Below are 144,179 nucleotides of genomic sequence, written 5' to 3'. Positions count from 1 at the left end.
CTTCTTTTTGATTTTGACTTTAATCTTGTAATAAAGTATTTTGTACAACATTGACCTTCTAATAAATGTTTTATACTCGTGATAAACTATTTTGTATGACTTTAATCTGGTTGTAAGAAAAAAGAAAATCCATGAGTGGCACTTATACTCGTCGTAAATTAGAGCGAATAACAACCATGAAGTCCCTCTGTGGCAGCTACCTAAGCAAAAGGACAGATTCATACATTTTAAACTAACTTTCACATGAGCCTATCTTTCGGTTTCATCCAATAACAAGATAAAAGAGGGTTCATTAATAGTGTAGCCGTTGCTCAACTTGTTCAAACACCTTTATCTTAAAATGATATATGCCATTGCTGTTTGGTCATTACCTGTTACAGGTTGTTTTTAACGTCGTTAGTTAAATAGTAGACTAGAAGTATTAGTACCACTGAACTACTGTACTAAATTTAGTTTGTTTTCCTACAACTTGCACCTGAGAAAATCCTGTGTTGTGTTTACAATATTGGCAATAAAAGTTTCTGATTCTGAACTACCATTAAAAGGTCTGTTGCTAAATGCAATTTTGAATTTTAGTTGCGCGTCCATCATTTAAAACTCTAATCCATACATTTCTGCTATATGCTAATGTTAAGTCTAAAACATTGTTTCTGAATAAGGAGCAAAGAAAAAAACAGCACATTCTCTCACTTTTGTAATAATGAACAAAACCTACATATTTTCATGTAATAGCTATCAATGAATAATTTAAGTAAATCAATTTAAAGCTTTTTTTTTTATTATTATCATTTTCAGCTTTAAAGTTGATCAAAATTGTTGTTTAAAACCAGTAATTTTCAATTTTTTTTAAACATAGAATGAAACAATACAATTTATTAAATGGCATGTGTTGGTCAGAGAATTGTCACAGATTTTTCCTTCCACATTATCTAACTTTTGTCATTCATAATAACAGCGCCAACTATTTATCTACTCCATTTGTAGTGCCTCAAAAATGTGACCCTAACATATGCCTGCACTTGAACATGTGTTTTTCTGCTTCACCTAAGAGCCTGTCTGTTGTTACTGCCCATTCAATGTTCAGGTGCTGAAAGCGTCTCCGAGGGCCTCATAAGGACCAAGCCTTTTTCCAATTATCAGGCCAGGTGGAGCTCACTGATGCTTACATCTACTGTAAATCTGACCCAGACAAAACACCCACTTGGTTCCAGCTCCAGAGGGACATAGAGAGGAAACGGAACATGTCAAAAGTTGCGTATCTCTGTCAGATGGTTTCCGGGCTCCTCGCGCTGCAGGTCAGTGTCTGGCCCTTTAACTGTCGGCATCTGCATCAGCCGGATAGTTAAAGGAAATTTGTTAGTTTCCTGTCACGATTAAAAGGCCACATGGGTACTGAACTCCATGGACATATTTGAACCACATGCTTCATCTCACACATTGCGAAGAGTCAATTTTATTCATCCTCTTTACAGCTCAATTGTATGTTCAGAGTTTTAAAGATGTATGATTGAGTTTGTACCTTAAAAACATAAAGCAGGATTGAATAATTCAATCTTTTTACTGTCCATATCTACCACTAAATTGTCAAAGTTTACCCAAAATTTAACTCTATTCACCCCCATGTTGACTATGGGTTGCTATTATTTTCAGAATAATCTGTTCCTTTTTAGAATTATAGAAAAAAATGTAAATACATTTTAACATAGTGATTGGAGCTCAGTGTCAACCAAAAATTGAATCCAGTCAAATTGTAGCCATAATCATAAGTACTGGCTACTGTGCTTCACCCATAGGCCAAAAGCTCCAACCATGGCCACACCTTTGGAAACACCTCTTCCATGAAGTTGTGATCCACAAGGGCGGACTTGCTAACCGAAGCTCAATAAGTGGACTGTTCCCACACACAACCTTCCATTCACCCACCTCCGGGCCTGCACGGTCTGGTTCTACTTTACAACATAAAGGGGGGGGGGGGGTCTTAAAAAACATGACCTGTCGCTACTCAACCTGTAAAAAATGTCACACTCACACCTGCCTGTGACTCACCCACTGGAGACACGTGCCGGGTCCTGGGAGGGGCACCACTGGAAGCAGATTATTCATCATATAGTAACATCATCCTGACGCGTGATTGAGTGTTTCGCTGCGCTGTGTTTAACTTTCTAGCCCTGACCGTAACAGAAACAACTCCCGGTGGAAAAGCATGTCAGCAGAGGGTAACTGACAGGTTGCAATCTGGTGTGAAGAAGGACAAGTTGTTAACAACCCAAAGCGAGGGGAAATCTGGAGCTCAACGTGAGGCTTAAAATTATTGCACACCTCTGTCAACCACCCTCTCTGCTGTATCCTTTAGCCACTCCCTTTTCACTTTCACTCTAACCTCTTGACCTCCCTGCATTCTTATGGCACACTGCTCCCCTTATGTTCTACCTCTAGAGTTTTCGGTTTCAAATATATCCTGAATTGTGCTCTCGGAAGTTAAATGAGGAATCTGTGATATTTGAATTAAAACATACAGACGTTCATTCGATTGTCTGAAAGTGTGAGTGGTTGTCTGTCTGTCAAATCCTGTTCTTAGGGTTGAAACTTTCTAGTTGCTTGGACCAAGAGGCAGGGAACACCATTTACAGGTTGCCAGACTGTTGCACTGGAGCACACATATTTGTTAAAAGAATCCATCTTAGTATTAACATCATTATTCTACACCCATTATTGACAGTTACGTTGCAAAGCTGCATTTCAACCAAGTAGACATTATTTCTAGCCACATCCAGCAACTCACTTGAAAGCATCCCAAACAGGTCCCTGGACAGAAATTTCTCTATACTAAATTATCTGTATACTTATTCCTGGGTCTTCTAGCACATGGGTGTGCTGTGAACACCCTCACAGGAAGGTGCCTGGGTGGATTCTAACAATGTGCCTCATCAATCTTCTTATGGAAAAATAGGGGCCATAGTTGAAGTCACTGGGAGATGTCTGAGCTCTTCATCTCTAAGGGAGAAGTCAACCATCTGCCCGGGGTACACATTTCAGCCGCTTGTATCCCAGAACATTTTCTTTTGGTTATGCCTTTGAGTTTATTACCATAGATGTTGGGTTGGCACAGGGACCCAACAGTGTTTAGCTTGGACATTTTCTAAGGTTTTCTTCAGGGGTTTTGTATAGTAATCAAAAGGTGCTATTGAACGTACTGAAAATCTTTCCTCATGGCCTTGTTAAACTTCACCTTCGCCGCTGTTTTGCCTTATCAACTGTCCAGGATGCAGTCAAAAGGTACTTCAGAGTCTTCAGAAGTGCTCAATGACAACATTTGCAGATACTTCCTTCTTGAGTTGGATGGTTTACCTATGCTTGCCCCTAACCATATAGGCTACTCTGAAGTAATTCTATATGTTGGATCCTTATGTGTGACAAGGAGAGCTTCACCTGATCCAAAGAATAATGTTCGACTTTCTTCACCAACTTATGTTCCTTATCCCCTGGAGAGGTGACTAACCAGCCTTCGTACCCATGGTCCAGTCCCAATTTTCAATTCAATTTTTATTTAAAGTGTCTTATCATAACAAAGTTATCTCAAGACACTATACAGTTGAAATAAGACTATAATTGATTAAGGAAAAAGAGATCCCAGCAATTCAATTTTAGCTTCAGAGCTGATTTGGAGAGTGTCTAAAGCAGGTTATTAGCACACGAGTGTTGACCTACTAGGTCACGTATTCAAGCTGTGCCCAAATGGACCGTGTAACAAACCAGGAAACTAGGCGTTTGCTCAAGGGCCCTCTATTATGACCTGACTACAGATCTTGGCCTCCAACTCCTACCATCTGCTGTGCATTGCCAAAGTAATGCTATTGATGTTTGCCATTGTGTTTTAGTGAGTGACTCTTGGAAACGAGGTATATTAATAATGTATTTTACACACTGTGAATATGTGATCGTACTTATACTTTGCAGCGTAGACAGGGTTTAATGTAGGTTTTTTATTCACTGAATGACATTTAGATAAAAAAGCCCAACAATAAAAAAAATATGACCGGCATAAAAACGAAGATCAAGGCCCTAGAAAATATATCTTATCATAAAGCTAAGGCAGTTGAAGCTCTGGGCAGGTTTCTCTACAACAAGATGGTTTATTAAAGAGTTGATCAACTAATATTTGAACAGTTTTACAGGTTTTTTTTCTTTTGAATAAACTCTATGGAACAGAGTCTTGAGGCCCAGGCTAATGTGACTGAAAAGTATATAATAAATAAAACAAACTAAACTAAAGTGTTAACAGTATTTCCTAAAAAAAAAAGAGGAAGACTATTTAACAGCAACTCATGAATTAATAATAATAATAATAATTATCCTTTTAAAGAAAACTCTACAATCAAAGTATTATAGATCCAATCGAGTGATCATAGCATTTTCTAAAAATAGGAATAACTCTACTACAAAGGAGAATGTGTCACAACTTGAGTCAGCAGGTGGAAAGTAATGACACCCACATAATCATCAACTAAAGAACTGTGCGTACAAACTGACTCATGCAGCATCACTTATAAATTAAAAAGGGAACACTGTTCCCAAATATAATTATTTCCATTTTCCATTTTCACATGGTTCTGAGCTTGTGGAAGCTTTGAGACTCCGAAGCAAATGTGTTTGTATGGTCTGTTCAGAAGCTGAAGACATCACAGAATCAATATTTGCAGAGCAGGGTGTAAAAGAAGTGAATGTACTTAATTCTTTGTGTTGAGTCAGACATGACGTCACCTTTAATTGAAGCTGGAATCTTTTGCTCAGAAATGCATATTTTATCGAGGGCTGTCATTGATGTCTGTATTGTACAGAAAGGTAAGAATGTTATGGTTGTATAATGCTACGGAGGTTAATACTGTACCATCCATGATGTTCTTTTTCATCTTTTGAACTATCTTCTGTGATGATCTGAGCATGAACATGGAATACCCTAGGTGTTTCCTGTAGGAAACTGAGGTGGAAAGGGTATTGGTTCCTCCTACAGTTGACAAATGACATAGGTGTTGGAAGAGGAAGCAGGATCTGCTTGTTTTAAAGGGCGTACATGGATTCTGGGATAGGCTTACCTCTCACCGTGTACTATAGAATGTTGGTTTTGTCACAAAAAATCTAAAAAGAATCAGCTATAAAAATTCATTTTATGATAAATGTTTCAGATAAATGTTTTCTAATGTTATTATATTATCGTATTGTTATATTTATTAAAAATAAGGAACAGTCTCAATTTGGATTGGAATAAACACAACATAACCAAATTAGAAAATAATGATCAGTGTTAAGGAAAATAAATGACCACGCTTTTGATTAAACCACATTAACCAAGCTAGAAACTTAAGAGTGTTATTTTAATATTTTTTAAAACCCTTTACATTTCTACGAAAGTTACCAAATATTGTTTATTTTCCATACTGAGTGTAGATGCTTTTAACATACTACTAACTATTGTAATAGAAATACTTCAGTATTTGGAACTCTTTTTAATTTTTTTAAAAGATCTACAGCAGGCACGGGGGCCAATTCTTGCTCGCCCAGAACACTTTTGTGGCCCGCCAGAGCTTTACAAATCTGTTAAACAGGAGATCACCAAAAACTAGCTGACATACCATGAGTGCCATTAATCTGTCAAATGCAGATGGAAGGGATTTTTTCATGTTGATGTTTTTCCTTTGAATAGAAAAAATAATTCTTTTTGTGTATATTTTTATTTAAAAATAATAGCCTGTATTTTCCCTTTTGTTGGGTCCCAGACTAGGATTCAGTCTCATTTCCCACATGAACATCTGATATTGAGATAACCTGTCAAACCATGTATATTTGCACCATGTTCATGCCTACAACTACATTTTAACTTCAAAATCCACTCTGCTATTTTACTGTATATGCCAAATTATTTCAGACGCCAGCTGTAAAGATGTGCATGCAAGTGTCCAATATATTTCATGTCAAGATTTTTGGAAAAAAAAAACATGTAGAATATAATAATAAAGCTTTAATGAATTATTTATCTTTAGAAGATTATTTTACTGTGAATATGTCCGTCATTCAAATGTACCCTTTTTGGCACTTTAGGTGGACTCACAACCTTTGGCGGGCCAAAAGCACATAAACCTCTCAATCCTATCTCCCAGACTGTTATGCTTGCATATTTCAATCGGCATGAAGAGCAAGTTTGGGGTGGGGAGGAAGAAGTGCACAGGAGAGAGAGAGAAAGGGAGGAATGAAAAACACAAGGAGGTCAGCAAGAGAGACCGTTCTATCTTAAACACCATGTGTTACTGTAAGAGATTCATTTCCTCTGTGAGTCCTCTGCTTCCCAGCAGCCTTTTTGTTTTTCTTCTCCTTTCCCTGACGGTGTGCACTGGCTCAGCTCGCTCAGGATGCTTGAAGTGCAGTGGATTGCCGCTCTATCATGGTTCCATCCCTCCAAAATCGGTTTACCAAATTGTGAACCGTGCAAAGTGCAGCTGTGGTAACCTGAGAACCACTGCTGTAGTTCTTTGCTGCCAAAAGTCATTTAAACTGAGCATGTTTGACTTTTCTGTTTTTGCGATTGAACTAAATGGACAATTCTATTTATCAAATAAAAGCTCAATAAAAGCTCTTTTGCAATTCCCAAATGGATATGGAATCGCTAGCTAGCTGCTTGTTTTTCATACACCTCATATTCATCTATTTTTCCCACCAGCAGAAATATTGACATTTTGCATTCCTTGAGCTTATTCCTCGTCTTTCCCCATTTTTTTAATCTTTCAAATGAGCCTGAGGTTATCATTTTACCTGTCCAATATGTCTGCAAGTTAATATTGTCTATAAAAGTTAAAAAATAAGAGAAGAGAATTCGATCAGCTAACAGCTTTTTATGAAATCATTCAGGAGCAAACCAGAAGTTGACAAATAGCAGTGTTTAAAATCCTATTAAGGCACTTGTATCCCTTAACAATTCATTCCATGATCCACATCTGGGATCAATAAAAATCCAGTTAAAAAAAAAACAACCCCAAAAGTTCATTTCAGGCAAATGTAAATAAGAGGGGATTTAGCTTGAGGAATTGAAAAATCTTTGGCAAAGGGTTGTTTTCATAAACTGGATGTTCATTATAAAAAGGCAGCCTTAAGTTCACAATATTTGAGCCATTTTCAATACAATGCCTTGTATTTGAATCCCAGTTAAAGTCATGACCAGTCATCATTAATTAACCATTAGGGAATATATCCGTCTAGTTCAATGATTCCCAACCTGTGGGCGAAGGTATTGCAAGTGGGCCGCAAAATAGTTTACAAAATGGTATAATTTCTTTGTGGGAGAGTGGATGTAATTATATAAAAATAAAGATACACATAATAATGTATTAAATGTTAAAACTCATAAAGTGTAAAAGGATATTAAACATTTTCAAATATTCTTTTCATTATATTGTTTTTCCGAGTATTATACATGTGACGAAAATGAGCGATAGGAACTTTTGTTGTTATCGGCCGGAAAACTTTGCAACTGACCGCATTGCACTTGACTTGTTTACGTCTAATACTGAAGGTGTGGCACATGTTACTGATGCTGTGTTAGTGACTGTGGAGCTTCCAATATGTTTCTCCTTTATTGATTTTAGTCCTTTATGTTCAATCTTCATCACAAAAAGTGCTCTGAGAACGCATTATAGTGCCTTCATATTTATGGGGTCGGGGTGGGCAGCAAAGGTTTTGAGACTTAAAAGTGGGCCCTGAGTTGGAAAAGGTTGGGGACCGTCTAGGTGTTTAATTGTAGTTTATAAATATGATTCTTATTTTTTAATGATTTGTGAAAATAACAAAACAATATTCAGCCATGAAATGTAAGGTTGCAGGCAACACACGCAGAATGTACACGACTAAAACTGCATCAAACAATAAATTACTTTATTTCTGTTGTATATCAATCTTTTCTTATATGAGGCTTTTCTCAGCTAATCCTAAGTGAGATTGAATGAGATATGAATAAGATCAATTCATTAGAAATAATATTGAATCAACCATTTCACTGTAGTTACTCTTAAACATTCAACTATTCTATTTCAGAGGATCAAACAGTAGAAGAAAGATAGGCAAAGTTAATTTAAATGAAATCCTGGCTAAACATATGTACATTTGTTAACATGAATATATATTTTTTTAAAAGGGTTAAAAGGGTTTTTTTTAAATATATATTTTCCGAAAATAAATTGATTTCTAAAGGGTTTTTTTTATATGAGTGATTTTTTTGTATAGAAGTAGCTTGAAATAACTATTTTTAAATGGCATCTAGTGTCTCTTAAATAGATCTTGGACCTCTATTCATTTTTCTGGAGATTACATCTTGTTTACCCTAACCACACTAACTTTGCTGCTATTGCCAAGCATCAAGGTTTGTCACTGTGTGTCATCAATCCAAGAAGGCTCCACCTTCAAGGGACTCGTTGTACAAACAAAGCAGGGCGTGATCAAAGCTGGCTAGAGGAGGACATAACCTCTTGTTTGTTAACATTTCAGACTGGTGAGAACTTTATAAACAAATCGTCATGATGAGGGACTTACTGCCTCTTGAAGAGGAATACTTTCACTTTTGAAAAATGTGAGTCAGGAGAGTTTTCAGATTAGTTTCCCTTTAAGACAAATTGTATAAATTGGTAAATTTTCATTTTTGTCTTTTCAAAGGAAATTCTTTGCACTTCCTCTGCATCATACACACAGTATTTAGCCAGGTGCTGAATGAAGACATTAATAAAGATCAGGACTCACTGGATTGTCTTTCTTAACCTCTGTGGACTATTGTAAGATGTGGTGGTCATGATATTTAAGTGGGGAAAGAATGTGAATACCAGATATAGACAGAGACAAATGGGTTATATTTCTTCTGGAAATCCAAGCTTGTACTGTTTTTGTCTTATCTGAGTTCATAATCACATTCAGTACTTAAAATGCCAAAGAGAAGCAGAGCAAAAAGAGATTTCTGTTTGAAGACATATGCTTTATATAGTCGTTTGGACGCAACCGATGCACTCATTTATTTTCTCAAGCAGACGCCGACTGGAGTGTCAGACAGCTGCAGCTTCAAGCTGAGATCTTGGATCAACCACCTTTACTGGTTTTGTATGTGTGTGTGAGTCAAGGTTGAGATAGTCGGGACTCTAAAGGTTCCAATGAAAAGGCCACCTCAGAGGTTTGTGTTACCTTGGCTGCTTCATTCCTATTTCTTCCATGCAAACAGGATAAGTCTCTGAGCCTGGTTTGCAATTGTACGTTTCAAGGAGTGAACCGAGGGGGTATGCTGATCGACTCGAACTTGGAAAAAACACATTTTCGATCCACTCAAAAAGAGTTGATGTTGGACTTACCTTGAAAACATTGTTCACACGTCCCTTGTACTTCTTTTTTTTGATCTCTTAAATTATATCTCAACTTTCACCATGTTTGGAATTATTTTGGTCCTTTTTTAAACTTCAAAACATGTCTGTGATAATTGATGGGGATAACAAAAACCTTGTGCACACAGAAACTTTAACCACTATATCGGAGTAAATCCTTTTCACCAAGGTTTGCTGAGGCTGCATGTGTGTCCTGCTTTCTTTGGCCAGGAGAGGACCCATTTAAATATACACCTGTCCACTGTTTGGATGAAGGTTTGGAGTTCGACTGCTAAGTTTGTCTGTCTCTGCAAGTGCTGAAAGCAGATGAAGATCAAGTTCAGTCTTGATTAGATTGGTTCCTGATGAACATACTGTCTGCAGCATATTCATTTCGATGAGTAAAAAAATCCTACCATCTTGCTCTTTTTTTTCTCTCTGGTGGTCTTTCTGATTCTGCACCATGTGTTCCCCCTTCAAGACTTTACACAGATATACTCAAGGACCAGTCCAAGGTCAGCATCTGATGTACATAGTTTGCTCGGGATCATGACCGTCTTTCATGTAATACATATGGAGGAGATTATTCCCTCTGCTAAAAGTTCAATTTGATGTTTGTCTTTCTAGCAATAATAATATAATCAAAAATGTAAGACCACATTTCAATTAAATGATGATAACTGATAATTACATTTTGGTTCAAATAACCATCCATCCTCATACATCATCACTCTGGAACTGTCTTAAGCAATTGTCAACAACAGTGTGTCGACTTGGATGCCAGTGTGAGAACGATCATGTGTATTTCTTGGCATCAAAATGCCAGTTGATTCAACTCAACTTTTCAATGATTTACAGTTGTTTTTATAAATAATTTCAATTTATTACTTACTGGATCTGCCTGGTTGTCTGTTGGATGTCTCACTCTTTCAGCATCTGACTCCCTTATATGACCAGGTTCCATGGCTCTTGGCCGTGTTGGCCTGTCCACCAGTGTATGTTACGTGTCCAGTATGACAATAGAAGTGTGCCACTGCTCTTTTTTGGAATGGGTCCTGTCTGGTCTCTTACCACTGATCCACCTGCCGGCCTCTCTGCAGCATGATTGGGGGATCCTGTTCATGTTCACCTGCTCCAATCTAAACCTGCGTACTGCTCCAATGTGATCGATACTATTTGATGTAAGCAGTTGACCCCTTTATTGACTCTGAGAAACCTTTTGTTACATCCTGTGAAACTGTCCTCGAGATAATCATTGTTTGTATGTAATAGTTTCCGTTTAACATTGTTAGCACTGGATTAACGTCTTTTTACCAGCCCAACCTTGTTAGCAGTTCACTTGTCCTGTCCGTTTAAAAATGACGTGATGTTTTATTAGAACAAACTGAGGAAAATAGTCTAGAGACCGCCATCTAGTGGACTCTGAAAATGATGACACTGCTTCATGAAGACCACCACTGGTTATTTGTATTGGTCTTTGTATTTTAATTTGGGGAACGGTATCCTCTACCCTGAGCTACTTCCTATTTTATCTGTATGTAAATTAATCTTATAAACCCTATGAATTTTCCCGCTTATCCAACAACAGCTACTAATTTATGTCGTTCCCCTTTTCCCAAACAAGCTGGGATCATATTTATTCATATATATCACATTCTTGTTTGGTTTGGATTGGTGTATAAATCATGGACCTCCTGATTTCATTATTGTGCTTTCATTATTATTCGGGTATCTGTGTTAGCTTTGAAATTGTAAGCACTTGCCATTGATCAGTCTCACCAGCAGGCGAATAGTCACACCGCAGGAGGTCTGAAGACGATTCTGTTCAGTTACGACTTCACTTTTTCAGGAGAATTCCAATATCTTAATGGAAATACTTTGCACATACCAAAACATGACGGTACCTGACGTACCTCAAAATTAAGGTTCTTGTTTTCTGTCACATCCCAAAACTATTATATTATAAGGTATATAAGATGACTTTTAAGTGTTTTTTAATGGGACTCTCACCTATTCAATTGACCGAATTCACCCTTGGCAAGGATCATTAACACAAAATAACACAAAGAATTCCATCTGCTCTCATCTGCGAACTATCCCGGCTTACAGATGTTCCTTCTAAAGGGGATCGGCAGGATTTGAAAACAGTTTTTGAAGCGTTGGGCCAATGACGCTTTTTTAAATCCATGGAGATTTTTAGTGGCAAGCCTGAAAGAGCTTCAGCTCTACTGAATTCCTCAGAAGACGCTGAGCTGGTATTGATCATTGTTTGGTAAAAAGTAAATCACAGCAAGAATAAAGTCCACATTCAGCCAACTGACTATTTTTTTTTGCCATACCTCTCCAATCATTTGGTTTTACAACAAAAAAAAAAAGTTGTTTTTGATGTTTATTAGATACATTTGTGATTATATAGTGCAACACTTCCCACTCTGACTGTACTTTTAAATTAACACGTCACGATTTTTACACTAAGGACAAAAACATTTATTTAATTTCCAGGGAATTGAATAAACAATGCTACTCGTCACTGCAGAACACAATATTGTTCTTGTCGTTTCTTTATTGACTTTATTGCGGTTGGAGATATTTAACCACAAAAGATTCTCAGCATAACATTTTTAGTTTTCTGACTTCATGTCTACACATTTAAACGGTTATCCTTTGATCGATACCACATCAAAAGATCTGAGTGATATAAAAAAAAGGGCACAAAATTAGTCCAGAATCCCATAAACATGTCATTTAAATGAGGTTCTGATGGAAAATCTGATGTTTCATCTTTATTACTAGCAGATTTAAACAACTATTGTTCTTAGGCAGACAAAGGATTTCCATAACAGAACAGGTCATTATAAATGATCTCTTAAGACCCACCAAACCCCTTCACCCACCTGCATATCATCACAAATTCAATGTTGCTTCTACGGTTAAATAAATCATGTGTGGAGCACATGTTTGGCATGAGACTTGATCATACTTTAATGTGGGGACTTTTATAGCAACATTATATTATTAATGAAAGAATCCCAAAATGAATTTGCTAAAAGGCAGGTAATGGAAAAAAAACAAGATTTGGGAAATGAAAGTGTTGATGTTTCACCTTTCTTAAATTACTTTTTACACGCAAGAATCAAAACATGATGTTACTATTAGTTCAAGATATTGTGTCAATTTAACATTCACCTGTAAATTCTGCCACCTAGGTTTGTAAGTCAGCGTGAAGGAAGGATATGCTAGCAGTCATGAGGTCAGGCTTCTTGGCAGCAAACACTTTACTGGATTAGTGGGTGGCAGGAGGCACAAATGGATTTTCTTCAGATTATTAATGATATAGAGACAAGGTGAGATCTGTACCACTCATGGGAAACGTTTCTCTTGTTTGTGTAATACAGGTTTTATAGTTGATTCTGTCGTTTTGTCAATTTGTTAAGTTGGAAAAATCAACTCTAATGGGTTCCGTGGACATACATAGGACATTTTTTACAACCTTAAAACAAACTCACACCAAAGCTAGTTGTGGTTTGCAGTGCCAGACTTATTTGATTATATTTTTCGCTTCACTTTTACTTTTGATCTTCTATTCTGTTATTCTTGATTACCAATCCAGACCTGGTGTTAAATAATATTGGCAACTGTAGGCTCCAAGAATTAAACCTGGATTTATCAAAACTTAATCCTATCATATTTTATTCTTTAATTGCTAAGTGTTTTTCTGAACTTAAAATCATGCTATTAAGGGTAGAACATTAATAATTGGATAATAATTGGATAAATAATGAGTGGAGTAAAAGTATCATGATGTTCTATTCTATGTTAATCTTTGTATCCTTTGTCTTTGTTATTTTTCTTTGATCTATGTTCTTTGTCTTTATCTTCAGACTTAGATTCTATCATCTTGTTATTTCTCTTTGTTTTTGTTCTTATTTTATTTTGATTTATTTTTTATGAAAAAAAATTGCTGTATTTGCTGTGGCTAATTGGAAAAAAACGATTTCCCGAAGGAGACATCCTGAGGGATCAATAACGTTCTACCTTACCTTACCTTACCTTAATTAAGTATATTAATACATGTGTGAAAAAGAAGCTTATCATTTTCTGCATGGCAAAAAAAAAGAAGAATAAATACCACAAACCCATTTGGTGAGTCTGGGTTTGAGTAACTTGTCATTAACCAAGGTAAGGACCTTGAGTGGAACCTACCGTTGTATACTGTATGTTAGTTGTGGTGATGAGAAAATAAATATAAATTAGCAAGGCTCAGGAAAATAACTGTTGTCAAAAAAAAACATGCCACAGAAGTATGTTGATTTTAAAAGAAAACAGTCCATTTAGTCCAATTGAATTATTTCAGCGATAAACTGGTAAAGACCCAAAACTGTCAAAAGTCTCAGGTGTTATATCTTAAATATATTTATTATTGAATTGTATACTCCTGATCTATTTTGTTCTATGTGGACTTGATTTGTTTGTCAAATGTTTGAGCTCCTGGTCAAGTTCAGAGCCACTTTTATATTTGACAGTCCATCCATTACTCCAAATGCAATCTCAAATTTTATCAGAAAGATGTTGACCATAACTGAAGAATACTGTTCCAGGACGGATTTTTACAATATTTCAAAAAAGTATTTGGGGTAAACTGGGACACAAGTTATACATAATGTTCAAAAGACAAACGATTCATTGTATTTTCCAGCAGAAGTTGCTTCAAATCAACCTTAACTTTCGATTTTCCATTGGAATGCATTGTTTTTGTTTTATACTTTTTATAATTTTATAAATAAATACATACCTAATACATTTGTAACATCCTTTTTTAGTATCACTTAGCCAGCTGGATTGTATTTTGGATTTATTGATGGAAAAGAGTACAGTAAGGGTGTTGGGATCAGATGAACTCGAACTTATTTATACGTTTAAGTAAATTGTGATTCAACTGTTGTGAGAAAGACCTGCAGACCAATTATAGACATTAAAAGCTGGGATTTTTTTTGGTCATATTATGAATCTTTGCAAATCCTATCTTCAACATCATTAAACATTTCGGGTTTAGATGATGACAAGAAACGATTCAGACAGTTACTGGGAAGAGTTTATAGAGTTATTTTCCGACTTGACTCAAGTACATATAACAAAGGTTAAATGTATTTAATAGTGTGAAAAGAAAAGCTGTAATCATGGTCCATCGGTACCGCAGTTCACATCATTTCATTTTCATTTCTGCCAGTTCACCATGAGCTTAGTATTAAGCCATCAGTCTGTTTTATCTTTTGTTGTCTGCAGGTGTGATGAATCTCAGATGGGGACAAGAACTTTTGATGAATCAGTACAGACAGAAGTACTTTGAGCTCAAACGGAAAAAAACATTCCATGTTAGGGCTTTTTGATCAACTGTCTATGTCAAAAGTGTCAACTGGAAGTTCAAGAGAATCTGCTTGAAGTGGCATATTTGTTTTTCATATCTGGTTTCCATAGCAACGGATAACAGACCATTATTTTGGATGTACTTTTTTTTTGGCTTGTCTAATGCAGTGTTTTATATTCTGTGTGAACATTGTGGGTTGTACGCCTCTGAGCCTGCTTTTTTTTCGTAAGCCTCATTAAATGGAAAACTCATAAATATACTGTAGATATCTCTTGACAGTTTATTAAAAAAGAATAAGTCTTAAGTATGTGTCTGATCTTTATGTCTTACAGACTCCAAACAACAAGACAAAATAGTTTAAAAATCACATGTAGACTACTGACTGTAGGTTTTATTTGTGAAGTCGATCCGGTTAAAGGAAAAGGGGGCACAAAGTAGGAGAAAGAAAATTCTTATACATCCAATTTTGATTAAATTTAATCCATTTCAAGTATACCATACAGAGTGAACTATATTTCCTGAATTGTATCTGGCTTTGTTAATTGTAAGGTGGGCAGCAGACCCTGACGAAAATTCAAATATGTTCAATTCTGATGATATTCAAACCATTTGTACTACATTTTGAGCAAGGAAGATTTCCACAATTTCAGCTGTTTTCACCTGTTGTATGGCAGTCAGAAAGGGGGCAGAAGACCCCTAGAAATTAAATCTGGTCCTATTTCAATGATAATCATACTACGTTTAATACATATTAAAAATATGTTTTTCACAAGTTTAGCTCCTTTAAGCAATTAATAAGGCCCTTAATATGTCTGAACTTACTCTCTTCTCCTCCTTCCTTTCAGAGTTTTTTTGGTAATTTGCTTTTAAAATGAATAATTTTCTTCAGACCCCTGCTAAAGCACACCTACGTCCTCACCTGTGTATTTCAGCTAGTAGCATATCTAGTGAGATAAGAAGGTTGTCTGTTATCCCATGCACCTGAGCCCGTCTGTCTAGAGTTAAAGCCAGCCGAGGGCATCTTGTGACCCGCAGGTTTTAGAGCTTCATAGTAAACTTACGTAACTTTTTTTTTTTCTGATTCAGCAGTGCCTGCTGTCGACAAAGAATGTACACAACTGCAAGGAAGCTGGAACTTGAGTGAGATTTCAATATGTTTTCATTTTGATCCTCAGAACTCACTTTGGAAACATACAGTACTTGCCAAGACCACTTCAGAAACAACCAGTGAATGTTACAACCTGCAATATTCTCAGATAGGCAGACGGAGAGCAGAGACTGAAAGCGCTTCTAATGATCATCTTCAAATAGAAAAAATAGAAAAACAACCGGCAGGAACAGATTTGTATGCAAACACACATTTTTCTTGCAAATAATATTCATTTGACTACTGCTTGAGCATTCAAATTATCTTGAAGAATGCAAGGATGCACAACTAAGGAGAAATTGAAATTTGAGTGCTTAAAATTCCCGTTTAATTTTCTCTGTTGTCTTGTACAGTACAAAACTAGGGATACGTCAAATAATTAATAATCTGTCAACCTTGATAAACTTTCGCTATACCCAGCTAAGGTATAGTTGGATAGCACAATTAGATCACATGCTGCCTTTTTAACTTAATAATTTGATTGTAAAAAAAAAAGGAAAATCTTACTCCTTTTCTTAGTTTGTTCCTTCACACAATTGATAATTGAAACTCAAGTATCAAACAATACAACTCCTGAATCATTTTGTCAACTTATTATTAATTAAAGATTAAATATAATACAATGAAGTTGTTGAACTTACACTATAAATAGTATCTTATGTGAGAGACTTTAAACGTAACTTAATACTAAGTTATTGACTTGACAAAGGACTGTAAGCAAAAATAAACCCCCTGAAAAAAATCAGTAAAAAGCATTTATTGCAGGGGAACTATACACTTATTTGGCATCACAGAGATATTCTCTTTGTTTTCTTCTGGTAAACAAAGACATCCACAGACCAGTGTATTCTTTTATTATAAGGTACAGATTCTTTGCCTTGGTTGTCTCAAGATGAATGTTAATGACGGCTTCAATGAAGAGTTTTTCAGCTACATACTCCAACAATTAGCAACAAAACCCGGATTATCTTTTAAGACTAAGAGGCTTCAGTCTGTATTTTTCTTAATTCTAACAATGACAGCAACCTTTCCGATCGCCCTAATTGCACATGAATAGAACTTTAAACAATGAATAAGTGCACTTTGTTTTGTGTATACGGTTTGTATTGAACTGCTGACTTTTTCCAAACAGTTTATTTAAAGTCTGATGCATTAAATTGAGGACATGAATTCCCATCAATGGAAATAAACAGATCTTGTTATAACGTGTACATTTTGAGATGTTTACACAGGAAATAAAGTGCCGTCTTACAACAGCGCCGCTGAAAATACTACTAGCTTCTCTTTGGATCATCTTTTCCTTTCTAGATCGTGTTGAATCATAATTAGATGGACTTGTCTTGGTTCACCCAGGTGCATGGGTTTGATCTACATCTGTTGGAGGATCGTGCCTCACCTCTCCAAACTCTCACCTATAAAAACCTCGCTTTTCCTCCAAAATAGTGTCTTCCACTTTTCCCGAAGTGAATTTGTTGGCGTGTGTATGTTGTGTTCTCCAACGATCCAGTTCATTCAGCACATCTGCATCACAGCTGAACGCTCCTCCAGGCAACGTCTGCACTGTTTCGCTTTCAACATCTTGTATGTGTATGTGTGTAATGATGTGTGTGCTTGTGTATACTACAGAAGATAAGGTGACCCTGAACAGGATAAGTGGTTTAAAAAGAGGATGAATGCAGCTCTTTTATGTCACCGCTTGTCCACTTACATCCATCCAAACACTGTGAGATTATATCTCACTTTAAAGTGGTGGACACTGAGTCGAATGCAGGTGGACGTCACTCATTGTTGAACTTGTTACCTCTGTTCTTTTACCGTCTTTCAAACTCTCTCCAGGCCATGCAAAGCTAATATTTTATTCCTAAAGAAAACACACCATACGGCATTCTGCTGCCTCTGTATTTTCAGCTCCTGGATCAAAAGTGAGTCCAAGGATAGCAATGATGTCTCAAACTGTGAGACATGTGTGAGACTACATTCTCAGATGTGTATGAAGATCCACAGTATATATGTGAAAGTAGGTTCCTATGCAAGCATTTTACAGACAAAGTGTAGCATTTACGTAACTGACTCCCATTACTTGGTTCCTTTTTAAAAAAAATCTGAAATTAGTTAATATTTTAAAATCTGTAAGAATGCATTTAACATTGTTTTTTTTTAATGGCAAACACTAGATCATTCACATGAAACTACCCACATTTGCCAAATTAAAAGTTTTCAGAAGAAGAAAGTTTCTTTCATAAAAATATTAATTAGTTAAACATTCTTAATTTTAAATTTTTATATTTGTTTTTGCATTTGCTATTATTTTTTACATCTATAATTAATTGTTGTGTAAATGTATACAGTGGTCCTTGTTTATTGCGTTCTTCTATTCATATACTTGTTCAGGCCTTATATTCCCTCCTTTCACTTTACTTTTTACAAACCTTTCCCAAACTGTCATTGACATTTTCCACATCCTCACACAGGTTATACACTCTAATACACCTACTTCATTAATTCAAACATAATATTCTTAATCTTGTTCTTCTTCCTTATTCCTCATATGTAACATCCCTTTTTACTCCTTTGTTATATACTGAACTGAAGATTTATTTATTTTGTAGTAGTTAAGTTCAGGGTTTGATTTCGTGTAGGTCAGTGAAGGTGTAATGGGACTGAGCAATAAGCCGCATAAAATGAGTTAGAAGTTGTTGTTTTGTCTCCGGGGTAAAGCAGAGTGTCATGTCTTTAAGTCTTTAAGTCTTTAATGGTTCCTACTTTCTCACTTCCTGGTTTTAATGTGAAAGTATTCATCTGTGTGTGTTTGTCTTTTCAACTTCCTTATGTGCTCCTGACCTGATTGCCCTGATTCATGTCACCTGTTTCTTTATCTCACCTTCGTCTCACCTGTCTGTCAGTCTCTGTCGTGATGTTACTTTTCCCTGGAATGTGCATCTGTATTGATTGTCTCTTGTTTGTTCAGTTGGCCGATGTTTTTGTGCCTTTTTGTCAGTGCCTTTTGCCTGCCCTTCTTGAAAATAGTTTGTTCATTTAATCCTGTTTCCTGCTTCTGCGTTTGGGTTCCCTGCCCAAAGTCCTGACAGAAAAAAAACAACATTGGACCAAAATGTAACAAAGCTGTGTGTTTTTGTTGTTGTTTTTTTTGCTTAAAAAAATTTCCAAATGAACTTAAAACCTGCCCATCTAAAAACACTTCTTATAAGTGGGGTTCAGATCTTACCTGGACCATGCCAACTGTGCAATGGTTCGACACATTTGGCATGGAAAACACTTTATTTCTGAATCCTAAAATGTGTAAGCATGTTTTTGTGACAACGTACTTCCCAGCCTCTATTTCCAATCCAAGTCGGGCAACTCGATTGTGTTCTTTAACCCCTAAAGCTCCATTTGTGGATGCCCTGGATTCAGGTCTTAAAGGGTTTGTTCACCCTAAGTTTGAATTTCACTCATTTTTCTACTCACTCAAGTCAATTTGGGATCATTTTGAGAACCTTTTTTTACTTTTTGGAGTCATAGACAAAAATGTTAATTCATTCAAATGTAGCGACTGGTGCTCAGATGTTCATCTTCGTCCTAAAACAGGTTTAAAAACATCCAAATTCCATTTGTGTTACTCGTCTGTAATGTCCATCTTGTATTGAAGCCACGGCAAGAGTAATTGTTTTGAAAAAACCTTAAATAAGTCTATATTTTAACTATCACTTGAGTAGATAGGAGCCAGTAAGCAGCGTGAGAAGACTAATAGTTACCAAACGGTAAGCCAAAAAAGCCTTGGGATAAAAAGGACACAAACAATGATGTTGTCTTGATCATCAATCAATGTCTTGAACTTCACAAGCACACAGCAAGACTTGGATACAACCAGTGAAGATCTGCCTTTCATTTACTGAGAGTACAACAGATGTAAACACATGCATTACACTTCTTTGAATTTTAAGGACAATGCTTACCATTATTTTAGTGGTAGTCCACTGCAATGGCTGCTTATTATGTTTTCTGTTGTAGTGTATCAGAGCCAAACTTCATTTTTAGGTAACATCTCAGAGGGTTGCCACTTTGCCAAAAGTAGCCTCTAAACAACATAATTGTTTGTCTTTTCTTGAGATTCCCCTCAGTTTTCAGTGACAGCAGTGGTGAAAGAACTATGTTAATACAAATAATTAAACGATCCTGGTCGTCCTTTCATCCCTTAAGATTTCTGTGTCCTGGCATCCTCATTGTAACCTCCTTAAATCTGGTTCTGTCGATCAGCGACTATTTGTACAGCCGGTCTCATACTGTCATTTCCGTATGACTTGTGAGGTTTGGTTTGGTCACATAATTCTCTTCGATGGCGTGATTAATTGGCTATTGACTTAAAGTACTGTAACATTTGTTAAAACCTAAATGTTGCGTACCTTAACAAGTAACCAGCGAGACCACCCCAGAGGCCACTCATAAATCAAAAGTTTAAGTCTGCAACTAATCAGAGAGCGACAGTGTTCCAGTGTACCATTCCAAAAACGTCCTCAAATTCTTGAAGGATGGCTAATGATCAAGGGCTTTCAGCGAGCCATATTACGCATGATTGAAGGTGGAGCGTTATCTGGATCGTTTTAAAAGAAGTATTAATGTCTCTTATTTTTCTTTCCGACTAATTTCTTTGACATTGGCTGTCATATTTGTGGCATTAGTGTGGATGATGAATGCCTTGATTTAAGCCGTTCATATCTGTATTTTTTTTTTTAGTTTTTTTTTTACCTATTTTATCTTTGAAGATAAATTTTCTCCCAAACATGATTAACTGTAATTCAACAGTTTGGGTTTTACAAGAATGTATCTGTGTAATATCCATCTTACCACATGCCCCAGACATGTTTGTTTAACTAAATTTCCAATCAGGATATTTTTTTGGCTGACTGCAGACAGGATGCTGCGATGGTCTCACTTTCACAAACAGGAAGCATTTTAACCCAAGCAATCCTTTGGTTTATTTGGATTAAGAGTTATCTTGACCTCGGAAACATTTTCCCTTATCAGTATTGTATGCTAATTTGAATTCTTTTCATTCTTTTTTATTAGGCCTGTCCTCGTACACGGGTTCCGGACTCTTTATGCACGATGAAAGCTTTTGTCTTGCTGTCAATACAAGACCATGAAGGAAAAAACAATGCAATCTTTCTAACTTTGATAAGACATTTACCCAAAACAAGCAAGAATCTAACCACAAAGAGTTACAATAACACCTTAAAGTGGAACATGTAGAAAGCAGAGTTTAAAAAAAGTGGCGTTATAAACATGTTATTGTACATAGGTAATAGGTTTTGATTCCAAATAATAAGTTTATCAAAATTCCAAGATGTCATTTTAAAAGCTTAATTAAGTACACTGTGCCAAACTCCTGGCCTTGAGGGCCAAATCCCGCCTGCCAAGTCAATATATGTGAATAGCAGGATAGTTCGCTCAAAGTCCAAGTACATTGACATGGTTACCTATAAAGGTGAAAAAATGTTTAAAATAAGTAACAGAGGTTATCAATGTTGAAATAGTTTGACGAGAGTGTTTGGAGAGGAAAAAAAACAAGAGATAATTAAAATAGATCGAATATCCAAGAGGTTAAAAAGTGAGTCAACTGGACTCGTTTCTAGGAATACACTTCGTTGCTCATCCAAGGAACTTCTTCTGTTCCAAATGAGCTGGGGTTAACTAACCTCTTGGATAAACATGACCTTTTAGACTTTAGACTTTCTTTTATTGTCATTGCACAGCAGTGAAACAGACAGAGAGATGGTCTGAGGAGCCGAGGTGTGTGCGAGGGGCTGCTCTGAAGGCCTTCTTAATGTTGGTGTAGACAAAGTCCAGTGTTTTTTTTTCCTCTGGTAGCAAAATCCACACGTTGATGGAATTTAGGAAGCACAGTCTTCATATTGGCCTGGTGAAAATCCCCAGCAACAATGAAAACGCCTTCCGGATGTGTGGTTTGCATGTCATTGATGGCACTATAGAGAGTACTTGGTGTTAGCACTGGGTGGAATCTACTCAGAAATAACGATCACAGATAAAAGGGTCTACGTCTCACAATCATACACTTGATGTTCACAGATCAATGACTGGTGACCAGGGTAGCATTGTTACACCAGCTGTTATTAGTGTATATGCAAATGCAACCCCCTCAGATTTTACCTGTGAGAGTGTGGCTCCTGTCGGTTCTGAATGTTGTTAGCCCATCTAGGCTTATCGCGGCTTCAGGGACAGATACGTTTAACCACGTTTCAGTAAAAATACGGATGCAGCAGTTTCTTGTTTCCCTTTTGGTGGTTAAATCCAGCTTCAAGTAATCCAACTGGCCTTCCAACTTCCAGGGAGCGTATGTTGCCGAGTAGGATGGAGTAAACAAAGTTTGACAAATGAATAATGTTGAAATACTGTCACACACAGTGGGGGGCCCAGTAGCTGCAGCTAAGGACTGGCTCATAGCTGTGTCCAACTGGACTTTGAGGAGAAACAGCAGCCACTATGTTTTGGAGAAGCAGTCCCAGTAGTGCCTCGCAGAGTTGGTCATCTTAATGCAGTAAGCTGTAGCCAGTGCTCTCTGCTACATTACACCGCTTCCATCCTGCTTCAAACTACAACAAAGAGGTTATATTTAGTTGTTTGATTAATGATAAACCTTCAACAGCTTGACATCTTTCCATTTTTTATGAATTCTCTTCGCTTAATTTGTACCAATGAGACAGTCAGATGTTGGCATTCTGTTGTTTCAAGTCTGCCCAACTGGCAAGTAGAGTGACAAAGAATTATTTAGGTGATGTTTTTCCCAGCAAATCCATGGAAATAATTATACATCAGAGAAAATGTTCAACACATTACATTCAACGAAGAAGTGTTTTTTATTATTCAGCGTTAATGACTCATAAAAAGTGTACATTTCTTTGCGGTGTACGTGGCATGTCCAATTTGAGACCGATTATTATACATTTGGATTTACTTGTTTAAAGTAACTAGTCGACAAATGCAAAGAGAAGGGGTTGAACGAAGGGTAAACAATTACACACACAACAATTACACAAAGACCTAAACAATTAGTAAGGAATTCACTCACTCCTCTGAATTCCCCCAAAAAGACGCCACTAAAGTGTGTTTGAACATTCCATAGACACACAGTGATGAGGGTCATTTGTCTTATGTCAGCATTTGTGTGATTGTCAAGTTTGCAAAAAATGTGTGTGAAGGTGGGAATTTTAACTGCTTTGGCTGGTGGATTTGGTAATGAATCAGCGAGACACAAAAACAAAGTAGGAAGAGATAAAGTGAGGGTGGAGTGCAACCCAGAAAATTATAAGAAAATAAATGTGTGGGTGGACCGGCAGGCTAAGTCAGGGCATTGTAATAAGATGGGTGGGGGACTGATGAGGTTGCAGCAACGCTCGGTTTAGTTCGAAGAAGCTTTGGGAAGTGATGGGAGGAATAAAATGGGAATTTTTGAAAAACCTCACAATTCATGGTGTTTGATTTCCACCATAATTATCATTCCTCTGGCTCTGTCCATCCTCAATCTAGGCCTATCTTATATCCACGGCGCATTCCCAAAATTATTAACTGGCCCAATGCATCTCTCTTCTTCCCACAGAAGGAGTCCGTAAGAAGGCTGTGAAGATTTGATGTACTTCTGTGAAACCAAATAAAAGAAAAGGTTACAAAATCCCTCGAAAAGCCTCAACATTCCAGCGTTGGACCAACAAACCCTGACTATACAGCATTCTTTAGCGGATTAGATGTGATTTTAATTGCCCTAAATGTGTCAGTCAAGTTCAGTAACTGCAACCAATATTCAAATGCCAAGTTGGAATATTCAAGTGCCAAGGAAAATCTTTGTTCCCTCCCCAGGTTATGGAGATTGTGTCGCAATATTTTGAAGAAAAGTTAATACTAGGCTAGAGATGGATTGGTCAACAAATCCATTCAGATGTATTTTAATATAACAAGCCATGGTGCTAAGTGGGATATTAACATTAACATATGTATGTATATGTATGTTTAATTAAACAAGTCTAATAATTATAAGTTACTGTAGGGTTCACTTTTTCATCGACTGGTGTATTACAACCATAGACTGCATATAATATGAGAGCAGTATCTGTATCTATGAGAGCTAGTATTTGTTTTGTCAACAAATGTTTTGAAAGCAATCAATGGTCGGGTCCATCTGAGAAATGTAGTCTTCTGGTTTAGTTTGACTTAAGTGGTGGAGGTGGGGGTAAAGGTAGAGGTGGAGATCAGGTGGTCTGAATGATTGTTCGGCATTGAAACATTTTTCTTTATGTTGAGGCTAGGGCCACTTGTCGCTCAAGTCAACCTCAAACCCTCAAATTCATCTTTACTATACAGGATTATAATCAAAAGTGAAACTATGTGGGCTGTGAAATAATAATTCCAAATTGCAGTTTAAGAAGTAAGCCATTTTTAAAACCAGGCTGTCAATGTATTTAAATGCCTCAAAAGCCAGTGTTTCTTGGCCGGGGTTGTACATGACTTGGGGTGTTTATGCAGCCAGCCTCAAATGGACACTTGTTGAACTTCACTTTTGATTTTAATTGCAACATACCTATTGGGCGTTGTTGGATTAATACCTACTTTGAGTTTATTGGCTTTGATTGAGATCCTGTCACTCCAATAACTCTGGCTGTCTATATTTGAGAAGACCATAGTGAATGTTCTCATGACAAAGTGACAACCAGTTTTTATTTCTAGCGTGTAGATCACACAAGATTGTTGCATCTGTCCATGTAGCTAGTGGCATAGTCCAAACTACCTTGAAGAAAAGTTATTAAACAATTGAGGTCTAAACTTCTTGCCAAATATATTTTAATAATCATAATTTATTAACAGATATGAAGTCATCAAGCTGAACTCACAGGATGATCTAGTGCACTTGAATTTGTCAGACGAAAACTAAATATTTTTCATTCATCTGCATATGACATCTGAATGTTTTCTCTGTTTCTTTGGCGTACAAACATGTGCTACATGCCATTTACTTAATGCTGTCATGAGAAGTACAGTTGACATGCATCACTGTGCTGGGCGGCTCTCCCGCCACCTCGACCATCAATCACTGTCCACTCACACAAAAGCTAACTTTACCGTTTGTCCCAGAGGCCTCACTTTTTCCACTATTGCAAAGAATCTTATGAACAAGCCCATTTTGCAAGTGTTGACGTGAACGTCCCATAAACACAGAGGTACATTAACATTGCTGCGCTGTACTTGCAAACACTAAATAAACATGATGACTGCTCTGGCTAACTACCTTCTATACCCATGGGGAAGCAAGAGTACTTGCAACTAACACAGAGTAACCCAGTCTTCTCAACTTATGCCCCTACTGTAATAGGAACATGAATTTGGTGTAAGTGCTGTTAGTCTTGGTCTAATATGTTATGTTTAACCAGCAACACTCAACAGACACTTTCCACTGCCGCTCTATTTTTACTCCATAATTTAATATGCTGCCATCATCCAATTCATGGACAGTTACCATTTGCAGTGTGGAAAATTGGCCCTTTGGAAGCCCCAATTACACAGAATGAAACGACCTTGGAAATATTTTTCAACCTCTTCAAACTCCCTCACCTGATTAAGGGAGACTCAGGTTCTTCTTTTTACCCCCACATTTTTAAAGGGGTCACACACACTGTTTCCACCGTCAGGCGGTTCTAAAAGTTCTATAAATAGAACAGAATAATCCTTTTTTTTTTGCAATTCTTTTTTCATCAGAAACAGTGACATTATTGGCAACTTGAAAATGTCAGAAATGTCAAGATAGACCATTCTCACACAGATGTTTAAAAAATGAATGATTTTAATCATTTAATTACGACTGTTGTAAAGATCATTAATAGCACACATTCCTTAGCCAAACACAGAATAACTAAGCTGCTATTAAAAGAGTTGTCGGTGACCTATTACTACAAAGTAAGATCCGATGGCACACCATTTTTGAGTGAATCATTGAAAATAATTATAAATATTTATATAATGATTATGAAGAGAAAAATGAGCAGTCACCCTATACAGTATTAATCTTACTATTATTTTTATGATTACTCAAAAAATGGCAGGTTCAGTTTTTCTATTTAGAAATTCTAAATCAAGCCAAAATACATAATCATAATGGGATATAATGTTATATTATACAACTGATGAATAATTGTCCTAGAAACATTTAAACATCCTAACATCTTATATTTCTTATTTTTATATTTCCGACAGAATTTTTTTATTTTTATATCAGCTGATGGAAATTGATAACATATACGAACTAATGTGAATACAAAATGTAGAAAAGGTGGTAACAAAGGGGTTTTGGCAGATTATTAACGTCCCTTAAAACTGTGATGTAGAGAAATGAGAAGCATTCGTTCATTGCTTGATACTCTCCTTCCATAAGTCTGACTAGAACTTATTTTTCCTTTATAAATGCTCTAAAGTTTTTGGCCAAGGTTTCTTTAATTACTTGCATGTGTTAAGTCAAATCCAAAATATAGCCCAAAAAGGAATTCATGATGCTGCCACCGTTTGAGATCACATATAAATGAAGTATTATCCCTTGACGACCAAGTGAAAAGCTCTTCCACAGCAGGCTTTGATCTGGCCCGCTGGTGGGATACACTAACACCCATGATTATATTGGTTCTGACTGTTCCAAGTGAAAAAGGTTGGCACAGGACACACAAATCGACATTGAGAAAAGAAAGACATCCTTAAAGGGAGATCTTTGGCTTGTATAGTCAGGACCTACTTAATTCTTGTCCACGGCTAAGCCTCTTTGACTGAGATTGGTTTAACAGAAGCTATTCAAAGTCTGGTTTACATTTGAAAAAATGTCTATATTTGCAGACATTTGCGGATGGAACGGTGTAGGTCAGTGACGGCTGTTCGATATGGGCACTGAACACATAAAGAAAAATAATTCAATGATACATTATAAAAAGTAATTTTTGTTGGGTAGATGTGTCTTTACTATACTAACACAGAAGAAACAGTGTCCTGGTTGTCTTATCTCATCCGGGAAAAACATTGCCCATTTATTCATCACTATTATGTTCACATTGCAACATGAAAACACCGAATCAGTGTCCTGCGTCTAGCCTCCAAATTCAGCACCCATTTGAGACAAGACATTTGGTTGAAAAACGGGTGGTGCCAAGTTTGCCCAAGACACCTGCTGCTGTTGTGGACAGTAAAGCATACAAATGTTTGTATGACACTTTCTAACCAGCTAAACGAAAAAATATCCGTTAAACAAAATAAAATAATTATAAATATTGCCTTTCAGCGAATGAATTTTTTTCAACATGCCTTAGATTTAAAATTCCTTCAGTATTGTAAGACAAACTATTGCGTCAACCTTTTTGATAATTTTTTTAATCTTGAGCAAACAATAATTCTTCCCATTCTATGTACATGACAGATGATTTAATAGCATTTAAACAAATTTTGACATAAGGCAGTTTTTTTCTCTATACAGCACACAACTAAACACCATTTCCAACTTTTACCCCCTGCACTCTTTAAATCCGATCTCAGCCCATACCTTCACATTTTAAGCATTCTTTGGCCACGCTGGCTCATGCCTCATAAAACATATTCTCCTGACACTGACAGTTCGGGAAAAAAAAAAAGGCACAGAGCGGTCATCCATAGTTGGCAATAACATGCATGATATTCAACAGGAGCAGGGTGTCTGGATGTGACCACATAATGGTGTTTTAACGCACCCGTTATATGAGACTCTTGATGCAGAAAAGTCAGACTTACAAGCCACAAACCTCAAATAAAAAAAATAAAAAAAGTATGACATTGTTTGAAAATGATCTAATGTTAGCGAATTTCAGGCTCAGTGTTGGCAGGTCTTGGCCATTGAAAGGTTCACATATTAAATTACCTTCGAGGGTCTATAAATGAAGCTTGGAGTAAAAAATATCTCTAGAAGTGGATACACCTGGCTCAAAAATTGATGGTAAGTAAATGTAAGTGCATGTTTGAGTGGACACAGTTGATGTATTTCTTGAAATTTGTTTTCCACTTCAGCAGCTGCTTTTTTGACTGTTTAAAGACAGCGTCAGTTTAAGCTCAGTTTCGAACATTTTTAACATTGAAGCTAATTCCATTTAACAGGAAACAGGCCACTGGCCATATTTCATTAAAATTGCATTAAGAAAAGAGTCAAACTTAAAAAAAAAAAAAAATGTTGAAAATGAGTCTCGTTTTTTCCGGCCTCACTTTCAACATATGTGAAATCTTAAAAATGAAACTTGGGCTTTTTGAAATACATGTTTGCCTACCATTCAAAAATTGAACAAACAAATACAAAAACTATGATCATGTGACTGTTTTGTAACGGCAGAATGTTAGTGTGCAGTGTATAGTTGTTAATGTGGCAAGAAAAGAGTTGATTACTCCGAGTTTACACGGTTAAATCACATTTACGAACACATCCCACAAGGTTCACGTTACAAGTCGATACAACCGATTGTTGCTTGTTGTGAAACTAAGTTGTGAAAGTGAGATGTGGAACATTTATCTTGAGTTACATTTGGTTAATAATAAAGTCAACACAGCTGCCAAGAAAAGGGAACTTCCTTTAGTGGTGTTGGGCTCAAAAGCTACAGGCGATAAAAACATAGAAAACCACAATTGTTGGCAGATTTGGGATTTTGGAAGAACTCTTGCATTAAACTAGTGTCAAATACAGTTGTGTTCAAAATAAATGCATTAAGCACAACATCCTTATATACATATTTATATTGATACACTGGTAAATATTAATTCTTAATATATGTTAAAAATATAGAGGGATGTAGAACCATTTAAACTACTTTATAGAAAATTCTTAATTTAAGGGGAATGGATTTAAAATAAATGTTATAGTTGTGGTATTGCATTCTGGGGAAATAACAATTATCAACCAAATTGACCCTTTTTAAAGGGATAATTCCAAATGGGTTAGGGTTGGGATTATTTTCAGAGTAATTTGTCTCTTTTTGGAGTTAAAACAACTAAAATATATGTTCATTTGACTATTGCAAAGGAAGCTACATTGTGTTTGTCCACAAAGACACATTTGAAACATCCAAATAGTATGTGTAGTGTAGATTCACGTGTCTCTTAAATTGGTCTTGGACCTGTATTTTTTTTAATTTTTTTTAGAATCCCTTATTATTGTATGTGTCTGTTTGTACAAAACTCTCTTTTAAATGAACTATTTACATTAGAAAGTGTGTACTGAATTGTTAGTTCTTTTCTGGAAATGAAATCTCGTTTCCAATAACCACACCCACTCTGCTGTGATTGGTCAAGGATTGCGGTTCGTCACAGCATCCTTCCCGGAAGTCTCCACCTCCAAGGGACTCGTTGTTTGAACAAAGTGGGGTGTGATTACAGCTGGCTGGAGAAGTGAAGCCATTTTTACGTCATAATGGACTCCACTCTTGTAACCTCTCATTCGCCGAGATTTCAGATAGGGGAGAACTTTATATTGTAATAACTTGAAAAAATGGTCATGATGATGGACTTACTGCATCTTGGAGAGAAATACTTGGCCACACATGTGAGTGAGTCTGGAGGGTTGGAGTTTGACATTATTTGACCTTGATGGATGAAACAAGAACATGTTGTACTATCATTTCTGATACAATGGGTCGTTTTAGACATTGATCAGAAGAACAGCCAAAAAGTGGGCTTCCAGTTTCACTTGACTAAATATGTAATACATATGGTTTGAATTGAAATAAACTCAGACGTGTTTTAATTTAATTCATATCATTTCTTCTGTTATATCTCAGAATAATTTTTAGGTTATTCACAGTTCATCATGTGTTAAAGATTTTCTATTGCTTCGGAAGTAACTCTAAAAGCACACACTCCACAAGAAAGCACCAATTTCTAAAACCATGGACTTCCATCTCAAATTATGCAGTCTGGTGCCCTTCCAGTGGCCTTTGATCAAGGGCAATGTATTAGACTGTCAGCGCCGGTTCGGAGGATCCAGTCGTGTGGGTGAAAACCAAACGTAATTCTAACCCTTGAGTTTCCATCACTTTCTTTTGTTGAGTTTCTCTCTAACCAGAATTGATGCAATAATCATTTTTTCTCTGCTGCGACCTGAATCCTCGTCGTTAGATGTAAATACACAAGCATTCACTTCAGACTTTCACACCTCTCCATCATAAATACTTGGTAAGTATTCTGTTATTTCACTCTCCGGAAATCCATAAAACGCTTCTCTCAATACCGTACATAAAATATACGCCAGCAATCTTTTTTCATTTCCTACAAATCTACATAATTATCTTTGGATTCCACTCACTCGTAGTATGTCACTTATAAAGTGAAATAAATGACTCAGATATTATGTATTAATAAATATCTTGACTCTGTCAATTGTGTACTCTTCGTAGTTGAGTTTGGTGGCTTATGTTTGTGTGTGGTCTATTCAGCGCCCCCCTGTGTCCAGGTTTTAAAAGGGATTAATTCAGTAGCTACCAAATCTAAACTTAGCTAAATCTAATGAAGTCTAATAGCATTCCAATCATACTTGGTGCGCAGAGAGTTCCAGAGAAGTAGCTGTAGCGGTCTGGAATATTTGGCAGAGAGATCCGAGGTCTTGGTTCATTAGGAGGATATGTTGTGACTGTTGACAAACAATTTAACCAATCATATACAACTGTCTATTCTCCAAAAACAATCTGTGAGTCACGCATCAAATCCATTTTAATCTGTTATTTCGGTGCCACTTTCTTCATTGACATTTTCATTCTGCTTTTTTACGATGCTTTGTATACACACAGATGGTTGGCGACTGCTTAAGATGTTCGTTCTTTATCGCCACCAAACACTGTCTGCCATGAGTGAGTCCACATTCCATGTGGCTTCCGTGCATATGTCGCCTTCACATCGAACTTTTATGGTTCATGCGGGCACGAACAACATTGTCAAGCGGTGGAAATGTGTGATAACTTGTCATACATGATTTATCGTTAAAAACAATTCTCACAATCAGAATTCAACGTCTTGTTAAACTCGATAAACGGAAGATTGTGACAGAAGTGCATGTGGCATACTTGCTACACGAAACTAATACTTTAGTTAGTAGATAGTAGGGGTGTTCGAAAATATCGAACATAAAATAACAAAAATAACGATATAACGCAATGTTTTTATTCACGATGCTGTATCGATATTCAATAGCACCAAATCGATGTTTTAAAATATATATATATTTGCGCTGAAGTGACGCGCCAGCGCTGCTGAAGCAGCTGTTAGCAGCAGAGCTAACAGCACAGCAGTGGTCTGCTGCAGTGAAGATGTGAGTGGAGGTGTGGAGGAGGAGAAATCACGATTAAAAAAACTAAGTTTACTAAACATCTAAAGACGAATCATGATAAAGAATATGAGCAGAAGAAACAAAAAAGATGAAATAAAAGAAAGCAGTTAACTTTGCTGTTCTGTAGAGACTAGATAAACTTTTGTTAATGCATGAAAGTCGACAATAACAAATGTTACTGTTAGTTTTAATGTAGACTTTATCACTGGAATACAATTATTATTTTCTTTTCTTACCAAAGGTGATAAATAAAATACCTCTGAATTAAAGTAAAATGTTATTTGAAAGGTTAAATATATATACAAGTTGTGTGGAAACCAGGGGTGAAGTAGAGTGGTAGTCTTCCATTTATTTTACTGACTGTGTTGTGGCTATTTTTAGTTATCCTTCCTCAAATGGCAACATTTGTGGAAATACCTTTTTTTTGCAATCATTACAACAGATGCATTAGTCTGAGAGAACAAATATGGTCCTTCAAGAATTATTTGGGATCTTGTGTTCCTATTCTGATGATGATTTTAGGATTTGGTTTCTAGAAAGAGCTGGATCATCCTTGAACAACCCATCTCTATTCCACCATCTATTTATTGTTTCTTAGAGCAAATAATTTCATCTTAACCACCCCCTGACACACAAGATGCACTCCATTTAACACATGATGCTTACAATTATTTGAAACATTCAATGATTTCTTGTGAAAAGTGTATTTGACATTAGAAATATTGGTTGTTAATCATTTATTGTTATTTAATTGTTGGTTTTTAGTTCAACTCTAATCTTAAAAACAAACATACGTACAAAGATTCTAGCACTTTGGTCAACTAGCTAAACTAGTTAGTATACAATTCAGTTTAAATGTACCTTACTTTTAGTTACATTTAGTAATTTTGGAAGTCACTTTTACATTGCAGGGTGGTAGTCATGGCTCATAAAAGAAAGGGCAAAATAACAATAAAACTTCATTTTAACAATGAATGAAAGAAAACTGAATACAATTTTAGATTATTTATATATATATACTGTATATATATATTTCAGCTGGAGAAGTGAAATAAATCTTGTATTTCTGTTACTATATATTTAAACTTAACAGTTAACTTTGAACATTCATTTCACAAGTCCAAATTAAAGCTCCACCTATTGTAAACACGGTTCCCAAAACATACATCACAACATTATTAAACTATTAAACAAAACGGTTGTAAAAATAATCTTAGCTGAAGGCTATATCCGTCAATGGTCAGACTGTATGTGCCACTTTAATGCGATGTGATTCTAGCTGATTACTTCTGCCAGACGCAGGCTGACTTGAGATAAGTGCCCTCAATGTGAGTTATGTTTTTGGTTAAATATTAAAGGTCTGCCAAATAAATCAAATTGGAATGAAAACAGCCGTTGGGTTAGAATAACATTTATAAAAAGCACCTTGACATGTTTTTAAAAAGTGGTCAATCATGAGTTAATATTGACCAATTTAGGTTTACTGTAGTGCCCTTTTTGCATGTTTTCGCTAGAGAAATCTAGCACGCAACCTCTCTGTGAACTGGAGATAACAGTGACTATTTTGATCCAAACATATTTAAAATGAATTAATTTACCTTTTAGGTTGAAAACTTCACAAATTCTCTCTATTTATTTTATTTGTGTGTATCCTTCTTATTCACTCCAGGATGTTTTACAGTATTGCTGTGAGAAAAATGTTTCCATCTTCAGCAGATGATCCTTTTTTAAATATTTTCAATTACAATTGAATAAAGTAGTTGTTGAGTTATAGCTTTGTACAAAAATCCCTTCCGTCTTTTCCCTTGAGATCAGACCTAGGCAAACCGGGGCCATTTGACCCCATAAAGTCAAACTATCAAACTATTTATTGATTTTGACATCTAACTACTTGTTTATTTATTTTTAAACTTTTTTAAGCATTGTTCTTTAATAGTTCATATTGTAATTACTATAGTAAGTAAGTAAGCAAGTAATTAATTATTTGTAAAGCGCCTTTGTCCTTCACACCGATAAGATTACAGATTCTATTGTGTCCTATATGTAGAGTTTCTTCTTTTTGGGTTTACGCTTGGTTCTCAAGTTTCCCCCAAGAGTCAAAATTAATACAGATATTGATAGAGTACTCTAAATAATTTGTGGGGAAAAAAAATGAATGAATGACAGATAACTAGTTATCATATTCTAAATATAACTAAATATTACAGTTCTGTATAATATGAGTTTATTTTCTCTTCTCTTTTTTTTGTCATGATAACCATTCAAAGCATTACTTAATGTTACCCCTTCAAACATGCTATTATCTTAAATAAATATAAATAATTGCTAGCAAGAGGCAGCACAATGCCTTATGTGGTGGAAATGTCACTTAAGTATCGAGGCATTATTAAAGGAAATTTTGGAGAGTGTGAAGGATTTTTTTTAGTACGTAATGAAAGGATCAAAATTATATATATAATTCAAAAATGTGTAAAGTTCAGCCAAACAGAAACACACTTGTCTTATTGTTATTGAAGGTCAAGTTATCTGATCTTTCCCTGGTTTATTTTTGCCCATTTTTTGTTGGGTGATGAAAATCAGAACAGCTTTAATGCCAATACCACAGAATGTTTTCCATCCAGGATTTCTTTTCATTAGTCACGAGTAAACACACTGGTTGAAAACGTTAGGAAAATATGAGCTCTTGACCTTTAAGGATTGACGTAGAAGAGTAAAAAAACTTTATTTTATTATTTTTTTTAAATGTGACACTGAGAGTAAAAAGCATGCTAATAAATGACATTGTAAGTGTTTGCCACAAAATGACACTTTTCAGAGTTGGGGAGCTGCTTGTTTTTTTTTTTTTGCACTGAGATTGGACTCCGAAAAAATGTCCTGAACGTAGTCCAAGCTGCGAATGTTCCTCCTGTGGTACCTTGGTCCCAGAGCTAGCACCTTTTCATAATCACAACAAGCTGTTCAAATGTCTGTACATGCAAAACAAACCGCAAAGGTTTACTGGAATAAACCTGAATTAAAAGCACAAGATGTTCTGATCTACTGAAGCATAGAGTCTTTTAAATACAAGCAAAACAAATTTTATTCATCATTAAATATTTTTCCTTTTCTATTATTATTTTAACAATTTGAATATCCTTGTTTTTACTAGTCAGCTTTAGCCCAGTTAATTAGATTTTTTGTTGTATTTTCAAAGGTAGTGCAGGTCATATTTTTTGAGACACTGAATTGCTTAAAAAAAACCTTTAAACATTGATGTTGGTCAAAATGATTGATGTACAATGTGTGAATCAAACCTTACTGGAATTTGTCCCATCTCCGAAGAGAATAATCTCATTAATTGATCTAATTGATGAAATATGCATATCATGTTCATGTTTTGAGGCACCACACTTGGCTAAAGCTTCCTTTGTCAGAGAATAGCTACTTAAATGTTCCTGTAGGAAATGTATTATTAAGCATTTATATTTTGTGCTTCATTATAAGAGCAATTTAAATAGTTCCTTAAACTGTAAGAAAGTTGAAAGTGCTTTAAAATGATGCTGTTATGTGATTTATACTATATATATATATATATATATATATATATATATATATATATATATATATATATATACATATATATAGCACATTAGAACACAACAAAACATATATAAAAGTTATACTATATACTTGTTCATTCAGTATATTACATTTTATCTATTTTGGCTGGATGGCCAACTGTCACAGTATTTAAAGTGGCCCATAGAAAATGTATTTGCCTGCCTCTGTGTAACACTTTTTGAATTATAAAAAAAGTTTAGGAGGTTAACACAAAAAATTGTAGAGTGCAGACCTTTGACCAAGCTGCTTATATTGAGTGACCCGATCGTTGCCCTATCTTTGTAGGTGTTTATGGGTGTAAATGGTGATTAAAACACCACCAAAACTTAAGCATCTGTTCCAGGCATGTCAAAAAGCATGTTAACATATGAAATGTGGTCCTCTTCGAAAAAAGTTCGGACTTCTGTGATCTGGCAACTCAAGGTAAATGATTCACTGCTAAAATAAGGAGTTTAAGCCAAGGTCACCAATACCAAAGAAATTCATTTAAGTAATTATTTCTTTAAACTTTGCCTAAATATATATTTTTTCCTGTTAAATAACACACTACCTTTTCTGTCTGTTCGAGACGTGATGATTTAAAAGTCTTGGTTGCATAACAAGACCCAATAAGCAACAAAGTGGTTTCCTTGTTGAGTCAAACGCCATTTGAAATATGATTATAAGAAACTGAGAGAAGAAATTACTTTTGTTTTCATCCCCATTTAGTGTTTCTGGCTAAAAACACATGGCAGATGCTTTTTTTTTTCTCTCCTTTTATTTAAAAGGGAACATTTGAGAATCGCACTCGCTGCAGATGGTCTGATGTGAGCACTAAATTGCCACAGAAAGTTTCTGTGCTTGTGTTCTGTTCCCTCGTCTACTGTGACTACACTCTGTGATCCGTCATCTGGCCTGACAGCCAGCAAATCTGAGCTCACCGAAAACCATAAAATCCGTGTTTTGACAAAAATAACAGACGTGCATGCCAACACGGTTCTACAGAGAGATTGTTTGTTTCTGAAATTTGAAACACTGCAGTATTTGACGTTTTCGGATGTTCTCAGACATTCTTGATCAACAAACCCTGAGAAATGGGATATTCGTCTTGGCAATTCTGAGCAGCAGCGCAACCTCCAGACGCGAGTATTAGCGCGGAATGAGTGATGTGAAGAAGGGGAAAATAATCTTGAGTCACCATTACGTTATACCTGAGATAACCTTGAGGGTAATGATTCCCAGCGCCATGATTAGGGTAAGTCTCCGGTGCCGAAGTTCTCAGGAGGTTGCATGCTCCAATTCTCCAACAGGGAGAACCTTCCAGACGAGACGTTGTGGGCTCTGGCTCAAGCCTCCAGCCCATGCTGTTTTCACCACAACGACACAAGCCAAGTTATTCACTGATTTCTTTTCGAAGTCCAGGGCTTGAATTTTTTGAGATCAAATCCTCTTTTTTGTTATAAAAATATCTGCCTTCTCTTTATTTCATATCAACAGATACAGTTTTTCCTATTAATCTGTTTTATACTATTGTTGTGTATCGAACCTGTTGAGAAAAAACATCCAAAAAAGTGATGAAAAGAAGTGACACGTGTACCTCCAAAGCCCTAATTTAAAGCAAAATACTGTTTCTAAATATTTGTTTACTGGCAAGAAACCCAAGTTTAAAGAGCAGCTGTATTTGGAAAAGACCAAGACTAACTTGGCTCAAGCGACTACATCAGGGTTCACCGACGAGGTGCCCATGGGGACCGAATGACTAGCCCTCGGGCTATTAACCCTTGTGTTGTCTCAGGGTCAAGATGAATGGCTTCCACCATTCATTCATTCATTCATTCATTTTCTTCACTTTCGTCGACTCTTCCCTTATGGGGATGGCGGGGGGGGCTGGAGCCTATCCCAGTTCCTCCCGGCGAGAGGTTGGGTGACACCATGGAACCGGACACCAGTCTGTGGGCACACAAAGACATACAACCATTTACAAACACTCACTCATACCTAATTTCCCCAGTGCCGGGAATAAACCCACACAACATGAGGAGAACAAACAAACTCCACACAAAAACAAAGCGAACCGACAACCTTCTGCTGTAAATCAATTGCGCTAACCACTGTGCCACCGTGCGTCCTGACCTCAACCACTGCATATGTACTTCTGGGAACCAGGGAGGTCCTTCCCCATGACCTTGATTTGGGTTAAAATAAATCTTATAATTTTTTCATACAATTTTGGTTTTCCTTTCTTGTTTCCCCATTGGCATTTTTTGAAGAATCAATAATGTCATTAGTGTATTAGGGGAAAAATATTATTATTCATGTATAATAATAATAATAATATACTAAGTCATTTCAAAAGTTTGGAACAAACTGATGGTAGCCCATCCGTTCAAACATTGCCCTTGTAGCAGCCTATAGTTGCAATAATGTAGGTGAAAATGGTAAAAACGATCATAGTCAATTGCAAATAAGATCAAAGATCTTCACCATCTCATATTATTGGTTATGAAAGCAAACAAGACTCTCTTTATAATTGGCTGGCAGTGAGTTTTTGTTTATCAAAAATGTAGCTCACACACTTTAGAATCTAGTCTCAAACTGGCCGAGGGGCCACCAGAAGTAAATTCCTGTTGAGACTGGGACACAGGTTGAACAAATTTGATCCAATTTTAATTACATTGGTTGGAGAATATTTTTTAGATTTAGTGAATTTTTATGTTATTATAATTGTTTGTTTTAACTGCTCCATTAAATGATGAAAACGCAAAAACTCTGCGACAAATTGAATACTTTTATATCATCTGGAGGAAGTAACGGAGACACATTTTGTAAGCCAGTTAACTTCAACAGAACAAAAATGTAAAGACTTTATGTCTGTTTTTTGTTTCATTTTATTTTCTTTCTTGATAAATTAGCCCCTTGTTCCTGGCAAAAGGTTAAATTGACTTGCAAAGTCTCGTACACCTCAACTCAATCAGAGGAAGGAAGTATCACCTGCCAACATCTCAGGCCAGTTCTTAGAGAAGAGGTCCATCTGTGCAAACATCTCTGAGGTGAAGGAGTCGTTAGTTAAGTTAACCAAAACATGTGTGTACTGATCCAAAACAAGAGCCAATATGGATTTTTTTTTTTTTGCCAAAGTCTGAGGGTTGGAATGTATTTTGGAGAAGCGTGAAATACATTCCTATTCTGTTGCTATGTCTCCAATTATTGCTTCTTTTAGATTTCGAAGAACAGGGTCACTGGACCTTTTTTCTACCCTTCCTTATTGCTTTCAAGAATGCTTGCAATGCCTCTCAGGAATCCTTCCTTGTTGACTTTGGTTTGAGATAAAAGGTAGAGTCTCCTCTGTTCTCCACGCTGATCTGAAAGGTGATTAGCCGGTCTCAACGTGAGCCCATGCATACCCCAACACATTGACCCGGGCAGCTTACCCTGCGCTCCTGCATGCTCCTGTTATATTGACAAGTAAGAAAGAGGGAAATAAAATGATCGGTATCCTATAGCTGGATAGAAAGAAGAATCATTGCCAACATTTAACTAAAGAAAACAAGTACGTTGATGGTTTTAAAATCATATGCTTTTATTTGTATTATTTCATTTAGAGATATCAAAAAATATTCATTTTTTTCTAATTTTAATTGAAGAGTTAATGTTATTATGACCATAACAGCCACTGTTAAATCATAGACGGTTAGTATGGAAGTGTTTGTTGGTGTAATAAGCTTTTATAGCGTCTTCCAAAAAATATGAATTTATGTTTTTTTTAAATGTTAAATCCTACTACTGATACCACCTTTAAAAACCAAATGAGAGAAGAGAGTAGGTTGAGGCGGATCATTGGAATTTGTCCAAAAGAAGATGAAATATAATATTTATTCAACATGTTTCAATTGCAATGTTGAAAAGCCCCCCCCCCCCTTGGGGTCTTATCTCAGCACCCCCTTACTATTAAAAAAAGTATTCTTTATCATTTCTTATGTATGATGTCATATTTATATGGATTAAATTTCAATTCATGTGGGACTCCTGTCCCTTGGCCTTGTGGAGTTAAACTCCCTATTAAAACTAGTCGTCTACACACACATTTAAGGCTAGTTTGTCAAGTGGTTTGGGAGTTTACAAGACATTTAGATCAGGTGGACACACACACATACTGGGACAAACAGAAACTATTTAATGCATATTCATACGAAGCGATCTTAAGGCATTCTTGAAAAAACATACAAATCAAAATTGTATTCGTGACTAACATGTTTTTTACAGTGGATTCAGTATTTGAAAGCCAGTCCTTCCTGATCTTTGCTATGTGTTACCGTCTCTCCAGGATGTGGTAAAAGGGTCAACGGTTTTAAGTGAGGTGGGACTCCATGTGCTCCGTTCTCTCATGTACAGTATATTGAAAGAAAATCCTGATTAGATAGCTTGAGCCAAAAACAATATTGTGCCTTATCTTGATTACATTACATGTAGAAATTCAAGTGTGCCATTGTTTCACTGTGGCATTTTTTAAAGAGGCCATTGATGGACCGTTTCCTTTTTTCAACACAAACCATGAGAGATGTTGTCTTTCACTTACTGTGTCATAGAATTACTGAAAGGGAGCAGAGCGACAGCAGGATAAAGGATAGTGTGACACGTTGTTTACACTGGGAACTGCTTGTCTGTAAACTCAATTTGAAACTGCTTAGAGTCCCTGTTCCAGTGTCACAGGAGTGATTTAATCGGAATATAAAGGGCGACTGCATCTGGTTTTGAAAAGAACGGTCAAATGCGTAAAAAAGCAAGTTCATTGAGTGTCCCCAGGTAGACTGCAGAAAGACCGGAAGTCACACACCCAGCCAAAAAAACAAACTTTTACGATGTTAAAAAACATATTTCCAGCCAGGTTAAAAAGCTCCTTTTTGGAGTGATAAAGCATGATTTCCAAAACTGTGCCCAGATTTTGAGAAACTCTACACACTAAGCAAACAATACAGATCTTTTGCAAAATGAAACACTCCTCTTTTGACAAACCACACTTTGTTACCATATGAAACACACAGTTAACATACTGCTGGAGAAACATAAAACACTATTACCAATTGTCAAAGATTTGACTAGGTCACTATAAAAAAAAAAAAAAGACCAAGTTTATTGTAAATTAAGCAAATGCTAGTACTACAAAAACATAACAAAAGCATTTGTTTCTCATTATGCCAAAATTGTTGATGTTGAGATTCATAATACTGTAAAGAAAGATTTTAAATTTACGCTAACAGAATTAAATTGAATAAACTACAATAAGTCATTGTCTATTCATCTAGATCTGGTCAGAGAATTTCATCTACATCACAGGCAATGTTGTCTTTAGCGAGACGCATTCGAAAGAAACTGCTTGAATGTTCAAGAGATTCAAAAGCGAGTCAACTGGACTGTTTAGAGTTCTAGGAAGACGTTTCACTCCTTAAGAAGTGAAAGTGAAGAAGCTTCTCGGATGAGGAGTGAAACGTCTTCCTAGAACTCTACACAATCCAGTTGACTTGGATAACCAAGATCTTCACAAATTCCTTGAAAGGTGAATGCATTTTTGCCTTTTATAACTGCTTTCTTCATTCGATTGCAGGCCTACTCCATAGCTTAGATGAGGGTTACAGCCCGGAGACGGAGATCATGAACCTATACCACTGCTACGCTGAGAAGATCACGTCGATAGGAATGAAGAAAGTATGGTGGAAGATATAGGACGGTCTGAAAGGCACTTGATAAATGTTCTTCATTTGTATATGGATATTTTTTAAACGTGTGTCAGTATTGATGTGGAGACCTGATGAATATCACTGAATATGGTCATTGACAATCTTGGCTTGAGTGTTGAACTATCTCACTCTCCTGCTGTTCTGTGAACACGGGAGGCCTTACAATTTTTCTTTATTGACTTTTAGTCCTATTTATAAAAAACTACATAAAATAGCAGTACAGTTATAATGAGAGATGAATGTGTAAAATGTATACTCAGCATGTTTAGTGTTGAATAAATGACTGTGTGTATTCTTTTGCAAAAAGTGTGAAGTTGAAAATGTGCTTAAAGTTGTGCAAATATGGGCTGATGTTTTGCTGCTTCTAAGTCTAAGGTTTTGCTTATTGTGTAATACTTTGAATTCCCCGGATCAAAAACCAGCCATCTTGGAACTGAAATTCCAAGATGGTTGCCAAGGCAGATTGATATCAAAAGCGTTTCTTCAGTAACTGACGGGTGATGTCACAGATACTATGTCCATATTCTGGAAGTATATATGGTGCATTTTTAACCTTACAAGGTCTTGTTAGGGGCATGAAAAAAATCGTGTTGTTTGCCTAATTTGGGTTTTGGTGAAATGGTCATCTTAGTGGTTTTTCTAAAAGATGTGTTCAGTTTTAAGCCTCAATTATTTCAATGAGTGTCTTTTGAAGAATAAAACTCATACTAATAATCCAATAACACTGTCGTTTAAGGGGGATAGACTTTGGGAAGAAAAAAAACAACAGTTTCCAAAACAATATCAATTCTAGGGAATGATGTGTTTCAGTAAATGAACATTTTCAATATTTTCTTTTTATTGTATATGAAGTGCAGAAACAGACTTAACAGCCGCACATAATAAACCACAGACAGTCAGGCAGTTTACAGTCAGAGCTAAAAAAAAAAAGAAAAAAAAAAAGGCTGTTGCTGTGAGAAACCTATGATGTGTGTTATGACCACCGCCATTCGATTCATATCACTTTATGCATTATTTATGAGCAATACGTTTTATTTGGAATTCAAAAGGCAGACCAGAGCGCACAGATATTTGCCAGCCACCCGAGTCGGATATGCTCTGTTTCCACAAATGATTTACACACTCATGTTACACAGGAAAGAAACCGATAGAATCAGCTCACGCTCCCCATTCTCTTGTTAATAACGCTGCTCGGAGGAAGAGGAAGGAGGAAGAGGGAGCTCGGAGAGGGCGAGAATGCCATGGGATGTGATTAGGTTGGACCTCACGTTTATGATTTCTGTATTACAAGAGCTTGGTGCCAGACATTCCCTCCATGGAAGGAATGTCTTCCTAACCAGTTCCATGTGAATGGTTTAGAAGAAAACCACAGTCTATTGGATAGGTTGAAGGCTTAGCCTTAAACACACACCAAGACAGAAATATGTAGAAGATGAAGGACACAAGGATAAAGTCAGAAAAGAGAGAGACGGTGCGAGGACAGTGCAAATGAGGGTTCTGGTTCATTTGAACTTATACACTGGTATTAGTTTGAGATTTTGTACAAGCAAAATATTTAAATAAATAGTTTAGTGTCCAAACATTAACATTAAGACAAAAATATGTTTGTCATTTAGTTACACAAAGCAGATTTCACATGTATGTATTCATGAGTCAATAACCAGGCAAACTAAGTATTCCAGGTTGAACATCTGACATTGAGCTTGATAGACGTCAATATTGTTCACTTAACATCATTCAGGGAACATGGAATGTGAAATCGACTTGGGTTCCACACAAATGCGAACTAATATCTTTTCCAGGGTTTGGCTTTAGAAGGAAATGGAGCCCCCAAGCAAGAAAATAGCACATTATTGAAAGAATTTCATGGATGAGATCGTCTTATAGATGTATATTTTAAGAGCCCAATTAGTCTGGATTTTAAAAGTCCTCAACTAGTTTTCACTGCCAGGTCATGGAGGCGAAAAGTTTCAGCATGCAGTCCCAAAATGTTTGGCAGCCCTGACTGAGCAAATTGTGAATTGTTCCCAGGCCTGTGCATGGCACTAGTCTCTTGATATGGTCCTCAGTTTGAACTGGGGTCTCTTTTTAAAATAGATGCTCTTGTCGGAGCCTCCTGATCTGGCTCCCGCTGACGGAAAGACATATTGACTCTGCTTAGGATTGCACAGGGACTCATGTCAAACCGATCCGACGTGTTGAGAGAATGATTTTGACAGCATTTTCTGACATTGCTCACAATCCCAGGTTCTAATTTAAACAAAGAAGTTAGAGGCAGTAATGTTTATTTGATTCTTTTATTCATTGAAATAAATAGGTTGACTGCGAGCTGCTTTGATAGCAGGTATATGGAATTGGGGCCAAATGTTTACTTATTTGAGAACTTTCCTGTGAGAAATTGCCTTGTTTTCGTCTGTTGGCACAGAGTACATCTCAGTAATGCCTTTTTTAGCCAGCCGTTCTGGGAGTAAACGTGTGGTATGCATGCCCATCACCTAACTCTCTCCAGCTGAAACTACCAAACATGCCTAAATGTTACACCATCCTGCTTATTAGGAGAGTTTAATGACATCCAATTGCATCCTTGTATAGTTTCTTTTCATCAAATATTTTTGAGTGCTTTGTTGTGGCAGGATTGTCTTGTTCCTGATCCCGCCTACTATGTTGTGATTACTCAGAAGTCTTATAATGACAGTTTACAAGAGTTCCTTCTTTCATTTTCTTTCCTGCTTAATCCCTTATGTGGGTCGCGGGGGAGCTGGAGCCTATCCCAGATTCTTCAGACGAGAGGCGGGGGACACCCTGGTCAGGACACCACAAAGTCAGACAACCATTCACACACACTCTGAATAGACAATTTCCCCAAGTTACCGATCTCTGTATGTTTTTGGACTGTGGGAGAAAAACAGAGTGCCCGGAGTTTACCCACACAACACAGTGAGAACATACAAACTCCTCACTGAAAGGTCATATGTCTTCTCCCTCCCGACCTGGAAGCGAACCGGCAACCTTCTTCCTGTATGGCGATCGCACTACGGTAACTACTGCGCCAACGTGTGCCCAGTTTTCAAGAGTTCTTTGATGTTAATCTAATTCTAAAAGGTCAGAAATTCTGAGCATAATGGCAAACATAATTCATAATTACAATGGCTGTAACATTAGTTATCAAGTACCAATAATAATATTCTATTCTATTATGGCACCAGTCCAAAAAAAGCTCCGAAAGCAACATAGATTCCTTTGCCTCGATTTGGTGGCGTTAACCTTGATATTAAATATTAAGCTTCAAAATACAACCATTAAAATCTTCAAAAATTAAAAAACACCCACAATTCAGAATTAAGAATGTTATTTTCATTTTGAAAAACACCTGAATGGATTCTTAACCCTTGTATTATCCCAGGGTCAAGATGACCCAGAGGCCTGAAAACAAATGTATTTGTCGTATCCCTTGTCTCATCTCAGGGTCAAGGTCACCTTCGGGCCGTTGGATTACCTTGACCCTGAGATAAAACAGTTTAAGCGCCGAGAAACAAGGCCAACAAGACAGATCCAATCCAGGAAGCATCGGATTATAGAACCTTTGACTTGAGTCCATTATATTACAATGGCACCTACAACAACTGTTCTCTGAGAGGACATCAAAGTACAAAACTACATACAAGCCCTTTCCAAAAAGAACAAATGTTTGCTTTGGGAAAAGCTTTCTTTTCGTATTTCAACAGCAACCCTAGCTGCTGTGTTACTTCTTTTTTTTTCCCTTTCTTGAAGGTCAACATCCGTCTTGTTCCAAAAGACACTTTAGAATACGGCCCATTTATTAGAAGTCCTGACCTTGTCCTGAACGATTCTTTGGCATTATCTCCAACAAAAATGTTTGTTCATCTGTGCCAGGAAACAAAAGCCACGACTGCTGTTCGCGGCTAGTCAAAGCAGGAAACTTATGAGTGAAGAAGTCGATGTGCTGCAGAGGCACACGCTAATGTTCTGTGGATAGAAACACCATTAGCTGAACCAGTAGACGACCAAAGACATGAAGTCCATTGACAAGGATATACAATGGATTTCTGTTCACACTTTTAGGGGTGTTTCAAGAAGGCTTTTGGAGACTTTTATATTAAAATGTTTCACCGGATGATGATTATGCTTTATAGACATGGAATGAAATGTAAAAAAGTAAGTGTTTTACTTAAAAATGATTGCAAAGGTTGATGGGGGCAGAGCAGAATCCTTTGCTATGCATGCTTCGCGTTAAAAACGTTATACAATGTTTCCATTGGCACCAATAATCGCCTTCTGACATTTAAAGCTAGAGCAATCACCTGTAAATCTAACTCTCAAAGAATTATATAACATTAAAACAAGGCCACGTCTCCATATTTTTCAAATTACGATGCATTAAGCACATCTGTCTTTGCCTTTTTTTTTATCCACAACCATGAGGGGCATGGTTTTTATCTACCCTGGATACAAGTTTTAGTACCTCACTACTGTACCACCTCAATGGGTGGTCCTCACCGGAGCAGTTTTACAGTTGTGTTTGTACAGTTCAGAGGTCTATGTTACTTTGGCACGTCTCACCAAACGAACCAAAGACCTTGGCCTGCCGTCTGTTTTCATAGCTATAGATCTGCGGGGTCACTACAAGAAACTTGATGAATGCTGAAAAGCAGAAGATGAGCAGGAGGAGAGAAGACAACAGAAAAGTACTGACTTCGCTTGAGTACCCATACTGTATATGGGTTTGCCAGACGGAAATTATTTTTCAGATCCGTCAGTATTAGAACGATGATATCACATATGAGAGCCACCATATCTTTTAAGTTCAAGATGAGACTTAACAATTATTTGTTGTGACAACATATTATTGCAAAAAAAATTAAGTTAAACATCACCAATTGTAGCATACATTTCAGCTTCAACGGTTCCATGTTTATATGAATCCCCATATCATGGATTGAAACCATCAGTATCAGTGTCTCTCTACTGTTTGTACAACCCTTAAAGCAGGCATGTCCCAAGAGCAACCTGCAGATTTCATGGAGCCCAGAGTCTTTTTTAAAAACTGTAAAATATTCACTTTGTCCATGAGTCAAATTAAAACAACAAAGTATAGCTTCTAAGTGCCGATGCTAATTCCTAAATACTAAAACCTTTAGCCTAAACGCAACAAAACAATGTTTGTGTTGAACTGCTTGAAGTAATAGGATCTTTTACTTTGAGGTTTTTAAATCTATGTATGATGTCACTGTTCACATTTATTGAAGTTTCTAGGAACTTGATCAGGTCAAGGGAAAGGTGGCACAAGGGGAGTAGAACCCCATGAAAATGCAAATATAATTGTGTTACATAAACCATATGTATTGCATACTAGGTTAGGAATATTTTCAAAATGTCATCTCCTTTTATTATTATTTGCCCCTAGGACCCAACACAAAAATAAAATTATACATTAAATAAAGTATTTAATTTCGGCTCATACAGCATGTGAATTTATAAGGTTTTTAATCTGAACTTTCTGTCTCCCTCCCACTCTTCCCTTACAGAGTTCAATGGGTTATTTGGTTTATTTATTCTACCAGCCAGTGTTGGGTGTTTTAGCTCATAGTATAATTTAATCTTAAACAACAGGTCACTTTCCAGTGAGAAGCATCCTGATATAAAATATGTATAAGGTCTATTTAGACACGGCTAAACTGTTGCCTAAGCATTGACTTGGAAGGCTTGAAATGGGATCACACAACGAAAAAAACGTATATACAAATGAACAATTTTAATTTTTAAAAAAGTAAAAAGCCAGTTCAGCTGAGCACTGACTTACATCATTATTTTGGAAGAATAATATCGTGTGTCACATCATTTCTATCAGGTGGGAATGGACCTTCTTTCCTGCTCATTTGATTAAGCAGATTCATTTATACTTACTTTAATATAATTGTTACCTATAACCTTTCCAGGGAATGATTACATCCCACCAGTATGGTGTAAGTCTTTTTGACAAATGATGTCAAAACTACATTTCGGTTGGACCAAAGTGCTAAATACAGTTGATAATATCTGTACAGCACAGGCCTCTAACAATGTAGACCTGTTTAATGTAGGCATTATTTTTTATTGCCAACCTTTAGGTAAAAAATAAATAAAATAGCATGACAACAAAACAAATGTTAAGTGAAGGAAAAATACATCTCACCATAACTCTATATCGACTGGTTTCCTCCAAACAGATGGTCCCATAGAAAATATTCATACTCATTTTTCACTAGTTAACCGGCGGTTTATTTTTAGTTCACTTTATGAATAAAAGTGTCTTGACTTGAGTCACAGGCTCATGTTACTTTGGGGAAAACACCTTTTTTTACCACACACTTGACACAGTTATAATAGATAGACAGAATTTTTTTTTTTTTTTTGTACAGTAAGAGTAACACATTCCTCATGGACCGGCCCAGTCCAGTCATCTGGACAGTTGCAGTAAAGTATATTTACTGACCATATTTTTAAGAACCAGAATGATGGCTGTTTCAGTGAACATTGTATTAAAGTTGCTTTGCGGAACTTCAATTACATTCCATGGCTCTATTTATGGTCATGTTTTGTATCACTGTCAATTTCACTGTGGAGCTACAGAATAATAACACAGACTTACTTAACTTTTTAATATCAGCGTCTTTCAACATTCCTCCTTGTAGTCTACTCAGATTCGATGTGTGGGTATTTGATCTTTTATCACTTGAAATTCTAATTGATTCTTGCTTTAATGTTTTCTTATCTTACACTCCTGCCTGTTTTCATCATACGGCTATCTCACTGAAACGGTTCCAGATCAGAGAGAGAGTGTTGAGTAGGAAAGGAAATGCTGTTGTGTTGAACCTTTTGAAAAACAGCAACGCAATGTTTCTCAGTCTCACAGCAGTGTTGCCAAAAACAACCGACCTTATTGACATGTCGAGGGCGACTGTCAACATGCATTAGTAAAGAAGAGATTTATTTCATTCTTGTTCGCTTGATGTAATTATCAGTAATTTGGGTGGGTGTTATTTTTAGTGTTTGCGTGCAAGGCATGTTAGCCTAAACATTAGCTTGGCTGGATGATGGATAGCAAAGCATGTTTGTGTTACTAAGCACCTTCGAGTGTGATAAATATAAGATGAACATGTAGAATGTAGATGGCTATAAACTGGATGTAATGGTTATCGGCTCAGGTTTATATTCATGGACATGTTTCCAAGAACAAATATAAAAATTCCCACGTGTTTACTGCTGCATTAAAGATAATTATAGGATTAATTCAATTTACTCCGTGAAAAGACTTTATGACTTAATGACTGCTATACCTTCTGCTTATTGCCCCCCCTAACAAATGGAAAAATCTCCTGGACTGTCCTGAAATCCTTCCAGAGGGCCTTTTCCCAGAGAAAACAACACTGGCATCATTTTTCTCACAGGTCTGCCCCTTGCACCCTTTTGTCAGTGTTAAGCATTCCAACAGGTGAGGCAGGGGAAGACCCGCCAGAACCACTGTTCTGTTACCCTCAAGTTACCCAGCGCCAGTCTGCTGTGCCAGTCAGAGGTGGTGGCACCGGCCCAAAACATCTCTAAGTGGAATTCCCCTGTTGAAATTCATATCGTATAATTTGACTGGTTCTTCAATTTCTTTCTGGTCTGGTGCACCTCGCAGACGTCCGCTGCTTTCTTCCACTCTTTTTAATATCGTCGATATAATTCTATAATTGATAAAATACATGAAAATGTAATATTTATTAAACGATTGGAGATAAGACTGTTCATTAAAATCAGTGTGGCAGGCTCAAAACTCCGCTTGGTGAGACCAAGATCACATTTCATTTTGATTATCCACCAGAAGAGCAATAAGAAAGAAAACCTTGAAATGAAAAATAATTCATGCATTTTCCCGCAAAGCTAAGAGTTCTGTTACAATATGGCAAAGTCCGAATCCACCAAACCCCAGAATAGGCAGAGAATGTGTAATGACACAACAGGGATGAAGAATCGATAGTTGAGACGCATCATCAACATCTTAACAAAGAATGAAGAAATGTAATGAAACAGTCCATAATTGGACAAAGTAGTAAAAATTAGAGGAGTAGAAGAGACGGCACAAAAGCCTTCTAGATCCACCGTAAAGTTATGTCAGATTTCATTTGATCAGATCAAGTTTGTAACTTGATTTCTAAACAGCTTTTCATATTCCAAGCCATTTATGTTTAATCTGAGAGATAAGACCAACTAGAAAAAAAAACAGAAAAAAATATGTAAAGTTCGTTTTACAGGAAAATGTCATAGACTTAAGCATTGCAATATTAGATGGTATTACATGAAAACAAATGTAATCTAAGAACCTTTCCATCACTGTGAGGGATAGAAATACATATTAGGTTTGAACTGCAATAAAAAAAGAGCTCCTGGTTCCTGCAAAGTCAAAACTTACATTAAATCAGTTTGACTGCTAATTTAATGAAAATACAATAATTATTTGTATTTCAAATAAAGAGTAGTTTCATGAAACCCCATTTGGCGGACACTTATTCTCTCATCATTAAATATGGCCATCTTATTTAGCTTCTATGATTTATGCAAATGTTTAGTTTAAAAAAAAAATAACAACAACTAAATGTATAAAATGTCTATGAAAAAAAACCCATGAACAATACTTTCTAAGATTTAGGCGACTAAATATTTTTTCAAATACAACATTTTCCTCATAGACAGAACAAATAAACAAGGCTAAATAACAAACCCCGGGTTAATTCCAATCATCACAAACACAAACAACTCCACCCAGAAAACACTTCGGCCATTCACATCACTAACATAGAAACATACATGCTCATTGCTCCCCACCAACCAACTGACCCAGCCCTGAATTCACGTTCACACAATCCACCTTAGAGCCGAACAAGCCCCCATGAGTGAACGCATAGTGGGTCTATGTTTTGTCAACTGGGTGTGGAGTGTAGGGTGGAGTGTATAAGTGACGCAAACTTATTTTGGGACTTTCACGAAACATCAAGGACAAGTGATGCAATGCAATCGTTTTCCAGTCAGTAAACGTTGCTTGTTTGTTTTCACTCTTACTAATGGACTGGAACAAAGTAGGAAAGTGAATGGAGGAGGGAGGGCAATGCCATGAAGGCCAGGTGTTTTTTCCACCTCTATTTGGGAATGTTTCACCTTGTAAATTAGGAGGTGGGAGGGGACATGTGTACTGGGTTATTGTGAACAGGTTGTTGAAAAACGTTGTGCCTGACTGAATAAAAAATAAAATTGTCTTCGGAATAAAAATCTGAAATATAAGATTTTCTCTTGATAATAAACGTATGAAAGGAGACGTTACTTTCACCTTGACAACAATACCTGTTTGGTCACGTACTAACACACATCTGGGGGTGAATGAATGGCAAGCCTAAAAGCCACACAGGGCTCCTATTGATGACATCATCGCCTCTGGTCACTCCACCCTTTGCATGTTCAGAGCACCATTCAGTCAACTTTGACTGCCCACTTGCCATTTTCCAGACTTGACGCCTGTTGCTTATTTTTCTTCAAGATTATTCAATTAACCGCCTTCACTTGAGATTGGAATTGGACTTGTGTTGAAAAAAAATAATCTACTCAGCACCAATTATTGCTAATGTAGCTCCTAAGAATTATCGCTATATTTATGACGGACCAAAATGAGTGATTAAATGATCTCAACAAAAATATTTATACTTGGTTAAAGTGAGGGAAGCAGTCATTTTTATTTTCTTAAGATTGAAATTGAAGTCGTACATCGAAAGAGACAGGATCTCAAGAGATTGCAATTTTTCTTAAACATTGGCATTAGCTTGTTCTTTATTATTATACAGATGAAGAGTCTCTTATCTTGGTGACTTCCAACAAGGTGAGGTACAGTGGCAGGATGCAAACAGTGAAAGGTTTAAACTAGAGCGATGCTGCCAGATGTCTAAACAGATGCAGTGACGACAACACTCACATGGGAGAAAAGGGAAATCGTTAGCAGCAAAGCTTGCAAATGGAAATCACAGATTCCCTCAGATTTTGGTTTTATGTACATTTTTTCGCAGCATGATGAAGGTTCGTTGGCTAAACTAAACCATGATCCCAGGAGAGGTTTTCAGGGTGATGTTGCAAGGATGACCATCAACTCCAGTCCATGGTTCCAATTATAAAATGGGGACCCACTTTGTAAGATCTTTATCCACAAGTATCTCAAGGTCACAGGCCAGAAAAAAGGGATGGATGACTGGAATGTTGTGGTTAGGAAGTTAAGCCAAAATGCAGAAAGCTCTCAGTTGACCGATCACTGTACATTCCTACCTTCACACATGGTAGTGTTGATCAAAAAAGCATGATTGCAGATACAATAAATGAGTGGAAGTCTCTAAGGAGAGAACGAGAAGGATGGATTTATGTCATATTGTGTTTGTGGTGCATTGAAATTGTTTATTTGTGTTCAGATAATGCACAGGTTGTTGTTAGTTATTCATGAAAGGTACTATGTGAGCTTAAATGGTCGTAATGGTTGCTGGATTACAAACATTTACAAGAGTTTCAAGTCTATTTTGACTGCGGTGACCTCATTTGGTCAGGTTCACAGTGATAACAGGAATGGATCCTGAAGTTAATGACTCCCACTTGTGGAACATGTTGAATCAAATGATAAGAAGCGTTTTCTCCACTGAAGCTCAGTATCTATTTAAATCACAGATAGTATCTGATGCTACTCCAAAAAAAAAACAACAACTTGAAAGTAGTAAAAGGCAAGGCCGTCACTTTCAATCAGAGGTATAAAATACTTTCTCTTCAAGGTCCACTACCAAAGCAAAACGTCAATTAAGCACTGAATGCGAAGGCTGTTGCTCTCAGCGACTCGCTGTTCTGTCTCAGGTTATCGGCTAGATGTTAGCCAACATCCAATGTTTTATTTGCAATTTTCCTTATTTTTTATGAAGATTGTACGCATCTTAGCGCTAAATGCTTGGCACTCTTTAAGTACAAGGTTGATCTGATACTTGTAATACATCTTGGGGCAATGAATGGCGACTCTGTCACGGCGAAATGCGAACCAATGTCATTTACCGCCATGCTTCAGTGATTGACCCAAAGGGAGTGCTATCATGTAACTTTTATACACAAGCTGCAGCATTTCCAAGGACAACACAAAGCACCTCTATGTATTACAGTTATCCTGTGTTACGCCGTTGATCGCAGTTGAACAGGGGAGAAAAAAGAGGTGTTTGTGGCAGAGATGAAGCTCTTTGTTTCAGTGACAACAGCTCGGACATGATTCGCTTATTTAATTTGTGTGGCCGCAAAGTCATTTCCTGTAAATCTGCGGAGGAGACGACCCGAGCGAGAGAATGAGACAACTCCCGAAATCCCTTCTTCCCAGACTCTGTTTGTTCCCTTCCCTCTCCTCACATCCTATCCTATTGCTCCCAGTCCAAGTTCTACTCCACCCCGTCCTGCTCACTCCCCTTCTTCGTCAGCGGAGCCAGCCACAGACACTTGCTTTATGTACCAAAGGGGTTAAAGCAATCGAACAATCCTGCCTGTCTTTCCGAAAATAAGCATGTGGGAGAGAGACCGTCGAGTAAGCCAGGATTGGAGCAGCGAGGTGTACAGCCCCTGGTTATAAGTCCGAGGAGTGGGAGGGCAGACTCCTCCGACCTACAAACTTTAGCTCAATGTTCACTGCCCTGCTGCCAGACTGAGGGACTGATTGACTGTCTCAATCCACTGACTTTCTCTCCCTTTCTTGCGTTCCCTCATTCCCTCCTACTTTCCACCCTGCAGTTTTAGAGCATAGATTTTGGGAAGGTGCTCCTCAGACCTGAGATTGGACAGCAAAGAGCTGTTTTTGCTCTTTAAAGAAGTTAAAAAAAAGCAACTTCACAGGTTTGTGTCTTACACCACGTGGATGGACTTTTTTCCCTTTTTTTCCTTTCTTCTCCGGGAGACTGAACGATAACATTTGCTCCACCTGTTGAGAATTTCCTCCGTTTCTTTTGCACCTATTCTGAATTTTTCTATTTTTGAACTTCTGCTGAGCGGCAGTGGACATATTAAAGGTGCGAGGACACCACTCCTTCTTTTTTTTTTGAGAGGCTTCGCTTCAAAAACTGATGCCATTGCATCCCATGGAAGACACACGTGGCTGAAGCAAGGAGGGAGGCTAGAAGAGAGAAACACCTAAAGCTTCGGAGCGACTGCTGCCTCATCGGTGATCTCGAATCTGTCCTCTGAAGAGAAAGGTAAGCGTCACCTGCCCTCTCCTTTTCTGTTAGCGTCATTCCGGTTTCACCTCATCACATGTGGCTGCTGATGGAGGCCAATAGAAACAGAAGGAGAAAGCACAGAAATATAAAACAGACGTTGTATATCTTAGTCATGGGACTTGCATAATTCTGAGCGGTTCTGAGGTTGAGCATGGAATAATGGCTTGCAGATTAAGTGAACCTCTTTTTTCCTCACCCAGGTCCGACTAGGACTCTGTGTTGCATTAATGTCGCTTGTTCGTGTTTTTGAGTCCGCACAAATAGATGCCAAAGTCTAATATATCCAGTGTGTTGTTTATACTGGAATGAGGATTTTTTGCATTCATGAGTATCATGGTAACTGGCATAGATGTCCTCCAGATGATGCTGGAGTGTGTTATATAATGGTAGGTGGCAGTGACCTGTGAAAAAAAAGCCTTGAATTTGTAGCAGATGTGATATTCGTGAACATGAGACGGAGTACATCTTGTGGCCAGTGTTTTGAACTTACAATCACCTGCAATTGCCTCACTTGCTGCGTTTAATGTGTATACAAATAATATATTTTAATAGTATAAGGTTTCAATACATGAACCAACCTTGTCCAACTTCTTTTTTGATGATAAACTGTCGAAAAAAAGTTAAGAGAAAGTGAAAAAGGTTTAACAAAAAAAAAACAGCATCCTTTTTTAAAATTCTCTAATTAGGTTTATTCGCTCATAACATTAAACCAATTCACCAAAAGAGTTAACCATTTTGTCCATCTATTCGTCTTCTATGGCTAATCTGAGGTTGTGTTGTTGGGGTAGCTGCCTGAGCAAAGAGTGTTTCCTCTCCTTAAAAACCTCTTCTGTAGGAATACAGAGGCGTTACCTGGCCAACGGGACATGGAAATACCCTTAACACCTCCCGAGGGAAGTGTCCAGGTGGCATTCTAAAATCTCAAAAATATCCCATTGGAATTCGAGCAGATGCCAAAAATGGTGTTAATTAAAATGGCATATTGTGTTTTATTCACTCTAATCCAAGTTGCTTTGAAGGTAAAAATAAATTTGATCTTAAACACGCCTACAGCTACTTCTAGTACTCAATTGGCTACGTGAATATTGCTTAACATTTCTTAGAGTAGACTTTTTAAATCTTCTACTCAATCTTTATTTTTCTTTTCCTGTCTGCTGTGTTTGTCAGCACATAGACAAAACTCAATTTATTTGAGATGGAAAAACAACAAAAGTCAGTGTAAATGGCAACAGGGCAGCTCCTGACCAAATATTAATGTGCGTGGTTTGTTAGTTCCCCCAAAAATGACTGCCTTTCCATCGCCAGTTTTGTCTTTGTGCAAGTTTCTCAGCAACAAGCGTGCCCACAATGAAGGACTTGAATTAGAAGCCCTCGAAAACACTTCATGTTGCTCTTAGTCTCACAGAGATAGCAAGGACCGTTTACATTTACTCAGCTAGACTTAATGATATTAATTGCAACTCTGATTCACAAGGTACTTTGCTACCACTAGGGGGAAATATACTGAATAGAAATCTTACAGTATTAACTCTCTTTATGTCAAATAAAACTTGAAAAAAATGAAACAGAATTTTTCATTTTCATTTATATTTGTACTTTAAGCAGACGTTTGGCGTTGGCTATGGAAGGTACCTAGACCAGTCAGCTCTATGTCTCTGGAGCAGGAAATGAAGAAGAATACCACTCATTCTCCAGTAAAAAGTCAACACCAACTAAGTGATTCAGTTAACGGGAACCAAAACGCCGTCAGAACACACAAAGACACACACACAGCGGCGCTCCTGTACTGCACGCAATTTATAAAAATGCGAGCTCTTGAATGAGGTATTACACTGAAAGGTGGCGGTTACAGACAACAGGCCCAGACTTAATAACAGCCTGGACCTTGTCGTTCAAGATTAATAGGCTAGATTTGTTTTTCTGCAGCGAGAGAGAGGGAAGAAATGCAGATGGTTAGAGAAGAAAAACATATTTTAGTTTGCTGATGCAGGAAGCCATGTATTTTGTCATGCGTGTGTTAGCACTCAGTTTGCTTGTTTTTGTTCATCAAGCAGTAGCTACCTTGGCCCGACAGAGGCCTGATGAATGAGTCTGTGCAGGAAAATCTGCATCTCAATGGAAATACACGGTTTATTTAAGGGTTTACTTTGATTGATATTGACCTACATTTTTCATGTGAAATGTAGCCTGCATATTCTGAGGCATGTGAGGATCCTAAAAGTTACAAGAAGCTGTCTTAAATGAAAAGCTGACCTTGTGAGAACCTCAAACAATATGCCTCCACACGGCCTCCAGTATGTTGCACCACTGACCGGCTTAATGATGGCATTGTTTTTCAGGAACAGCCTTCAATGGTTGGCAGATAAATACAGCAAAGGTTTTCAAATTTATTACCAAAAATATGTACAATTTAAAAAAAAAGGTTAGCTTGAAAATGAGCATGCAGACTACTGACCTCTTAAAGGAGGATTTAGAAGAAATAAAAACTCAAATGTCATGTCTAATTTTCTTTAAATTTAAACCATATATATATACATATAAAATACTAAGTAAGGAAGACTTCCAGAATAGTTAATCCGTTTGTTAACTGTAAGGCACGTAAGCCACTTAAAGTTTTGGGTTATTTGGTTTGTATTTTTTATACCTGAAAAATTCTGGAAATTTAAGCTAGTATAGCGTATAGTATTAGTATTATAATAATCATGTTCAACTATAATTAAAACTCTATTTTTTTTATCACACTTTTATTAATACAAGGTAAAATATACAATACATGATTAGTTGTATAATCCTTTCTTATTCAGTTGACACATTCATGTTTTCTTTCATGCCATTCACTACATGATGTGTTTTATGTTGCAGGACTAGCTTGCTAACAAGCGAAATCATAATGTAAACAACACTTTCTTTGTCGGTGGCCGAAAAACACTGCGAGCAACGTCATAAGTTAAACTCCACTAAAAAAAACATTTCCCCCTTTTCATGTCATTGTTAAAACAATTAATGAATTTGATAAATTTGTCTGTTCTCTTGGTCTGTGTTTTTCTTTCTCTCGCTTAGACTTTCATTCTTTCACAACTGTCTTTGGAGCAAAGGAAGTTTTTCCATTGGGCTGGCAGCGAGCGAGGGACAGAGGCGGAGAGATGGGGAGAGCGAGCAATGAGGAGGCTTGGCAGAAAACCATTGTTATTTTTCCTCCGTCTTCCATTGACTCTGTCAGCAGTGACTGTCTTAGCACGACATCCGAGCTCAGGCGGGTCTGAGAATAAGTGTCTTACTACTATCAGAACAACTTGACAGTTAAAAAGAAGGAAGTGGGATAGTTTTGGATGCTGCAGTGCCAGACTTCTGTCTTAACAAATCCCTGTCTTGTTGTTTTGTATCCACTGATCCTTCATGTTTCCATTCTCCTACACACCCCATCTTTTTAGAGATTCTCTTTTAAGACACCATCAAAGTCACATTAGCAATTGGTGTTTCTTATATAACTTGTTAATAGTTTGTTAAATAGTTGATGTGTTTACTGATTAATAAAAGAGGTAGCACAAATACATTTTAACAGATACTGATCATAAGGATAAAAGGAGCCTGTACATGATCAGCACTGAATGTTTTTCTGTATATAACACTTTGAAAGATCTTACTGATGACACCCCAACAAAATTAAACATAAATGTGCCTGAATTCAAAACTAAATATAATGGTGTTTGTTTTCTAAATACTTTTGTTTAGATATTACAAGATGGATTTCTAGGCAAGACCTCCCTAGCTGACCCTAGTTGACCAAGACACTACCAACATCATAGTGAGAGACTTCCAGATCAAGGCCGAAAGACAACAACACTGTTGATTTAGGAAGCCTGTTTTTACTTGTTTTTATGTCTATTTTTTTTTTTAACATTTGAATTTAGGGCAACTAGAAGTGTGTAAAAAGTAGTCTGGTTCCAGCACCAGGCAAGACAGAACATGACACCAAAGACCGTTGAGAATTACTATATTTTCTTGAGACAAAGACGTTTACAAAATATTATTCAGAATGTATCTTAAACATCATAACACACATGTTTAATGTTTTCCTGTATTTCTAAACGTGAATGACATGCATGTATATGAAGGGAGGAAAAACCTTTTAAAGAACTGAGATATCCTCAGTAAAGATCATGATCCCCACATCATAGATGTACAAACTATTTTAAATTAGACCTGCAGGGGAACTGTTGATGTGACTAATTGATTTAAAATAATATTTTTCACTCTAGCAATGAAAGGTTTTGAAACGCTGGGTTATGATAATGGATTTCTTTCTTAGCCCTGATAAATTAAATTTACTTTACCATAATAGCATACAACAGCTTATTATTTTCGCAATTCCTATCCTTGAAATGCAAAACAATGTTGTGGATATAAACGTGGATTCATATTGCAGTTAATAATTACATAAAGTGAGATGCAAACAAAACTCACATTCAAGGAGGAAACTATTATATATTTAAGTCACAGAAATAAAAAAGAGGAAACATTTAACCGCCTGTGAAAGGAATGCTGCACGCTATCATCTGGAGCAGTCCGGAATTTTGTTTCCTTCTCATTAGTAACACATCTGGGCAAAGAAAACTGGAGGCCGTAACCTTTTTATGTTAGTTGTTTTTTTTCACCTGCAGAGTAAAGGTAGCAGTTTTTTTCCCCCCTTTAGATTTTATATTTTTGGTTTATTGGTTTCTTAGGGGTCAGACTCACATGTTGGAATTGAGGTCAATTTTTTTTTTTTCTTTAACCCTTGCGTAATCTCAGGGTCAAGGTGACCCGAAGGCCTGTAAACAAATGTGTCCTTGGTATCCCTTGTGTTGTCTCTGGGTGAACAACCTCCACCACTGCTTATGTATTTATGGAAGCAGGGAAGGCTGTATATCTGTTTTCGGCCACTGGGTCACCTTGACCCAGAGATAAAACAAGGGTTAACATTATTCCATTGTGTATCTATTCAAAGACTACATAGCCAAGTGTTCAGAAATAAATGGAATGACTTTTAAATATGACCAGACAATACGTGCATTGTTACTTATCATTGATCCACTGCGAACATATCGTTTCCTAAATTACTTTCAATTGAATTAAAGTCAACAGATGACTCAGGAAACCCAAATTTATCAGAAAGTCCCTGTTGGTGATTACCTTGTTTTGTTTCTCTTCCAGAGCCTTTTTTTTCCCTGCTCACAGCTTAAGGCTGAAGCTGTAAAACCAGAACAATGTGCTGACCAGTACATTCACATCTTCCACTTGATCCCCTGTTGAACTCTTTTGGTTTTATTCAAGATCATAACTCTTGCTTAAATAGCAGGATGTTGATTCAGGTCTGGCTTGACACAATATTGACAGCTTCTCCTTTGCACTGGTTATTTTATGATAATTGAAGGATTATACTTTTAACCACATATAACTAAATATTTAGCCAATCTGTTCACTCGTCTTCTCCTCCAGCAGGTAACCACAGGTGCCCACCACATGAAAAAACATGTGAGATTTTCTTCTTTTCTTTAGGTTTCAAACATATTGGCGGAGCTTCTCGTCTCTACTGAACAATTTGTAATTTAGCTTGGCTTGCCGTCTCACTGAACACAATGGATTCAGGTTGTTTCTCTTTAGATCTTAGATACGTCCACTTGTAGAACAAAAAGGAAGTTCTGCCCAGAAGCTGTTGCTCAGACTCGTTGAATTGGAAACTGATAACTGTTGCTAGTTGCCAAATAAATGAAATATAATAAATGGTTTAGCAAAGCTGTTTTACACTCTTCAAACCCCAGAAAATCTAGTGATTGTCCAGTTCAGGATGCTGTTTCTTTCAGTCTGTATTTTTAAATAGCCTTGGCTTAGAGGCTAAATCCGTTCTGCTCAGACTAAGATCCCATTCAGCAACACATGTTTCATAATTCAGAGGCTTTAGACCTTGTACAACAAAACAGTCGGTTCGAGATTTATGCTAATCATATCCTATATGAATTAAAAGAAAAGAAAAAACACTTATTCCAGTTGATTTGAATCAACACATTGCGTAAAATGATGTGTGGAGGAAGGAGCGTTTGGTCCTACTGTGACGGACGGGAATAAGTTAAGTTAAGTTTATTTTTATTGCACAATTGGAATATTTAAAATGATTCACAGAGAAAGGAATACATAAACAGGAAATGGATAATTCGTACACTTTTGTTGTATAGTATTATATTGTTGTATGACATATACTGTACAACTAGAGTTAAAAAAAAAAGTTATTTCATTCTTTAAAGAAACACCGTACAATGTGTGTCAAAGTGAAATAAATAACAATAAGTAACATGCCGTTTTTTTAACCAGGCTGTAAATATATCTTCTTATGTTGTGAATTTGACTTCTGGTCTATCTGCAGCAAGCCTCAAGTGGACACTCAATAAAGTGCAGCTTTTGGCTCTTCCTTATTGGCTTTAGTTTTTAAACCTGATGTTGCTCTCCAATCGCTGCAGAGATTTTATACTTTGGTAATAAAAGGGGTCATCAACAGATTTAAAAATTAAATTAATTATTGTCGCTTTAAATTTGTCTGGCAATGCCGGATGGATTTGTAACAGACTGAACAGCTTTGCCTAGATCACTTTTTTTTGTGGATTCATAGTCATGGGTGAAAAAGGGAAGACGTTGTTACGCCTCTGTCTTTAAAATGAAATTGCACATGAAATTTCTCGTGGCTTATTGGTGCAAAGACTTGTTTTTGTGTTGTTAAAGCACAACTAATGTGAAAACTCCCCTGATTTACTCACATGTTTCAAATGTTGAAATCTTCCTTTCCAAGATGCAGTAAGTCCCTCATCATGACCATGTTTTGAAGTTACTACTTTATAAAGTTCCATCCCATCTGAAATCTTGGCGAACAAAAGGTTACGAGAGTCCATTATGACATAAAAATGGCTTCACTCCTCCTCCAGCCAATGGTCAATATGTCATATGATTTGCCCTTTAAACACATAATGTGGAGAAAGATCTTACAAACCTTCTGGAAAAAATAACCAAACATATTTTTTTTATGTCACCACTCATTTTATATCTGTCATTTCAGATAATTGTCCCAAGGGCTGTATGCCATGCTGGCACTTCTTTGCAACCATTTCTTTGTCAATTTCTTTTCTAATGAGACTCTTTCTGGTGCCAAGCCTGTTATGTACTTTTATTTTGATGCTGCAGTCAAACAAGGACAAAACATCCAGTGTTTTGGTTAAAACAGAAAACCCGTTTACCCACAGGATCAATGTGGTGACAGTAACAAAAAAATAGATTCTCACAAAGACGCTAGTCTTTGTCTTTAAGCTACTACTCTGTAAGTACATAAAGTGTGACGGAGTTGAAACACATACTTTGCCCTTGATAGTGTCCTTGAAATAATCTTTCATAAATCTGGATACAATTCTGTGTCATGCTTGAAAGTAGTGTGAGGAAATGTAGAAACACTGGTGCAAGAATGCGTAAGGAAGTACGGTAGGGTCTGTCTTAATGAAAACTGAGGAGGGTCAGGAATACATATGACCCGAGACAAAATCTGGACGATTGACTGATGATAGATGGCAGATTCCGATGATGGAAATAAAACAGTGACTTGATGTTAACCATGCAACTCTGTCATTGTTTGGACGGGGGAGACTACAGAAGTTGAACCAATTCTCAGAGGATGTTCTTTGGCCAACAAACATAATACCTAATTAGAAAGAGCTTTGAATCAATTACCAGGAACTTTCATGTGGCCTGCAGATGGCTATACACTTTCTCTCCCTTGACTTCTCCTGATCTTACTTCTGTGATCCGCCAGCAAGAAAGCGCTATTGTGTTGCCGCGCTGCTAATTTATACCAGAGTAGTGGTCATTCTGAAACCATGAGCCTCAAATGTACCCAACAAACTGAACTGACAAACCAGCCCCGTGGAGACCGAGCTGGACTTGTCCCAGATCTGGGCAATAACCACACAATCCCAAGTCTTCCTGACATGTGGTGAAGGCGTGATTGGGATATTGGAAACACCAGGGACTGTTAGAAATGGGGCTTGGACTGGAAACATTTAGAGGAGAACCCAAAAAAAAAAAAAAATGAAGTACAACATGTAAATGTAGATAGGAAAATGTGAAAAGGAAGCCGAACTTAATAAAAAATGTTTTTTAAATAAGTTACTCGATGGAGACCAGAGCAGTAGGTTTGCAACCGCTGGACCTTTGATGGGCTAAGAAAGGTATCTGGTGTCAAAACAAACAAGGATGATGGCTCCCAGTTTTCCATAATGTCTTTACAACTTAAATGTTTGTTTACCCTGGAGTTTGAGAGCCGTTCCCAAAGTTGAGCAACAATCTCAGTAATACCTCAGAACTTCAGCAATCAGGGAACTTTCGAGGCCATTAATCACCAAGCAGTGTAGGCATTCAGTGCTTTTTGAGATTTAACGGGATAAATTGGAATGAAACAGTGCTGCTTTTCTATTCATTAGTTCACCCGAACGATGGAAAGTGGTCATTTAAGGGGAAATGAGAGCCATTTTGTTTCTTTCTTTTGCTCAATGTAAGAGAAGAAAATGCTGCTGAGATAAAAACAAGAAAAAACTAGATGTCGGCAGGTCAGATTGTTTGAGTCTGAGAATACATCCTGCATGACTCGAAGCTGGTGTATGAAAACTTGGAAATAGACAGACACAACTAAGTAGAGACAGATTTGTTTAGACTTAAAAGGAAGATGATCTATCGATGTTCCTTCCTTTGTCTCCACCTTCACTCGGCATATATAAGACGAAAGAAGAAATTATCTTTTAGGAAAAGATATGTAGGCTGATAAACTGAAGGTTGTTAGTACTACAACACATGTTTGCTGACACAAAAAGTATGAGAAGTTTTATCAGGAACAAAGGTGCCAAGTTTAGTTTAGCTCTGGAATTACTTTGTAATATTGGTAATTGAAAAACAATTCAGATCCTCAGAAAATAAGAATTAGAACATTAACTTCCTGCTATCTGATTTATTAAACTGAGAGTACAAATCCTGTCTCTGTCTATTCATAACAGTGCATTCCAGATGTACATCCATTTTATAGTTAAGAGATAGTGAGACATATCTTTGAAAACACATTTTTCCCATACTTTGTTTCAGAATAGGCGTTCTTTATTCTAAGGTCAACACAAAAATCTGTGTGGATTCATACAGGCTAGAATCAGCGAAAGGGTTATTGACATTTTCTCCTTTTAAAACAATCTTGTACTTAAATAATCAGGTTTTAGTACCAGTACAAGATGCTTATTGGTGTTGTACCACATTTTCCATGCAGTCTTTGAAAAATCAGCCACAGATTTTTGAGGTGTACAATCTCAGTCAAACGTAACACCACATTTTTGTTGGCATACATTTTGTTTGGTAATATATTAATAGCAGTTGCTCCCATTGTTGAGACCATGATGCCCCCCCCCCACCTGGGTGCAATGCAATACTTTTTGTAAAAATCCATATTGATGTGAGGGAAGGAGCATAAATGATGGTGGCGACGCATAAAAATCTTGAAACATGATTTACACAATTAAAACACAGTTTGATGGAAATGAGACAAGATGTACTTTTATTTAATTCCAAAACACCACAAATAGGTTTTCCATGCTTCAGACTGACACTGACAAGTGAGTTGCATTCAGTAACGTAGGAAAAATAATATTTACAAGAAAGCAAGGTAGTGCTTGTGAAGCTAGAAACAAAACTAATATGGATTTTTACTTTAAAAAGTTGATGGGTTAAGATATGACGAACCAAAACCGCAGTAGCAAAACTAACCACAACGTTTCTTGAGCTGTTGTCATGCTTTGTCTGGAACCCCAGATGCACCTTGTACTTTGTCCTCAGAGCAACCTCCCGGTATATTGTTGTACCTGTCTGTCATTCACTCCACAGGGAGTTATGAGTTGCAATTACTTTCAGAAATTCTGCTTTTTCTTCCCTCCTCAAGAAAGAAGCCTTCTAACATTGAGGTTGACGTTAGCAGAAGGTGGGAGTCAATAGAAGAGATTACAGGAGGACATTATAATTTATTTGCAGGTGAAGTAATCAGATTTATATCAGAAAAAAGTGTTAAAATGTTTAACAATGCTGTCGACGGTTAGAAGGACATGAGCTATTGATTATGAGTGTGAAGAAAACCAAAGGCTTTTTTCCTGACATTGCAGCCTAATAAAAATATGGTAAAAGACTAAGATAGGACAATAATATTATTGTCTTTGACTCAAATCTAAAACTGAATTCGAATCATACATCAAACTCTGCTTTGCATCACACTTTTCAAAACTGGGCAATTTTATTTTTTTTATTTTATCTCTCTTGGTAATATGATACAAGAGGCAATTGTATCATTGTTTTTTATTATGCCACTATCACTCACTATTAGTTTTACATCAACAAACCTCAACATTCAAACAGAACATTAGCGAGATAAATGATAAATGAGAATTCAAAGGATTACCTTAAAGCATGATGGCATTCTGGAGCTTAAAACAACTCAACCAGAGAATGAATTTAAAGATTATGCTGTCCAGGAACAGTATTTTAACTTCTGTTTTATAGACAGTAACAGGGGAAACAAGTATTACTACACTTTGAAATAATTGAAAAAGTCAAAAGAAAAAAAATCCAACAGCAACGAAATCTTAGAGTGCATAGTATAGTATTTGTTTAAGGAAACATCTGTGGTTTAACAGAAAATAGGAAATACAAAGTAAAACAATCATAAAAATAATTGTGACTCTGAGAACTCCTTTTTAAACTCCTTCCAAATATGTTTACCAACATAACAAGCACCATTGTGGATTAATAAACCATTTACAAATAAGGTTTATTTGATTGTTTCTTGTTCCTTCAATAGAAAGACACAAGAAGATCATAATCTTTTTGCATTCTACAGACTTGGCGAGCAAGGTACCAGAATTACCCCACAGCTCTAAAGCCTTGTTCAGCATTGGACTTTATAGACTCTTTAAAGAACTAGCTAACAGTACTTTACAAGCAATGAAAAGACTTGGTAAGCTATCAAACCCATTATGACTTCATATCCCAAAAGCATCTGCACATCTGTTTCATCATCATATTTTGCTTTGCATAGCACATAACTTGTAAACTTCCATTTCATAACTGCAAGGAAAGTGCATCTCAAGAGATTATTTTTATTTATCTCTCTTGGCAATGAGATAAAAGGCAAGCCGAGGTAATTCTATCTCCTCGCTTGGCCAAACTTATAACAAGTCAAAGTTATACACGGTTGTTATTTCTACCTCGATTTTAAACACAGTAAGTGGGAAAACACATTCACATGCACAAATAAGTGTGACCATTGTGGTGAGGATCAAGAGGCTGTTTTTGAGCTGGGGAGCCGGGTACGTGGGCGGATGGCTGAAATAAATCTGGTATCGCTGATGGAAATTGAGATCTAAAGCTGACACACACATAAACAAACGTAGACAAATATGCACACAGCAGACATCAAGTACTCATCGTCCATGAGGCATTATTAGGGCTATTTAAGTCATTCCAACAGAAACCACAGACGTTTTAAAATGTTGTCCAGGAGAGAAAAAGGGTAGAGAAAGTTGTGCCATGGGCAGTCCTGTGGTCTAGTAAAAAAAAGGCAACTGCACGAATAGTTAAGCCAGACAGAGTTTGTTTTAAGTCTGGGTTTTTAATCTTTATCATGTTGTTCTTCCTCTCTGTTTTCTCCTTTGAAAGAGGTGATTTCCTCCGTCTGTGGAATGATGTAGTGATAAAGAGAAGATGTGAATGGCCTGCAATCCTGCCAGCTCCATCAATTATTGTTCCAAATGTTTCCACAGCAAAACATTTCCCACAGAAACAGCTGTTTTTTGATTGACTACTGTGACTTTTGTCTCATTCCTGTTTTGACTTCAACTTGTGGGGTTTCATCATGTTTACGCATGCGAAGGCTACTGAGCGTCTCGTCCAGCACGTACTTTTACCACCATCCTCGGACATCAGCTTCCTCAGAAAACAACCACATGAGCATGTAACAGGAAGGCGGTGCGAATTTATGTGTCTGCCTCATGATCTTAAATCTACATCCAAATACAACAATGGCTGATGCAGCGTTGTATTTTAGCAGCTTTTATTTTGGCATTACGTCTATTTGCACTGCTCTCCACTGAGGGGCTATGAAAAGCCGTCTAAACACAGCTCACTCATACCACACTGTCCAGGCCAATGTTATCATAACTGAGTGCAAATATGGAGCAAAGCAATAGTGATCCAGAGCTGACTCTTAGTGACATTAACAGTAATCTTGAACTTTTTCTCTATTTAAATGGAACAATAAGTTCTTGGCACATAAGTAAGAACTACTTACATATTGAGTATTAAGTATGAGAGACCTGGAAAAGTTGCTAGCCCTGATGGGAGTTTTACTTATGACCCATCCTATGCAATGCAAAAATGTTGACAAGAATAATGATGCGGTTCAAACACCCTCATTTGTTTTTTAAATTTGAGCTCATTGTCATAATGTGTGGGTATTCAAGTGTATATCAATTAACCAGGAATAAATCGAGATGTGAACCCTAAACAAATCTATGGACCATTGGGCCTCCTTCAAATCAGAGAGACCTGCAGAAGTTTGAAAAAGTATAGTGATCCCAAATTTATCTAGAAAATGCAATCCCTGTATCAGCGTACGTCTGTCCATCTATCTAAGGAAGTGGTCACCAACCGTTGGGTAAAGGGCAACAAGACAAATGCTTTATTTGGAAGAAGACCACATTTCTTCTGAAGTAGAATCAGTCTGTTGCTCTTGAAAAGTCAAAAAGTTGTATTCAAAAAAGAAACCTATAAAACTGGTGAAAAAGAAAACTCTATATTGTACCATGCTGCTCCATATAAACCAGTCCAGGGTATCTGAAGGCCGTTCCATAAATATAATGCAGACATTACAAAAGGTCTGCTGTGCGAAAAAAGGTAATTTTGGGGCAAAAAACATTTTTGAGAATTAGTCAATTGATAAATTGATCAAATACATTTTCATTATGCCCCTGATAAATAAACGTCAATAAGTAGCAGGTTAATTTGTAAAGTAAAATTCGAGAGATTACCCCTTGTGATGTCTCTGGGTCAAGGTGAACGACCTCGAAAACGAAATAAATTCGCAGTTGTGGAGGTCTTTCACCTTGACCCAGAGACCACACAAGGGATACCACAAACACATTTGTTTAGGGCCTCTGGGTCACCTTAAACCTTAGATAACACAAGAGTTGAAGAAAAACAAGATCAATTAACAACTTCCAGGTGCTTGTGGTGCCAAAACGTGTGTTCGTGTTGCTAAAGAATATTGCTAGAGGCTTGCCAACTCAGGATCTTGGATGTTCTGACACCACGTGAATCCGGCTCTGTTCCTGGCAACTAACAGTTTAATTGGAAACCCACAGCCTATAAAGATTGATCTTCAGATGTCACACAATAACATTTGGTAAAAATCAGATTATAGCCAGCACTGTGTGAGAGCTATTAGGAATGGAATTATGTTACTTGTTTGTGTCAACAATAGTTCAGATAAGAAGTTCAGTTACATAAGGTGTATAAAGTGATTTATTTTCCTATTTATCGCAGTGCCACTTAAATATCTTTATACATACTTTCCTTGGACAATCATTAGAAACAATGTTATGGTACAGCGTTAGGATAAATCAGCTTTAGATTTCAAAGGCTTAGGTTTTTAATCCTAGGACCATAAAGCAATATCCCATAATGGTGTTACTATTTCTGTTTGTTTGTTATGTTGTTTATTTATGTTATAAAAAGTGCAAAAAGTGATTTTTAAGTGGGGCTTTTTTGCCTTAATGTTACTGCTAAAATAAGGTATGTAAACCCTAGAGGTAGACATAAACCAGAGATATTTTCTGATGCTGAATTAATGATCTGTTTTCAATATAGTTACAACCAAAACTATTAAAAAATGAGTCACTGTAGATGTTACAGGAACAATTCAATGTTATCCATGGATTCATTAAAAGGTTTATAAAACTCAATGCAGTCTTTTATTGTAGCGCGTCTTTCATTCATGGGCCAAAGCACAAACATTGTCCACCACACATGCTTCTCTAAACGCACGGCCCATTAACAAGCTATTACCTGTGACTTGCAGAACACTCGCTCTTTGTGGTGCACCAGAACCCAACACAAGTCTTACATGCACAACCTCCGTCACCGAAAACATGTTAACGGTTTTCAAGCATGACTCCACGTCTCCCTGAACATACTTTGTTTTGCTTCTGATGAAAGAAAAAACCAGAGCATTCGCTGACATATGTGTGAAGCGAAGTGTGGTTTTCCTCCCATCTCCCCAGACCTAAGTAAACACCATGACTTCCAAATCATACAGAGTTGCACTTAAAGCAGGCGCGTCAGGTCGGGCCCAGGGTTGTGCTTTCTCAGCAGCGGAGAAATGATATGAAAGTAAGGAGAGGGTTTGCGGTGAATTTACATACGCCGGCTTTTAAACCATCTCAGGGTTAATTGTGGGTTCTGGGCACCCACTCCACGAGCTACGGCTAACCACCGTGGTCTTAAGAACCTTCGTTCGCACACTACTTTACTCCTCTAAACTCCATCTGGTCAGAAGTTTCAGGACCGCTTGTAAGAGTAGACAAAAGGCTCCACAGTGGTCAACAATCAAGTTTCAAGGACAAATAACTCAATGGGGCTGCTGGTTAATACCCTGTTCATATCAGCAACATATTGACAAAAGAACAGCTAAAGAAATGATTCCAAAGCCAGCTTTATACTTCAATACAGTTTTGGAAAACGTGTTCTTGTCAGAAGATACATTTCGTATTTCTGGATGTGGAAGCCAGGAACTTCATGGTAGTTCAGATATTTTTTAAGTTATACTATTGCTGCTGAACTGTTGGGAGGGCTAGCTAATACATTCCAGGTCGCAAAACATAACTAAAATGAATTGTGTTTTGTGCCAAGCTAATAGTTAGTGTATCTACTGTATTAAAAATGACTGAGGGTCTGATGTTTCATGAAGCAGTGTCATTATTTTCAGAGTACTCTAGATGACGATCTCTGGACTATTATTCTTTGTTTTGAACAGCTGTTCCGACGAAACACCACATAATGTTTAAACTGATGGTGCCACCTACTGAACTCAAATGAACTTGACACTGTTTTATGAAGCTTCATCAGCCCTTCACTGGTAAAAATATAGGAAAAAAAGGGTCAATCAAGGTCATCATATTAATCATTAGAGGGGAAAAGAACTCCAGAAAGGTATCTACTATGTAAGGGAAAAATTTAAAATAAATAGTTACAACTATACAATAGACAACTATATGTAAAAGTGTTTTTCACAAGTACTTTGTCATATCCATGTAATTGTTTGTGGGTTAAAATATTACCATCTAAATTAAAGGGCAACTCGAGTGTTGATTTAAGTGTGTCTAAGATGTTGGAACTCTATTGTACTCATCAGTATGTGTCTGTTTGTACAAAACTCTCTTTTCATTGAAATATTTACGTTAAAAAATGTGCTCAAGCCCCGCCCACTGAAAACTGTTGCAATTCAGGTCATTCAGGGCATGAACTCTTCTCTTCATACCAGCCAAAAAAAAATCTTCTTTCCCTTTTGATATGATTATGGTGAATCTTTAGGGGTGTGGTTGACTTGACTGATAGGTGAGGGTGTATTAACAGCCATAGCCTCAACTAAATAGGTAGAGTTTCATGGTCAAATAATATTTAAGCCTGTGCAGGCTCTGACTCTTTACCACAGTATGTCCAAGATGGCTGCGACCAAAGAGTGGCTTCTAAACCTAAAGTCTATCGTTGTTGTCTAGGTACTTTAGTAAAAATTGTATTCATATCAGGCCAACATATTGGATGCCATATCCTCTATATATACTAACCTGATTTCCTTTTTATACCTCTGGCTCAAAAGAAATGGATTCTAAGATCCCAGATATTCATCTGACATTGTGCCCTCATGCATTGCTGGGCTGGACTGTAAAGTATCGTCCTCCATCTGGTTGTAGTTTGGATCCAATGCCAGTTTTTTAAAGGGGCGCATGATACAGAGACCTCCAAGGGGTTTAAAACAACAAAAGCTCACAGCTGAGATGACTGATTGCATATTTCCAGCTACTGTAGCAATAAACAAACACAGACTCTCTCACATAGCAAGCATTTTGATGTGAGTGGGCATTAAATTAAGACATTTGACAAATGGAGCTAATATTCCTTAGACTCCAACTACGGTGATGTTTTATGGAAGTTCGTCTCTACACCTGGTGAACTAATAGCGGGTCACTAAAGTCAGATGCTATGAAAATATTTTGTGCAATGAAGAGAGAGGCGTTACTTGAAAAGAGGCATGTAGTTTGGCTGAGGCTTAGGATTTCCATGAAGCACTTGGTTTGAGGAACAAGATAATGGCTTCAACAGATTCTGCAGGCTGAACTTCTTCTCATCTCGTGGATGTTACACACACTTATTTGTGCAAGTACAACGTCACACAGAGAAACAACACCGTGCTACTTTATAGCAGAACCTATTTTGAAGAAGCTATATGAATTGATAAATGTTTTTAACTAGATTACTTTGTTTACCACTGGAATGTTCTAATGTTTCTATTCTATTCCTTTCTTTTCTGCTTGAAGCCAATGTTTTTTCATAAACACATTTTTTATTCGGCGTCAAAGGATTTAACACCATGTGAAGTCAGAACCTTGTTTTGAACCGTTCCACTGATCCAAATATTGTTTCTCGTCTCTTGTCTTTGAAGTCCCAGTTTGCAAAAACAAATAATTCTACATTCCTTTTCAGAGAAAAACAAGAAATTTTGATATGAAGAAGCAACATTTCATAGATCGAATTAACATTAAAGACAATGTGTTATTACGAGATCCCAATATCAAGACATTTAGGCGTATAGTATTGCTGCACTAATGGCTACACAACAGACAAACATGGTTATTATTGTTTCTATTCAATATTGGGCCTGAAGGTTCTTCTTTAAGCCATTTTGAAATTTAACTCCAAACCTAATCCTCTGTTTCTTGATGTTGTCAAAATGTAGGCAAGATATTAAATTCTAACTTGACGGTTGCAAAACTTGGGAATAAACTTATTTAAATATATATATACTGTATATAAAAAAAGAAGAGGCGATATTATATATAAGTAACAATTAACCAAGTTAAGGCTCGTACAGTACCTTGTTTTTTGTTTTTTCTTCCAGGCATGTTTAAAAATAAATAAAACACTACATACTTCTTTCATTGTCTGCTCAGGGTGATGTGGATCGACTCTCTCTGGGGTGAAATTGCTAGACAGAACATCATTGCACCACTTTTCCTTTCTACTTTAATCTTCTGCCCAGTTTGCTATCAAAGACAGAATTTCTAATGTGTGGGAAGACTGGAATGGGACCTAGACAGAGAAGAATGGGGAATCATGGGTTGCTTTGTTTTCTAATGATATTGGCCAAGGCTTTTCAAGGTTGAAGCTCATTCTGTCTTATTTTTTTTTTATTTTGAGGTTCCCAAAAAGGACAACGTTTCTTATTTATATATACTTTGGAAAAGTATCTTCCTCAATTATTTTTTCCTCTCACTGCGTTTTCTTGCCAAGTCATTCATAGTCCGTAGGCTGCTGTAGCAACTTTCAATCAAGCGTCCTGATGAGACCTCAGATGTCTCAGAGTCTTGACAGTTAAATGGACACGGTTAATGCTGCCTGTCATTCTGATGCAGGAGAGAGGCACTCTTGAGGAAAATGGAAAGTCTGAAGAGTCAGCGCGGAGCTCAATAAGTCATTTTATGTTCCTGTCAAAAAAATACCAGGTGTTTAAAAGAACTAAAAGTCAACCATGTGTAAAATTTGACAGACCATTAACAAGGGCATATCTCAGAGGAAGTGACAGTTCTCATCGGTGATCTCACTTCGATTAAATAGACGAAGATTTCAGGCATGTGTCAGGAAACACCACATATGTTATGTAATTTGAGTCAATGTTCCAAAACTTCTTCTCAGGCTACGTTAGGACTGGTGTTCTACTTTGCACATACTTGTGAAACTCTAAACAAACTTGGCGAAATGACTTCTCAACACCCACTTGCTCCTCAAGTTCTCTATTTAGACCTGTCATACCCTAACCTGGTGTGGTCTTCAGTTTCCCTCTGTTGAGAGTCATGACCCAGACCTTAAGAAAGCTCACATTTTATCAAAATAAGCTTCATAGAAGACTTCACCTAAATAGTGCGAAATATTGAAATACATGTACTTTTGATAAACCAAGTGTTTTATTTAGCTAAGGCACTAGTAGGATTTGATTCTGTCCTCAAAAAAGCAGCCAAAGTCATTACAATCTACTGCCATTACAGCTTACTCGTCCTTAGAACATTTTGGTTACATATTTGGAGATGGTGTAAAACAGATGCTCACGAACATTACTTTTGATTGATCGTTTCTCTTGATTAAGACATAACAAATATATGGATGTAGTATGTGTGGCATCACCTTTTGTTTTTCAGAAGCATGGTTTTCTATTTTGGAAATGCAGTCTTCCAGTTAAGCAAAGTTCCAGATAAAAGGCAGGGTTTGGGCAACCTGCATTATGGATGAGCAACCAAACCACACCCAATTAGTTGAGGCTAATATGCAAGTTCTTAGCAATCTAGTTAACCATATCACTTATTTAGCAAATTCAGTAAAACTGATTAATGGGAGTTTAATGAAAAGGGATATTTTAGGTGGTCTTGTATAAGATTCAAGTTTCTTTTTTTAACCACGCTGTTTTTCAATGCCCCAAAAAAGACATACTTCTGCTTTTTGTATTTGCATGTTAGCTTCCCCTTTTAAAAAAGCCCCTCAGATGAAACATGTGCTTCTTCTGCTCTCTGAGGAATTCAAGTCACTAAAGAGACTCAAATGTGTGAGGTGCATCTCAGGTGCAATGGACAGCGGGGGGAAATCGGAGTCCCTAAAGAAAGCTCACCCAATACAAACTTAATATCCAATACATTGTGAAGCTTTGAATTAATAAAATACTGTAGATTTTCTGCTAAACAATTACAAACATAACTAAACCAGAAACAAAAAAATATTGTTTTGTGTATTGTTGTTTATGTTATTTCAACTCAGTTACCTCGGGCAAATGATCTTAATCTTGTTTGGAAGTTTACACTTTCAAATTATTTGTTGGTTGGAAAATGATGTGCACAACGTTAATATTTGTATTACCTTTGCCAATGTGATTATTCATGTTACCTGGCTAAGTTGGGCTAACTAATGAAATAATGGGATCTTAACTAGAGTCCAACTTTTCCACTTCCAGGACATGTTATTTACACCTCTGACTGCAAGCAGATGGTTGACATTTGGGCTTGTGTAACGCACATCTGCCCCATTGAGACAAAATTGGTGTGTAAAAGCAGTCGGAGGGAACCAAGCTCTTGTAAAGTTGAGAGAACGAAAACCAAATAATACACTTGAAATCTCCTTAATTTAATGAGACTGCAGCCTGCGTGTGGGGGGGAAACACTTCATGTCTAATTAACTTTGTATCAACTAGACTTGCCAAAGCATATAAGTATGTCTGTGGTGTCACATCATTGTAAAACACACACAATATGCATTGTTTGAACATGCTGACACAATGAATCATGAATAATGTAGAGTTAGAACATTGCGCTGTGTAGATCGTTTGCTCTGGCCTTCTAAAAGTGAGATGTTAGTGTCATGGCAGCAGATGTAAAAATTGAAACATGTGTGTTCCTATTTAGTAACCGCGACCAATGTGAGGTGACATCTAAATCTTGCTCGTCCATGCACAGTGCCATGCATTGTAGAGTCAGGATACATGTTGGATAAATAGATTTTGAGGTACTATGTAAGCAGAGAAAAGGAAGACAGCCAATGCAGTTCATGGATGTGGTAAACACAAGGGGCAACATCTGGTATTAAGAGGTAAAGCCAATGTGGAAATGCATAGAGCTGCAGTTCACTGAGTGTCCAGAAGAGGCTGGCCACTGAACGATCTTAAGTTGTGTGCGAACCCAGCTATACATCTAACTGTTTTATTATATTTTAATGTATCTTTTTCATGGATCTGCATAAAAATTGGCATTGACCAGGTTCAAAACCATGGTCACATTGAAGACTAGATACTACAACTATAGAGGCAGCTTCCATACATTCTATGTGTATATGAGAACATGATGGGCGTGACTAGGGACAAATGTTAATTCAATTGTGAATGGCTGTCCTTCCACCTCCAACACTTCTGGGTGAGCTTTAACAATTTGGAACAAAGGTAAATCACTGGAGGATAGATGGATCAAGATGACCGACTGATAGAAGAAAATATGATGGGGATATTGCAAATGAAAGGTCTGAGAAAATATGATAATTTAAATAACTTTCTTTCAACACCTTCCGATTGGTCTGATTCCAAAATACACAATCCTGTTTTGTGTTGCAGAGATGAGGCATTTTAAATGCTTTGAGTCAGTATTGTGGGTTGTGCAGTTGCTGTAAATGTAACTAGAGCAAGAGTGGGCAATTACATTTCCTCAGGCGCCACATTATGTGCTGTGACTGTTGTAAGTGGCAGTGAAGCCTGCCGAAAACAAAATAAAAATGAATGAAAATAAATAGTATAATAGAAAAAAATAGATTATGTCATTACATTTAATAACAACGCTAATAAGCTACAATTAATTAAAAAATATATATGATTTTTGTAACATCTCTTTAATTACTTAAAATATATACAATATACAACATATATATATATATAAATGATATATATATACTGTAAATGATATATATATAATATGTAAAAGTAAAAACATGGAAAACAGAGGGGTAAAGAACTGACACCTTAAGACGTTTCTATTTGTTCAGGCTTTTCCTTGAATTTCTCGAACTCCTGTGTTGTTCTCAGTATTATCTTGATCTTTAAAGTATGTACTTTTTTGAGTATTGTTTTGATTGTCTAAGCGCTTTGTGACCCTGGTCTCAAAAATCGCTATATAAATAAATATTACTTACTTACTTACTTACTTACAAAAATAGTGAATTATGAAAATGAATAAAAAATAAAATCAGAGGCATTTATACATGATCATACTCTTTTTTACTCAGAAAAAGACTTTGATTAGTTGATTAGTTTCCACTGTAGCCATTAGCATGAGTATTAAAGATCTTGTTGTTTTTTTAATCAAACAAAGTTAAATTTGTTCCCATTAAAGCCATCCCCTGTCACGACACTGACAGAATCGGACCGATGACCCTGATATAGAAGTGTACTATTGTTGAGTGGCACCCTCAGTTTGAAAATGGTGTGACATCTAGTGGACACTTACAATAATGTATACTGTTTCATGAAGCTTCATCAATCCATCACATAAATGAAATAATCATTTGCAGTTCTGTCTTTTGTTGATTAAATGAACCGCGTCTGTCTTTTTAGCTATTGTGGAATAAAAAATCCTCACTTTAATGTTTCTAAAATTCCACTCAAATTCTCATGTTCCTTCATCAAGTCTTTCTCATCTTCCCTTCTGCCAGATTTAGACAAAGAAGCTGCTTCATCCCTCCAGTGGTCTTGTCATAATCTAAGCAAAGACCTATCAATCTTAAATAACTTCAGACTCGAAAGAATGTCCCCTTCTCGAGCATGCCAGGGTTGAAGTCTTCACATATCAGATCCTGCAGAACCTTTAATGAACCATTACATATCTAAAGGTCCTCGGGTCTGATCTGAACGTCCTCAGGTCTGCGCCGTCATGCTAAGTAGAGTAGTGAGATATGGATGTTATTTTCCCTCGTACATAATCAGCTGGTTATTATTGTGTCTAGCCTTGCAGAGGTTGAATGTTCAATTTCGCTTGCTCTTGGCAGCGCCGCAGGAATTCCATGAGGCAGGTGAACGAGGAAATAGAGTTCATTCAACACTACACAATTATGTGAATGTGTTGTCGTTACTGATTCTCATCCAGTGCTTTTTTCCCAATAAACAATTGAACGTTTAAAGGCCGGGCCAGGCACTATAATCGAAATGACTATTAATCTGAACAGATTTTCTTCTTGTTTTTATATCGGTAACTGCTCTGGACTCAAATTGCAGCTATTATGCAGCCAACTGTGATCTAAACTGTCTCAGATTGACAATTCAACTCCAGCTGACTTTGATCTCTATCTAAAATATCTTGTTTCGCCGCAAACTGAGACATTCCATTGTGTCTCTGATCACGTCCTGATAAATGGGCTCCTGGTATAATCGGTGCAGGGAGGGGAGAGGATGAAATATTGAACCCAAGTGCACCTTATCTCTTACATGATGGGAACAATAGACGGAGACAGAGTTGTTTCTTGCTGTGTCATTTAATGTTACTGCAATAAATAAACTGCAATGAAATGTGTCAAAACACATAATAAAAGCTTTCTATTTTACAATTTATCTAATAATTATTGTATTTGTATTTGTCATTCCAATTTTATTTTACCAAACTATTAGGAGTCAATTAACTGGTTACATTGTGTTCTTGTCTCTTAAATGAATTATATGACCAGGAATAAGGCATAAATGTTTTGTTTCAGTATTTATTTATTTTTTAGCAGTGTAGACATGGATAATTGTCTATACAAGGTTTTATTCAGGACATTCTAATTATTGAATAGTTAAATGTAACCATTAACATGACTGTGTTTTGAACTGCTCTTAAAACAAAGTTAAATTGTGAATTCAACATGCAAAGTTAACGTATTACACCCACTTTCTGCTATATAAATACCATAGAACTATTTTTAATATACTACTTATTTACACTATGTGGTCGCGGTTTACTGCTGTCGTCTGCACATGATAGGCAGGGGACACCCTGGACAGGGAGGACAACAACTTTTACTTTTGATCCTCCCTGTATGTTTTTTATGTCAGATAAAACTCGTAGTGGCCATAAACTGGATTAGAATCCTCTTTCTTTCTTTAGTTATTTTTTATTATTTTTGGAAAGGCTGATTGTTGTTAATTGTTAATTGAGTCCTTGTGTGTTTAATACTTTAATAATCTCGGAAGCCCCTCAGAATGTTTCACGGCTGAACAAGTCAAACACTGATGTAAAATAAGACTGGACATGACCTTCACTTAACCACAGCGTCTCTCACCTGCCAGAGTCGCTGATGTGACTTGTGCTGCTCTCTGGTGGCTCTTTAAGACTGTACTTAGCCCGACCCGATTTAACACACACACGCACACACACAGCCATGTTTACTTAGCCCAGCAGCAGAGGCTTTCTGAGAGGTGTGAGGGCCGAAACTGGCGGGGTCCTCTTACACGGCCTGTGCTCTTAGCCAGCGTTTAATAAAGACTTGCATTGACCCTGGTGGGTGGGGTGGGCTTCGGTGAGGACCACAGTAGTAGGGGGCTACTCACTGTATGCTGGTGGTCCACACATTCCAGTGTGTGTCAGAGAAAAAACGGGGATTTGTGGTGGGCTTCTTTTCGGCAGGCATGGTCGAGGGACCAGGAGTCTCAGCTGTGTTTGTAGTGAGAGATCAATCAAGTGGATTCCAGTGAACATTTAATGGTCCTCAAGCGAGTTTTGAGGCTTATATTTGATTTTCAGCAAGAATTAAGACCTTCAGGAGTAAGAACAAGGTGTTTCTGAAATCTGTTATGCATTTCACCTACCCCAAGACTGTTATCCCAGGGTCAATGTGACCCGGAGGCCTGGAAACAAATGTATTGGAGGTATCCCTTGTGTTGACTCTGGGTCAAGATGAATAACCTGCTCTGCATATGTATTTCTGGAAGAAAGGGAGGTTGTTCACCTTGACCCAGAGAAAACACAAGGGATACCTCAAAAACATTTGCTTTTGGCACTTCCGGGCCACCTTGACCCTGAGATAACACAAGGATTAAAAAAGAAAATAATCAGATAAACAAGAACAAGAACATTTGGAACACGACCGCCATCTAGTGGGCTCTGAAAATAATGACACCGCTTCATGAAGCTTCATCAGACCATCTCTAGTTAAGGCGTCCTGAAATGTTTTTGGTCAGATGTGTCAAATGCGTAAAACCAATAATAAAGCCAATACCAAAAATGAGCAGTAATGAATGAATCTGATGAACTTTGGTTTGTTGTCATGGTAATAAACATGGTTTAAGAAAATAAACTTGAAAAAAAAATGGCTACAGTGGTTACTCGAAGATGTGTAACCAGTTTGAGAATGTATGACTTAAAATAAAACATTTCAGCTGTATTATCTATCGTCTTTGATCCAAGAGAGATTTATCTTTCAGTGTTTTTAATCAAAGCTTTCTAAATGTTTACATGATGTGTTGATCTTTATTCCTTAAGCGTGTGACATTGCCCCCTAAAAAACTTCATCGAATGGAGGGACGCAGAATATCATATTGCAGACAGAAAATTAATTTCAAAACCCTTTGTTCCATTGACCAAAAAGTAGTTAGTAAATATGTACTTGATGGTTTTGTGGTTTGCTTTAGCTTTTGTGTGGTTGATTTGTGCACAACAAAGACACAAAAAGATGCCTTTGGGACTCTTATGTTATTAAAGAATGTTTTAGGCACATAAATTACCATTATTGATATATTGTATTGCTGCCGCTCAGATTGTTGTATTTTCCTGCTAGCAGAATGGCTCTATAGTCATAGCCACTGGCTGAGGAAATACTTAAGATCCCTCTCATCTTGGCTTTTGATCCGGTGTGTTGAAGAAAATGCTCAAAAAACAACAAATCTTTGCCTAATTGAGCTGATGCATTAACAAAGTGATATTTTTATTCATCTCCAGGACCATCACTCCTGCTAGGATTTTCTTTTTCTGGTGGTCTATTATCTGGATCTTAAGTCGTCTGCCCGCCACCCGTGCCAGTGGAGTCCATTCATATTAAGCCCAGTCAGTCTGTAGTTCAGTAGCCTCAAGCTAGCAGGCATTTCGGCTCCTTCAGGGGGATTTGAACCAAGATTTCCTGTCCCTTATTAAATTATAATCTCCCTTCCACCTCTTTGTTTCTTCCCTTCACTCTTTCAGACAGAAAAGTAGGCCTTCCTGTGTGTTTGGCTGCCAGCTGATAGTCTGTGTACGAGACCCGTGCATGCTGATGTGTAGTCGCTTTGGCTTCCAGCAAAAGGAGTGAGAAGATTGGTAGGCCAGGCATTTGATGTGGGTCAACAAGGAACAGCTTTCGCTCTCCTCCCTTACATCTCTTATCTCCATAGGGCAGTTTTTCTTTCTGCCTGTCATAATACCTTCATGTCAGCTCCATGGGTATCTGACTTAGTTCGCTCTTGGCTCTCTCTTCAAACTTATTCACAGGGTGCTTTCCTTCTTCATCCTCTTCCCGGGCTTCTGCCTCGACGCAACTTTCCATTTTCCCTTTTTTTTTTTCACCAGCTAACATTTCTAGCTTATGACAATGTGATCTGTGTTAGCACAGTGCACTCATGCAGTTGCTCCTTTGGAACCTTTTGAAAGAAGCAGACTTTGAGCAGACTTTTCTCGGCTTTTCCCAGCGAAAAGTAAAGGCCCGACTATGAGCGGCTGCAGCAGACGTCTGGCAGTGAAAGAATGGAACAATTGACTCTGTGATAATTACGTTAAGTTTAGACCCTTAATGTAGAGTTCCAGAACATTTCTCACCTTCAGAGCAGGGATTCACAAATGAGCCCTCGCATTCCTGCTATACCTTGACCGCTCGCCACAGCAAGCATTTACCTTTGGATGAACTGACGTTGAAAATATTCTCAAAGAATTAATGGGGTGTTGCGACTGCACTACTTAATATTTAGAATACCACACTTAATGGCCAGTTTTTTGGTCTGTCTTTTAGGATTTATTTGCACAGAACAAGACTTCCGCCTCAGCCAACACTAAGACCGTAGAGTGTTGGAACCTGTGAAGGGCTAATAAAGCTTTATTAAGAAGTTTCCAATTTTCAAAGCTCAGTAGGTTGCTTTTTAAATTGTTGGGATTGCAATTTAGTGCCATCTAGTAGTTCCTGGAAATATAGGACACTGCTTCATCGGCCCATTATTGGCTATGATCAAGACAAAACCAAGATAGACTAATTCAATACCAAGACCTTTTCCAAATTGAGACTAAGGCCTGGAGATGAAAGTCAAGACCAAGACCAGATTGAGACCAAGAGCGAGAACAAAGCCAAATTGTCAAGCTTTAAGGGAAAATAATGGGTTGAGTGTCTCTTAAATAGATTTTGGACCTTTATTGTACTCATCAGGATGTGTCTGTTTGTACAAAACTATCTTTTAATTAAAATACTTACATTAGAAAATGTGCTTAAGCCCCGCCTCAAGATGAACTTTACCATTACCTCACCCACTCTGTTGTCATTGGTCAAGCATCGATGTTTGTCACCACGCGTCATCAGTCCCGGAAATCTCGGCCTCCAAGGGACTCGTATTAACAAAGTGGGACGTTCACCAAGATTTCAGACGGGGGAGAACTTTATAAAGTGATATCTTCAAAACATCATCATGATGAGAGACTTACTGCATCTTGGAGAGGAAGACTTCAACATTTGATGTGAGTGAGTCAGGAGAGTTATGTTATAACATCAGTTTGCTTAAGATTAACACTAAATTATTATCGACTATGCATTTGGAATTGCACAAAGTCACAGTACATGAATAATTGTTTTTTGAATTTGTTGATTTTACATCATGTTTTAAAGCTCTGCAGATCACTATGTATTTATTGTCTATAATTAGAAAGAAATTGGGGATAGCATATTGTCTGGCCTTTACTTTCCACATCAGGTGTGAGAAGTGTTGAGATTCTGTTTTCAATCCACAGGCGTTTTTCCTCTTTTATCTCTTTTTTACTGCAATGGATCATGATTAAAAAATGTCAAATATGTGTTTTCCCTAAAGTAATTGGGTGGTCTAGACATAGTAAAAGCTCTGCATTATAAACTTTGTTCCTTGTAAAATATTTACGAAGTGGATCTTTATTTTATGACTACTTTGATAACGTTGAAACATTATGGTTTTAATCTTTCATGTGGGACCTATTACATAGTTTACCTGGGCTACGTCACTGGCAAAAGGGAGGTTATTACCTCCGAAAAATTAGAAAATAAAAAAGCAAAACCACGTATTTTAATTATGTAATCCCAGGCACAAAACTCAACCCAGCCAAGCCAAGTTACCACCACCATTATATTTATATATCTATAAGGCAGTATAATTTCATTCTTTTTCTACAGTTTATTCCATTATCAAGGTGGGACTGCACTGGAGTATATTTAGTGTCGGGACTGTGGGAGGAAAGTGGAGTGCCCAGAGGAAACGAACACAACCATAGGGAGTACATACAAACTCCACTGAGGAGGTCCATACAGGTTTTAAATAGCAGGTTTATAGTTTTAAATCAGATTTATGATTTCAATTTTCCAGTATCGAAAATAAAATGCGTTCCTCACAGATGTTTATCCCAGATTCCTTCCTTGGAGCTAACTTAAGACTGGATCTCTATTTAGAGCCACGCTGCAATTTTCAACTGGATAACCTCTCCATGACTTCAGTCTTTGACCTTGAATCAGAAATCCTCCTGACCACATGTACAATCTATCACCCTTCATGATCATCCAAGCTGCTTTTGCACTCACATGGTTTCTCCGGGGATTTACGTCATGTTTCTGTGAATGAAGTCATCCTGAAAATTAAGTGCTCCAAGTTTTTTTTGTCACCCCCTTTGTTCTCGGACACACTTTTTAGTGATTACATCCCTTTATTACTGATTCAAATGAAGTGGTTCTTTAACTTTTTCTTCTTCTCCTGTGTTCCACTTTGCATGACATATTTTCTCTAGGGTTTCACCATGTGGTCTTCTTATTTTCACTTTTTAGAACAGATATAAATCTGGAGATGAGAATGACGTTTTAGCTGCTACATGAGAAGAAGGATAAATACCAAGACTAAAGATACATGTCACTATCTTTGGCTAGCCCCACCAAACTGCTTCTGTAGTCCAGAGCATAGAGGTCATATTTTAGAGAAACGTATGGTACCACTAATGTGGATTATTCAAACTAAAGTTTGCTTAAGCCACATTCTGTCAGCGCTGTACATGTGATTGGTCAGCAATTCAAAGTCATTTTACAATACTGTTCCTTGGTTCCATCACTGATACAAAGTTACTATCATGCACTGCAACTGCGAAGATCCAACACGTGAAAGCAAATATGTATCTTCATATGTACAGTATCTTTTTTTCAAATTGATGATGCTGCAGAGATGTTCTATAATATCAATATAAGCAGGAATTCATTAAACACAAAAAAAGAACAATACAGATCATTTAAATGTGGTCTAGTTTGGGTTTTTGATTCCCTCCGCCTTCGCCTCTGGTCTCAAGCTTTAGTAGTTGAAGCATGGTGGATTGTGATCTTGTTATTGTCATTTAAAGGCCCTATTGGTATTTTGAGTGTCTGGAATTGCTAATGTCAGGAAAACTGTAACTGTGATGTTATAAATTCCTACTTTCTTTTGCTAATTTGTTTTCTACAAAAGTCTCTGGATTTAATCTTCCTGTTAAGTTGAAAAAGTAAAATACTACAAAACTGCTAGAAGAGTCGTGCCAATTAAAACCAAAAACAGTCATTACATTTAATTTGAAAAATATATTATTAATTACAAAATGGGACGTATTAGCATGTTTTTCATGATGATCACGTCTCGATCTCGAAAATCTGTTATTGATTTTCCCTTGGTATGGACCCTCTTTGGTTTTGGTCTTGCTCTCACCAATCTTGACCGTGTCTTTGTCTAGACTCTAGACACTCAGATGTTGATCTTTCCTTGGTCTCGACACACTCTGGACTTCGTCTTGTCTTGGTCGAGCTGAGGTCTTGGACTCAAATTAAATATTTATCAACTTTAAAGTAGCATTAAAGAAGAAAAGCCGGTAATCATTAACAGAACATTTCCTCACAAGGCTAATACTGACAGATACATGTTGGTGAATGAAAATGTGTTTATCATACTCTTTCGAATTTACTACTAGTGATTCGTCTACCTTTAGTGAATGAAGGCGACGAACAAGGTCCAATCACTACATTAAAATGAACATAATTTTTTTGTCTTTAACTATAAAATGAACTGATTACTAATAATAATAAACTAATAATCCCAACAGTTATTCGACGTGAGGAGGAGTATATAGATAATGAGTGAATATTAAATATTAGCTGAACTTTCTCTTTAAAGATAATCCATCAATGCATAAATGAGGATCATGCAATGATTAACATTTTTCACATTTTGTTCATTTTAGGAGGTTTTATCTTTGGAAATGCTCTACAGGTGTCTATAAAAGCATGAGTCGTCATTTTGTCTAGACTGAGAATTAAGAAAAAGAACAACAAATCAATGTGGCGACTTTATTTTATGTGTTGTTTCTCTGGTTTTACTATGACTGGCTGCCCTTGTTAACACACATTTCTACTCTTAATCCTATAAATATATGGGAATACTTTGGATAATCACATTTGGTTAATTAACATCTTAACCAAACAAGTTTATTGTGTCGGAAATCAGTGACTTTTCTTTCACTATAGGAAGAGAAAATTGTTCAATTGAGACGAGGAAGCTTTTTCATCTTTTTCTCTTTCTGAGAGATGACATCGTCAGAGAAAATTCCAGATGTATCTCCTTTACATTAAGAGGTTTTTTTGACCACCCAGGTAGGTTTGTGGTCCAAGTTTATCATTGTGGTTTTAGTGAAAGTTTTTCTAATTGAATTGTTATAAGCCTGTGGTTATTGTAAAAGCTAACTCGCTCACTTTTAAAATGTCGACATTCCCAGATAATGACATTCAGGTGTTGAATCTTTACTGAAGGAGTCATTTTGACCACAAATGGTATCCTTCTGTGACACCAAAACCTCACGCTCGCCATGCCAATAATGTCTGTGGCACGTGGTTTAGGAAATACCCCACCGTTGGGATTCGCAGGCTCGAAGGATGTGGAGGCGGAGGACCTTCAACCTCACCTCCCTGATGCTGCAGATACTATTAGCAGGGCAGACGACAGCCGGGGAAAGTGAGAGTTTGGACTGGTGTCTGTGTCTCCTCTGTCTGTCTGAGCCGGGCCACTTGAGATGCTGCTGTGTTTTGTTTTGGAAAAGGCCGGACTCCATTTTTGGCTTTCAGAAGAAGATTAGCATTTCAAGTCTGGAAAAACGGCGCGTCTGACCACTTATTTTATTGTGAGGTCCATTGCCTCGTAGGTTAGACTCCAACAGTAATTATCGACGTGTCTGGAAGTCTTTAAAAAATGGTCTTGGATTGTTTCCTTAATTAAAAGGTGTGAAATGTTCTCACCGATCAAACGGTCTGGTGAGAAGCAGCGTACACACTTGCATGTCCAGCTCGGAGATTTTCTCAAAGCAAGATAAACATGTTGCTTAGCCACTTGGCAAAAAGAAGAAAAAAGTTTTGGATTTGTCTTTTGAAAATGAGCCATGTCCGTGTTGGTTGGAAAATTTTAATTTGAAACGTGGATATTAACTTAAACCAGTGGTTGAGGACATTGTTTTAATCCCTCACAACCAAGTTCTCACCCAAGCTGAGTTACTCGAGATCTGTCTCCAGAATGACCCGTGTCTAATGAAAAATGCATCTTAAGAGATTTCAATATAGTTTGAAGTGTTCATAGCAACAAGATTCCAAACAGCTCATTGGTTCTGTGCGAGACTATTCCAAAAAGAACATTATGCCCATGAAGTTTAAAGTAAATAAAGAAGTCAACATTAGAATGAACGTACTTATGAATAATATCAGAAACAAAACTGACAATAACAATAAGACCGATCTGCTCAAATAGACATAAATACATAGACGACGACAAAAAAATCAATTTGAAGTATAATATTAGGTTTTAAAAAAGTAATAGTTCCAAAGGGTTATGTTAAACCAGGCATTATCTTAAACTCAATTAATATAAGGCAGATTTGGGTTCGGGGTCAAGCGTGGTCTGAGTGTGTTCATGTGGCCCTGAAAAAAGTGTAACTATAAAAGATGTGATAATGTTGAAATTATTGTAACAGGTAAATATATGTTTTGTTAATTTTCACACCGGGATTAGGTTTTTGTTGTTGGTTTGGACAACGCTTCATATATCTTGATTCACAATTTTGTGTCCCTCAAAATGAATCCCTTCCCATTAGACATGATAATACATTTGATTTGATTGAGGGTTTATAGAAGATGTTACGGTGGTTTATAATTATGTAATGATGTTAAAATACTTAAATTAACTATGTAGTAAGTTAATGTGATAAGTCAAAAAAATATTTATGTGTTATCGCCAAATCCAATCCAGTTCTGATATTCAATTTCCTAGCACAGTGACTAAGAGAATAACTGTCGATTGTCCATAGGTTTTACAGTTTGTGAGGTTGTTACACACACCCTGTGTTGTAATGAATTGGCCTGCATTATCATCAGTGTTTTTTTGGGGGCTGTTCTAATTTTGTGAATACCTGTGTTAGTACAGCCAGCTATGAGATATTTTAATGAAACCAGCAGAGCATTTTTTTAACAAGAAAATCATTCAATGGACTGATTGTTAAAATTTGGAATATAGTTCTGCATCTGCATCTGATATTCGTTTCTGGATTGAAAAGCAGTTTTATATTCAGTTTAAAGGTTAAAAAAAAAGAAAAAAGAAACGTTTTCTCTCATCAACAATAACACAATCTGTTATTTAAGTGTTTTTCTGGATGTGATTTCAATTTTAAAGTCGTTGCACAAGCAAATGCAAATTCCATTGCCAGTGAAGTGACAGCGTAACAATACTTTTTTGTTTAAAAACCACATTGCAACCCTAAAACTTTTATTTTTTCTCTCAAGTGTGCGGGCTGAACAAAATATGTGTTAACTATACTAAACAGGAAGTATGAATCTGAAGTGATGTTCCGGTTATTTTTGGTTTTATTTTGTTTTTACTCATATTGTTTACTCTGTTATCTGGAACAGTGGTATCTTTATAGGTCATCTTATCAACATGGACATGAATTGACTTTGATTTTGAGTCAACAATCTGACAGGCTACATAAAATGACTTAGCAGGCTTGATTTGGCCCACATGCCGGAGTTTGTTTTAGTTTTTTTAGTCGTCGAGACTGGTAGCAAGATGAGCGACCTAAAGATTTATCATTCGTGCAGGCGTTAAGATGGTTCGCTGTTAGGTCAATAAATCATTTCGGTGCTTTCACATCAACATTCTTTAAGACTCTTAAACCAACGAGACATTGGCAGGTTTTTGTATTATGGTTGGAAGGATTTATGTTTGACTTCTCCTCAGTATTGCCACTTCTGCTTCACCCATGTTTGTCTTGAACCTCCTCTCTCGTCTTCTCTCTCTTCCAGCTCTTTCAGTGTGATCGCTGGAGCCTGCTGTGCTGGAGAACATGCTGTTTGCCACCATCTGTGCGCTGCTGATGCTGGGGGAGCAGGCCCTCGCCGGAGGGTACCCCCCCATCACACATATGAAGTACATGCAGCCGATGATGAAGGGACCCATCGGACCACCGTTCCGAGAGGGCAAAGGACATTATGTTGGTAAGAAGAAAGACCGAAAGAATCTCCTAAATAGTGGAGGGGGGGGGGATAAGTGATCTATTTTGCAAAAAAGCAGTTAATAATTATTATGAAATGACAGGGAAAATAAGCTGAAATTCCCAATTAAATATCACTTATTTAAACATACATTTTATTTTAAGATCCTTTACACAAATACGAAAAGATGTAAATTTCTGTTTGAAAAACAATGAAAAACAGATTGCATGGCAACACATTTTCTTGAAAAGGTCAAATGAAAAAATAACAACAAATTTTCTTGATTTCTTCAAGTTTTTGTTTTATAAATAAATTGAATGTTTAACTCAAAGTGTAAATAATTACAAGGAAATAAAGACAAATAGGGAAATAAAGTCCAAAAACAAATGATTGATATTTAGGTGTTAAAAGTAAATGACCTTATTTACACATAGGACTTTGTTAGCTTTCAGACACACATTCAATTCCACTCTGGCCTTCTTAGGGCCACATAATAACATATGAAGGGCCACATGTGGTTCACGAGCCACTCTTTGGCCGGGTCTGTCCTTAATAATGTCATTTGGAAAAAGTTGAACATGGGATCTGCACATGATCTACGTATTAAATATGATTAATCACAGTCAGATGTTGGAAAGTGTAAAGATAGCTTTTCCCCCCAAAGAGTAATAAAACATCTTATTGAGACTAAAATACAATTGAAAGTTTAATACCAATTATATTAACATTGAAGTTAAAACATATTGAGGCACTTTGACTCGAAGAATTTAATTTATTCCGTTGTAATTATTGTTGGTATTCTTTTTTTTTTATTAAGTAAATCAAGTATTTCAATGCTGAGGTGTCGACTTTAGGGACGGACAAAAGGGTTCCTGCCCTTGTCAAGCCTTTAACTATTGCAAATGTGTTTGTATGAATGCATGTGTGTTCATTCAGCTGATTCTTCTTCGGGGCCAAATGGAGGCCTGATTGTCTTCAGTAGTGTTTATAAAACTCTCCTCGACCAGCGGTTCCTTCCACCATCTGGATGCTGTTACCCACTGTTTATCACTCGCTCTCGAATGGAAGAGAGAGCATGAAGAGAGTAAAACATGGAAGAAAAACAGGCTAAAGATGGAGGGATGGAATCGATAGTCACTGAAAAATATGCACGGTATTCTTAAAAAAAATTGTAAAACATTAAAGTCTGTTGAGTCATTCAATCAAAAACATTAGTTTCTGTATCGCAGTTTATTCCTTCTTGTTTCATGGAAAACATTTTCCAGTTGGACCTGAAATGACGACATGGGTTCACCCAACTTCAAAGCCGCTACTCCCCTCTAGTGGCCAGTAAGGGACATTGCGCCCTAAATATTGACTTAAATACTTTATTTTTTTTTGTTTTTATTTTTGAATCGTTTACCTCGAATGTATTTTAATATGTATAAAGTAAACTTCTTTTTTTGGACACAAACAAACAAGCACTTACCATTATTTTACAAAAAAACGTTTAAATATTCAATTGATTTAATATAATTTTGTTTTTCGATAACATTTTTACTGCAGCAGTTTACTTTGTATAGTACTCTTAAGGTGTGCGGAACTACATTGAATGAGGTGAAGGTCTCGGCTGTGGAGTCTCGGAGTAAACTCTGACGGTTACGTAAGCGCAGCTGAACTCAGGGACGTATATGGATCGATGACCTGTTCGGAATGTACTTTGTCTTCCACTCGATCTCTGCCTGGATTAATTTTGGCCCAACTGAGCATTGAGCAAATAACTCGATGGGATTTCACAATGTAGAAGGAGGGGTCCAGGAGAAAAGCAGAAAAGTTTAAAAAGTAATCCTCTTGATGATATTGTTAAATACAATAGGTGAGTTTATTAACCACTACTTACTTACTTTTTTACTTCTTAGGTTATGATAAGAACACTAGATGGCGATCTGTTATATTTGGCTTGTAACTTTATTGAAACGTCACAGAGCGCCATCTTCTGACCTTTCTTTACAAGGCGTCATCTAGAACAATAGAATCGTGTTTTCCACTTGCAGTAAAAAAAAAATGTATTACCTGTAGGAGGAGGTTCGCCTGGAACAAGGCAAAATAAATGACATGTTGGTGGTGTTATGGTTATGGATTACCATCTGGAACTGAGATCAGAATAGCTAGAAATGCGTCCAAATTAATGGCTAAAATAAATGTAGCACAATTATATTGAGTACAAATATAATAAAATGGGAAGAAGTGAAATGCCTTTTTAATGGGTTTGATACACTCAGTCAAACATTCTAAACAGAAGGTGTGACCCTGAAAATAATTGTTAAATAATAATTATTATTATTAAGTGTAATAAAAACGTACCGATAAAATTGTGATATTTCTGACGTAATATAAATTACTTTGATATTATCTTCTCATTCTTTTCATTGCATTTTCTATTTTTGCTCAATACTCATCCTAATCATTTTTGTTCCATGTTTCCCCCTTTTGACACAATTCTTTTTTTTTGGTTCTTTGGCTTTTCTTTTCCATCGTGCCCTCATTCTTTCCACCTCCATTAGTTTTTTCACATTATTTTCATTTTACACAGTTCTTTTCATGTTTCCAAGAAAATACACATTTACTAGAAACTTGTTTGGTGAAATTTTATGACTTCAGCCCGTTTTACTGCAGATTGAGAGTAGTTCTTCCATTTTACAACTAAATTGAGAAAAATTACAAGACATAAATAAAAAAAATCCAATCACCTGTTTACTTCATTCACTTACCACCTGCATTTAGTGATGGGCACAATCCTTATTTATATTTATAAATATATATTTATGATCAATCTGTAATAGTTGACGGAACTAATTGGAAGTATACATAGGAAATGAAAAAAAGATGAATAAATAATGATTAAATGGCAAATATTCTAAAAACCCAACTCTCATGACTAGCTCACATTCAAATGTCATGGTCTTATGACCATGTTTGAAATAATTATTTTATATAGTTCTTCCCCATCTGAAATTTCAGCGAATGAGAGGTTATGAGAGCGCAGTCCATTATGATGTTATAATGGGCTTCACTCCTCCAGCCGCTTTGTTTATACAACGAGTCCCCTGGAGGTGGAGACTTCTGAGATTGATGACGTGAGGTGATGAAACTTGATGCTTGGCCAATTACAGCAGAGTGGTTTTGGTTATGGTTAACAAGATTTTCTGCAGAAAAACAAATAGTTCTCAGGGGGCCGGGCTTATTTTATTTATTTTCTAATGTAAATATTTAAATTAAAAGAGCGTTTTGTGCATTGCACATTTGTAGCCCTTAAAATATGCTAAGATCAGACTGTTCCGTGTTCTCTGTCAGTTCCTCTTTCTTCTATTCAAAGCATTTTTTTAATCACTTTCAGTCACTGGTGATTTAAAATATACATGACTCATGACTTTTTTTTGTACCCCTACCAATTATATTCTTGGTGGGAGCAAATAGGTCATATGAATCACTGCTAATTTAATACAGAAAAGGGAATTTCAATTGATTCAGCAAATCACCCTTGAACTTGCTGTAGACCCCATATTGTGCTCACCTCAGGCGCTTTTAAATTGAAATTTCATCCCTACGGTGTTAGGGAGCGCTTCTATGCTTTGCCATGTTTTAAGAGTGTGCAGTGTTACTAAGGTGAACAGAAAGGATTAATCTTGTTTGAAAAACAGCCTATGGACTAATATTCTTGCTACTTTTTCTCCTTAGAATAGATCTATAATTAATTGTTAATATTGACTGATGCATTACATGCTCCTGTTTATTTTAATTTGAAAAGAAATACTTTTCTTCAAATACTGTGTCATCTGCTTAGAAGCAGACTTTCTAAAACCTGATTGTGAGGTTAATCCAGAGTAAGAAATAAAATAAATATATTTACTGAGGGATGGATAAAGCCCTGAACTAACTCGGGATTTGTCACACGTTTGTGTGCTTAGGTATTGTAAGACTACAGCAAACAAGAAGCTAAAATAAGGATTGCCAGGAATACATAGCATATGATTATTTAATAGTTTTTGATAAGGTTTTATTATACAGTTTAATCATTTTCAGATCTTAGTAGGTGGCGCCCTCAAGTTAGGTTTTATTGAAGTAGTGGTTCACATTATAGAGCAGACAGGAACATCTAGTGGCCATTTAAAATTAGTAAAAATGTGTTATTAGAACAGTTGTTAAAACAAATGAAAATAGTGCACAGACCGCCATCTAGCGGGCTCTGAAAGTATTGACACTGCTTCATGAATCTTCCACACATTTTAACGTTCTTTTCAACAAGACAGTCTCAATTACAAACAATAATTGAATATAACTTGATGTCAAGCTAGTCTATGGATGTGGGCATTAAATTATTAAGAAGACATATTATATACATATAAATAACTATATATATATACTACCTAATGTTTTTTTCAAGGTTTTATATTTTCTGTCTTGCACTATGCTTGTCTGACAAGGCCTTGTTTGTCACTTCACTGCTAACACACAAACACAACGTCTAAGGCCAGTTGTTCCACCAGTTTTTATTGGATTGGATCAAATGTTTGAAATGTTTTCGTTCAAAAGGGAAAGAAGGATTCTGAAATTGGATCGGACCATGTAATCCAATCCTGGCTTGAATCTTGATCAAACCTTCAGTTTGTGTTGTTCGAAACATTTCAATGGGATCTAGATAACGCTGACTTAAGAAAAACCCTTATCCTGATCCTAACAGGGAGTAGAGTTTGAAAATACTTCTCAGCCACAGTATAAAAAAGTAAAAAATGATCTTATCCCCATGAAATAAACTACCCGAGTTGAACAACATAAAAAAAATTATGAGTTGTAAATACAACAAAGGAATTCTGGTGCTGTCAGTACAGAATAAAATAATTAAATAAGATAACAAACAAAATACACAAAAAGAAAAACAGAATTAAGCACCAAGGTAGTCATTATTTATATCCTTCATCCTTGCATATTATAAAAAAAAAGAAGTTATATAAGTTATATAAGTGTCTCTTCAGTACTCAATTTAATCCTCCCAACTGAACATACTGTTTTGCGAACACTGAATATTCTTTACTTTTAATCTTGAATGAATGAATATTGTTTATTTCTGGCTAATATTTTATATATCTATATCTTATTTTATCTTTTTTGTTTTGTCTTAAAATTGAAAAAAAAACACACACTTTAAGGGACACTCCTACCTGTTTTGTTTTGTTTTTACATTTGATATTATTAAATAAAGGTATCCGAATCAGGTTGGTCCAATCCTCCTTTGAAAACTGTCATAAAAGAGAGACAGATTACCTGATCCTGGATAACCAAAAATGGCATTTTCAACTCTGAATCATTTTAATCCGGATCAAATTTATTGAGCAACTGCCCCCTAATCATAACAATTGTGAGTCTTCAGAACCTTTAATACATTTAAATAGATAACTGAATTACAAAAGAATCATAAATCGATAGATAGTCTACATGTATTCTCTGATAGAATGGTGTTGGTGGCAGGACTATTCAAATGTATTATGACATCATGTGTTGGTGACATGGCAAAATGTGAATGGCTTAATTGAAAGTTCTGAGCAGGTTCTTTGTAGGAATCTAAAATGGTCAAAACTGGAGTCCGTTCCGGTCACTCCAACACGCCGTCACTTCCTGGTCTTAATACTTTGCTTTGTGGAGATAAATGGTCAATGCAGAGTGTCACGGGTCGTTTATTCGCCGCTTCAAGTCAAACAAAATACAAGCTTTACGATCGATCGGCTGTGCTTTCTGCCGGCAGCTCTACAGTTCAATAGCTCCAGGAGAAACGGTCTCGAAAGGTAGAAACATCGCTATATTTAAGGCAAATTTACCCGATTGTGCAAATGGCTCTTTCAAGTTGTCTATGTCTCGATCACCTGCAGAGAAACTTCCTAGCTTGCCCTCTTTACATTAAAGGCGCCGACGAGGACAGCTGCCTCTCCAGTAGCTCCACAGCAATATGTATAACTTTCTGTTTTTATTTTTATTTTTTTACTATAATTGTTTTAAACAAGGAGACCTCCTGAGGGATCAATTACGTTGTACCTTACCTTACCTCTTGCGTGGGTGGGTGCCTTTGTCTTCCAGCCCCCTGAAGCTAGTAATTTATACTTTATATTTTGATGATCTTTTAGCATTGATTTAAGTATGGCGTATACGTATAGTGTATAATCATTTTTAATCTAACAAATCCAAGAATGACCTTATATTTCAAATTTAAATGTTTTACTTAACAGGGACCCAACGCTGTCTTAGTGTATCCAAAAATGCACCTTTAATCAATTTCCTTTCTTGTCTTACAGATATGCCACCAATGATGGAAGTAAAGGGCGAACCAGGACCCCAAGGAAAACCTGGACCAAGAGGCCCATCTGGAGCACCAGGGCTTGCAGGAAAACCTGGAATAGGTAAACCAGGACTTAATGGCCAGCCTGGGCCTCAGGGGCCCCCTGGCTTCCCTGGAATCGGAAAACCAGGACTTTCCGGTCTCCCAGGAAAAATTGGGCCAAAGGGTATGCCAGGACTTAATGGTGAAGTAGGGCCCCGTGGTGAACCAGGTCCAAGAGGTCCACCTGGGCAACCTGGCTTGCCTGGTCCAGCTGGACTTTCTCTTAATGGAAAACCTGGTCTTCCAGGTATAAGGGGCCCTCCTGGAACTCGAGGTGAGCCAGGGCATAAAGGTCTTACTGGAATTCCAGGGGAGAGAGGTCTTAAAGGCGAGAACGGAAATGGCAAACCTGGTCCACCAGGTTTGAGGGGTCTCCCTGGACTTAAAGGTGCTTCGGGATCACCTGGTCTTCCAGGCTTTGGCAAACCAGGGCCAAAAGGATTACCTGGGCTATCCGGTCTTAAGGGTGACCAGGGTCTTCCAGGAGATAGAGGGGAACCTGGGGAAGCTGGAGCACCAGGTCTTCAAGGGCTTCCAGGACCAGCAGGAATAGGAAAACCAGGGCTGGATGGAGTTCCAGGTGCACCAGGTTCATTTGGTGCAAAAGGCGAACCAGGGTTAAGGGGTTCGACAGGTTTTCCTGGATCTCCAGGATATGGAAAACCTGGTCTTAGCGGACCGAAAGGGGACAAGGGTCATGGAGGTTTGCCTGGTACTACTGGGGAGAAAGGTGAGCCAGGAATGGGTGGAGCAAATGGAGAGTCAGGGCTTGATGGACAACAGGGACCACCAGGTCTTCAAGGGCCAATGGGACTCCCAGGAAAACATGGGATGCCGGGGGAAACGGGTGAGATAGGTCCACAGGGGCCACCAGGACTTCCTGGCCTAAGAGGTGATCAAGGATTCATGGGCATCCCTGGAAAACCTGGTATGGTTGGAGAAAAAGGAATCCCAGGGCCTCCTGGGGCAATTGGTAAATCAGGACCCAAAGGTGAAGCAGGGAATATAGGATTACCTGGTGGATCTGGGCTCCCTGGTGCCCCAGGGGCTAAAGGGGAGTCTGGATTTATGGGTACTCCAGGCCCAAGGGGACAATCAGGTATTCCAGGTCTTCAAGGACCAATGGGACCAATGGGACCACAAGGACCTCCAGGTCTAAAAGGTGAGCCTGGTATTGCAGGACTCCCAGGGCTTGGAAAAGTAGGAGAGAAGGGAGCAATAGGTCCTCAAGGTCCTCCTGGAAAATCAGGTCCTTCTGGGCTTAATGGTAACCCAGGACTCCCTGGGCCTCCAGGACCTCCAGGCCCTTCAGGCAACGGTCAGACTGTTGTGGCCGGACCGACAGATTCTCAGTTGGAGGGGGGTGAAGTTCCAGGAGACAGGAAGGGCCCAGCATACAGTCAAGTTCCACTCTCTGCCTCCGTAGCACCGGCCTTCACTGCTATTCTCACAACACCGTTTCCTCCCTCTGGTATGCCCATCAAGTTTGACCGGACTTTGTACAATGGACAGAATGCCTACAGCTCCACCACGGGCATGTTCACAGCTCCCATGTCTGGTGTCTACTACTTTGCCTATCATATGCATGTAAAGGGAACAAGTCTTTGGGTGGCTCTGTACAAGAACAATGTACCGGCCACTTACACCTACGATGAGTACAAAAAGGGCTACATGGACCAGGCATCTGGAAGCGCTGTCCTCGAGCTGAAGGAAGGAGACCAAGTTTGGGTCCAGATGCCTTCGGATCAAGCAAATGGTCTTTACTCCACAGAGTACATCCACTCTTCCTTCTCTGGATTCTTGCTCTGTCCTACATAACCGTTCATTGCCAATGACACAAGCTTCTGTACTTTAACCTCAAGAGTTGCATAAATCTAAATGACCTGCAGCCAAAATAGAAATAAAACATCCATGAAAAGGCCAATCACATCCCACCATTTGTGTCTCACCGTTAAATGCACCAATCGTTTGAATGAAATATAGAATGGAATATTTAAAAAAGGCAGGGGAAAGATTGAATACTGTTTTTTTTTGTTTTGATATCCTTCAAATGTGTGTTGTTTTTGAGTTTTATTGTGTGTTTTCTATCTTATATGATATTAATTATAATATTGACATAGTTGTGTTATTATTTGGTCCATGTTGTAATTGTTGTTATTATTGGGTCCATAATATCAAACGATGTGTGACAGACATCCCTTGTGACTTCCAAGGCCAAGCCAACATGGCCATATTGTATGTTCCTGCTTCTTGCTACAGTTAATACTTACACGAGGAGCTTATTATTTGCTACAAAAAAAGATATATTATAAAAAACAAAGAGGTAGAGAATCTTTAAAACAAGTTGAGATTTTAAATGTCATAAATATAATGTTGATTATACGTTTAAACAGATCTGTTTTTCATCTTCACACAGTGATTTTTTCATTGCATCAAAATAGCACTTATTCCGTCTACATGGTCCTCATCAAAATCCTTATCTAAAGTGGCAATACATACACGTTTAAGTTTCATTAGTTGTCCTGTTGAGTTCTCAATACACCTCCCTGGTAACTTCAAACGTCTCTCGGTACCTCATATGAAAACACTGTCTCTGACTTACGATGAACTATCAAAATTACACCAATCTTTAAAGAAAAAAAGGGAGAAAAACTAATTTTACAATGTCATTCAAAACTAATCTCAAAATAGCTGCAATAAGTAGAATGGTCAACATTATGAATACTGAATAATACTGTGAGTTTAAAATGCTAATTCTGATAAGGACCTTAAAAATGATGTGTTATTAAGTGTTATTGTGTTCAAAAGTGATATTATGACCTTAAAAAACTATGTAGGATAATAGAAGATATGTGAGGTAAGAGTCAATGTTTACATGACATTTGAGTGATTCAAAATAAACCCACACAAAATATATTGATAGGTCATAGTTCAACAACCTATTAGCAATCTGTTCATTAACAGACTACTTTTGACGTAATAGTGATTCACTGGTGAAGCTTCATGTGTCTTTATCTTAGATCTCAGTAGGTGGAGTTTAAAAATTATATAAGGTCTCATTAAAAGAGCTGTTCAAAGAAATAGCTAAGAGAGCAGAGCCCAACATCTAGTGGGCTTTGAAAATAAAGTCACTGCTTCATGAAGCTTCACTATCCCATAACTATTCTTTAGGTTCTATTCACAATATGATACTTAACTGCTTAAAGGAAAAACATTTTGAGGACACGTTCATATTTCCGGTTGCTGTATAATGTGTGTTTCCTTTAGTCAGATCTTCTGATCTTTTATTGGGCTTTTGAATGTAGTTGTTTTCTACCCACAAACCAGTGTTGCAAGACGGATATTGGAAGCAAAGGGGATTTAATCCATGAATAAGTGAAGGGACTAACTGGGCCCCACAGGTTGTGAAATACAGGTTGTGTAACATTTAACAGTCTCTCGCCAGATTTCTAGGAGAGGTGGTAGGGCAGGGGTGAGAGTTATGTATTCTCCGGTTTCTGTCGGATAAAGCATTAACTAGGCTAGTGCGTACGGCACATGTGCTGACCCAGACCAGTGAGCAGTGGTGTGTGGGTTTGTTGTGTCACACTGTCCACTGCCCACGGGTCATGATAAGCCTAGTTGATTACAAAGTCAGAGAGGAAAAAGACAAAAAAAATATATATTTTGTTTTATTTTATAAGGGAAGGGGATGTAATTCAATGTTGGATAATTCATCCAAAAATTATTGACAAAAAAAAGAACACACTAATAGATTATTATTGATAAAGATGTTTCGCAGGTTTCGTTAAGGAAACAGAAGAAAGAAAACCGATTTTTGAATCTATTCACAGGCAACAACTTACTCATTGATTTTCCATTTTCATCCATTTTATTTCAATAACACCATGACAAAAGTATTAATTCTATTATGGCACCTCAGTCGAATATTATAAAGTCTCCTAGACAGTCCGAGGCATGTTGTGTACTGTATCTCTTACTTGTTTGTATTATTTTCTTTCTGGTTGTTTGACTTTTTTCCACGGTGAAATAGTGATGATGTGATGCACATGTGGCTTTTTATTATTATTATGATTATTTCCTGTACATTACTGTTTTCATAGACAATGTCACTTGCTTGGCTAGTTTGCTCTGTGTGCAAGTCACTAGACGACAAGTGTCAGTAAAGCTCCATGTATCTTCGGAAGAGTGCTTTTCTTCATTAAACCATTAAATAAATAAAACGCTTTGCTTCGGTTCTTAAGGGATACTTGTTTGTATTGATTTGAACAAATACAAACGGTCACTCCCATTTGCACATGGAATTCATGAAGATGTATTTATACATTTATAATAATTTAATAGGGACGCCAAAAAACAAAAGAAAAAAAAAAAGTGACCACCGAAGCCTAGAACGTATAAATGATATTTATCGTAATTGATGAGTTGCAAGCATTTACAACACGTAGTTGTCTTCCAACATTGTTTTGTGAAGAATTATTTGTGAACTTGTATTTTCTATTTGTGTAATGTACAATGTATCTTCTTTATAGGAATTTTGCGTGCACTCTATGCAATAGAATTTGGGGGTATTAAAATGCACTCTTTTTGATTGGAAGTGTTTGTCTGCTTATACAAAAATCTACAGTACTTGATTACATTGATATCACATCAATAAAAATAAAAAAAAACTGTCTTGTGAGTCTGTCTCCATTTATTCTCCCTATTTCTTGTGATTTAGGGGGAAACTGCCACCACACTAAAACAAATCTTCTGTTGTGTTCACAACAGGTTTCTGATCGGATGAAGAAACTAGTTAAATTAGTTGGATTATTATGAACTTTTAGCCATTTTTTATCATGCATCAAAATCTGTAATCTTTATATATACATTTCTTAATTAAACAATGTTAGAACATCTAAAAGAATTGTGAGCCACTTCGTAGTTCAGTTAGAATGAAATGTTGTAATTGAAGAAATTACCAACAGAGAGAGCCATACAATTACAAAGAGAGTATACTAAAGGACATTCTTATTTATCGTGAGATTGCCATTACTCATCCCGTGACATCACCTGGATTGCACATCAGTGAGTCATCTCTTTTGGTTTAACCCACTGTTTAAATCTATTGAAAATAATCATTATAATAGCAAATAAAACATTCTAGATAGTGTTTTTGACTTAAGTCGGAAATGAATATAACTGAGGACTTTAACTCTTGCCAAACATCTGTTCTTGTGATGAAAATATCTTCAGATATTTAAAACGATTTATCATAATAAAAATAAAATGCACAGAGAACAAGACAGCCCTCGAGCTCGGGGACATCGATTCGTGATTATTTTCTGGAACTGTCGTCATCACGGCGAGTTGTCATCACAGACCCGGATCCTTCTGACGTCGTACTGACGTCAGATACTTCATGTAGCATTCAGGGAACATAATAAACTCGGCCAACCCAGGCTTCGGAAAAATTGTTTGCTCTTAAAACAAAACTACGCCATAAAAAACAACACAACTCACTCCATAAACACTATGAACTCGTAGAGTGCATGTGTACAATCTGAAAGTACACTCCTCAAACTACCTATTTTTTCATTAATATCATGTTTGAGCGTCATGTTAACTGTTCAAGCTGTGTTGTACATTGGCAGTTTTAATAATTTATTTATATTTTAAAATATATACTATTAATTATAGTCCTATAAATATGAGCAAATGTTCATGTTTTATCGGTATTTATAAATGGAAAAACCGGTGGTTTTCTTTATGGTGTCATCCCAAATATTGTTAAGTGTAGATTTGAAATCATAAACTCCGAGTTCCGCGAAGGCATCACTACAGCGACGAGGCTCCTCCTCAATAACATTTGAGGCTGCCACATTGGAGACAGAACAAAAAAAAAAAGGCGACTCAACGGAGGTTTCTGCTCTCACCCCTCTTTTCTCTTCGCAGCCAAGGAATATCAATGTTTAGCCTGCTCTTTGTAAGTACCGACCATCACGTTAAATTCCTCGAATGTGTGTTTCCGTAGATATTTGCTTCAACCCTCGGCTGTTGTCGTAGCGAAACTCCTGCGAGCTAAACTAACTTGTAGCCTCTGAGTGCTCTTCCGAGTGAGCAAGAAAGCGGTCGTTAGCCCTTAGTATAGGCGGTTAAAACGACCGAATACACTTCATATTTCAGGTGCCAGCTTCTCCTTACATTCTTAACTTGTGTTTCTTTTCAAATAAGATTCCATTAGTCCGTTTTTTCGAGTCAACGGGGTCTTTTTCCGCGTTAAGTGGTGTAGATTAGCTAGCCTCTTGGCTAACGTAGCATCAGTCGCTTGCCTTTTTTTTTTCCTAAACAGGAAATCACACAAATGATTGGTTTTGTATCGTAATGTGTCATATTTTTTTGGATTAACACCAACGTATTCAGTATTACATTTTCGTGAGTGAATTGTATCCAATGTTCGTGTAAAAAAAATGTTAAAATAAATGCTAGCGCTATGTTTGTTTAATAAGCTTTTTGTTTTTTTGTGGCTTTATTTGTATGCACAATTGTGGTTTCTTGACCACATATTGGTTGTGTTTTTAGTTTTCCTCGACGGTCAGGTTCGTCGTTTCTAGTTTGCGGTTGTAAAAGACGAAATGTCAAATATTACCATTATGGTGGGGATAAAATGGCACTGTTGACTGTTAACCCATCAATGGCTTTACCTCGCGAATACTGAACAACAACACATGCTTGGAATTGAAGGAAAGCCATTGTTCACGTTCCCTGTATAATGTCCGTATTTAAGACCATTTGTGAGAAAAGTTGGGAACGTGATCTACTATAAGGGGCTCGAGTGAAACACAAAGCAGCAGACCATTTAGCCATATGGGCAGAAGTGAAATGAGGAAATGGACCTGGAGAGGAAGTTGACTTGAGCAGCTGTGGCTCTGAAGGCCCAGATCATTCCCATGCCTCTCAGTTTTCAATTTATGACCTTCCAATGGTTGGTGTACTCGCTGGTAATCATTTCTAGTGTAGCTTCCTATGCAAATGAACGACCTGAGCACTCCTAGATCGGGTGGACTGGGTGAATCAGTAACTGGTAGAACAGGTAAGCTAATTACACATTCTTGGAGTGGGAGTCATTGCAAGGTGACCTCATTTAACTGAAGAAGGTTTGGGAGAAAACATTGGATTACTTTTAAGTTTAACTTGAGTTGATTATTTGGTTCTTTAAAAACTAAAACTATGAACCAAAGAAGTATCAATGTACAAACTCTGCCATGTGCATTTCTAGCCATTTCATTTTGAATCCCTAAAACTTCGTTGTTGGCTTGTAAGAAAAGAGCATTTTTTTAAGAAAATATATAAGCTATTATAGTTTACAATGATTTGTACATGTGTAACCGAAGCCTCTAACAGTCGTGTAGCAGACAGATACTTATGATCTTTGATATGCCATCTTTCTATCGCAGTTGCGCTGTATAACCACAGGAGGGTTGTGTCTTAATTTACAACCCCCTGCCTTAATCCCGTCCAACCCTCGCAGCATTTAGTCAAACATATTTTTTCTTTTAGACTCACTTCAAATAGGATCTAAATTAAAGCATAACAAATAAATCGCAGAACTTTCGAACTACGGTGCACATAAATCCTTCAACTTGACACTTGCAAGTAAATGTTTGGCGCAAAACGTTAAATAACTACAAAGCGTCACTGCAGTATCAATCCGCAAGCAACGGCTAAACGTGTAAATAGTGACACCCCTATTAGCCATTACTGTACCATTGGAACATTTTTCCTGACTACGACAAATGTATGTATAACTAGCAATTGACAACTTTCAGTTTGTCAGATCACTAGCCAGTAATCCTGGATAAAAATCAATTTAATAGATGATGATTCTATAACAAAAAGAAAAATATCGATTTATTTGCACATGTAATCGATTATGCACATTATTAAACAAATTACCTCCTGAGGGATCAATAAAGTTTTACCTTATTATGTACTACATTTAATAAATGAAACATTACACAGAATCATGTTTACGTCGGGTTGAAGTTTGCCAACCTGCACCATGACAAAGTCAGTCGGAACCCACATCACAAGGTATCTCACTATACTTACGTTGGCTTCCAACAAAAGAAAAAATTAAACTGAGAGAATCAGTAACTTTAATAGAACTAACACTGCCCTTACATCTGTACTATGTAGTGGATAACAAAGGCTAAAAAAAAGGTTGTTCATGTGCTTAATCTGTACTACATTGGGGTAAAACCTAAACGGCGAGTGAAACGGTTATTCTTACGACTTGTAAACGTGTGAAACATGTCACACACTATTATCTTTGCTAGGAAATCTTACTACAGGAATCTTACTCCAACTTTAATGGATTACCTCTCAAGGAAACTCATAATGACAGTCTGTAGATGGCAGAGGATGCATTAAGTAGAACTGTTTTAAAATGTGTAGAAATGATTATTTACACTGTAATTCAAGAACAAATTCTGAATTAAATTGATGTTAATCGGTTCAGAGTAAAAATTAAACTGATTAAGGAACACGAGCCCCAATACCTAGCTATTTTACTCAGTCAGACCAAAAGTAAGGTTGCAATCAAACAACAACAGATATCGTGCGTAAACAACATTTCAAATCTTTTGTGATTGTACAGTACTTAAAGTTCTTGCAGTTATCTCTACAAAGTCACAATATCTCCTTGTAGTCGGTCATGACTATGTTGTTTGGTACACTGATCTTAAATTAGTTTCTAATTTAGAATGTACTGCTTTAATGATGAATAACTTGTGTCCGGTGATGACGAATGACAACATTTCAGGAAACTACTGTAAAATTTAAGCTCTCTCAAATATAGTTACTTCTGCTATTTCTATCTGATTTCGAACATCCACCAAGGCCTGTCAATTGAACTTTCAGACCTTCTATCTCGTCACACGGAAAAAACTGAGGAGCTAGACTTCCGGACAGTCTACTGTTGATGACATACGTTTTACGCCAAGAGGATCAGGAAGGTAGAGCTTTGTCCAGTCTAATAATCGGTAAGCTGACACATTTATGGTTAAAATGTTGTGTAACAACTCCATATATACGATTAAGGCATTGTTGTTGTCTCGGCATCTCATCAGTAAAAAGGATAATGCATGAACTTTGCAGCATTGGTTCTTACACAGTATAGGTGTGACGCTGACATTTAAAATACAATTAATATTTGTATGTCACTTCTTAGGAAGATGGCTGTTAATGTGACGATTTATTGAATCTATTGTAAAGGGAAATTGGAATATAGTTGGAACACTATAATAATATATTTTTGTTATATGTATATACTTCTGGGGAGAGAATGGGTTTTAACTATTCATTCAGTTGATTCATCAACGTTGATGTGATTATATTATTGTAATAAGGTCATGAATGATGCAGTGAAATCTGGTTTGACGTTAATATGATCTTTTACGCTAACAAAGTCTAGCAGAGTTGCTGTGTATTGTGCCAATTGTTGGTGTGTCAATTGGGGAAGTTTCTCAGTCTTGGTTACCATAATACTGAAAGGTGAACCAAGTGTTTTGGTAACCCTACACCATTTAACAGAAACGTGTACTGGGGGAGGGAAAGCTCTCATGCTGTAACCTACTGGCACTCTGCCCTGTAGCTGTTGGAGTGAACTGTAGGCTAAGGAGTGGGAAAATATTATTTACAATATACATAAAAGTTTCATATTCGTTTCTGCTTTTTGCAAAAACAGTGATTGAGGCCATGGCAGGTGTCTTCCAATATATTGTTGGTATCCACCTTTTTTTTTATAATTTAATGTTTTGAACCCAGTTATATTATTAAGAACTTTGTATGGTACTTTCTGATTAATTGTCTTAAAATGAACCTGTAAGGCGTCTCTACATATAAACATGTCAGACTGTATATAAATAATATAATACATCTACTCGTAGCTTAATGTTTTTATGTATAAGGCAATAGTACTTGGTCTTTTAGATTTAATTACTTTTTCAGTATAGTAAGGATTTGTATCATTTCCTACTATTAATCATTTCATCTTCTTTTCCTAAAATGGTAGTTTTTAGTTTCTGTTTAATCCAATGTAGTTAAAGAGTTGTATTACTATTTTAATTGGGTTTTGATAATGATCCTTTTTTGTAGCATTTGTTTGTTATGTATTAAAAGAAATCAACCTATTTTTAATGTCCCTTTATACGTGTCTGATCTATAAAAATAAAGGGGGAGAACAAAACTATTCTTGTATTGCATGGTAAAATGTAAACCCCATGATAAAAATTCCCCTGCCGACAAGGGGTTCGTTTACTGTAGTTGCCACAGCGTCAGTGCTAAGAAACCAGCTTCCCGCCTTGGGCACTGCCTGATAGATCGCCAATTCCTCTTGTTGCTGCAGCAAGCCTGATACTGAAACTATAGCAACAGGTAGGAATACGATCCACTTTGTGTTATTTACTGTTGCCGATCTTGCTAAAAGGGCTTAACTAAAACATGCCGTAGTAAAAAGGTGTTTATGTTATGAGAGCAGTTGTTTGTGGTGTTTCAACTCTAAAAATCCATATGGTTTTCTTGTTGCTTAAAAAATGCTGGCTCAATGTTCTCGAGCAGCTGTGTTTTAAGATTGCTTGGCAATTTTTCTTTTATAATTCACGTCATATCCTTAAGCAGTTTAAAAAGTGCATGAAATGTGTGACTACTTCGCATTACAAAAGTGCATGTTGTTCATTGTATAATCTTAAAAAGGTAGATGTTTCCCTCTCTAAACAGCTGATTTAAGATCACAGGGTATAATTTATGCTTCCAGCTAGATTTCTGTGTCAGAAAGTAGTTCTCTCTGTGCATATCTACTACTTATTTCTCTCAACTGACTGTTTTTCTGGTGTTCACACTGCTTTTGTTTGGCTTCGGGGTGTAAATGTACAAAAAGGGAACTGTTGATTGATTTTTGTGGGTGCCTCATCCCTGCAGGAGTGCTTGTTGCCACTGCTGAGATGGTTGTTGGTATAGCAACATGCGTCCCCTGATGCTGTACTCTAAGGCAAAGTTCCTGAACTAATTGTCTGAAGAATCTGAGTTGACAGACTCTTCTTTATGGTTGTGTTGTATGGTAAAGTATCTATCATCATTTTTCTTACCTTCACTCCGATACCAGTTCAGACAATACTTTTTATAATATCAATTTTAGATTAAATTCATTTTGCAGCACATTTTCAGTAAATTCACTCCAAGCTCCCAGAAAAAATAAAGGAATGACTTTGAATGTAATAGAGAACACGAAAACGATTTATTATTCACTGCATTTTAACTCGGCAGTTTTCTTTACAAACAATATTGTCATATTTTTTGTTAAACACAAGCCTGTTCCTAGCTGATGCCTTTTGCCACCAGCAGTGGAAACGGCCGTTCTGCGGTTGTAGACGATGTTTGCACACAAAGATACATGGTTGCTAAGTTTAATAGCATCACACCTGATTCACGACTGGCACTTCCCCTCTCACATCAGGGTCAGAGGCTACTGTGAGAAGGTAAACATAACAATAAACACGATAGAAGATGTGGCTGACCCAATAAACCCATAAAATTAAACGACACACATAGTTGGCATCAAATGGATTCTGGCATCAAATGGATTCCTCTTAAATTGGAGCAAGATGCACATAGTAAGTAACATAATAAGATGTACATGTACCTGTTGATATCCCAGAAAAAGTGCCGTATTTGGTCCTCTGACTTTGGGGGTCTATTGGTAGATACTTTAAGGCTACTTGATCGTACTGGTTATAGTAGCTTCTGTGCATGTTCAGGTGCTTCAACGAATTACTCATGTTGCCAGTCTCTGCCACACTTTGGACCTCTGTGGCATCTTTAGCCAGCTCTGAATCACTATAGGATCATTATCACTTGATGGTGGGCAGATAAATGTCGCGTCCATCCTGTTAACAGCACTTTCGCTGGTGTATGAATCTATGCTTGTGAGCAGGTCTGTAATCGTTACAGCGAATCACCAGCAGCATTTTCAAGTCTTGATCATGTGATTTAATCTCTAGGTCCAAGCGGTCAAGCCTCCAAAGAACCAATGTTTGGTACACATTTGTTAATTAATTTATAAACATACTGAGCCTCATTTGATCACCTTTCATAGACACTATGAAAGGCTGAGGGTTTGTTTGTGATTTTTATATTTTATGAGGTGAAATAATTCTTATACGTAGGGATCTTTATCGTTTGTAGTTGTGAGAATAGTTGTCTGTCTTTATATGCGCTTCCCTAGTCTGTTGACCTTTCCATTGCAATAAAGGCTGACTACCGATAGGTCTGCTATTGTTCTTCCTAGGTGAAGTTTAAATGGCTGCTTGGTGATCCTTTAAGGCTTGGAAGGTGTTTAAACAGCTACTTTCAGAAGTTTTCCATTAACAATGTTTTCATTGTACCTTTTGAGGTGGTATTCATGGTTAAGTTTTTACGTTAACTTGTAATCATTAACTGTACCAACTCTCTGCTCTAGTGTGTCTTCCTTCCTGTCGTTACATTTATTCTGAATATTTAACCAATTTTATAATGAGAGAGCTTGGTTGGATAATGTTTGCTGCATCCATATCCAATGTGTGTTATACCAGTGATGAACCATATGATATGATTAACAAGTGTTGCGGAAAATTAAATGTGTGTTTAATGGAGTCTACTGACTCTTCCAAGAAGCATGTTAAGACCTTTTTATTGGTGCAGGGTTTTTCTCTGTGTCGTTGTGTTTGTCTCTATGTTATCTTGACATTTTAAAGCATACATTTTAACTGTGTATTATTTTTGATCGTTTAAGTGCTTTCTGACCCTGGTCTGAGGAAGGCGCTTTACAAATTATACTGACTTACTCCACTGTTAAAGGAGACTGCATTTATTAAAAATATATTCCTCTTTATACTTGTTTTTATGTTAGTGAGCAGATGAAACTGGTGAAGGATATGTTCTCCTCTCGCACACGGCGAGCAATATCCCAGGCCTTTGATCGCCACCCCGGTTATCTGTTGTTAATCACAAGGCTGCAACCAGTTTGATAAGTGGACTGCGCTGTTCACGACAGTGTGTAAGGGGTGTTTCTCTGTTCATGGAAAGGGTTCACCCCCCCTTCTTCTGTTTACTTTAGACTTAACATTGATATTCTCCATTACTACAGTCTCTTAAACATAGAACATTGTGTACTCGGTATAGCTGTATAATGGATTACTATTGTGATAATTCATTAAAGGTCTTTATCTTCTATACCTTTGCTATTATATTTTTATATTGAAATTCAAACTGCTCTCATTTTGGAGCTAATATCATTTTATCTATACTAGATCAGTAATAAATAATATATATTTTGTGTGAATTGTATAGTCTCTATAGTCAAATTTACACACCAAGGGTAACACGGTGACAGTTGTGATGTCAGTTGGAGTTTAGTTTATTACTTGTCTCGTCCAGGCATGCCTGGGATGTTGTCCACTTGCTTGCTACACTGGATATGCTTGTGAGGCCCAGAAAAAGGCGTGGAAGCATAACTCATAAAGATCCATTTTAATAGAAAACGTTCTTTTGTTCCTTCTCAAAAGCAGGCGTGAAACTTGCAAACACAAAAAATGTTAGGGAAAATTGAGAAAAGTGTCCTACTAATTTTGCTCAGCACAAACTAAATTCCTATTATATCAGAGTGTCTGTCCGTATACGAAAGTCAACTTTGCAGCAATGAAGTATAGTGATTACAGTGTTGGAAATCATGCTAGATCTGTGTTGACCTTTGTTTTTAGGGCCTGTTGGCATGACTGCCAGATAAGTAGTCGAAACCAGAGTCACTTATAACACCAGACTGTTAAGAACTATAAAATGACATAACTAAATGAAAAAACGACAACCCCTGACTATAAGACATCAAACTTTGGTATGTCAGTGTAGTTCACAAATCTTGAACCAAAGAGTGGCTTTACACAAGTTTTCTTGTTCTAATGTTTGTAGCACATGCAGTGTATGCACAGTCCCAAATGTAGAGTGACAGCTCTATGTCGCTTGTGCTTGTGTAAAAATAAATAAGTGGTGAGAGTGTGTAACAGATAGGACACCTGACATCTATTAGGTGTGCACAATGGCCTCGGTAGTGTAACCTCGGTTTCCAAAAGGAATGATCGTATCCTTGCTACAAGTCTTTTCTACTCTATCAACGGCTCAGAAAAGTTTCAAACCTTTTGTGCCTCAATTATTCAATCCAATATATATATATTATATATTTGTCGGTTTGTATCAACTGAATAAAGAAAGGGTTGAGTAAAAAATATTAGTAGAAATAATAATGGCAGTACCGTTGTGAAATGGTTATATGAGATAAAAAAGGTCAGGCGTGATTCTAATACAGTAAAGGATAAAACTTGAAATTAAGAGCAACAATATTTGCAGGAATGTATACACTAAGACTATTATGTACTAGTTTAACATTTTTTTTCCCCAAAATAAGTAATATCCGTACTCTAAGATCGGACAATCTCACTCACAGACCATTCGTTCTTCGCCTTCACTTGGCATGTGCATCAAGTCTTTGCTGCCTGTTACACGGTCGCTGGTTCACTGCTTGGTCTTCTTCAACCACTATTATAGATATCACTGCAAACTAGAAACACACTCAAGAAGATGCCAATTTTATTGTGTGTCACCGACAGCTGACTGTATATAGTTGATAAATATTAAGGACACACTTAAAATTTCTCACTTCAACTGACAAGTTGGCATTCCCATGCCCTCATTTTCCATCATTATCATCTGTTTAGGTTTGCACGTTCTTTTCTGAGATACAGCTACTCTTATCAACCAGCAGAGTCTGTTTCTCTAGTGCTGGACTTACCACTTCACTCAATCCATGTGTGCTTTTCTCCTAAATCAGTATGGTTTGCTGTTAAGATGCCAGCTGAACCTTTTTTTGTGCTGTCCTTGCCTTGTTCCAATCCTACTTGGCAGCCAAAGTCGTTGAAGTGAAAGAAGATGGCACCAAGGGATCTTTCCCTGGGTCCATATGTGGGCCCCTGCCATACACTGGTGACCTCTCTCCTAGTTTTATGAACTCTAAAGAAATGCACGACTTGCCTATGTATACTAACGGTAAATAAATCTATTACTATTGACCACAAAGCAAAGATCAAAGATGGTGCATAACAGGTTTTTTTTCCCAAAGCATTGATATTGCAAATGTACACAGTTCTATTGTCCAAGTGGTTTATTGCTTGTTTATTGAGGCTTCTAATTATTTTTTGCATCTTCATTTGTTGAATTGCACTCACTGTTTCTGAGAGTATGCTTTTGTCTACACAGTATAAAATTCAGAGGATGGTCATTTAAAATATAAAATTGGGTATCGTGGAATTTAATCAAATTCACCTTTTGGAATTCTTTTTTTTCTTTGAAAAGATTGTCTTGGTATTTAGATTTTCAACACAACGACTCCTTGGATTAAACATATCCATATAACTTGACAATATGTGCCTTAGATTTACAACACAACATTGTCCTAGGCATTTTTTAAAGATTTTCTTTATTTTTGACTCCCAAGAGGTCTTTCAGGGAACGTTTAGATATTATATTAAAAGAACTATGAAATTGCAACATTGTTATGTCCTATTTTGACCTTTCAAGTGTTGCAATGGCTTCAAGAGGTGAAAAGAGGGAGCGTGGGAGTTGAATGCGCGGCATGTTTGAAGCGTTGCCCACCCTGTAATCCCTACCTTGTGACTAATGCCTGTGAAACGGCATTTAAGTTCAAGTCCTTTCTGTGCTTTCCACCTTCTGTACATATAAGACAAAGTGAAGGACACCTCACTATTCTTCAATACAGCGCTCCACACTTGTCAAACCCCCCACCATTCCTAGTTTACCTCCGTCAGATGCTGCTCTGAGACGGTTCCGGCCGGTTTGGCGGCTTGTGAGCAGACATTATCTGTTCCTTGTGACTCAGAAGTCCATGTTCTTATTATTTGTTCACTTTGTGTACTGTGAGATCTAATTTTGAACGACAAACTGAGTCAATTGAAAGGAAATGTAGTTAATATAGCTGATTAAATCTTTCATCACAGATTTTTTTTAAATGCATTTTCATGTATTATTACTAAATGCGTGATGTCAATTTTATCTACTTTTTTTAAAATCTTTTGCTAACGTGAGTCCCCTAAAACTCTAAATACTGTGTTGCATCTCTCAATTGGTGGACTTTGTGACGTAAAGAAAGAGCTTTGCCATGTTGACAACGTCTTGCCTGTCGACCCAGACAAATAAATACTGAAAGCTGCTAAGCGACGTGTTCAGGGAAATTGGATTACCTGTAAAATGTGTTTTCTTTGCATCGGCACAGAAGGAGTAATGTTGGACAACCTCAATGTGACCAGTGACATAAGATCAATACATTTATTTTAATGAACCTTTCAGTCTCTTATAAAACTGTCGGCAGTGTTTGGATTTCAGAATATTGACAATTCTTGGCCCATTTGAAACCCTTTTTTTATTTTTTTTTTAATCTTAATTTCATGGCTTATTGTTGATTCTGATCCTGGTTTCTCTCTGTTCCTCAGGGATTCTGTGTTGAGTTGAGCTGCACCTATATGGCGTGTGTGAGTGGAGAGTTCTGCCAGGCACAGCACCTCACCTCCGTGGAGAAGTGAATCGGCCGCCCCCCGAGGGATTACGCTCTCCAGAAGCCTCCCTGACTGCCAGCTTATCGACACCTGCTGACTCTTCCAAAGACCTTGTTGGGATCTTGCGTAGACCTTGGCCTGACTGACCTCTTCCAGCCAAAACCAAAAGCCTTCGCTTACCGCTTTCTCCTTAAACAGCCAATCACAAACAGCTCTCCTGAATGGGGTAAACAGATTGGATGATTCCTGCGTAGTCTCTCCATCTTTTTCCTTTTTTAACCTTTAAGTCTTTTTTTTTTTTTTTTGTTCTAAACCATTTTTCTCATCCGGGAATCATATGGACTAGTCTCTCCTTTTTGTTTTTTTCCCTTACCTCTCACACCTGTGTCTGTCATCCCATAGTTGTCCCATTTCACGCCACACGTCATTATTATTTATTCAACCATTTTCTTAGTACGTGGAAGTTTTCATAGTCTCTGCTGACCTCTGAGCCAAAAGAGTCCCTTGAGTTTTGTAAGAGTGTTTTGTATTGTAATTGTTTTTAAAGCCGTCTTGCCAATATGAACCGCCCCGCTGCAGTCGAGATCACCTACGAGTGCATGAGGTTCCTCATCACCCACAACCCTACCAATGCCACGCTTAACAAATTCACGGAGGTAAGTTTGTGATTCGCTTTGTCGGTTTGTGCCGAGTTCTAAAACCTGTTCCATCCCCGTGTGCAGGAGCTGAAAAAGTTTGAGGTGCAAACGCTGGTGAGAGTTTGTGATGCTACTTATGATAAAGCGCCAGTTGAGAAAGAGGGGATACAAGTCCTGGTATGAATCCATGCCTCCGTAACGCTCGTTGTCTTTAATGCTCCCCACCCATGCTGTCAACTTCTCGTCTGCAGGACTGGCCTTTTGATGACGGCGCACCTCCTCCCACCCAGATTGTGGACGACTGGCTGAAGCTGCTAAACACCAAGTTCCGAGAGGAACCTGGCTGCATCGTTGCCGTGCACTGTGTGGCAGGGCTTGGCCGGTGAGTTGGCATTTGTTCAGTCGATTGATGTCATAAAGATTGATTAGGGCTTTTGTGTGAGCAATCTTCTAAATGAGGGGTTGGGCAGACGTAAAAGAGCTTCTTAAAAAGTCTTTCTGTATCACATCGATTAATATTCAAGTTGTTGAACAGCTGAGATGAACTTAAATGTTTGGCTCCTGATAATTTAAAGTGTTTTTATTCAGATCATACATGTGTTAATTTAAATGCAGCTGGTGTTATACCCCCCAGTGACTTCCTTTTTATGTTTACAGATGGTAACGCCTGACACGATTAGTTGTGTCTCACAGTTTACATGGTTTTTGTGTGTTTGCTCTCGCTGTTCTTTCTCATTCAGAGCTTGATTCTGTCCTTGCTAAATGATTAAAACACTAGACCGTATGTTGCCCACACACACACACACACACACACACACACACCTAGGTTGATCATTCATCATCTTGACTTTCTCGCTCACTCGCTTGCTCTCTCTCTCTCCCTTCTCTGCCCCTCCATTCTCGCTGCCGTTTGAGCAACAGGCTCTGAAAATAGACAAGCAGCTGGTTAGTTGAGCTCTCATGAGGAACAACAGTCCGCTTTTGCTCTGTAGCCTGGAAAGGGACATGATGGATCACAAGGGTAGTTCAGATGTGTAAATGCTTCGCACATCGTCACGACATCATGCGTCAATGTTTGATTTTGATTAAAAACATTATAAAAAAAAAAAAAGATGATGGGTGTAGGCTGGTGTGAACAGAGCATGCTTAATATCAGAAACCACAAATAAGTATGAGCATGTATTCGCATCTGGAACCTTGACTACCATTTACTGCTAATCCTGCCCTGTTTCTGTGAACACTGAGGGGTTCGGATTAGATTTATTTTCTCTCCTCCGGTGGGAAAGGTGAGAGTTGTCTTTTGGTAACTTATCACTGTATCTTCACGAGTGTGCTGTATGAGCGTCCCAGCAGGGTTACTGTGAGCTCGCCCACCCCTGTTGATTTCCCAGGCCTGTTTCCAAGGTATACCAACCCCCCCGACCCCTGCTCCCTCCCCTTCCTCCACTCCTATCTTCTGCTCCAGACTGGAGCGTTTGTCAGGATCATGTGCGCCATGCTATTAAATTATCGTGTCTCTCTTTTCCACCCCGTCACCTCCACCTGCTCATCTGGATTCTTTGGGCCCACAGTGCTCCGGTGTTGGTTGCCTTAGCTCTTATTGAGAGTGGGATGAAGTATGAAGATGCTGTTCAGTTCATAAGACAGTAAGTGGCTTTTTGTTTCACCTTCACACATCATGGTGGAAAACATTGAGTGTTAATAATAATAAATAATCTATGTTGACATTATTACTAGTGTACAATTGTAAGAAATATTCTTCAATGCATGTATAACACTAGATGAGATTAAAATAAATTGAATGAAATGAACAACTGTCTTCAGGAAACAAATGGCCATCCTTTGGACATTTGCTTGTTTTGGCTCCCAAGTTTTATCTGGAGTCTTTCTCAACTGGTCTTGAATTCAATTATTTTAAAAGTGAACATTGTCTCCAGGTCAACAAAGGAACTTGATAGAAGGCATTAGTGATTCTCTTGTTGGCACAGTCTACCCTCTGTTTGGGTCTGGAAGGGACTTTGTTCCCGTTTGAGGCCTTTTTCCTAATCCTACTATCGGCTGGTTGAAAGCCAAGTCTTTGTTTCTTGTTGCTCTGGTGGCATTTTTTTTTCTGATGACAAAGCAATTTTTGTGATTACCACGGATATATCAAATTCATTAAGTAGTCACATAATCTATCGTCAATATCTGGCGATAAAGAAGGAAAATCTTAACTCATTAATACCACAGCAAGTCTGTGTCAAAGTCAAAGCAGCAATAAGTAACATTTTGACATAACTATTTTTAAAATATTTTCAGTAGTGATTGGTTTAAAGCATTTGTTACCTGCATAGTAGAACATTCTAGTTACTATATTAACAACCTGCTTTAATATGTAACCGTAGAGTCTGGGAGTGTCATGTGGCCACCACAAAGACAGTGTTTTTATGTACTGAAGTTACCAGCAAGATTAAACCAAAACATGACACAAAAAGGACCTTTATCTCATTTTGTAAACAAATGTACACACAGTAAATTCTGAATTTACCACTCTCCAGTTACACTATTCAAACACTAGGGGCAGACCAGTGATACATTTGTATGTGTACACTTGTTGCCAGATATTCATAGCATTGTGCTACCATACATGAAAATAGTATTGAGGATCCAATTTGTGAAGTTATCTTATAAAAGAGGCTCCGGAAACAGACGTACATTTCAAGATAATTGCGGGTGTATAAATGTTCTGGACTGAACGTCTGTTCCTCACAGCGGCGACGTCACGATAAAGATGAAAACAAATGGCGGCTCGATGCAGATGCGCCTGATTAGATTTCAGCAGCAGATGTATATTTTGGCCCAGCAGGTTGCTCTCTGGTGTGTGTGATTGTTTCAATCCTCGCCCTCTTATCTCTCCACAGGAAGAGACGTGGAGCCTTCAACTCCAAACAGCTTTTTTACCTCGAGAAATATAGACCCAAAATGCGTCTGAGGTTCAAGGATACCAACGGCCACAACTGCTGCGTGCAGTAGACCGCCGGTGAGCTCCTGCACACCCACCGAGGAGTCCTCTACCGAGCGAGGGTTTCAAATAATGAAGTGCTATCAGTAATTATTGTGATGATTTGTCAATACTGAGTCATGGTTAATCGAACAGTGGTCAAATGAATAACGCCTGATAAAAGGGTATCTATGAGCCGAACCAATAAAGAGGTCAAAGCACACAAGACGGGCCGAGCCACAGCTCAACCACGGGCCAGATTTATTTCGAGTCCATCCTTTTTATTTTGCTAACCTCCTCCTCAATTGTAATCGCAATTATATTCCCTTTTTTTTTTAAACAAATAGTGATGATAAAAAAAATATGAAATGAGGTTTTATTCCAACAATTTCTGAATGTCTTGGATCAAGTCGATGCGTCTTTTGAACCGGTGTAAAGAGTAGAACGTGTATGGTAACTGTCCATCTTTGGTTTATCTATGTTTGTTGTTAATGCGACTCACATGATATGCAGTAATGTGTCACTTTCAGTTTAGGGGTACACGCCGTTTGAATACCTGCGATATTTATTCACGAGAGGATATTACAATTTATTTGTTTTTTTTTTGGCAGGGATGAGGACACTTTTCTTTCTTTTCTTTTCATTCTTTCTTTTTTTGAGTGCAATAAGTCCAACTCAGAATTTCACCAAGCTATGGTTAAACACTCTCACCACCAGCGCTGAGCATTTAACAGGAAACAAACACAGACTTGAAAACATCCGTCATAGGTACTTTTGTTTAGTTTGGTTAGCAGTGCACCAACTATCTAAAGTTTCTCTCTCACACACACATGCACCACAGAGCCTATGATCCAACGTGAAAGGCGAGGTGAAGAAGCATGAGAAATGGTCAGTTTTATATTGTACCCATTTTGGACAAAAAATAAACTCCCCTATTCCTATTGGTTCTTTAAAGAGAAATAAATTTAAATAAAAAGCAGTTGTTGTCTGTGTTTTGCTTTTCCTTTTAATATTGATAAAGGAAGATGGTGATACCACAAAAACAATATTATTCTGGTGTTTGAAGCAATCACCTGATAAGTGTCAACCTTTCCTGAGTGACCTACATCTCCAGTTTCCAGTCCACGGTGATTCAGAATCACGTGGAGAGCGCACGACTCCATATTACTGAGGAATGACTCACCACCGGTTGACGTGGGCGTTTAGAGCTCTCCCTCTTCTGGACAGTCGGTGTTACTGCACCAACAACTGTCAAAAAGACAGGACATGTCATTGCACTCACAAGCGACTTTTTAAAAAAAAATTTTTTTACTGGGCCTAGTGAAGACAACGCTACCTGACTTTTGTTTCTCTTATTCATTTATGGTGATATAATACTCTTAATATTATATATTTGTATTAGTTCAAATTGGATTTTTTAATTCTTAAAATTTTTTGCGTCATCTTATTTCAAATATTTACAAGAATGCTTTCAGAAGTTCTTTGTGATTAAGCCACACAAGTAAGTGGACAAAGGAAACACAAATGAAGGTATTGCTATCTATAGCTCTCTTTATTTCATTCATATCCTTTTACTCTGTTCTGCCACCACAAAGAAAATCCTGTGTTGTGTTCACAACACTGGCAATAAAAGTTTGTGATCCTGAAATGTAGGGCTAATAGAAACACTGTCAACGGCAACACATCACTGTAATGAGTTTCTGCTTCTGTGAACTTCTGGTTTTCAACTAAAATAACCACCGTTTGTCACATTTATCTTTGCTTTCGCAACTTTCGTTTGGGATTTGCCAAGTTATAATGTCTAGACTAGTCACTGTGACCCAGTTTGTGTGTTCTTTGAATCAGTTTTAGTGTGCGAGTTCAGGGGCTACAAACCTGGATGGATTGGTTCATGATTTGTGTTGCTTTTTTGAAGCTGACAAGGTAAAATTTATATTTTGTTTGACCACAATGACCACTACTTGAAAGTAGAAGTTCACACAGTTTTGGAGTATTGGTGACCTTTAACTTAAAAATAAACACAATTTCTCGACATATTCAGCCTGTTCATCAATCTAAAATAAGTATTTTCTTAAGGAGCCTGTATTATACATCATTGACTTTTCTAGTTTTAGGTTGTAGATTAAGGCCTTTTGTCCCAAATGAAAAAACAAAACCATTCTTGCTTTTTTCGAGGGTGTTGGGCTGAATCCCAGTTGGAACACAGGACCACCGGTAAGCTCAAAGCCTGAGACCCTGACGACAAAAAATGTGTTACCTGTGTAAGTGCGAGTGTGAGGCTGTAAAAGAAGGAGATCCTCATAGGAATGAGCAAACACTTTATCACCACACCACAAGAAAACAGACGACAAAAACGAGAAAGATGAAAACAACTTTAAAATAGAAATAAAATGGATCGTAAAGAAATGTGTTTTGTTCTCTATTTTTAAAAATTAGTATATAGTATATTCAGTCATACTGTAAGTACAGTTCTTAATTTGAGTATTTTATTGAATCAAAATAGCAATAGTTTAGGTATCGTTTCACTGGCTTTATCAGTCAACAGATCTTTCACATCGTGTGTAAAGCTGAGAGTATTCTGATAAACACACTCCTGCTGACGCAGCAAAAACTATTTTGACGCTGCCCGAATGAATTATATATTATTATATCCATATTTATTTCATCACTACTATCTTTACTCTCTCTGTCTTATTAGTCACGTTATAGCATCTGAACATGAATCGGCTATAATTGAAATTATATGAAAATTTAATGGAATTGAAGGTCAGCATGAGATCACCCATCTGGAATTCTTATTGATCGAAGTGGATTAAACTCGCATGTTACTCTTTTTAACTTGAATTATTGAAGATGTTTTGGGTTCCAAACCAATAACTGGAATGAAGTCGGTGCGATCTGTTGATGTTTCCCATAAACCCTCTCTTCTATGTAAGTGGTCATCAGGAGGTCGTGGAGTACCAAATGAGCCGGAATTATCCATTAGGGGTTCAGAGCCACTTACAAGAAGACCTTAATCTCCAGAAACACTCCATAGATCTGTCGCTGGCAACAATAAGCAGCCGACTGCGTGTTGTCACTGTGAATCACAGCCCTTTTTAAAAATGCATGCTCGCTCTCGGCCCTGTATCTTTAATGAGGTGTGTCTGAAATATTTGATAGCCCCGCGTTCATTTGGAAAACAAATACGTTTATTTTCATTTATATTTAATAGGGAAATGAATATATGTAAAACACATACATTAATTAGTCTGTTTAGATCAATTGTCTAACCGAGTGTTTCCGCACTCGGAACTCCCCACAGGCTACGCTGCTGCATATCATCTCTGCTCCTTCCAAGCAAATCCATTTCATTTTTAACAATTATCAAGTCTTTGCACTCTTACAGGCAAATATGGTGTTCTTTTATTCAACAAGGATGATAAAGATGTTTGCAGAGGGAGGAGATGGGTGAGAACAGCCTCAGGGTGTCGATGTGTGCGAGTGTTTTCGTGTGTGTTTCATGCTAACCGATGTTAGCGCCTCTTTTTCCGTCAAAGACATGGATCCGTGCTGGTGCTTTGTTGACGCTTTAGCATTCTTTAAAGTGCACTATGTAACACTTTTACTTTTTACATTTCTTTATGATGCTGCATTTACAATATTACGACACAAAGCATTTTCAATTTTATGCATTCCGCCGTTAGCATCATGCTACTAGCCCGACAAAACATATAGCAATAAAGATTTAAAAATGAAATACATTTTTAGTGGCAGCGATACTTCATTGTACTCATGAATAGCTTGTCTGAAATATATTTCATTTTTACAGATTTAAAAATATTGTGTATCTTACATTCTACCATTTCAGCTATTCTGACGCTAGGGGGAGCCAGAAACACAATTTAAAAATTACATAATGGGCCTTTAGCATTTGAATATAATGCTACATGTTTAGCACATTGCTAGCATGGTGGTTTGACGCAGGTTTTAATCTCCAAAATGGGGAAGCTAGGTGTTGGATTGTGGGTCACACACTTTTAATAGACAATAGACAATAGATTTTAAAGTCAAGAGTGTCATCTACTGGTGCTTTATATTAGGGATAGTGATGAAGCTTTCTTACAAAACCTGTGAACTTTTTTTCGGGAGTGTGGGCTGTAAAAATGAGCGGGACTTACTGGCTTTCATCCCCAAAAAATTGTTTGCCGAATAAAGATTCCTCATGATGTTTCTCAAGGTTAATGCACTTGTGACAATACATAACTCAAGATTTCATCGTTTTTAGTCTCTCACTCTGAGTTATTGTTTTGAAACATGCCAGAAATTTAGGCAGAAGATAAATTTAACCAAAAAACTTACAATCACCTCAAAATATATAATATAAGTCAGGAGATTACAGTTTGTCGATTGTATAAACAACCATATAAATACACATTTGTTTTGCACATAATAAGAAATATTAATATAATGATGATAATGATCTGACGTCATCTTTTTTTTATAGGTTTTTTCCAAAGCTATGTTTTACTAGAAAAAAAACCTGAATGAGAACTTATAAAGTGTGTGCTCATTGCAAAGACTCTCAAAATGCTTTCTAATCACGTCATAAAACCATCACTTTAATCGTCCCTCCTTCCACACAATGAAACCCAGAAGTGTGCACTTCAACGTCTGCAACCATCTATCAGATTCTATTCCAGTATTTGCATTTTCACAGCCACTTCAACTCCCACGCTGAGATAATCTAATCATTTTATGTCCCGCGTTAACATTTCACGAGCCCGTGGACCGCATCGAAGGTTCCCGGCCAGTAGATGGCGCTGTAGACTCGTGCGAGCGCCATCAGGGGGGCTTCAGCGACCACAAGGGGGCAGTGCGGAACCACCGGAGAGGGTACCCGTGGATTTTGATGTTTCCTCCAGCAGTTCCTGAGACAGCCCAGTGCAGAGACTCGGTGTATTAGGCATGTTCAAATCCGTCAGAGGAGTGATTTGTAATCAGTGATTTGTGGGAGCAAGAGAAGGAAATCAATGAGGCCTTCAATGAAGCTTTTATTTTCAGGACTCCCACGTGGACACATGGGCGAATTTAGAGTTGCTTGTTTTGTTGCAGGAAACAGTTGACACAGCTCTTAAAAGTCCTGCCAAGAGAACATAAAAGCCAGTGCTGAGTAAGGAGGATGTTACTATCTACACTGGTTGTTTTTTTTTGAAGCCTTACTTGTTGAGATGCTGGTCAGTGTGGACGACTTCTCCATCACAGGGTCATCTTGACATGTGGTGTCCCTCCACGGCGCCATCTACCTCCTCCCTCACCTCTCTGCGTCTACATCCTCGGTGCAAACATTCCCCCCTTCGGCTTATCTCTGCTATTCTCCTCTTTTCTTCTGTACCGTCCTCCCAATGTTATTCAGACACTTTTATTTTTTATCAGCATATCTCTCACCTTCCAGCAGACTCCCATCTATGCATCGCTCACCCCTGTAACCCTCTGTATCTCTCACTCATATTCTCTCTCTTCCTGGGGAAACAGCAGGTAAAAGATACAATAGAAATATGATGTTGTGTTAAATAGTTTTTATCACAACTTCCTTTAGTTATTTCCTGAAAACCTCCCCCTATTTCATGGGGCAGTGCAACAATCCTGGCCTCGAAAAAACAAATGTGAAGTTTTATTTTCTGTATAAATCCTTCTTTCTCAAGGTCTTAAGTCTCTTTTAAATACATGTTGGACCTCTATTGTACTCATCAGTATGTGTCTGTTTGTACAAAACTCTCTTTTCATTGAAATATTTACATTAGAAAATGTGCTTAAGCCCCGCCCACTGACAGTGATTCTTTTTACAGGAGATGAAATCTTGTTTACAATAACCACACCCTCTCGGCTGTGATTGGTCAAACATCAAGGAGGTCTCCATCTCCAAGGGACTCGTTGTACAATACGTGATTACAGCAGACTAGAGGCTCTTTTAACCTCTCATTCGCCAAGATTTCAGACGGGGGAAAACTTTATAAAGTAATAAATTCAAAACATGGTCATGATGAAGGATTTACTGCATCTTGGAGAGAAGAACATTTGAAACATGTGAGTGAGTCAGGAGAGCTGGAGTTTCACATTAGTTTACCTTTTTATAATATATATATATAATTAAAAATATACAAATGATAACATTTGATGTGATTATCTGAATCCTTAACCATCTGAGATTGCACAAAGATGAACTAAAACTAATCTTAACTACAACACCCCCTCCCTGCTGTTTACAATTCACTTATCTTCTATTGTAACTATGACCCACACTTTTTTCGTTTTAAATTATTTCTATTGTTTTCTTTCAAATGTTGTATTACTACATCTTGTTTCCAACCACTACTTACTTTTTGTGTTAACGAGCATTTCACATTTTCACATTTTACTCCGTTACCAAAAGAAGATGACGTCAATATTAAGACAATATAAATGAAATGTATTAAACTCATATTCATAACACCATGGCATAATAACATGCCATACGTTATTGTTTTCCTGTTAATACAATACACCATTTCTTTGATCATATCTGTCTTTTGAAGGCCCTCACAACAGTATTCTCTTCAGCCCCACCAAGGAAGTGTAATTGCTGGTTAATTAATAATTTAGATAGTCATATTCAAAAACATTTTCTTCAACAACAGCCTCAAGCAAATAAGAATATCGCAGCACATACAAAGTAGAATTTGTCACCAACCCAAAAGTAATGGAGGTCGTCTCAGTTCATTACTTTGATGCCCAGCATTGATGAAGCTTAATAGTATCCATACTTTTACAGTCCACTAGATGGCATTCTCTGCTCTATGATAAAATGCTTTAAAAAAATCTATTCTATTAAAACCTTACAACGTTTTTAACTGAAATAAAAAGGACCGATGAAGCTTCATCAACATTGTGCATGCATGTTAGCTTTGGACACATCAATGTTGGCCACGTTTTCAGTCATGAGGCCTCCTTTAACATGTCTGACGTGGTGCAGAACGAGCTAAGCCAAAAGCCAAAATTGTTAATATACAAAACGATCTATGCGTAAGAGGTTTGGGAGGCAAGAAAGAGAAAGATCTCTCTGTAGGGTGGCTGAAGGTTTGTCTTTAGAGCTCAGTCATCTGGGAGAGACTCATGGTAGACTCAAGATAAGATTGTTTGGGAACTTGGGAAAATTCCTTCTGGACACCTCCACGGTCAGGTAGTGTGGACTTGGAATGAACCACAAAGACCTAGTTTTTAGGGCTCAGTAGGTGCCCTCACTTAAAAAAATATTTGAGGTTTTAATAAGTATTCAAAGCAATAGGTTATTAAGCACTGAGTGACACCTAGTGGACTCAAGTAATGATACTGCTTCTGCTCAATGAATGCATGTATATTATGTGTAAAACATATCCATTCATTATTTTTAGCTCCATGCCACCATAACCATTCATTTAGTTTTCTAGATCTTTCTTTGAATGTTGTACTTAAGAAGCTCACACCATGTGGCATTACAATATGAATACTATCGCGTGTGGGTTCATTTAAGAGCTAAAACATCATAGTTAACGTTCAAGATGAGCCGCATTAGAAGCCGCACAGGCACCAATTATAAGTCCTTACTATGTCTTTCTTTTTACTGCATGATAAAGTGAAACAATATCAGTTGTTTTATAATCTGCAGCCACACTGAGATGTTATCCTCGCTCTGACCAAAAGAACCTCAACAGGTCGATTCAACGCCACCAACACACTCCACAAGAAAAATTGGTTTTCTGAGGAATTTTTTGCTCTTCTTCCTTTTTCTTCCTTCAAGATTATTTTTGTGGTGCAGTGATCCCCCCAACGCACCTCTGACACGACACAACCCACCTTCTTACACTGGACAGCAGGTGTGCAGTAGGTTGTGGGAGGTTGGCCTTCTTCATCTGCGCCCCCTGCTGTGTGTTCTCATGGAAAACCATCATGCAGCCGTGTGTACACGGAACACCCACAGACACACACAGCCCACAGATTTTACACACTTTTATTATTTGACACACCAGGAAATGAGAAAATCCAGGGTGCCGCACATTGCTTCGCCAGAGTGTCGTCTCGTCACGCCGAATATCTAGAGATGTCACCTCCGCCTCACTTCCTTCAACCTCTCTTTGTATCGAGCCTAGTACAGTGTGAAAAGATGACGTGGGTTTAAAGTACTTCAAAACAAGAATCCAGTCATATTTTTCTGTATTTTTGTCACTATTGTTGCTCCCATTTACACTGATCTTTGCTCCACTGTACATATCTGTGATGCTCTTTATGTCACAAAATAAAGCCAAGGTTTGACCCTCTCGGGACATTGGATTATCTTAATGTTTTTTCATCGGTTAAAGGGCAACTTATGTGTTGATTTAAGTGTCTCCCAAATTTATCTTGGACCTCTTTTGTACTCATCAGCATGTCTGTCTGTAAAAACAGATTTAAAAATCTGCTTAAGCTCAGCCCACTGAAGACACTTTGTTTTTCTGGAGATAGAATCTTGTTTACATAACCACACCCACTCCAAGTCATAATGGGTTCCACTCTCGTAACCTCTCGTTCGCTGCGATTTCACGCGGGGAGGAACTTTATTAAATAATAACTAGTGATGGTCTGATGAAGCTTCATGAAGCAGTGTCATTATTTTCAGAGTCCACTAGAGGGCGTTCTCTGCACTATTTTCCTTTTTTTAAACAACTGTTCTAATGAATCATCTCATCATTTTTAAACTGATGGCGCCACCTACTGACCTGAAAACAGAAAAAAAGGAAAGCCGATGCAAAAGTAAAAAAGTTGTAGTTCATCAAACGTCCACAAGGCTGGCTATAGGAAGACTGAAAGTCATGTACATACCCAACAAAAAGATGATCACTGCAGAGGTGTCCAAAATGTTTTGGACCATGGACCGGTTTAATGTTGGCATTGTTTTCACGTTCCATCTTTCTTTGCAGCCCAGTATCAGATACCTCACAGGCCTGTAACGGTTACCGGCTTATTGAGGAGCATTGTTTTATAGCATTATTTTTTAAGTCTGGACAGAAACGGTACTAATTTATCAGCATACTCTGAACATTTTGTAACATTTCCATGTTGATTTTCTTCTCATTCATCAGTATTGCAATTGAATTTGTATTATAAGGGGCGTGGTTTACTTGACTGACAAGTCATTAAGTATAATCCCCCATAGCCTTAACTAAATGGGCGTGGTTTCATAGCCCAATCAGAATCAACCAGCCGAAAAAGTATTTTGAATAGAGAACGGTACGATCTATTGTTGAGATGGCCACGGCTAGTGATGACAAGACGAAGCCTCATGAACCACTGAAGCCTTCATTTGTGCTTCAATTATTCTTAAAATGAACAAAATGTGCCTGAACTACTTAAGTTTTTGGGAACAAATATCAATTTTTATTCAAGACAACAACTTTTATACAGTGCTTGGCTTCTAACGGTTGATTTTCTTTTAGAGTATTTCACCTGCTTTTTCAATATGATTATACTTTATTAGGAGCGATAAGCTCAAAAATATGACCTGCAGGCTCCATACGTTAAAAATGTCAGTTGCTAAATCCTGCATAAAGATCCGCCAAATCAAAAAGATGAGATTCATTGAGTATCGATGGCACCTGTTTTTTTTCAAATTTTGAGGGAAGCCGCAAGAGCATCCTGGACAGGTCACGTGGATGGATGGATAAATTGATGGATGGATGGATAAACTTTATTAATCCCTCTGGAGATCTCCTTTTGGAAATTGGGTTTCCAGTTGACAGCAGGCGATAGATTCATAAAAACAAGAACAAAGTGCAAGGGATGACAAAATCCAAATATAAGGCACATAGATCAAACAAATAACAGTTAACTGTTATTATTAACTTAGTTAGGCTGGTTATCAGGCTTTGAACGTCACCAACAGAGGCATGGATATGTGCTTTACGAAAATCATCCTGGAATACTCATATAGTATAATGTCATAATGTCATATAACTCGTATAATGACAATAAAGGCATTCTATTCTAGTTCACTTACAGCCAGGTGACGTCACAGATACTACGTCCATATCTTTTTGTCCAAGTCTCCTTTGCTCATCCTCAAGATTGTCAAGACGACCTAGACATGAACGAAAAAAGTTGAATGTAGTGTAGAATGTGCTGAGGGTCCAGCTAAACCGAAAGGTCTTTTCTTTCTTTAATCACTCATCAGCAGTCATCGTAACAACCCCTACAGCCATAATATCCAATTTATGCTGACACAGGCTGAGCTAAGTGACCAACTTAGCAATCAGTGCTGCTAATTATCCATGCTTAAACTCTGTTCATTTACCTTCAAGGTCAAGGTTTTTCAATGGAAATACAGGAACATTTTCTCATTCTCTGTAAAGGTTTCTCCGCTCTCCCTCCTTCGCTATCCTTTGATATGATTCTCAAGTCATGAGAGGGAAACTCGTGGCTGCTCGAGTTTAGATTCCACTTCAGCAAGTAATTAATGAGCTTTGACAACACAAAATGTAAATAAGGGCCAGTGAGCACACACTTACACTGTCATGTAACAAGGAACGTCTCCGTGGTCTCCCTGAAGAAATTGGACAGGGTCAAACCACAGTGACCTCTTATAAAAGGAGTGTGCACAAAGGAGGAGAAAATGCTTCATGTGACTGGCCTGAGTATGTGGTTTGAGCCTACGTGGGCACTTCTATCTCACACATGCTCACTTCAGATCATGTTTTATTCATTTTTCTCTGCTATGAAAGAAGACATTTCAGTGTAAAGGTACAGGATACAAGGAAACAGGTACTTTCCCCAGCTGTAGAATGAGGTTGAAGACATGCTGGAGCGGCTCAGTTGTTTCCGACTTGAACGTTAATTGATTTACATCATAATTATATAATTTATTATGAGATACTATTTATTCTATTTCCTTAAATCCAAATTCTTCAAAATTGAGTAAATATTAAGCAAGTTATGATATTTTAAAAGTTTGGTTTAACAAACAATTCACACCTAAAATATTGACCATTAACTTAATATTTATCACAGTAAAATGATAGGTATATCACTGGAATCGTCTTTAAAATAACTTTTAATTGATACCGGTTTAATTCAAATCAATTAATCATTCGTCACCGTGTAGCAATGTTTCTGTACAAGACTTTCTAATAGGCTGTACAGTAAACTTACAGTCTCAACTCTAGCTTCACTCTCACCCGTAAAACTCCCTTGTAAACAGCACTTTGCCGTCGTATAAACAAAGTAATAATTAAAGTAAGGATTGCTGCTTCAACAAAAACAAAGAAGAGCAGAAGCAGGTCTCACCATGTTTAAAAAAAGAGGATTTGTGTCTCGCGGAACATGAAGGTCGTGTTTAATGCTTAGTAAGTATTGTTGTTGTTAGTAAATATGAACTTTGCAGACATGACTACATTGCACTTAATTACTGTGTTATGTTTCCTCATAGGTCCATGTAGTCTCGGAAAAGATGTCGCTTCACATGCGGTGGTGAATCCAGACGTGTTGTTGAAACACGAGTCCTCAAAGTATCGTTTGAAAACAAAAATCATCATCCTTGGTTGAGTCTGAGCAGAGACCAGCATCCTTGCAACACAGAGCACAGGCTTTGTCATCCATCCTGCACAACCATAATACATGATCAGAGCTTTTTGGAGGCGGATTATCCCCTACGCTGGCGTCAGACTAGGCTCGCCTAGAAGTAATAACTTCAAAATAGAGCAACATCATGATGAATGACCAAATGCATGTTTGAGAGGAAGACTTCAACATTTCCAACCTGTGAATAAGTCAGGAGAGTTTGGTTTTCTCATTAGGTGCTCTTTAATGAAGTTAAACCAAAGATGAAACCAGAAACATATGCAACATGAGTCTTTATCTAATTTACGAACAGAAATTCACGCTGTATTTGGTTATTGGCGAATCAGACTTCACGACATAGCAGTTACATTTTTCTGACACACGGGGGTGCCATAAACAATATTACAAATAATATGGATTGTTGCTTTAAAATAAACAAACTGAGCTTTCCAAAATAAATGTTCTTCTTTACATGAAAAATATGTAAGTTTTCTTTACTGAGGCTCGACATTCTTTCTGAAAAAACGTTCATGGATATAGCTTTTGCTCCAATTTTTTTTTAATCAAGACCAAAAACATACCAGCTGGTAGATAATAGAACAGTATATATAATGAGGTTAGTGTTGGCTAAAGGCGGATATACAACGACTTTTGTTTGAATGTATTTTTTATCATAGTTTTATTGACTAGTACTTCAGTCCACATTCAGGCTCAATGTTGTAGATATAAAGCATGAAGCTCAAGCATAGTTTTTAATTTAAAAATGTCAATTTTGATCTTGGAAATTACAAAAGATTTCGTGGGTTTCACAACCTTCGAAATATTTAAAATAAAACTCAATCTTGAAAGGAAAATGTGTTAAACCAGGAATTTCATTGTCCAACACATGGTTTAAAGTTACACCTGGTTTTCCATGTTACAGAAGAGAAAGCAACACAACATTCACTAGGTTCTCTAGTTCCCACTTGATCACACGGGAATTCCAACATCATGTCTTGTCGGACTTCCAGATCAATTTATGGAAGACACGTGTATTTTTTAGCGCCGTGCCTAAGCGTGCCAGGATCAACACTTCAGTGACACAGCATGGCGCTTCCACTTTCAGTGGAAACGAGGGATGAGCTTCCATGTTGCTAAGTAGGTGATCACTGTCACATCATTAGATTTGGCATCGCACGGAAACGTCGAATGGATGCCTGAGCAGAATAGCAATTTGCATGTTTCTAGTCAATTTGAAATCAATGTTGCATGTCTGAGCAATTCAAAAGTGAACTTTTGTTTTTAAAACTTCAGTGTTTATATTGACCTGATCTGTCTTCCTCACCGCCTGGAATCCTCCATTTATTCTGCAGACTTCAATCTGAACCTTTCTGTCTCCACAATGTTTTCCATTTTTCCACTCAAAGTGACTTTGAAAAGCTGGCTCAACTTCATTCCGTTACCTATGTTACCAACTGTAACATCAATCAAATGGAGTATGTGGGTCGTTCATCTTTCTGGCCCTTCAATCACAGGTTTGAACAGGTGCTCCCCAAGTTTATCTGATCAACGTTTAATCAGGGAAATGCCAGAAAGCTCTCCACGGAACTTCAAGCACCCAAAGTTTGATTTGAATTCATCAGGCAAAAAATGTAGATCTCATTTTTTAAGCTTTAATCTTCACTTCCTCCAAAAAGTTCCTTTTTTCACAAAAGAAGATGACAGAAGCCATGTCGTCTGATTTCCTAAAGGATCTCTTTGGCCTGTTTTTTTGGAAAAATTATTAAATTTTGTCTCACACTTGATGTTTCTCCTGAGGCCTATCTCCCTACACTTCATTTCTCCTTGCTATCCATGCTTCTGAAAACAATTATTCAACTTTAACCTGGTAAATAAAGTGGCAATGACATTACAAACAAGTTTTTTTGATAAAATATGTTGATAAAGTGGTCAATATTAATTTTATAAAGAAAATTGTATGTTTTTTTTTAATAGATTTGTAAAACGTATTGATTTGTTTTAAAACAGCAAATTAAAAAAGTTTAAAATCAAATCTGAGGTTCAGTTTTATATTTTTTTAATGAAAGTCTTAAACTCCTGGATTATACCTTTAATCGCTCACCAAACAGCTAAGGTGTCGTGATGCAGTATTTTTTTTAATCATTGTGGAAGCTTGATAAAATAAGAATGTAGCTTGGTTAGACTCCATCATAAAATTAATACCAAAATGAAAATGGATGTTTTTCTTACTTTTACCATTTCATGTAGTTGAAAGTTGGAAAAAAACTCACCATGAACCATTTGAACGTGAAATACTCCTAAAAACTAGTGATAGTCAGCTGAAGCTTCATGAAGCAGTGTCATTGTTTTCAGAGCCCACTAGATGGCGGTCTCTGCACTATTTTTCTCTGTTTTGAACAATTGAAACGTCACATCACTTTTGAACTAATGGCGCCACCTACTGACCTCTAAACAACATAACACTGTTTTTTTATTATTGAAAAACCGCTGATACACCAAGATACTTTAAATAAATTTAAAAATAAATATAGAATCTTTTTTTTAAAGGCACCTAAATATAAACAGAAGCCATGAATGAAAAACAACAAAAGTAACAGTTATAAGAAGAGGAGAGGCGTAGTTGTGGTCAAAGGTAGGAGGATTACTACTGAAACTAAATATAATGGGGCTGATGTGTATAAAGGATGCGAAGAACTATCTGAAAGAAATAGAGAAACACCAGCCGACTAGGATGGTGAGCAAAAGTGACCTTTCATGCTGTCAGAGCAAATTTCCTCTTTTGATAGATCCTCCCAGTTTTTCTACAGGTATGTGGACACATAATCAATGGCAGGATATTAAAAGTGGAAATTGTATTCACGCTAACATGCTAATTACCTGTAGACGTCTACGGAAACATTAGCTAGTGTAATCCCTAAATTACACTGGATGAGTATTCATTGCTTCTCCATCGACTGAGCCAATTGTTTTTTTGTTTTTTTTGAATCGATTAGTGTATGTACCTCGGCTTCCTGCATGCTGTTGTATGTCTGTAACAGAGATAAGGAGACCTACTATTTTGCTCCGGGCACCTCCTATGTGATAGTTTCACACGCTCCAAAAGCAAACGTTAAACGAGTGAACGAATTGTTAACTGAGCGTTTGGGGGCACTTTGCACCACACATCAAAAATGTATATCAACAAAAAGACGTACGTAACTTTCACCTCAACGGAATGTGTCCATGCTAAATGTGAAGACGCCCCTGATTGGCTGAAGCATAAGCCGTGCCAGTTTTTCAAACTTAGAAGTAATTAATACGATGGAAAATGTTTCCTTGTAAAATGAGAACATTTAAATTATTTTGTAATCCCCGCTATTCACTTAAAGGTTTATATTGTATTGTACATTTACAAGTCAATTCATTTTACTTCACTTTTCAGCAAATCAGCTGCATTATTACATATATCCTGGACATTCCATTGGGGGAAAGACACGTGCGTGGATGTTTGGAAAATGACCGGATTGACAAAGATAACAAACATTGTCTTGATGTTAATACAAATGTTTTTGTCTGGTAGGAAGTGTCCTTTAATCGCTCTGTTAAAGTTTCATTGAGCGTGTTCCATCATCCCGTAGAAAGTGCCAGGACCGAAATTGTAAGGTGCACCAAAATGGTACTTACTACCACTGCAATAAAACAACATATAACGTAATCCGAATTTGAATATTTGAGAAAAACCCCCCCCCCAAAAAACCAAGTTGCAAGCGATCAAAGTTCAAGAAGCGAGTCAAAGAATTGTCCTATGGTTGATCTGTCTGAACATCAAGATTGATGTAAGAGTACTTGCGTGATCAAGTGCTATCTTTCCAAGCACTTGATGGCTTGAGGATCCTCCACAAATGTAATCTAGACTTGAATAGCAAGAGTTGAATCCTGTAATAATGGAAATGTATACAACAATAACAACCGGCCACTGGCGGACCTATCAACCTTTCTTCTCTCTTCAATTCAACTTTGAGAAATGTCGGGGCCTCCTTATGGTCAAATAAAAAAATATGCTCCCGCCTTTTCCCCGGACATGCCCATTTTGCGGCCCCACCGCCCGGGTAGCGCCTGAAAGAGCGACCACCACGGCCATGCAAGCACCGCAGCTAGGGCATCAAACGCCCCCATCCAGGCACGTGCCCCACAGGGTGCATGCAGGGAGTCATAGCCACAACTGCAGTGGGCATCTATCTCAAGACCAGCCCCCCCACAGCCCACCATCATGGACAAGGTGGAAGGCCACCCAGGCCAGAGGGCCATCCAGAACAACTAGCAAACAGTCGACGCACCGCCCCCAGCCCACCAGCCCCCCGACCCCACCGCCGCCCCATCCACCCTCACCACCCCTGCCGCACCAGCACCACGCCCCTGCAGACCACCACAGACCCCAGGAGGTGGACCACCCCCACGCCGGTGAATGGAGCCAACGCAGCACCAACAGCCTGCACCGCAAGGCCCAAGGTTCCACAAGCCCTGTCTGCCAGCCCCCGCACCACGAACCAGCCCATCTTAGCTGGGCCCCAGCAGAGCCCGAAGCAAACATGACCCCAGGTGCCACTGACTCAGAAGCCGGCAACCGCCTCCCACCCACCCCTAACACAGAGGCGAGAGCAGTTATATCCCAGACCCAAGTGTATCAGTGATATGCAGGGGTATTGTTTTGTGTGTGTGTGTGTGTGTGTGTGTGTGTGTGTGTATGTGGGTGTGGGTGTGTGTAAGTGTGTGTGTGTTGGAAGACATATCAACAAAATATTGGTTTAGGACAGAGAGAATCTAGTGATATACAGCATGACGAGTAATTTGTTTGTATAGGGTTGGAAGTCAGGAAGTTGACGTGGTTAAAAGTAAGATGAAATGGGTCCAAGTTAGATCACATATTTTGATATATAATCCATTAAAAGGTCTTTCCAGATTCAAATTTTTATGTTTTCCTTAGTCTTGCATTCATTTTTTCAAATTCCTTAAGATGCGCAGTTGAAGTTACAACATGCTCTTAATTTATGGTTGAAATTAAATCTTTTTATATCGCACTATAAGACTTCATGGGTCCTTGCGAGTCACAATGTCTCAGTAAGACTCATTGTACTAGAAACACAGCTGGCGGTCCTTGACGGACGGCGGCAATGGAGCCAATCCATCCTGTGTAATTCCAGGGTACGTTAACAATTAAACAAGTTATATTAAAGGATACACTTCAAATACAAATATCTGAATGCAGCAAAATATGTAATACACACCTGCGTGTCTGCGTGGATTTCCTGGTGTTTTTATTTATCTTTATAAGGGGTCAGCTGTCAAATTGCCCCGGGGAACATGTCGGTATCCCTTGTGTAATCTGTTTTGCAGACAGCTGATCCCTACTGTGAAGCGGCTGCCAAAAGATCTGTTTTGAATGCCAACGCTCCCCTCTAGACTCAACCTGACAACACTCGAGTCAGGTCCATGTCTTGGGTCAAACTGCTATGGAAACAAAACTGTGACAGTAAAACAAACAATGAAACAAAAAGTTGATGCAAACTCAAGGGAGATTGTGTAGCTTGACTTATCGATTTCAATCATTAATGTCTCTCTGGAATATAATGTGATTGACCCTTGTCTGTGACCTTTTAGGAGAAAGAGGCGGCAAATGGTTTTAGGAAAAAAAATCAGTTTGGATTTCTTTCATGATTGTTGTTTAAAATCTATCGCGCCATGTCTGGCTAATTCTATGATTAGTTGTTATTCGTGGTTGTTTTTTATTATTTACCTTGCCACACTATGAGATGCCAATTATGTGGCTCGCGCTGTACATCGTTGTAGAAACAAAGTATTTGACCCTACTACTGTCTCTTCTGAACAAAGAGGAAGACGAAGATCATGAAATGATGGTAGACTTGGTGCAGAGAAGGTCAAGGCTTGTTTGCTTTAGGTTCATGACTTTAACTGCTGAACTTTACCAAATATAAATGCCATGTTTCACAAACTGTAATGATGGGTTGACAAGGTTCATGAACCAGCTATTAGGTCCTATTCACTGTCCATTGACACTCTCTGCTCTATAATCTTTGGCTGTAAACCAATGAATCTGATCTAGTCAGCTCTGAAGTGGATGACACCGTATCACGAAACCTCATCCATTGTTTCATGTATGCATGACTCTCTAAAAAGACTTTGAGGCCAGGTGCGACCGCAGGATGGATAAAGACTGTCCTGAGACACTGGGACACAGTTAGTCAAGTATACCGACAGCCTCTTTGCTGATAGCTATACCAGCTGTTGATTGACGGGAATCGGACCACATGCCACCACTGTGTCCCAAACCAAGCTTGGCCGCTGGATGAAGAGGGAAGGTGTAAAGAGGTGACAAATAACATGAATCAGGCTGTGGAAGATGGAGTACAATATAATGAGCTTTTACCTCTAGACCCACACATGATGTCCATGTTGATTTGCAGTCATCCAGATCGTGGATATTCTGAAGGTTCCTAAGTGAGGGAATTGGACCGTGTTGAGTATGAGAAGACATTTCTCCTCACATCCAAGAGCCTTCTTCAGTTCCACATAACTGGTTAAGGGAGCAGGTATAAATTGTTTTGGGGGTAACTGGAGGAGTCTCATTAGCTCTTCTGCCTTCTACAACCAACTATCATCTGGAGAGAATCCCCTCGCTCCCATTTGCTGCCCCAGCAACTCTAAAACATCTTGCTGAGACCAGCCTTATGTAAGGCAGATACACCTGGAGCAATGACCACATGCTGGGGTTTGGCAGCGCCATCAGAGGGTTGAAGAGGATCAACTATGGATGCATTGAAAATTACATTGTCAGTACAAAAGCGAGTTTTTGGCCAAAAAACTGATACACCAAACTCCAAACAAAAAAAATGCACAACCAAAAAATGCATCCAGTGAGTGAAGCTTCATGATACGGTCTAATTTTTTTTATAGGTCAGAAGTTGGCATCATCAGTTTAAAAATGATGCAATCTTTCATTAGAACAGTTAGAGACCGCCATCTAGTGTACTCTGAAAATAATGACACTGCTTCATGAGGCTTCATCAGATCATCACTTATTAACTAAGTTCTCTGTAACAGTCACTTTACACCAGTGTGTTGTATAAGTGTTATATAAAAACTACTTCCAAGCCAAGAAATGGAGTAATAATAATAATAATAATATTCTAGATACATATTTATTTATTTGGCACCTCTTAGTTTGAACGGAATCACAAACTGCTTGACTCCAGTACAGAAAAACATTTTTCTTTTGAGTTTGACACACTACAGTTAAACACATTATTATGACAGATATTGCTGATAAATCAACGTTATAGATTTGGCTTGAATTCTATACTTGACCCACGAAAATGAATAAATGCAGTTGCAATTTCTTAATAATAGTTACTAAACAATTAGACAGTAAAAACAGTGTTAAAAAAAGTGTTAATTACTTCGCTACTTTTGGTTAAATGAAGGAGACTGTATGGTTAGCACAGTAAACTTATATTATATGTATATTTTTATTATAAGGACTCAGATGTTAGACACTTGAGTATGCAAAACAATGACCAAACCAAATTAAAATATTAAAATGTAAAAAAAAGTTACTAGACAAACAGGAAAAGTATTTTAGTCAATGAGCAAGAGGCAGATGTGGTCAATGATGGGATTCGCTCTCTTCCTTTCTGATTTAAGAGCCAGCTGTTTTCCAAATAAGGCTGTGAATTTATATTCCAGTTCAAACATCATCCACCACCTGGGGAGCAATCAGGAGATTACTGTCATCTACAGTCACAACGTGTCTTTGCTGCCGACTGCAGAAAGACAAACAGGAAAAAACCTCTGAAAGATCTCAACTGACTCGCCTCAGCTGTGACACTTTGAAGCCTCCATGCGCAGGCCTGACTCGCCGGCACAGTCGGAGGTTGATGCACACGAGAGCCTGAGATGAAGCATCGACAGCTGAAGTGGCTCTGATCAACAGCGTTGCAGACGTGCAAGTTCTGACGTTAACATTAAATGACAGACAACAAACTTCAGCCTCGAAAATGACTTCCATCTCCGTCAATCTGTCGGTGCATTTTGTTTCCAATGAAACGTTTTTTTATTTTTCTTACGATGATTTGACTCTACCCTTCATGTAAAATTCATTCATTCCATCTTAAAGTGCTTTTTTTTTATCAACTTTATTTCTAATACAAGAAAGCTTGAAACGTCACATTTTTTTTATTACACCTTGGTAAATAGTATAAGCAATTCCATCATATTAATTAAATGGTTAAAAAAAATAATAATTTGAAGTCAATTTCTTAATCAATTGAGCTCATGTTCCTTGAACTTATTTTTCTGTTGTAAGTGCTGTGCTCTCTATTGAATCGTATACTTATTGAATCCTAATCGTAATGAAATAATTCGTGCTGCCAAGCAATGTAAATAGGATTCATTAAAAATAAATAAAAATAAAACAAACTGATCCAATTTTAATCTCACTGAAAAATCAATATTCTGAAAGAAGCATTTGAATTAATAATTGTGGTAGAGAAAATAATATATATATTAGAAAAAATCATAGAACATTAAAAATAAGATAAATATGATTAATAAGCACATCAGTCATTAATTAAGCGAATTGAATGTAATTATTTTACACCGCTAAATATAAGATTAAAAAATGTACACTTGCAGGTGGTTGCGGTTTTACCACGGCTGAGTGGCCCTTCCTACCTCTTTGAAATAAATCGATATTTGTGGAAAGATCATATTCGCACGTCCTCTCCTGCTGCGTTGGTAGTTGAGTTGGATTTTTAACCGAGTGAACAACAGATCAGACATGGACCACTGCTGTGTTTCCTCATTTTACATTCAGATTAGAAAAAGCCCAGGGGGCACTCAGACTATTAATTGATGCATATAATTGAAAGCATTGAAGCCGATGCACATTTCTGCTACAGATGGTGGATATTAAGTATAAGATGTGACACCTGTTTTCTGCTATTACTCCAACCAGGCACATTTTATGATCCTTATTTTGCTAGAAGAAACCAAATCTCCCTCCAATGATAACCTACATTTAAAGCTTATTACTAATGACGGTCCTATGAATCTTCATGAAGCAGTGTCATTATTTTCAGAGCCCACTAGATGGCGGTCTCTGCACTATTTCCCTCTGTTTTGAACAACTGTTCTAATGAAACATCACATCACATTTTTAAACTGATGGCGCCACCTACTGACCTCTAAACAGCATGACACAGTTTCGTGAAGCTTCATCAGCCCATCACTAGCTGAGAGTGACATTTAGTGGACTCCTCAAATATTAAATAAATATCTGACTTTTAAAATAAATTTTGCAATTAACACAACAGAAAAAATGTCTGGTTTTACTATTAATTGTAATAGATAGAAAATAAAAAATAGTAGCGTTGGAATGAAAAAAGCGAAACCACATCAACATGCAAATAGCTATAGAAGTGATTAAACCTTGCTCAAAAGACGAGGCAGACACATTAGGGCAAAGTGAATGGAAAGATAATTAAATCTGGTCGATGGGGGGTTGAACACGTATCGTGGTTACACCCCTTCATCAACAGATTAAAAACGGAATTAACACATTATTTGAAGACTCAACCATTACTCTTGGGCTGTGGACACTCCTCTGGGCAGCCTGTCGTCATGTTTCGATTCCAAATCTGTTCGGGAGTTTGGCCACAGTGGTTGAAAAAAAAAAAAAAAAGAGGTCCTCAATTCATACATTTATGCATTGGTGTTGGTATAATCAGGTCACGCGCTGCCACAAGCCGTAAAGTCCCAGTCCCACCTGGACACCATGACGAAGAGAAAGCTTTGCGTGCGGCAGCACTCCGGATCACATCCAGGTACATTTGCTGTGTCTCCCCGCCACAATAATGGTGCCCCCTGGTCACAACTTTGTGCTCTGCTCAGCGCGCTGTAAAAATCTCCACATAGACAGCAGGCAGCGACACATTTTAACTCACGCTGCTGACATCCATCCAGCCCTCGACACCGCCGGCGCCGACCTGTCTCCCCCACTCAACAACAACACTGTGCACCGCAATGACGCGGCTTTTCAGTGCGTGCACAGGTACACGGGAAAAAAAAGAAGATACATACTCAAGTCTTTTATTCATACAATATCTTTTTTAAAAAATCACAGGGGATTTCTCTATCTTTATGTGGATGAAAATCCATGCAATTTCAATGAAATCTAAGCCATACTTATTACCAAGTATATATATAATTCACAACCGGGAATTGGGACACAAAGAGGCATTTTAAGGAAAATCCTAAATGCTATCGCTTTCATCACTCACTCAAAAAAAATTGCTTAATTAGAAGAGAACATCTCTGACTTCACTATTGCTTTTCTTCAATTAGGGCTTGTATTTTCGGCAAATGAATCCCAGGGTTCTTCCTTCACATGAGATAGCACAATCGCTGCCGCAGGACGCCTTTGCCTCATTAAAACATCCATATACTGAGGCCACAATAGAAACGGCATTTTCAAGGTGTGCACACACAATCAATTAAAGAAGAAGGTCGACAGCTTGAAAAGAAATGCGGCTCAGAAGAGAAATCTGCAGCGTTTGAATCATGTCGATGTCAAACGAAAACCCGATTTGAACTCATTCGGTTGCCACTTAAATTGTTCTGTTGACTCTCTTTGGGCCGGGGGAATTGATTAAAGGCAATTAAAGAATGGTTCAATACGATAAAGTGGCTTTGTGTTTGAAATCTACAACCACTGTTTGCGACCATTGATTGGCTCTTTATTAAGCTAAGTAAATAAACTAATAAGAGGTTCCGAGGGATCAGTCTGCTGTTTTCAATCTGTCTTTCCTGGTTGTGAGGTTCTGGTCGATTGGATTTCTCTTCCTTCGTAAACAGTTCTGTTATTTTTGTTGTCTTACTTCTGTTTGCTTGACTTGGCGGAGGGTAAGATCTTGTGTCATATCTCTGTTGGACTCATGTTGTTTTGGATTTGCAGTCAAGCTGGGATGTTATGCGAGTAGTTACACGAGTCGATGGGTTGGCAAGGATGCCTGCTTTGTTCCATCAGGGGTGGTCTGGACTCAAGTTTTTCCACCTCTTCTGGCTGAAAGTTAAATATTTTCACTAAAGACACAAAAACTATGCATTACATTCAAACTTAAATGAGTCTATATTTTAAGCCTGTCTGTAGCTGAAGTTTTAACATGCTTCACAAACAGGAAGTACTGGGGTAAATATCGCAAGGTCTACACTACTACTGTCGACTGGAAGTGCTCCCGATATTTACCAGGAGTACTTCCTGTTTGTGTAGCATGTTATTCTTGAATCACACTTGCTTAGGTTTGTCCGGACCAGCTTCAGCTTCAATGCAAGATGGACATGGAGGTGTTTTTAAGTATGTATTTTTGGAAGGTGACTTTGAGCACTAGCCGCTACGTTAAATTCGACTTGCATTCTTGTCTATAACACCAAAAAGTAACAGATTACTTTGAAAATAATCCTAACCCTTAGCTGACATGAGGGTAAGTAGAAAATTAGTTGAAGTTTGAATGTCTTTAGGACCCCTCAGAGCTACACTAGTCAGCTGACACGAGGGATGTAACGTTTTAAAAAACTCTTCCAAATAAAGTGAGAACAAAATATATTTTTTAAGCAATTCTAAAAACTCACAGGCAGCCAGTGAAGAAAAGCTAATTTGGCAGTTATGTGCTCTCTTTTGTACAAGCCAGTTGTGGCAGCATTGTGGTGAAGCTGGAAGCAAGACAAAGATCACTGGCTAACTCTCTCAAGAAGGCAGTTGAAGTTGTCCATCTGAGAAACAATAAAGGCATGGACCACTGTTTCCAGTTGCTGCCCGCAGAGTATGAGTTTTAGATGGGATAGCGGATGCAGGTAAAACAGGCTGGCCCTGAGTGGAATATGAGTGGAATCTAAAGCCATGGTTCTAGGCAGCCTTAATGTCCATCAAGCAAGCCAGGAGCATTTAAAAAGTGAAAGTTTCTTTCCCAGACCGAAAAATATCAGGCAGTCATCTGCATACCATTGAATAAAGAAACTGTGTTTCTGAACGTTTCTCCCAATGAGAGTAGATAGATAGAAAAAATAGTGGTGCCAGGATCGAACCCTGAGGAACTCCACATTCAACATGTGTGTTACAGTAATGGACTAGTTACCCTGAAAGACTGATCTGCATTGTACTTTTGTACTTGAATCATTTGATCATTGTTTTACTAAACGTGTTAAACTTTTGACTGATCTCCTATCATCATTGTTTTCTCTACTTTTCCTTAGCATTAAGAAACAGCTTTAACAACTAATATGATACAAACCATTTCAGTGCAGAAATGCCAATAGCCAGAGAATCATGGAGGCATGAAATTAATATGTCATGGTCAACTGTATCAAAAGCAGCTGTAAGGTCGAGCAGAACCAACATGGAATTTCCAGAAGGAGTCACGGGTTAAAATAACGTCATTAATAACTCTGAGAAAAAGCAGAGGGCTGTGGCATGATCTAAAACTAGACCCTCATTGGGTAACTTGGAAATTGGCTGATTGTTAGCTAGAACATCCACGGATCAAGATCTGGTTTCTTTAACATTTATCTATTCATGGAATGTTTAATACAGTTCAGGACCATGCCAGGAACCAAGCTGCAATTCACAATTAAAACAAATAAAGGACCTTATATTGGGAAGAACTACATAATGGGTGATCCAGGTGGTTTCATGTGACTCACTCAAGTCTTCTAAAACAGTTCATCATTAAACAGAAAAAATGGATAACTTTGAATACCGTATTTTGATTGAAGTAACATAAGTGTGTGATTCTTGACACGTGAACACTCCTGTTTCGGTCAGGTATCCTCCTAAAACATACCACACACTTTATGGCGCGCACTCTGATGTATTTTTTGGTCTGGACGATTTTTTCTTTCTTTTCCAAAAAAAAAAAATTGTTCTGTGATCCAAAATGTTTTTTAAAAACTTTATCGTGTGTAGTTGTTTTTTTTTGTTTACACAACATTTATAAAACTCTACCACAGTTATAGTCAGTCACTCTTGCAACAATCATGCTTCTAATTCTTAAAAAATAAAACATGACAGTAAAGCGGCAATACATAAATTTACGAATAATGTTTTGGCTCTCTCCAAAGTCACATCTTAAATTTGTGACCCTGGTCTGCCAAAAACCCCTTTACAAATGGAAATTACTTACTTACTTACTTGAATTGATCCATATAATCCATGATTATTATTGTATTTTATTTAAAAGTTGCAAAGAAATTGGGAAAATATGTCAAACGGCAAATTTATGTTGAAGAAGATTTATGTCTTCTCAATGTGTATCCTTATTCACATGGACAACACATGGGCCAAAAAGTGGAAACTATTAAACTAAGCGTTTTACAAAAATATTAAACAAAAACTCTACGTAAAACTGTCATAGAAATAAGTCCCTTTACAGTTTTAATGCACATTTTAAACACATGAAGCAGAATATGTCACTATGCTTTGTTTGAAAAGTAGAGCTGCAGAAAATTGGATTTTCTACCTTGTCCTGCTTTGATTTCACCACGTTGGATGTTGAAGTCCAAAGCCAGGAAGGATCAATACAAGGATTGATTGAATAGCTGATGAAGCATCTACGCTGAATCACATTCTTTGATTTAGCAGTTTCAACAACCTGCAGCGTTAGTCAGGAAGAGGGGAAAACAGGAAAATCAGAAAGTGGAAATAGTCATTTATGAGAGAGAAGTAGAAAACCAGCGAAGACAAAAGCAGCTGAAATGTGAGTTCTCTGCTCAGTGCTGTGAAAAGAATAACAAAAGAGGAAAAAATGCTCGAGAGACAACAAAACAGGCTTGATGAACACGGCGTAAGTGTATTGACGGGTCAGATGAAGGTTTTAGTTGCTTCACTTTGCATGTTAAGCACACTTAATTCTATAGTTTTAAGAAGTAGCCCTTTGTTGTTTCCATAGCGATGAAAGTGCACCTGCTGTGAATTTGAGAGGCTTCCAGGAACCTCACATGCTTCGGGGCGCAAACACTCAGGGTGGAAATGGTTGTAATGTACCTGCTTTAAGGTACCTTGCAAGTTGAAAAGCAACTAAAATCGGGTAAAATCAAGTCGAGACCAGTTCAGCTGAAGCGAGCTAATGGACCAATAAACTACAGATGGTTTTACAACATGTGAGAAGGTTAATAAAGTGCAAGTGCAATAACCCTGAAAGCTGGTTTAACAAGTACCTAGATTGTTTTTTACATGCAAAACATTCACTGGATGTATTCAGTTTAAACCGCCCTTGAAGAGATAAGGCTTCCTGCTCTAACCCCACTCTGTCTTGCTGGTGTCGGTTTTGACTTAAGGTATGTTACACTTTCATTTCCTGAGGTGTAGGTGTGTAGATTGACCTTGTTCCCTTTGCCACTTGCTCTGATATAGATAGAGGCAGCCAAGATGGAGAAGGTCCTATTGTCCTATTTTTTTTAGAGCTCAGTAGGTGACACAAGGTTTTTAATAGAATTTATGTTTAAAGCAATTGATTATAGTGCAGAGAGTGACATCTAGTGGACTCTGAAAATAAGGAAACTGCTCCATGTCCATTGTCCTCTTTTGCACTGGATTTTTCTCGAGATACCCTTTAGAATTTCGTTTGATCTTGGTTGCCCTGCGCCTGTTGGCTTAGTTGTTTTTGTGTCTTTCGGATTTAGATGAATTGACCTCCACTTGTATTTTTGTTCTCACAGAGCAGTGGGTGATTTTCCTTTCCCTCAAGTGCAGACACTCTATTTGATATTTTCTTTTTTGTCCCGTTTGACCTGCTGGATAACTTTTGGACGCTGCTCTATTTTGTGTTTTGAAGTTATTCTTTGTCTTTGTTAAATTGAAGTATTTTTCAATTTTGTCACGTCTCATGGTGTCTACTTCTACTCCTGGGTCTACTTACTGTTCTGATCATTACAAACACAAGTGTTCTGTATTCAATCAGGCTTCTCACAAGTTAAATATTCTGGATTAACTTGCCAAATATGGACAGAGACAAAATAGAGTGCAGTGTTGAAGATCTTTGAAGAGGGATAGAGAAGCTCCCAGGCCACTCCACTCCTGTCTGTTTGCTGAGGAACTGCTAAAGTTGAAGCAACAATTAAAAATGGACGTCAGTCTTTGACTCTCTTTTATCTTCTGGCCATAACCGATAGCGGAGTTCACTGAAACATCCACTCTGTTCAATGGAAAGTTTTATTTTTATGAGCTAAAGAATCTTGATAATGTGAAAAGCCTTTTGACAAAGACTTACACCATCGCATCAGAGGGAAACACTTCAGGCGACGGGGTTCAGCTGCGGTTCCGATGCCGTGATTGAGAATCTCTGCCAGCAAACGAAAGATGTTACCATACCTTGCAGACACTTCCTTACTCTCTAGAGGCAAAACTGAACAAAGCAGTAGAAAACTTTTCAGTTTGTTTACCAGTTTGTCCTTCAGCTTGATGGATGTCAGCATATGCAGATAATGCGATCATAATACTTGATATGCTATAAAAAGGTTCCTCTCAATAAAATCGTCTTTGTCAAAGTCAACTGGAAAAGGAAGTTGAGCTGTGATAGAGAGGAAAAGACTCTCGTACCTGAAGGGCTTGTCGGGGGCAAAATAAGGAAATTAAAATGATGTATTTTCACTCTGAATGTTCGAAGGCTACACATAGCAAACATACTGTATAAGAAGGTCGACTTGATGACCGGACAGTGCAGAGGCCAACATTACAGAGATGAGACGAAGAATAAACTAAGACCATGAATAAGAGAACTCAAAAACTTCAACACTGAAGTAGGTCTTGAATGTTCTGCTGACTAAAACATATTTCATTGTCTTCATGGCTCAAGTGAACATGTGCATCAGCTCTCTAATCTCTCTCGACTTCAAGTTGTTCCGGTCCATTAATATCGTAATTATATTGGATTATTCATGCAGTTGTTTCTCTTCCGTGAGACGACGATGCCTGATATACCTCTGCTGCTGTCCATTCATTTTGTCTCTTTTCACACATAGGCTGTTGTTTTGCCCAGAGGACTTTGTGTTCTGACCTTTGACTTACAGCCGTTTCAGGCTCTTGAGCAGTAGCACTCTCAACTCCTGGTGGAAATAAACACTCTCACAATCAATACGCAGCCACTGTTTTCGTTTTATACAATGTGAAAGATATGTAGGGAGGAGAAAAATGCAGTGACTCCTTGTAGCCAGAGTTGCTGATGCATAAAGGACGTTTTGTAAAGCGAACGGATGCTTTTCTAAACAAACAGCGGTCCATCTGCAGTGAGATCTTTTAGAATAAATACTTTAGAGTCAGCATCCAGAAAAGTACCTGATGCTTCCCTTTAAATCCATGTATTCGTTGTTTACCACTGGGTTGAAGAATGGAGCATATCCCAGCTACAGAGGGTGAGAGTCGGAGCAGATTTCAGTTAAAAAAAATATTATATTGAATTTTGAAAATTCAACTTTAGGACATTGAGCCACAAGTTGTCAATACTTTTTTCTTTATTGATGAGGCTCTCAGTCCAAAACAATGCATGTGTAAGTGTTTTTGTGTTCCTTGTGTAATGTCTGCCTAGCCCCTTTATGTGCATTTTCTTGTTTTTATCAGCAGACATATTTAAAGATGAGGAAGATATTTATATTTTGATGTTGGCTAAGTTTTATGCGATTTTTCCACAAAGCTGTTAAACCTCAATGGATGCATGTTAGCTGTTTATTAAGGTAAAGTTAAAGAAAAACATGTAACAAATATGTGATTCTTGTATGTATGTGTATATATATAATACTGTGTGGGTAAGTAAAAGCAGTAAGTTGTTTCTAGATGGAATAGTGTATCTGTGTTTTGTTAAAGACGTCGTAGATGGTGAAATAAAATGAAATCTTTCACTATGAGCTTCTTTGAGTCAGGCGACCTAATGTGACCTTGGTACCACTTACCTGAGAGTAAAATAAAACCTCCCCTTCAACAACTACAACTCTGACCTCAATATCCTTCAAACTTGATAATAGAACCATCAGATCCTGTTAAGTTAGCTCCGCACACGTTCCTAGATATTTCTCAAGAGAGCCTTTATAAATCTTTCTTTCATTGTTTAACGTGTCCAGTTTAAAAATGGCGTTTTATATGACGTCGTGAGATTAAAACTATGTATGAATGCACCTACGACCTGCTTCTTGACCACTGTGACCTGTTTTAAGTCAAGCTGGAACTTCCCCCCCTGAAAATGATTAGGTTTAGAAGGCAGAAGGAAGATCCTGGAGAAGAGAGAGCCTTGCAAGTCTATTATGTGGCAATATTTGTGATTTACAGAACAAAAGCAGGCGCATCAAAGTGAATTTGAGAAGACACAGTCTCTTTGTACACTTGGCCCTTGCTTTGCAATAAGAGCGGTACCCAACCTCTTTCAGCTGTTGCTTCTAAAACGACCTTGTCAAAACAAAACAGTGGAAAAAAGAGTTCAAAAACACATGCCGTTCATCTCTTCTGTGTGTATTTATTCATGCCAGTGTAACAGGTCCCAGTCTGGGAGGCGTTTCATCATGGCTCATAATATTCCTCTAATTACAAGGATCATGGCAGAATTTAATTCAACATTTTCTCAAATGAAAATGTCCTTTTTCATGCTTCATACGATCTATTGAAACATGTCACATAATCACACCATTTGGTCTTACAATACATTTTATAACACGTTTTTTCTCACGTTTATTAAAAACTTTCTGATGGAAAACTATGCATTTAAATCACAAGAAACCAGTTTTAATTATTTGTCATTTTCATCACTTTACCTCTTAATTTAACCAAGATCACGGGAGACTTAAAACCATGTACTTTAACATTCATTTTGTCAGTTGCTCATGTCTTACATAGAAAAAATGTAGCATTGGCCAATACAGATGCACTTACAAGGCTGACCTGCTATTGAAAAGTTTTACACAATAGACACATCCGCTAATTAATTCAATTACAGTTTATTTAAAGTGTTGTAACAAAGTTATCTCAAGTCACAGTTTAAGTAAGACTATATTGGAGGAAAGAAAAACAGATTCCAGCAAATCAACAATGCGTTAATCACAGCGTGACAGTGGCGAGGTAAAAACTTCCCTTTAGAAGGAAGAAACCTTGAGCAGAACCAGACAGTGCTAAACGCCTCCTGCTGCAACTGTCTGGGAGGGTTGATGGGGGGAGGAGGGATGACGATATACCATTCTCTAAGTTACCTCGGTCGTCAGTTTGCTAGAATAAGTTATATGTATGTATATGTAGCTGAAGTTAAATTATATTGGTTTATCAGTAAAATTATTTATTCTGGTTCTTTGAATTTGATTTCTTGAATCCCAAATTAAAAAAATTGATAGTGATATCCTCTATGGAACACGAAACAACAAAAATATAAATCAATTTTAAAGACGTTCTGAAAAAACTGATGAAAAAACGGCCTGTGACCATGTCTTGATAATAATCGACCTCTGGTGGCCCCCCGTCCAGTAGAGCTTTAGGCCCCTTCCCTAAAGCAAAATATAAAATATGTTAGAATTACATTAAAATCATGTGACGTTGTGTTTACATCACTGACAATAGAAGTTTCTGATTCATATAATTAAGACTTTTCTGGACTGTATATGGAAGGATATCGTTTCACCATGTGGTCAAGAGTGTAAATGGGTAGTCTTCAACCTCAAAAAAACATGTAAGGTTTTAGATTTTCTGCTATAAATCATCAAAATCTTGGCTTCAAATATCAGTCTGTCTGTCCATTTTACCAAGTGAAGTGTTAATGAGGCTTCATGGAAAACCAACAGAAAATGAGATACTCTTCTCTTATTTTGAAATGGCACTTTCTGCTCTTTGGATCTGCATGTATTTCGATTTCCGCGAAAGCCCACTTCATTTTTTTTATCTGAAAGCGCCACCTACTGAGCCATATAGCCATTTATCTATTAGTCCATCCATCAGTCCACTCTCTTTCCTATTTAACTCTCAATTTCTGACACCTTGAACAAAGATTTGCTGAAAAATTACGCTTCTTTCACCTTTGAGTGTATATTTGCTTTTCCTGCTCAACGTTTTGTAACCTGGCAGTATGAAATGTTCTTTGTGCAATTGAAGTTGACATACTGTTCACCATGAAATGTATTTGCTAAAGCAGAACTCTCATCCGTGTTAAAACTTTAAGATTAATTAATCTATTTCTTTGATTAACAGATGATGACTCCGACACAGAAGAACAGTTCGATAATTCCAACATATATGAATTACAACACAGCGGATACTTAGTTACACACTCGGCTTACAGTGGCCTCATTATTACCAACCAAAGAGACACTCAATTGCTACGGGAATAGAAGACATGAGAAATATTAGAGTAGGGAAAAAAAAAAAAGAAGGCCAGAAGAGTGATTAACAAACAGCAAGGGAAGGGTGTGAGGTCAAGTGAGAACTGAAGGATAAAACCTAAAATGTACTAAATAAACGAAAGAAAAGTGAAGAAGCACAGGACCCCAGCTCTTTGACTTTTGAACCAAACTTCTCCTCCTGTCCTCCTCCAGGGAGGTTAGGAAAAAAAAACACTTGCTACTAAAATGGTTTGAGCATAAAGGCGTAGAGCTGTGGCAACATTCATAGAGAAAGTGGCTTTTACTCGGAGGAGGCAGAGAAGTGAAAAGACAAATAGAGCACAGAGCAGGTCAAGGAAAATTGGAGAGCAACAAATTGCAGCAACTTTCTCTATTAACACATACTCTTTGATTTGACAGGAGGAAAATGCATCACACAGATTGAATCTACTGACGATTGAATCCAAGATAAACCTGTCACAATAGCATTATTCAACCACAAAGAACAAGGAATCTTACTAGCAAATATTTATGTTGCCTTCTTAACACGTTTTTATTCCAAGTTACCTCTGTGGTCTGTACATCCCAGAAATTAACTGCATTTGTGGTCAGTCTTCTTTCTATTTGTATGTAAATGTAATTTTTTATTTTATTGTATTCTTCTTGGGTGGTGAAAGGAATTTATTCTGATATGTAGCTGAAGTTTAATTAAAATGATGTCGTCAGTGAAAAGATTGTTTTTGGTTCTAAAAAATGTGCTTATTGTGGTGATCACTGGGGCAAAATAAACAAAGAGTGACCCTAGAAGGCATTACTAGAACTAAGATATGGTTTAAAACTATGCTTTTAAATAATACTCTTAATGGCTCATGATGGTATTTAATTGATTTTATTTGAAATTGTAATGTGTACGTCTCCAAATCATAATACTGCCATGCTCTTGTAATTTTTTTTTGAAATACAGATATACTTTTTTATTGTGTAAAATATGTTTGAGCAGCAACATATTGATT

General features: G+C 37.5%; 2 protein-coding genes across 3 annotated transcripts; both read left to right on the top strand.

Moving 5' to 3' along the window:
* Positions 1 to 52,029: 52,029 nt before the first annotated feature.
* col8a2 (collagen, type VIII, alpha 2) lies at positions 52,030 to 96,617 on the top strand. Its single transcript, XM_087787574.1, has 3 exons — positions 52,030 to 52,863; positions 85,345 to 85,536; positions 91,857 to 96,617. The coding sequence occupies exons 2-3, from the start codon at positions 85,386 to 85,388 to the stop codon at positions 93,758 to 93,760; spliced, it is 2,055 nt and encodes a 684-aa protein (XP_087643700.1). The 5' UTR covers positions 52,030 to 52,863; positions 85,345 to 85,385; the 3' UTR covers positions 93,761 to 96,617.
* A 1,132-nt stretch (positions 96,618 to 97,749) lies between these two features.
* ptp4a2b (protein tyrosine phosphatase 4A2b) lies at positions 97,750 to 113,173 on the top strand. Of its 2 annotated transcripts, none has more exons than XM_087787571.1 (7): positions 97,750 to 97,907; positions 108,514 to 108,802; positions 109,124 to 109,232; positions 109,299 to 109,391; positions 109,466 to 109,596; positions 110,786 to 110,860; positions 112,115 to 113,173. In XM_087787571.1, exons 2-7 carry the CDS (start codon positions 108,798 to 108,800, stop codon positions 112,224 to 112,226), a joined length of 525 nt encoding a protein of 174 aa, XP_087643697.1. In that variant the 5' UTR covers positions 97,750 to 97,907; positions 108,514 to 108,797; the 3' UTR covers positions 112,227 to 113,173. The 2 variants fall into 2 exon arrangements, with proteins under 2 accessions (XP_087643697.1, XP_087643699.1); XM_087787573.1 differs by lacking the exon at positions 97,750 to 97,907 and adding an exon at positions 100,833 to 100,965.
* Positions 113,174 to 144,179: the final 31,006 nt, after the last annotated feature.

Source organism: Callionymus lyra, chromosome 3 (assembly GCF_982586985.1).
Source record: "Callionymus lyra chromosome 3, fCalLyr1.hap1.1, whole genome shotgun sequence".
Taxonomy (NCBI): domain Eukaryota; kingdom Metazoa; phylum Chordata; class Actinopteri; order Syngnathiformes; family Callionymidae; genus Callionymus; species Callionymus lyra.
The sequence above is the reverse complement of the archived record's forward strand: the minus strand, read 5'-3'. Positions and strand labels throughout refer to the sequence as shown.

What these genes read in the sequence shown, in the direction of transcription:
- col8a2 (XM_087787574.1), top strand. Translation starts at nt 85,386, where the DNA reads ATGCTGTTTGCCACCATCTGTGCGCTGCTGATGCTGGGGGAGCAGGCC. An exon ending in GGGCAAAGGACATTATGTTG is followed by an intron (nt 85,537 to 91,856) that starts GTAAGAAGAAAG and finishes CTTGTCTTACAG; the next exon opens with ATATGCCACCAATGATGGAA.
- ptp4a2b (XM_087787571.1), top strand. An exon ending in AAGAGGGGATACAAGTCCTG is followed by an intron (nt 109,392 to 109,465) that starts GTATGAATCCAT and finishes TCTCGTCTGCAG; the next exon opens with GACTGGCCTTTTGATGACGG. An exon ending in TGTGTGGCAGGGCTTGGCCG is followed by an intron (nt 109,597 to 110,785) that starts GTGAGTTGGCAT and finishes TTGGGCCCACAG; the next exon opens with TGCTCCGGTGTTGGTTGCCT.